At 46.5% G+C, this 144179-nt stretch overlaps 1 protein-coding gene across 2 annotated transcripts; it reads right to left on the bottom strand.

Moving 5' to 3' along the window:
• Positions 1–12062: 12062 nt before the first annotated feature.
• On the bottom strand, positions 12063–112076 carry LOC139278331 (carbohydrate sulfotransferase 6-like). 2 transcript variants are annotated; one of them, XM_070896995.1, is made up of 3 exons: positions 111943–112007; positions 40556–41002; positions 12063–15060 (listed from the first exon to the last, which is right to left on the bottom strand). In XM_070896995.1, exons 2-3 carry the CDS (start codon positions 40592–40594, stop codon positions 13849–13851), a joined length of 1251 nt encoding a protein of 416 aa, XP_070753096.1. In that variant the 5' UTR covers positions 40595–41002; positions 111943–112007; the 3' UTR covers positions 12063–13848. The 2 variants fall into 2 exon arrangements, with proteins under 2 accessions (XP_070753096.1, XP_070753095.1); XM_070896994.1 differs by lacking the exon at positions 40556–41002 and having other exon boundaries at positions 111943–112076.
• Positions 112077–144179: the final 32103 nt, after the last annotated feature.

The following is a 144179-nucleotide window of genomic DNA, read 5'->3' on the forward strand; positions in this document are numbered from 1 at the left end:
TTAGCGAGCCAGATGCACTCAGGGGACTCCTGTCCTACCTGCCTGGTCCTCCTTTACTGTCTGGCGGTCACCCATTCCCTCTCTGCCTTCACACTCTTAAGCAGCGGGATGAACACCTCCTGAAACCCTCCTTTGATCCACTTGTTGCAAGAAACACTTCAAGTACAGCATTTTCCAAAGAAGCAGTGCCAATGCAGAATCTTCTTTCTTCAATCGTCTGACTTCCATCAGTTTCAAGACAGCGGTGTATAACATCACAAGCTGTTTCTGTTTCAATAGCAGCAACAACAGATGCTGCTGTGCAGAATATCCCACTTGAGCAATCAGTGAAGTTTTCAGCCCAAGTCCAATCTGAGGTCATGTGGAAATGTGCTGACCTTGCCAAATCGCACAGAGTCGGCATCTGAAGAACAAGAAGGATAGGAGGAGCAATGTCATAATTTCCAAGTTCCCCTCCAAGTCACACACCATTCTGAGTCGGATATATATCACCATTCTGTTAGAAATAGCCAAGTTAAGGCTATCTCTGGTCACTTTAATAATCAGGATTGACTGTAAACTAATCTGGTGGGTGTGTTGTGTTTAATCAGAGTTTAAGACAGAATATAACACATTAGTTGTACAGCAAAAACATACGATCATGACAAATAGCTGATACTGATCCGATCGGACAAACGGCTGACATATGTGAGCAGTTCTTTGGCTTGCAGCCTCTTTCTCTTTGTCTAGAGCTTCCTTCAGTAAAGCATGGGATCGCTCAGAGTGTTCGACCAGCCCAACTCTGTTTCGCTCTCCCCTCACACTGTTTGTGAGGGCAGCCTTGATGAGGCTACTTTTATTCTCTTTAGGAGTGGGCCTGACATGGGATATTGACAAGACCTTTTGTCTATAGAGGTTTCCCTAAAAACTCCCGAGCCAATGCTGCATCAGGTTCTTTGTTTCGATTCTGAATCAAGAACCCTCCCTAAAGATGTCTCGTGATTTTGGCCACATTTCTTTTCAGTGTATATTTCTCAGGGTATCTTCCTTTGAAATTCATGCCTTATCTCTTTTGTCCCTATCCTCCCTTTGATCTCATGAGGCCCAAGCCAGAAATCTGCTCCAGATTGTTACCTCCTTTATAACGTAGCAAATTGTTTAGGTTAACATCCCTCCATTCTGAGTCTTTCTATAATACATTGTCTTAAAGATACATAAACAAAGTTGAAGTCTTAACTTGAAAACAACAGATAATGGTTGTCATAGTGTAGAACACTATAACATCTCAACCGGGAACCAAAACATTAGCAGTTCTAAGTATCTATACCAGTCTGAGGAGATACTTCTGCTCCAGTTCTAACATAACATAACAATATCTTTCAGATCAGTTTTATGCATTTTGAACCCCTTATTTCTAACAATTCTTTCATCCGTCGCTGGGTCAATCTCCTGTAATTCCCCACCTATCATCATTGTGGGAGCACCATCACCCACGGGAACTGCAGGGGTTCAAGGTTGCCTTTTCAGGGCAACTATGAGTGGGCAATAAAATACGGCCTTGCCAGCGATGACCACATCTCAAGAATAAATAATTGTTTTCAAACTCTGTAAAGCTAATGCACGTTGCAAGTTGTTCTGACCACCACAATGCTGAGACGAGAAATACACCCCTTAGATTATTTTTATTAAAATACAGAGTTTCTTTTCTGTTAGTGTTCAAAAATATACATCCAGTGATTAGAATTCCTCTTTGCCAGTTGGGTTTTGTTAAGTATAAGAATGTGAATAGAATAAAACAGTAAAAAATTATCTTTAAAATCAAACTTCTAAATTAAAAAAATAGAGGTCCTGAAGTTATGCTGTGGGATACAAGTATTCCTCTCTTGTTTTAGTTAATATCCCACAGCATAATTTTGTGACAAGAATTCAACTAAAATAGGTCTTTGACACTTGTAATGGGTGGTCCGGGACCTGGAAGGCATTATTTGATGTTTCATTATCGTAGGCTGTCCCTCGAACGAGGATGACTTGTTTCCACACCAAAAGGGATGAGTTCATAGATGTTTCAATGAAGGACCCGATATTCCAGTCCTGAACTCCAGGGGTGGAAGATGTCTGTAACATGGTGCTGTGTACCCTAAATGTGACCGTGGTTCACCTATCATTGTAATACAACAAATGTGCTGACCCAATATAGTACATGACCAACTTTAGATAAACATATTATATACCTTACTGATAGTGACAGATGCAGGCCTCACAGATATAATGGGAGTGAAACTGATCGAGGGGGGTAACACAAAATGGACAATAGCAAATTTGCAACCCATTTTACACACTGGCGAATTGTTTCTGGAAATCTAGCAGCGTGTAAAATGGGCTTCGATTCGTTATCTCCCATTTTAGACTACTACCCAGGACCAATTTTAATTCCAATATTTGTCATATATTTGTAGTACTATTTACTTGCCACTTTATAAAACTTACTTAAACATAACATAAGAACATAACATAAGAAATAGGAGCAGGAGTAGACCATTTGGCCCCTCAAACCTGCTCCACCATTCAATAAGATCATGGCTGATCTGATCATGGACTCAGCTCCACTTCCCTGCTTGCTCCCCATTACCCTTCACTCCCTTATCGTTCAAAAATCTATCTATCTCCACCTTAAATATATTCAATCGCCCAGCCTCCATAGCTTTATGGGGCAGAGAATTCCACAGATTTACAACCCTCTGAGAGAAGAAATTCCTCCTCATCTCAGTTCTAAATGGGCCACCCCTTATTCTTAAACTATGCCCCCTAGTTCTAGATTCCCTCACAAGCAGAAGCATTCTCTCTGCATCTACCTTGTCGCGCTCTCTCAGTATCTTTATATGTTTCAATAAGATCACCTCTCATTCTTCTAAACTCCAATGAGTATAGGTCCAACCTGCTCAACCTTTCTTCATAAGTCAACCTCCTCATCTCCAGAATCAACCTTGTGAACCTTCTCTGAACTGCCTCCAATGCAAGTATATTTCTCCTTAAATAAGGAGACCAAAACTGTACACAGTACTCTAGGGGGCCAAAATTGGTGGACCGCCCAATTCTTGGCGGTCTCGCGGTGGTCGGTCGATCTTCACCGCCCGGTACTGCTAGGGCAGAGTGCTGGCAACATTGGTCTGGGCGGTCCTGAGTGGTCTGTTCCGGCGGTGCAGGGTAAGTTGTCTGGGACTTGGGACTCTTTTGGTCCCGAGTTCTGCACACGTGCGCTCTTCCATCGACCTCCGTCGTCGTCGTTTCCTGCCCCCCCCACATAGAAGTGCAGTCCGGAAGTCAGAGACTGCTGACGTCAGATCGCAGGTATGTGTCTCCAGGTACATTTAGATTTTTAATTGTTTTGTGCAGTATTTTTGACTTTTTTATAATACTTATATTGTTATTTCTTTATTTATTTGTTTATTTATTTATTTTCACTTTTTATTCGGGGGGGGCGGAATAGATCTCTAGGGGGGCGGGGATTAAATCTCTGGGGGGGAGAGAAATAGATCGCTGGGGGGAGGAATAGATCTCAGGGTGGGGATTGGATCTCTGGGGAGAGGGCTAGATCTCTGGGGGATTAGATCTATCTGGGGGACTAGATCACTGGGGGAGGACTAGATCTCTGGGGGAGTAGATCTCTCTGGGGGATTAGATCTCTGGGGGGGGAGGAACATTGGAGTTTACATACTGCTGACATACCATCGGCATAAAACCACCTTTTTCAGATGATGTGCAGCTCCGGTGGTATGTCGGCAGTATGCTACCAATGTCAGATTTTTGGGAGGTCTGTAGAGTGCTCCGTGTGGGCGGGCGGTATGCACACCACCCAGCAATATGTCGCTGATGAATTTCCCGCCGGGCGGTATGTGGCTGGTATATAGATATTTTTTGATCAATTTTGCGATTTTGGGCGGTATGCCGGCGGTCCGCAGGTGGTATGCGATGGTATAGCCACCAATTTCGGCCCCTAGGTGTGGTCTCAACAATACCCTGTACAGTTGTAGCAGGGCTGCTCTGATTTTTTACTCTATCCCCCTTGCAATAAAGGCCAACATTCCATTTGCCTTCCTGATTACTTGCTGTACCTGCATACTAACTTGTTGTGTTTCATGCACAAGGATCCCCAGATCCCTCTGTACTGCAGCATTTTGTAATCTCTCTCCATTTAATTAATAATTTGCTTTTTTATTTTTCCGTTACATTTTTTATTAAGATGCGAGTCACAATGTTCTTTGCCACCGTTACATATTTACCTAATGAAAAGTGCTCTCTTCCCTTGTGGATTTGTATTATTTGCTTAACTTGCAAGCACTTTATTTATTTGTTCATTCATCTTTCCTCCCTCCTCAAAATGTTCCTTCTTTATCTAGGCTATTTACAGGATTAATTAGGATATTTTTCTTTTCCTTACTTCCCCAGGCAGATTCATAGTTTATGCTGAAGCTGTTACTGATACAGCACCACGTAAATATCTCATCTGGGCACAGCACAAACATCAATTCCCCTCAGCAACACAAAAAAAGCATTCTAAACAACACTGTTGACTCAGAACTTTTGTTTAATGGCTTTAGTTGCATAAAGAGTTGAAAAAAATTAAATCTGTTTGTCTACTGCTTCTACCTCACAGCAGTTACTGTGAACTTCTGCTTGGGTCACTGAAATTTCTGAGTATTGCAGTTCCACAGGAGCACGATAAAAACTCCCATCATACAACTTTGTCACACACACACACACACACAACAGCCGCAATTTCACCAACCATGGCGGATCCGTGGTGGCCAGGGTCGGTGGCGGGTTGCGATCCCGCTCCTGGCTCCAGCTCACACTGTGAAAAGAATCTTCCCTAGATTGGGCTTGTTAAGCCCTCCCTGCGAGGTTCCCAGCCAATTAAAAGGATGCGGGTCTCGTGACGTCATTTGATGACGCATCATCAGACGGTTTCCTTAAAGGGACCATGGTCACGTTGATTGTGACAGCTGTGCTGTCAGTGTTCTGCACCATTGAGGTGCTGCAAACACTGACAAACACGGCACAGAGGTGCACGGCTGCACCCAGGCTCTCCTATGACTCCTTCCAGGTGCTTATGCAGGGAGTCATAGCACGCAGAGAGGTTCTCTTCCCTTCCAATAGGCAGAATAGACCTCCCCAGGACACCAACGCACATTGCACAGGAGGGCACTAGCATTGATATCATCAGGAGGACCAGGCTAAAGTGGCACAAACCTTTCAATGATCTCCGTAGATCACGAAATGTTACTGCAAAGCTACACTCAACCTCATCCTACTGTGCCATTCATCACATCCACATCATTCTGCCTTCCCTACCATCCTCCTGCACATCCTTACTCACACCAACTTACCTTGTACCTCCATCTATCCCTCTCTATCTGCATTATCACATCCTCATCTCATTAGCCACACCTCACACTCACCCTCACCCTTGTCCAATCATACCAACTAACAACACACAAGGGTACATACTTGGGTCTTTTAGCCAATGTCCATGTAGAGTTTCTGCTAATGTGTTGTCAAACATTGAAATCTTTATTTCAAACACTTTGCGTTCTTGGACAGATTTGTGTGCACCTTTGGAAGTGGCGTAGTGAGTTGTAGTGAATGGTGAGACATAAGGGTACCCACCACAATGGTAATGAGTGTGAAAGGAATGACTTGGGCGTTGCAGGGATGCTTTATGGTGCTGATGTGGGGTGGTGCCAACCTGGCACATCATGTGGCATCACGTGAAGTAAATCTCGCCATGGTGAGGCCATTCCTGGCGTCCTGGGCAGCAATGTGGTCGGATGCCGATGCCCTGTGTCTTGTGCAGCATCAGGTGATTGCAGAGAAGGTTGGTGTTGTTGTTGGTGATGCTGGTGTGTTTAGTGATGTTGGTGTTGGTATTCTGAGGACCAAGGGATATTTTTACAAGGGCACCGATGTTAATGGAATAGATGGCAGCTGAAGTTGAGATGACAGAAGCGATCTGTCAATGGTGAGAGAAGTTGCTCCAAGGAGGTGACAATGGATAGAGAGTTAACTGCAAACACTTCCAACCTGCATACAGCTCAAAAATGTCTTCCAAATCCTGAAGACTTTAGCTTCTGAGATTGTAAAGTGAACAGCTGTGATATGGTAGCTTTTATAGCACCTCTGTAGCTGTCAACGAGTCAAAGAAATGGAGAATCATTGAGAACCCAATACACTTACTTGACGTGTTCCACAAGGGATGTGAATTTCGTAAAAAATGTGGAAAAATGGTAAGTACCTGGTAAAATAATGTTTTAATACCATTATAGTACCGCTTAATGGTGTTAATTGGTTGGCCTCCGCTTGGTGTCGAGTTTGTGAACCGCAGCCAAACCTGGCTATTTGGAAACTTACAAGGAGGCGGGTTCAAAGCAGGATCCCACCCTGTTGTCAATCACGGCCATTTTGATAGTGGGCCCGCCTCCAAATCCACACTCGCAGCGCTGGTAAGATTCCGTTCAATCTGTCCACAGCAGCTGAATAACTCAATTTTCATCTCAAGACCAAGCTAGAAGAACAAGTTTGACAATTTGCCAACAAGGGTGGCACTGTTGTTGCTTGACAACCTTTTTTTCATTTATGGGATACAAAGCCAGCATTTATTGCCCATCCCTAATTGCCCTAGATCAGGTGGTGGTGAGTCACCTTATACAACAGAGTGACTTGCTTGGCCATTTCAGAGGGAAGTTAACAACCAACAATGTTGCTGTGGGTTTGAAGTCACATATAGGCCAGATCAGGTAAGGACAGCAGATTTCTTTCCCTAAAGGACATTAATGAATCATATAGGCTTTTACAACAATCTGGTAATTTCATCACCATTACTGGTACGAATTTATTTTATTCCAGAACTAAATTTAAATTCCACAACTACCATGGTAGGATTTGAACTCATATCTCTGGATCATTATTCCTGGCCTCTGGATTTCGAGTTCAGCAACATAACCACTATGTTACCAAGGGTGGTGCTCTTGTTGTTTCGCAAACCTGCTGACAAGGGTGCCACTGTTATTGTTTGGCGTACCAATCTCTACCTTGCGGAGGCTGAACGCCAACTCTCTGAAACCTCCTCCTACCTCTCCCTCGACCATGACCCCACTACCAAACATCAAGCCATTGTTTCCAAGTCTGTCACTGATCTCAGCTCCTCTGAAGATCACCACTCCACGGCCTCCAACCTCATACTCCCCCAATCCCGCACAGCCCACGTCTACCTTCTTCTGAAGATCCACATACAGGTCTGCCCTGGCAGACCCATCATTTCAGCCTGTTCTTGCCCTACAGAACTGATTTCTTCCTAACTTAACTCTGTTTTTCTCCCCTTATTCCCCTCACTTCCTCCAAATAAAAGATATTGCTATGGAAATCCACATGGGTGCTAGCTATGTCTGCCTTTTCATGGGATATGTGGCACATTCTTTGTTCCAGACCTACTCAGGTCCACTCCCTCATCTCTTCTTCCAGTACATTGATGACTGTATCGGTGCTGTTTCCTGCTCTCAATCTGAACTGGAAAGTCTCATTCACTTTGCATCCAATTTCCACCATTCCCTCACCTTCACATGGTCCATATCTGACTCTTCACTTCCTTTCCTCGGCTTCTCTGTTTACATTTCTGGAGATCAGCTATCAACCAACATCCACTACAAGCCCACTGACCCCCACAGCTACCTTGATGACATTTCTTCCCACCCCGCTTCCTGTAAGGACTCTCTTCCATTCTCCCGGTTTCTCCATCTCCATCGCATCTGTTCTGACAATGCACCTTCCATACTAGTGCTTCCGATATAGCTTCCTTTTTCTTCAACCGAGGATGAGGATTTCCCTCTTCTCTGGTTGACAGGGCCCTCAACCGTGTCTGTCCCATATCTCACACTTCTGCTCTCACCCTTTCTCCTCCCTCCCAGAACCACAATAGTATTCCCCTTGTCCTCACCTTCCACCCCACCAGCCTCCACATTTAATAGTTCATCCTCCGCCATTTCCTCCAGCGTGGTCCCACCACCAAACACATCTTCTCTCCCCTCCCCTTTCAGCATTCTGAAGGGACCGTTCCACCATGACTCCATGGTCCACTCTTCAATCAACACTCCCTCCCCTTCCCACAGCACCTTCCCATGCAAGCGCAGGAGAGGAAACATTTGCTCTTTTACCTCCTTCCTTCCAGGGCCCTAAACACTCCTTCAAGGTGAAAAAGCAATTTACTTGTACTTCGTTCAATTTAGTATACTGTATTCGCTGCTCATGGTTCAGTCTCCTCCAGAGACCAATCATAGATTGGGGGGCCGCTTTACAGAACACCTCCATTCAGTCCACAAGCAGATGACCCCGAGCTTCTGGTTGCCTGTCACTTTAATTCTCCGCTCCAATCCCACTCGGACCTCTCAGTCCTCGGCAACCTACACTGTGCCAATGAAGCTCAACGTTAGCTCGAGAAACAGGACCTCATTGGATTAGGCATTAACAGCCTTCCAGACTCAACATTGAGTTCAATAATTTCAGATCATAAACTTTGCCCCCAAGGTCTAAGATAGGTTTGCAGTGCATGTATGCAAACACACAAAGCATGATGAATAAAGTTGGTGAGCTGCAGGTGCAAATAGCCACATGGGGATATGGTGTTGTGGTGATAACAGAGACCTGGCTCAAAAATGAGTAGGATTGGATATTAAATATTTCTTGATATAAGATGTTCAGGTAAGATAGGAAAGGAAAGAAAGGAGGTGAGGTGGGAGTATTGATTAAGGAGAATATTACAGTGCTGGAGAGAAAGGATGGCCTTGATGGACTATGGATAGAATCTATTTGATTAAAGTTAAGAAACAATGGATGTGCCATTATACTACTAGGAGTATTCTGTAGGCCATCTACTAGTGGGAAGGATATAGAGGAGCAAATTTGCAGTGAAATTACAGAGAGGTGCAAGAACTATAGAATAGTGATAATGGGGGATTTCAGTTATTCTAATATAGATTGGGATAGTAATAGTATAAAGAGCAGAGAGGGGAAAGAATTTCTGAAGTGTGTTCAGGAGAACTTTCTTGATCAGTACGTTTCTGCCCAACAAGGAAGGAAGCATTGTTGGATCTGGTTCGGGGAAATGAGATGGGTCAGATGGACCAAGTTTCAGTAGAGGAACATTTAGAGAACAGTGATCATAGTATCATAAGGATTAGATTAGCTATGGAAAAGGACAAGGAGCAATCTAGAGTAAAAAATACTTAATTGGAGGAGGGCCAATTTCAGTGGGTTGAGAACAGACCTGGTCCAGGTAAATTGCAATCAAAGATTTGCAGAGAAAACTGTAATAGAACAAAGGGCTATCTTTAAAGAGGAGATGGTTCGGGTACAGTTGAGGTACATTCCCATGAGGGGGAAAGGTAGGGCAACCAAAGCCAGAGCTCCTTGGTTGACGAAAGAGATAGAGAGAAAGATAAGCAGAAAAAAAAGGCATATGACAGATGTCAGGTTGAGAATAGAAGTGAGAACCAGGCTGAATAAAGAAAGTTCAGAGAGGAAGTGACAAAGGAAATAAGAGGCGCAAAGAGGGAGTATGAGAATAGACTGGCAGCTAACATAAAAGGGAATCCAAAAGTCTTCTATAAGCATATAAATAGTAAACGGGTAGTAAGAGGAGGTGTAGGGCCGCTTAGGGACCAAAACCGAGACCTACGCATGGAACCAGAGGGCATGGCTGAGGTACTAAATTGTATGTCTTTACCAAAGAAGATGCTGCCAAAATCATAGTGAAAGAGGACATAGTTGAGATATTGCATGGGATAAAAATTGATATAGAGGAGCGACGAGAAAAGCTTGCTGTATTTAAAGTAGATATGTCACCAGGACCGGATGGGATGCATCCTCGGATGCTGAGGGAAGTAAAGCTGGAAATTGCAGAGGTGCTGGCCATAATCTTCCAATCCTCCTTGGATACGGGGGTGGTGCCAGAGGACTGGAGAAGTGAAAATGTTACGCCCTTGTTCAAAAAAGAGTAAGGATTAGCACAGCAACTACAGACCAATCAACTTAACCTCTTTAGAAATGATAATCCAAGACAAAATTAACAGTCACTTGGACAAGTGTGGATTAATTAAGGGGAGCCACCACAGATTTTTATTAAAGGCAAATCGTGTTTCAATAAAGTGATTGAATTTTTTGATGAGGTAACAGAGAGGGTTGATGAGGACAATGCAGTTGATGTGGTGTACATGGACTTCCAAATGACGTTTGATAAAGTGCCACATAATAGGCTTTGTATTAATGATTCGGATTTACGTGTACAGGGCACTATTTCAAAATTTGCAGATGACACAAAACTTGGAAGTATAGTGAACAGTGAAGAGGATAGGGATAGACTTCAAGAGGACATAGACAGACTGGTGGAATGGGACGATATATGGCAGATGAAGTTTAACGCAGAAAAGTGCAAAGTGATACATTTTGATAGGAAGAGCGAAGTGGCAATATAAAGTAATGGGTACAATTCTAAAGGGGGTGCAGGAACAGAAAGATCTGGGGGTATATATGCACAAATCATTGAAGGTGGCAGGGCAAGTTGAGAAAGCGGTTAAAAAAACCATGCAGTATCCTGGGCTTCATAAATAGAGGTATAGAGTACAAAAGCAAGGAAGTTTTGATGAACATTTATAAAACATTGTTTTGGCCACAACTTGAGAATTGTGTCCACTTCTGGGCACAGTACTTTAGGAAGGATGTGAAGGCTTTAGAGAGGGTACAGAAAAGATCTACACGAATGATTCCAGCGATGAGGGATAGACTGGAGAAGCTGGGCTTGTTCTCCTTTGAGCAGAGAAGATTAAGAGGAGGTTTGATAAAGGTGTTCAAAATCATGACAGTAGAGAGAAACTGTTCCCATTGGCAGAAGGGTAGAGAACCAGAGGACGGAGATTTAAGGTGATTGGCTGAAGAATCAAAGGCGACATGAAGAGATACTTTTTACACAGCGAGTGGTTAGGATCGGGAATCCACTGCCTGGAACGGTGGTGGAGGCAGATTCAATCGTGGCCTTCCAGTACCTGAAGGAAAAAAAATTCCAGGGCTACGGGGAGTGAGGGATTGGGATTAGCTGAAGTGCTCTTGCAGAGAGCCGGCATGGGCTCGACGGTCCAAATGGCCTCCTACTGTGCTGTAATGATTCTATGGTGCTTATGTTTTGCTTCCGATGTGCGCGACCTAACCTACTACTCCCAAGTAATCCCCTTGTGGAAAGAGCAAGTGTGTCCTGGCTGCAGGATCTGAGGGCCCTTCACGTGAGTTAACCACATGACTGCATTGGCTCACTAATGTTGCCTGCTTTAAGATATTTCTTCCCATGCCTGGTGTATTTCTGTATGGTGTGTGGTTAGTGGCTACTTAAATGTGTGCCTTCGCTTCCTGAGTACTTGCAGAAGGATTTGCAGTTCTTCAACTTCCAAACTGCCTTTTCTCACTCAGTAGCTCGAACCTCTAGTGATTTAATGAGTAATTCTCAGCATCATTTACAAGTCCCTCCATGGCATTGTGTCATTGTACCTCTGCAACCACCTCCTATGTTCAGCCTGTGCTTTTTACTCTTCTGTCTCTGGTCTCTCTGTGCATCCCCCACTTTCCTCCGCTCCATCAAAAGTGGAAAACCCTTCAACCATCTTGGTTATATTCTCTGAGGCTCCATTTTTAAAATGTCCCATCATGCTACCTCTCTCCACCTTTATAAGTATTCTCAAAATCTCTTTCCAACCATGCCTTTGTCATCACTCTTAACTCTTTCCCGACTGCATGGCACCTGTTTCTCCTCTGTAAAGCTCTTTGGGATATAATTTCTGAGTTAAAAGATCTATATAAATACAAGTTGTTGTTGTTATTGTTATAAACTAACTTTATCTTCCCAATGACATTTCAGATGCTTAACTGGCTCATAATTACATTTCACAGCAGATTGAGAGGAATCGTGCTGCTCACTGTGTGGGAGAGAATGTCCACTCCTTGCCCACAGACTGAAAACCGCAATATCATGTACAAACACACAGGAGTAAATTTTCCCAGAAACTTTTAATAACCCACAATTTATGTATGAATAGCAGACCAAAAAGAATTGGTAGACTCTGAATTCTGATTGGCATGCAATGTAGAACCACATGGTACCAAATGACCACAATACAGACATAAATCAAGAATCCAACAATTTTCCCATTTTGTGTGTGAGTGTGTGTGTTTCTGTGTGTGAATGGGTGTGTAAACTTTTGTGGAAGACCCAGCCGACAGGAACAAGGTACAATTTAATGAGAATTTAATATATTCAATTGACTCATGAATCTGCTCCAATTGGGGAAAGATTGAATAGGTCGGGTTTGTTTTCTTTGGAACAGAGGAGGCTGAATTGAGGTGTATAAAATTATGAGGGGCCTAGATATAGTGGATAGGAAGACCTATTTCCCTTAGCAGAGGGGTCAACAACCAGGGTGCATAGATTAAAAGTAATTGGTAGGAGGTTTAGAGGGGATTTGAGGGTACATTTTTTCACCCAGACGGTGGTGGGGGTCTGGAATGCATTGCATGAAAGGGTGGTAGAGGCAGAAACCCTCACCACATTTTAAAAGTACTTGGATGTGCACTTGAAGTGCCATAGCCTACAAGGCAACGGACCAAGAGCTAGAAAGTGGGATTAGACTGGATAGCTCTTAGTCGGCCGGCGCGGACATGATGGGCTATAAATTTCTGTGATTCTATGATTCTATGAATTGTGTCTGAACTAGTTTGTCAAGTGTAGCAAATGCAGAGCAAGATACCAAGCTTTCTGTTGCTATCTTATTCGGATGGCCAACAAGGATGATTGGTATGGAAAATAAAAATAAAAAATATAAAGGCACTGGTGCAGCAGGAGACTTTCTCCTTAAGGTGGATTAAGGCACTTTGTTGAGAAAAGTAGTAAGAGATTTGCTCTGTATGTGGCCATGCTGTGCTGAGGGAGTGTGTTCTACTGGCACTGGGAGCCCAAGGTGAAAATATATCCTATTGTCCAGAACTTGGTGCTTTACTGAGATTAGCACAAAAAGAATCATCAAATATAAATTAAAGTATTTTTTCCGGAACTGTTTCCCTGTATTGTTTCGGACGATTTGGCAAACAATTCATTTTGAGAGTAAAACTCCTTATCATTTGTAAACTTTAAAATCAATCATGTAATTAACTGAATGAGCTTTGCCAGCTGGACATGTATAATAGGAAGCTGCTGATGCTTTTCTCGCAGTTTGCTGCCCATTCATTTTATGCACAGAATATCCTGGCGAATGCACCAGTGATTGCCAAATATGAGACTCTGTCAGAAATCCAATTATGTAAAGTCAGTCCTACGCAGTCCACACAAAATCACTGGGGCCTTTTGTTCACCTCACAATAAGTTTGAAATCAGCCAATATTGAAAGAGGTAAATTATCTTCACTAAACTAGAGAAATAATCATATTAAAACGGAATGTATCAAGGATATGTAGACCTCCCAAAAATAAAATATTCCCACTCCAAAATTAGCTGCTAAATATAGCATGAATTACATCTGTCAACATGCATATCATGCAATTGCAGTGCTCTCTGGTAATCACTGTAATTTATCACAAAAGATAAAATATCATGGAAACATGTGGCCTACTTTTGAAGCCAATGCCAACTTTGCAATTTGACTGCTCCATAATGTTCATGTAAGGATGTAATAATTCTTCTGGATTTCATACACAATTCAGAAGGTTTTTTTAAAAAATCAGAAACAGTGGATGAATGCAAAATTAAATAAGTTCTTGATTGTCCAAAATTGCATTCATGATTTAAACTGAATTCTCATCAGAACTCAACCAGGTAAACTTATATTTTCTCAACGGTAAGACAAGATCCAGGGATAATAGTTTCTGTTCATGTTCAGTCCCAACTAGTCGATATCCAAGCAGGTTCATGGCTCCCCGACAGATATCCTGTATTTTTAAAATCTTGTCAAATGGTACCTCAGTCCTCCATGCCTGCGATATGCTTCTGGCATTTCTAGACGTTATTTTGAATGCTGATCCACTTCCTTCTCCATGTGTGATGTTATATATCCAAGACTTAAGTTTTGGAGTCAAACTTAAATCAGCAAATTTATACATTGCCGATATCTCATTAATTGGATCTTTTACTACATCTTCATACCGCACCATCATATAGCGTTGTTTCAGAAAGTCTGGAGCTTCCTTGGTTGCTACCTCATGAATCTGCATGTGACTTCTGCAAACTTCTTTCATTACTTCGTAGTTTGATGCTTCAGCTTTATTTTTTTCTATGGGTTTACCATTCAAAACAATACTGTTGTCTCGCATTAGTGCATTAATTGACTTATCACGAGACTTCATGACAGCCCTAGGGTCTCTAACAAGGTGGATGATTTTGAGGTTCAGTGAGGGGTCAGTGAGGAGAGGAAACAGTGACATTAACTCAAAGAATCTCACTTCTTTGAGCACAATGTGACTGTAGGTTTTGCATGCTTCTTCCATTTTAAAAAATTTGGACATGTTGCAATATTTCTTACATATTATATCGTTACTGAGGTCTGTTCTTTCATAATAGTCACATGTAGGTGGTGAGCAGAGAGCTCTGCTGACCTCCCATTGGAACAAGTCAGATACCCGTCTGTTTTCAGACATGTAGGCATCAAATACTGACATGTCACACAAGAATGTAGACCGTATAAGGTCCCTCACAGCCATTTGAAGGACCTTTGCACTGTTTTGATACATAGATACCCACACATGCCAGGCAGGTTCCATTAAGTAAAAGACATCCGGGTGCTGACTAAATACTTGTCCCACAAAGGAAGAACCTGATCTCCAGGATGAAAGAATGAGGATGTGCACTTTGCTATTCTGTTTATCAGATGGGGATAAATCAACGTTGTATCTGGAGTAGATGAAGATTAAAGCAAATGTCTGAATCGCCACAAATGCAGCGATGCTTGTAGTAACAAAGGTTAGCCTCACCATAGCGATGGCTGCTGATGTGGTATTGGTCTGTAAAATTAAACAGACACAGACATTACCGATTGCTTCAAAATTACACCGTTACTATTCTAACCAATGATTTGCAATTGACAACACAGAAAAACAATGGAGAAGAAACTGGACTACTTTACACCTCCTATTAGCACTTCCAGCTGCGCATATGTTTTTTGCCTTGGTGCAGCAACAACTGCTCCTCCCGCTAAATTGGGCAGGGATTTTGCGACGGTGCTAACAGGTATTGCCCCACTCGACTGCGACCGGCGATGATGATGTCATCGCCATGCGTAGCGCCCCGTTACCACCCCAGAAGCTAAATTTGGTGGCGCCCCCTGTGTTTCCCGCCTGGCGCTAACAACGACAGCTTCAGCTGTCGAGTTTCAGTCGGGAGTCAGCTGGAGGAACGCTATTTAAATGCGCCATCTTTGGGAAAAATTTTAGTCGGCCATTACTGTTTGCAGATTCCTTCCACATAGGCAGACAGGTTCTTTGACAGATTCCAATGATTTCAGTTGAAGGAGTGTTCTGTCTGTTAAACATTCCTGACTTTCATTTAGGGCAGATTTGAAACAACAACATTTATTTTGTGTCAAGGGGTCTTTATTGGCAACCGACCTCCTGCTCCGATGTCACCATCGGGGGAAACTTCGGCAGAAAGTCAGAAAGACAGCAAAATTGGCCAGAGAGAGGAGGGCCAACAGTGCTGTCAACAGAAGGCCTTACCCTCCCAGTGTATTCTGGCAGCAGTGCAGGAGGAGCAGGAACAGGAGCAAAAGGAGGAGGAGGACGAGGAGGAGGAGGAGCAACAACACCAGGAGGAGGCAGCCACTCAATCGCCATTCTGCAGGGGCGGTCCACCACCGTCTCATCAGACTTCGGTTTCAGTGAATTCCAGCACACTTCCCGGTTGCTCTACATGTGCCCATCAGTATTTCAATTTCCCCTTCCATACCACAGCCCCATAACTGAAATGGGAGTCACCACCAAAGATGCAACATTCCAATTAAAATTTATCTCATGACATTTAACAGTATCATAAACAACAATTATATTTAAGAATCACCATTGTGCAATACCTTATATCCCCTCTTAACACCTGGTTTACCTATTCTAGAGCTCCTCCTGTGGAGTCACCTGTGGCTGCAGTCTGGGCTGGCTGGGTGACAGGCAACGGCAAGTGCAATGGCAGAGTGACAGGATTGCTGTCATCCTGAGAGAGGACAGCAGGTTCCTGCTCCACTGACCCACAGCCACCCCTCCGGAGCAGCACCTCATCTTCCCCAACAATCTGCTGGAACACAGATTGGTGACCTGCTGCAACACCGTGAGATGCCGGTGGACTGTGGTGGACCCAGCGGAGATGACAGCCATCAGAGCACACGTGGCATCCAGCTGAGACTGCGTGAGAGCAGTCTAAGCTTCTATTCCAGCAACCATTGTCTGGATTACAGCATTAAGACGCTGTGTTGCTTCCACCTGTGCTGCAATGGAAGCTGCCACATCACCTATGACACGCATCATGAGGTCTGGATCTGCACGGTCCCTCTGGGAGTCAACCATTGTCTGGAGACTGGAAATGATGGATTCCATGGTGTGCGGAGAGCTCTGTGCAATTTTGGAGGTGGACTCCTCCATACTCCTTACCATTGCGGAGAGGCTCTCGGGCACCCTTGCCATTGCACCTATCATGTCGGAGTGCATGGCCATCACCCTTCTTGTGAACACTTTCCCATCGAGGTCCTCATCTGAGTCTTGTGCAGCAGAACTTGCGTGCGAGAGAGATAAGAGATGCAATGACACGGAGCTTAGGTCCTAGTCCTCTTCTTCCTCATCATGTCATGGGGAGGCTCAGGTACGGGCTGGACTTCTGAACATCTGAAAGCATAAATGGCACAGACTTGCATTAAGGTGAGGGCAGGGGGCAGGAATGGAGCAAGGAAGGCAGACAGTTTCAGGAGCTGGCAAGTGATAAAGCTTTCTGGTGTGAGGGAGAAATGGGATCAGAAAAGGAGAGGGGGTAAAGATACCGTTGTTACCCCCAGTGGGGTCGACGTCTCTGACAACAATGGAACCCACCACCTGCAGGCCAATGAGCTACAGCACTCGCTCCTTCAGGTCACACAGCTCCTGCAGCTGAGGTTCACCCCCGCCAGTCCTGTTGCTCCCTCCGATTATGTGCCATCTTGGCCTGAAAAAGAAAGGAACATGTGTAAAAGTCCAGCTGTGAATGTAGGCAAGGCATGAGATGAGGATGTGAGTTTGAGTAGCTGCACATGTTTGTTGTGTGAGTGGTGGAGGAGTGATGGTTTGCGCAGTGCACACAGACAGAGGTTCAGAGCCTGGTATGTAGGAGGTGTGAAAACATGTACTCACCTTGACCACCCAACTGAGGTCATTAAACAACTTCTGGCACTGTGTGAGGGTTCAATCAATTACAGTGCTGGCCGATACCTCCTTGGACACTTCTCTCCACATGGCCCTGAAGACCTGTGGCAATGGCTTCCTTCCAGATGCGGGGAACAGAACATCCCTCCTTCTCTCCACTGCCCACACCAATGCCTCCAATGCCACGTCATTGAATTGCCTTGCCCTCTCCCTTCCAGCTGGGATTTACAGAAGCCATCCCAGAAACTTATTGCACTTGCTCACAGCGCTCCCTCAAATGCAGCACTGCTGAAAATGAACAAGTGCAGCTTGAGATAACCCCTTTAAGAGCTGTAATGAGCCAGTGTCAAGGATTAAAGGATGATTGCTGAATACAAGTCACCTGAAATTGGGTAGCGCTCTGCTCTTCGCGCCCCTGCAACACCCTTCTGAGGTCATTAGTGCTTCATTTGCCACCCCCCTAACTTCCTGGGTTGCTAAAGCCAAATTTAGAAGAAGTTAGCAACCGTTTGCACCTGGCACTAACTTTTTTAATTTTTTTAATTAGTGCATCGAATTTCTCCCCCAAAGACTCAGCATCCACAGTCCTCTGGGGCAGAGAATTCCAAAGATTCACAACCCTCTTAATGAAGAAATTCCACCTCATCTCTGTCTTAAATGGCCTACCCCTTATCCTGAGGCTACACCCCCTAATACTAGACACTCCAGCCAGGGGAAACAATCTCTCAGCATCTACCTGTCAATCCCCTTCAGAATCTTGTATGTTTCAATGAGATCACCTCTCATTATTCTAAGCTCCAGAGAGTATAGGCCCATTTTACACAATCACTCATCATAGCACAGCCCTCTCATCCCAGGAATCAATCTAGTGAACCTTCATTGCACCGCCTCCAAAGCAAGTATATCTTTCCTTAGATAAAAGGATCAAAACTGTGCATAGTATTCCAGGTGTGGTCTCACCAAGGCCCTATATAATTGTGGGATGTGCTTATTTGTACTGTAACAATAGCCACCATGCTCCACCCTTTGTCTATGATTGGTCCCCTTAGAGGATAAGCCACACCCTGAAGTTTCACAGGAATGTGTAACTAGAACCACCCACCCAAGGTCTCACTGACTTTGCAAATTGTAACTCGATCCACTTTGACTTCCTGAAGTGACAGAGGACAGAGCTCCCCAGAAGATAGCAAGGGCCAACCAAGGTGCTTTACCCCAGTCCAAGTACATCCCTCCCCCAGCCAAAGTGTCTTGCCCCAGCGCAAATGCATCCTCCTGCACCCCCCCGCCCCCCGCCACACCCCCTCCTACCTTTCCATAGATGGGGCAGGCATTGTGTACAGGTTGTTAACAGGTTTATTGGGTACGAAGTGAATAGTGACAGTGTCGTGACTTCTGGATATCATCCACTCCATCGATGTCCCTTGTAGGGGTTTGGAAGAACGTGATCCGTCTTCCTTGAGTTCCCTTTCTCCCCTCCGATCCCCCACCCACTCACGTCTCTCCCCCCCCCCATCCCCCATCTTTCCCCAAGCCTCTCTCTCCCACAGTCTCTTTCTCTCTTCCCACCACCCCAGTATCTCACTGTGCCCCAGCCTTTCTCTCTCCCCCAGCCTCTCTCTCTCTACCCCAGCCTTTCTATCTCCCCCAGTCTCTCACTGTCCCCTCAGCCTCTTTCTCTTTCCCCCTGTCTCTCTCACTCTCCACCCAGCCTCTCTCCTCTCTCTCTCTCCCCCAGCCTCTTTCTCCCTCCCTCCCTCTTGGCCCCAGGCCTGCAGCTCTCGGCCCCAGGCCCTCCCTCTCAGCCCTAGGCCTGCCGCTCTCGGCACAATGGCCACCGCTCTCGGCCCCAGGCCTGCCGCTCTCGGCACAATGGCCACCGCTCTCAGCCCCAGGCCCACCGCTCTCGGCCCTAGGCCCTCCCTCTCAGCCCCAGGCCCACCGCTCTCGGCCCCAGGCCCACCGCTCTCGGCCCCAGGCCCACCGCTCTCGGCCCTAGGCCCTCCCTCTCAGCCCCAGGCCCACCGCTCTCGGCCCCAGGCCCACCGCTCTCGGCCCCAGGCCCACCGCTCTCGGCCCCAGGCCCACCACTCTTGGCCCCAGGCCCTCCCTCTCAGCCCCAGGCCCACCGCTCTCGGCCCCAGGCCCTCGCCCTCGATCCCAGGCCCTCCCTCTCAGCCCCATGCCCACCGCTCTCAGCCCTAGGCCCACCGCTCTTGGCCCCAGGCCCTCCCTCTCAGCCCCAGGCCCACCGCTCTCGGCCCTAAGCCCTCGCTCTCGGCCCTAGGCCCTCCCTCTCAGCCCCAGGCCCACTGCTCTCGGCCCTAGGCCCTCGCTCTCGGCCCTAGGCCCTCCCTCTCAGCCCCAGGCCCACCGCTCTCGGCCCCAGGCCCTCCCTCTCGGTCCCAGACCCTCCCTCTCAGCCCCAGGCCCCACTGCTCTCGGCCCCAGGTCCTCCCTCTCAGCCCTAGGCCTGCCGCTCTCGGCCCCAGGACTGCCGCTCTCGGCACAATGACCACCGCTCTCGGCCCCAGGCCCACCGCTCTCGGTCCCATGCCCTCCCTCTCGGCCCCAGGCCCCACCGCTCTCAGCCCCAGGCCCACCGCTCTCGGCCCCAGGCCCTCCCTCTCAGTCCCAGGCCCTCCCTCTCAGCCCCAGGCCCACCGCTGTCGGCCCCAGGCCCTCCCTCTCAGTCCCAGGCCCTCCCTCTCAGCCCCAGGCCCTCCCTCTCAGTCCCAGGCCCTCTCTCTCAGCCCCAGGCCCACTACTCTCGGCCCCAGGCCCTCTCTCTCGGTCCCAGGCCCTCCCTCTCAGCCCCAGGCCCACCGCTCTCGGCCCCAGGCCCTCTCTCTCAGTCCCAGGCCCTCCCTCTCAGCCCCAGGCCCACCGCTCTCGGCCCCAGGTCCTCCCTATCAGCCCCAGGCCCACCGCTCTCGGCCCCAGGTCCTCCCTATCAGCCCCAGGCCCACCGCTCTCGGCTCCAGGCCCTCCCTCTCAGCCCCAGGCCCACCGCTCTCGGCCCCAGGCCCTCTCTCTCAGTCCCAGGCCCTCCCTCTCAGCCCCAGGCCCACCGCTCTCGGCCCCAGACCCTCCCTCCCAGCCTCAGGCCCGCCGCTCTCGGCCCCAGGTCCTCCCTCTCAGCTCTAGGCCTGCCGCTCTCGGCCCCAGGCCTGCCGCTCTCGGCACAATGACCACCGCTCTCGGCCCCAGGCCCTCCCTCTCGGTCCCAGGCCCACCGCTCTCGGCCCCAGGCCCACCGCTCTCGGCCCCAGGCCCACCGCTCTCGGCCCCAGGCCCGCCGCTCTCGGCCCCAGGCCCTCCCTCTCGGCCCCAGGCCCTCCCTCTCGGTCCCAGGCCCCACCGCTCTCAGACCCAGGCCCGCCGCTCTCGGCCCCAGGCCTGCCGCTCTCGGCACAATGACCACCGCTCTCGGCCCCAGGCCCTCCCTCTCGGTCCCAGGCCCACCGCTCTCGGCCCCAGGCCCACCGCTCTCGGCCCCAGGCCTGCCGCTCTCGGCACAATGACCACCGCTCTCGGCCCCAGGCCCTCCCTCTCGGTCCCAGGCCCTCCCTCTCGACCCCAGGCCCACCGCTCTCGGCCCCAGGCCCACCGCTCTCGGCCCCAGGCCCTCCCTCTCGGCCCCAGGCCCCACCGCTCTCAGCCCCAGGCCCGCCGCTCTCAGCCCCAGGCCCCACTGCTCTCAGCCCCAGGCCCGCCGCTCTCAGCCCCAGGCCGGCTGGGGGGGGAAGAGTCGGGGGGCAGAGGGGGGGTGGGGGGGTGGTGAGGGCCAAGGCCTGAGCAGACGAAGAGAGTCGGAGCCTCAGGTTTTGCTTCACGGCACCACGTGGAGGGAATGATTTGGGACAGAATAGGGGGGTGGGGTGGGGTGGCTTGACAGGGGGCGGGGCTTGACAGACACATGTCTATCAAAAAAAGTGCTGTACAAATAGTTACACTGATAATTGTGGCACATTTTCCTTACTCTTATACGCCAACCCCCTTGCAATCAAGGCCAATATGTTATTTGTCTTCCTTATTGCTTGCTGTACCTGCCTACTAACTTTCTGTGTTTCTTGCACAAGGACATCCAATCTCTCTGAACACCAACATTTTAAAGTTTCTCACCATTTAAAAAATATTCTGGTTTTCTATTCTTCCTACCAAAATGAATAACTCACTTTTCCTGACATTATACTCCATCTGCCAACTTACTACCCACTCACTTAGTCCATCTATATCCCTTTCCTCACAGTTTATTGTCTCACCTAGCTTTGTATTGTCAGCAAACTTGGATACATTACATTCAGTCCCTTCATCTAGGTCATTAATATAGCTTGTAAATAGCTGAGGCCCCAACACTGATCCTTGTGCACCACACAAGTTACAGCCTGCCAACCTGAAAAAGACTGGTTCATCAATACCCTCTGTTTTCAGCCCCTTAACCAATCCACTATCCAAGCTACTATATTTCCCCAACCCCATGAGCCCTTATATTGAGTAATAACCTTTTATGTGGCACCTGATCGAATGCCTTCTGGAAATCCAAATATACGACATCCACTGGTTCCCCTTTATCTACCCTGCGAGTTACATCCTCAAAAAATTCTATTAAATTTATCAAACATGATTTCTCTTTCATAAAACCATGCTGACTCTGCCTAATCATGTTATGATTATCTAAGATACCACTTCCTTAACAATAGATTCCAGCATTGTTCTGACGACTGATGTCAAGATAAATGGCTTGTAGTTCCCTGTTTTCTCTCTCCCTCCTTTCTTGAATAACACTTTTACATCTGCTACCTTCCAATCAACTGGGACTGTTCTAGAATCTAGGGAATTTTGGAAGATCAAAACTAATGAATCCACTATCTCTGCAGCCACCTCTTTTAGAACCCTAGGATGTAGGCCGTCAACTCCAGGGAATTTGTCGGTTTTAAGTCCCATTAGTTTCTCTAGTACTTTTTCTCTACTTAAATTAATTACGTTGCGTTCCTCACCCTCATTAGATCCTTGGTTCTCCAACATTATTGGTATGCATTTTGTGTCTTCTATTGTGAAGACAGATACAAAATATTTGTTTAATGTTTCTGCCATTTCGTTATTCCCCATAATAATTTCCCCATAGTCTCTCCACCACGAAGACTGCTTACTTCCACCCCTGTAACATCGCCCGCCTCCGCCCCACTTCAGTCCATCTGCTGCTCAAACCCTCACCCATGCCATTGTCACTTCCAGATTGAACTATTCCAGTGCTCTCCAGGCCATCCTCCAATCGTTTACACTTTGTACACTCTCACGATCTCTGTGGTGAGAACTTTAGCTTCCTCGACATGTAATTGATTGTTAGGGAGCAACAGTGACATCATCAAGCTGTTTAAACAGTCATTTACCTTGAAGAATTCTCACAGACAGTAAACCAAGAAATGAAAATCACAAATTATTTAAAAAATATTAGAGGGTGAAATAAAGATTTTTTTTAAAAGCTGGTATTTTTTATCATAATGGAGAAATTTGACATTCCATGAATATAAAATTAGTTTTTCGGGGCCAGCATGATTGTTTAGCAGTCAAATGCTGTTAAAATCCCAGGTACACCTAGTCCAACAAGGCTTAACATTTAATGGAGTGCTTAACAGTGATATTAACTCGGAAAAGCTTACATTTACGCTAGTTCCACTGATTTCACTATTTGCCAGCTATGGAGAATGTGTTGTGGTCCACAGTGCAGCCTGTGTCGGAGCAGTGAATGACTGACCGCAACTTCAGGATATCCGCATTTAGCTTCACATGCGCTAAATCCTGAAGTAATGGTCAGTTTCAGAGGGGTAATGACGGCGAAACCTGACAGTTTGCCTTCACTACCCGCCGCAAAATCGGGGCCGTTAAAGTGCTGATGGTATTCGGAGAACTAATTTCAAACATTTTTCTTTCTTCAATCCAGTACATATAAACAATTAAAAACTTTCTTCTCTTCTATCTCCTTGAATGCATTGCATGCTACTGGGTTATGCTCCCATGATTGCAGATATACCTGGCAGCTCATCCAAATGCTTATTATTCAGGTTTTAGCTTGACTGTATCCGTGGATTACTCGATTGTGAGGGGGAATATTGCCAAGCCTGTTTCTGTTTCACCTAACATTTACAGGTGTACTTTGCAAACACGTCAGGTTCCACATGTACGCTGACGACATCCAGATTTACCTCACCACCAGCACCTTTCTCAACCCCACCATTGTCTCTTATTCATCACACTGCTTGCTTAGTTCAAATTGTTGGATAATTAAAATTTTGTAGTACAATTTGTAGTGCAAAATTTGACCTTGAATTATCAGGAGCAGACTGTATTCTGAAAGGCCGCTGGATTCAACAAACTAGCAGATAAATCCAGTGCCTTTTCAGAATAATAAACACACTAATACAGAGCCCTGCTGTGTGAAGCTTAAGTATAACACCATTCCATACAGTCCATGTTACTTTAACCCTCTCACACTGTCAGATTCTGCTGCTCAATTCCCCAATGTCATCAGCATTTCCTTTTCAAACAAATATTAAACCATCAAAATATAAGATCGTTCAAATTAGTGTTAATTATTTCTAATAGTTTCACTTTTTTTTTAATTTCCCAAAGGAGACAAGTTTTTTTTAAGGTTGAAGAACAGTTTGTCCCGTCATAATTTCTAGAAGTTGCTGTTGACTGTCAAGTGTCTATTGGGACAGCTCCTAGCTTAGTTACTGACCTTTTATCCTTAGAAGTGACAGCATTGTTCCCATAAATATTAACTACAGTATCCGAAACAACATCTTAACTCGAGCAGGCCTTAAGATGTTTATCCAACACTGCATTAGAATAATGATTTACCAGCATGTTAACTCAAGTGTACAATACTCAATAACACCAAGTGTATTTAAAAATAGAGACTGAACTTATCCATTGAATTTAGCTTAACAATTTTGTCATTTTACTCCAACCCCGCCGTTTTTATCATTTCGGTTTCAAATGACAGGAAACGCTGAACAGTTTTGAAAACCCTCCTGGGTTCACTTACAATAATTGGAACAGAAAGATTTCCACACGGGATATTTCTTATACAAATGAATGTGCCGGCCCAGTTCCATTTTTTGAGAGAATAAAGCCGAGGTTGGAATTGGTTCAAGCAATGTATCTGTATCGTAAAACGGCCTTTGAACGAAATCTTTCCGCATTCTGATACACAGGTCGATTACTGTTTAGAAAGAAGGTGCCAGCGTGTGCTGATGGGCAGGTACTGACCGTCCTCTTCAACCTCAATCGTCCCAAACCCAACTATTGAATAGGATCGGATTCCGCTTCAGTTGAAACGCGTTGGTTTTAAACAGACATCCAGCAAATAATATTTACAAAACCAAAAGAAATAATGAATGCGATTTGTTTTTCTTAAAGGAACTGTCGATTTTTAACTGTACTCGCCTGTCTAAAACGGAAATCTCTCCTTAGTTCCGCGATTATGAACTCAACCAAGTCTGACTAAAGTTGTAATTTCTATTGAAGATAATGTTTCTTTTCCATGTCACCCTTGTTCGCTCTCCAGTCCCGCTTGCTGTTCCAGTCTGAGGGAGGAACTGGGGGCAGCGCCTTCAGCACGCATTGAACAGTCTCACTCCTCCTGCAGCGTGGTCCTTGTCGCCAGACAGGTAGGCTGGCATCGATCTTATAGAGATGAAGAGCGAGATATAGTGGGCGTCATCCTCTGTGTGTATGTGAGATTACAGAAAACAAAACGAAATACTCTTCACAGCGAGGGTTTAGTTTTGTAATTTAACTGTATCCTCAGACAAAAGTGTATGAGGAAAGAGAGAATGATGAAGTGAGAAAGAATGGTGTCACAATTAACCACGAACTCTCGGTGTGGGAAAAGTATTGGGAAAAATTCTGAGGGACAGGATATTTAGAAAGACACAGATTAATCAAGGACAGTCAGCATGGATTTGTTAACGGAAGGTTGTGTCTGACAAACTTGATTGCATTTTTTGAGGAGGTATGGGTGGGGGGGGGGGTCGATGAGGTTTGATGAGGGTAGTGTTATGTATGCAAGCCTAAGTAACCCCTGTATCATACTGCCACCAGAGGGCACACCTGTTGGAGTCCCAAGGGATCCCAGCATCCTTTGGGAGCACTGTATATGAGTAAGCACCCCATGCTGTACCAACACTCTGGAGTTTGAATAAAGGAGCTAAAGTCACACTTACTCATGCCTACAGTACTCAGTTACATTACTTTATTATGAACATAATAAAGTTAAGACGAGATAACGAACAATCACGCGAAAATGCAGCGAACTGTTAGTATCCTGGAGAGATTCTCAGAGGGGGACGATTGGGAGGCCTTCGTAGAGCGACTCGACCAATACATCGTGGCAAACGAGCTGGAAGGGGATGAGAATGCTGGCAAACGAAGGGCGATCTTCCTCACCGTCTGTGGGGCAACAACCTATGGCCATGAAGAATCTTCTAGCTCCGGTGAAACCAACAACCAAATCGTATGAAAAACTGTGTACGCTGGTCCGGGAGCACCTAAATCCGAAGGAAAGCGTTCTGATGGCAAGGCATCGATTTTACACGTGTCAACGGTCTGAAGGCCAGGAAGTGGTGAGCTACGTCGCCGAACTAAGGCGCCTTGCAGGACATTGCGAATTCAATAGATTCCTTGAGCAAATGCTAAGAGACTTCTTTGTGCTTGGCATTGGCCATGAGGTTATCCTTCGCAAACTATTGACTGTTGAGACACCGAACCTGAGCAAAGCCATAACGATAGCCCAAGCATTTATGTCCACCAGCGATAACACCAAACAAATTTTGCAGCATAAAGAGGTTTCGGCAAGTACTATACACAAAGTATCATCGTTTTCAGGCAGGAATGTACATGGCAGACCGTACACGCCTGCAGCTGCACGACCTCAGATGACCCAGAGACCGCCATCAAACATTAATGCGAAGCAGTTAACACCTTGTTGGCGTTACGGAGGTGATCGTTGAGCCCATTAATGCCGCTTCAAACATTATGTGTGCAAAGGCTGTGGAACAATGGGACACCTCCAGCGAATGTGCAGATGAGCTGCAAACCCCGCAAACCACCACATTGCAGAGGAGGATCGATCCATGGCAGATCAGGCTGAACTAGAGACTCAAACCGAGGAGGCAGAAGTGTAAGGGCTACACACCTTCGTCACGAATTGTTAAATTCGAAATGTCGAATACTAAAAGTCGAACTGGACGGAATTCCAGTATCCATGGAACTGGACATGGGTGCGAGTCAGTCTATCATGAGCAAAAAGGTCTTCGACAGGCTGTGGTGCAACAAGGCACACAGGCCCAAGCTTAGCCCCATTCATAACAAGTTAAGAACTCACACTAAAGAGCTGATCCCTGTAATTGGCAGCGCAGCAGTAAAAGTCTCCTATGATGGAGCAGTGCACGAACTCCCACTATGCATTGTACCAGGAGATGGCCCCACACTGTTCGGCAGAAGCTGGCTGGGAAAAATCCGCTGGAACTGGGACGACATCCGAGTGCTCTCATCTGTCAATGACACCTCATGTGCCCAGGTTCTGAGCAAGTTCCCATCATTGTTTGAGCCAGGCATCGGAAGTTTCTCGGGGCGAAGGTGCAGATCCACTTGGTTCCCGGTACACGACCCATCCACCACAAGGCACGGGCGGTGCCATATAAGATGCAAGAGAAAGTGGAAATTGAGCCGAACAGGCTGCAGCGAGAAGGTATCATCACACTGGTGAAGTTCAACGAGTGGGCCAGCCCGATTGTTCCGGTTCTCAAAGGCGATGTCACGGTCAGAATTTGTGGGGACTATAAAGTAACGATTAACCATTTTGCGCTACAGGACCAGTACCCGCTACCCAAAGCAGACGACCTATTTGCGACCCTGGCTGGAGAAAAGATGTTCACCAAGTTGGACCTGACCTCGGCCTACATGACGCAGGAGCTGGCGGAATCATCGAAAGGCCTCACCTGCATCAACACACACAAAGGTCAGTTCATCTACAATAGATGCCCGTTTGGGATTCAATCAGCCGTGGCAATTTTTCAAAGGAACATGGAGAGCCTGCTAAAGTCGGTTCTGCGCACTGTGGTTTTCCAGGACGACATACTGGTCACAGGTCGGGACACCATCGAACACTTGAAGAACCTGGAAGAGGTTCTAAGTCGGCTAGATCGCATGGGACTCAGGTTGAAATGCACGAAGTGTATTTTCCTGGCGCCAGAGATCGAGTTCTTAGGGAGAAGAATCGCGACAGACGGCATCAGACCCACCGACACCAAGACGGAGGCCATCAAGAACGGGCCGAGACCACAGAACGTGACTGAGCTGCGGTCGTTACTGGGACTCCTCAATTATTTTGGTAATTTCCTACCCAGGTTAAGCACCTTGCTAGAACTCCTACATGTGTTGCTACGCAAGGGAGATGACTGGGTAAGGGGGAAATCACAAGAGGCTGCTTTTGAGAAAGCCATAACTCTGTTATGTTCCAACCCATGTTGTTCTGTATAACCCATGTAAACGTTTAGTGCTAGCTTGCGATGCGTCTTCGTACGGAGTCGGGTGTGTACTACAACAAGCAAATGAATCAGGAACATTGGAACCGGTCGCCTATGCATCCAGGAGTTTGTCCAAGGCCAAAAGGGCCTACAGCATGATTTAACAAGGAGCTCTGGCATGCGTTTATGGGGTGAAAAAAATGCACCAGTATCTGTTTGGTCTCAAGTTTGAGTTAGAAACTGACCATGAGCCGTTCATATCGCTATTCTCAGACAGCAACGGTATTAATACCAATGCCTCTACTTGCATCCAAAGATGGGCGCTCACGCTGTCTGCATATAACTGTGTAATCCGCCACAGACCAGGCACAGAGAACTGCACTGATGCTCTCAGTCGGCTATCATTGCCCACCACCGGGGTGGAAATGGCACGGCCTGCAGATTTGCTCTTGATGATGGATGCATTTGAAAATGAAAAGTCACCCGCTATGGCCCACCAGATCAGGACCTGGACCAGCCAGGATCCTTTACTGTCCTTTGTAAAAAACTGTGTCCTCCATGGGAGCTGGTCCAGCGTCCCAGCGGAGATGCATGAAGAGATCAAGCCATTCCAGCGGCGCAGACAAAATGTCCATACAGGCGGACTGTCTTTTGTGGGGCAATCGCATGGTTTTGCCTAAGAAAGGCAGGGAAACGTTCATACATGACCAACACAGTACCCACTCAGGCATAGTAATGATGAAAGCTATAGCCAGATCCCATGTGTGGTGGCCCGGCATCGACTCAGATTTGGAGTCATGCGTGCGCCAATGCAACACTTGCTCTCAACTGAGCAACGCACCCAGAGAGACACCACTAAGTTTGTGGTCATGGCCCTCCAAACCGTGGTCTAGAATCCACGTTGACTTTGTGGGTCCGTTTCTAGGCAAAATGTTTTTGGTTGTTGTGGATGCTTATTCAAAATGGATTGAGTGTGTAATAATGTCTGTAAGCACGTCCACTGCCACCATCGAAAGCCTACGAGCCATGTTCGCCATGCACGGCCTGCCTGATGTCCTTGTCAGCGATAATGGGCCGTGCTTCACTCCAGCGGAATTCAAGGAATTCACGACCCGCAATGGGATCAAGCATGTCACATCTGCCCCGTTCAAGCCCGCATCCAATGGCCAGGCAGAACGGGCAGTCCAAACCATCAAGCAAAGTTTGAAATATATGTCGGAAGGCTCCCTGCCGACCTGCCTTTCCCGAGTCCTGCTCAGCTACCGCACCAGACCCCACTCGCTCACCGGGGTTCCCTCAGCAGAGCTGCTCATGAAAAGGATGCTCAAAACAAGGCTCTCTCTTGTCCACCAAGATCTCGTCGAGGACAGGTGACATCAACTAAGTATGTACCATGATCGCGCAAACTTGTCACGCGATATTGAAGTCAGTGACCCTGTATTTGTACTCAACTATGGACATGGTCCCAAATGGCTTGCTGGCACTGTCGTAGCCAAAGAAAGGAGTAGGGTGTTTCAGGTCAAACTTGCTAATGGACTAACTTGCAGAAAGCATTTGGATAAAACCAAACTTCGATTCACAGACAGCTACGAGCAACCCGAAGAGGACACCACCAAATTTGATCCCCCAACACACACACAAGTGGCAACCGACATCACGGTTGACCACGAAGCTGAACTCAACATCCCCAGCAGCCCTGGAAGGCCAGCTGCCCAGCAGCCCAGTGAAGAACCAACCAACTCGCCCACACCTGCATTTGTACCGAGACGATCAACAAGGGAGCGAAAAGCCCCAGATCGTCTCACCCTGTAAATAAGTATACTATTGACTTTGGGAGGGGGTGATGTTATGTATACAACCCTGTATCATACCGCTACCAGAGGGCCTACCTGTTGGAGTCCCAAGGGATCCCAGCATCCTTTGGGATCACTGTATGTAAGCAGGCCTTCCATGCTGTACCAACACTCTGGAGTTTAGAAACATAGAAACATAGAAAATAGGTGCAGGAGCAGGCCATTCAGCCCTTCTAGCCTGCATCGCCATTCAATGAGTTCATGGCTGAACATGAAACTTCAGTACCCCCTTCCTGCTTTCTCGCCATAACCCTTGATCCCCCGAGTAGTAAGGACTTCATCTTTGAATAAAGGAGCTAAGTTCACACTTACTCATGTCTACAGTACTCAGTTACATTACTTTATTATGAACATAACAGGTAGTGTGTTTGATGTAGTGTATATGGATTTTAACAAGGCTTTTGATAAGGTCCAAAATGGCAGACTGGTCACGAAAGTAAAATCCCATGGGATCCAAGGCAAAGTGGCAAGTTCGATCCAAAATTGGCTCAGAAGCAGGAAGCGAAGGGTAATGGTCAGTGGGTGTTTTTGTGACTGGAAGGGTGTTTCCAGTGGGGTTCTGCAGGGCTCAGTACTAGGTCCCTTGTTTTTTGTGGTATATATCAATGATTTGGAATTGAATGTAGAGGGTATGATTAAGAAGTTTGCAAATGATACAAAAATTGTCCGTGTGGTTGATAATGAAGAAGAAAACTGTAGACTGCAGGCAGATAGTAGCCCTGAAATTCCGATGTCCCAAGTCCGTAAGAAGTTCCTACATCGCATGCACTGCACTGGAAACCAACATTTCCGATCTGTCAAGTTTTTGGACTTGACAGATGGCCGCATCTCGGGAGCGAGGGCACTTTACAAATATCTTGCAAATATCTTGCCCTACAAATGTCCTTTAAAATCCTGCGCCTGAAAAAGCAGGTGTATAGCCTACTTTTACAGGCGCAAGTGATTAAAAATACACATACAAATAAAAAATAAAGTTATAAAATAACTTTTTCTGTTTAAAAACCCTCTCCACTACGGTAAGTTTATTTTAAGTGTTAATAAAAAATTTTTTTATAACAACTTTAATTTAAATGCATGTTAATTGTGTACTTTATTTTCTATTTTTTAGTGTTTTTTAAGTGTTTGGGGGGGGGTGGTTCTCATTCATAGCAATAGGAGTTCCATACTTATGAATGAGAAACTATACTGTACCTGATTGGCTGCTGTCACTAGATCCCGGCCTGCGCACGTCCCCACGTGCACGAGTTGCGCGCGCAGTCACCTCTGGCCTCAGGCTCGGAAGTTCGGACAGTCGCAGCAGCAGCAGGTAAGTGCGTATCTTTTTGCTTTTTTTTAGGTAATTTCCCTGTAGGGAGAGGTTGAACGGAATTTCAGGGCCATTAATGGACTGGTCAGGTGAGCAGAACAGTGGTAAATGGAATTCAGTCGGGAGAAGTGTGAGGTAATGTATTAGGTGAGGGCTAACAAGCCAAGAGAATACACAATAAATGGTAGGACACTGAGAAGTGTAGAGGAACAGAGGGACCTTGGAGTGCATATCCACAGATCCCTGAAGGTAGCAGGCCAGGTAGATAAGGTAGTTAAAAAGGCATATGGGGTACTTGCCTTTATTAGCTGAGGGACATAATATAAGAACAGGAAGGTTATGCTTGAACTGTATAAAACACTAGTTAGGCCACAGCTAGAGTACTGTGTGCAGTTCTGGTCACCATATTACAGGAAAGATGTGATTGCACTAGAGAAGGTACAGAGGAGATTTACGAGGATGTTGCCTGGACTGGAGAATTTTAGCTATGAGAAAATATTGGATAGGCTGGGTTTGTTTTGTTTGGAACAGAGAAGGCTGAGGGGCCTAGATAGAATGGATCGGAAGGATCTATTTCCCTTCAACAGGGGGCATCGATTTAAAGTAATTGGTAGGAGGTTTAGAGGGCATTTGAGGGGAAATTTCTTCACCCAGAGGATGGTGGGGATCTGGAACTCACTGCCTGAAAGGGTGGTAGAGGCAGAAACCCTCACCACATTTAAAAAGTACTTAGATATGCGCCAGAAGTGCCATAACCTACAGGGCTATGGACCAAGAGCTGGAATGTGGGATAAGGCTGGATAGCTCTTTGATGGCCAATTGGCCTCCTTCTGTGTTGTGAATTTCTATGATTCAATGATTAACTAGTGGGTTGGAATGTTGTTGATTTTTCATTATACAGAACCCGTGGCATCATGCGTGTAAAAGTAGAACGCACTGATCGGCCTAAACTAACCAGATGGGAATGGCCTGTTATTAAATGAATAGGATCAGTGATCTGGCACGCTCGTTCTCCCAGGGTTTATTTCCACTTACTTGTTCCTGATCATTGCTGTCCAGGCTCATCATGGCCCCACCAATTTCCTGTTTTTCATCACTCTCCCCTGCTGCCCCCGTTGCTGCCCACAACTTCACTGCACAGCTCTTACACTAGCTCACCCGTGCTGGGCAATTTGGCGAGATCTTTATACTCACTTTAGCACTTGTGCCCGTCCGGATTGTTTACAGGGAAACTGAGAAATTAGCCAAGCAAGTTTTGTCACATTTCAGGGTTTTCTATGTTTTTTTTCACAGAAAAGATGTCGGAATTGAGTTATGTTTAAGTGTTGTGTGTTAAAATAGCTCCATCACTGGGGTTCTGCTGCAGATGGAGTGGAGCTACCACATGCTGCATAGCAGACTGCAGTTCCTTTCAGTGAACTTGCACCACTACACATAGAATCATAGGATGATATAGCACAGAAGGAGGCCATTCGGCCCATCATGCCTGCGGCGGATCTTTGGTAGAGATATCCAATTAATCACACTGCCCTACTCCTTCCGCATAGCCCTGTAATTATTTTCCTACAAGTATTTCTCCAATTTTCTTAATGTTACCATTGAATCTGCTTCCACCCCACTTTCAGGCAATGCATTCCAGATCACAACAACTTGCTGTGTAAAAAATGTTTTCTCATATTGCCAATTCTTTTGCCAATCACCTTAAATCTGTGTCCTCTGGTTGCCAAACCTTCTGCCACAGAAACAGTTTATCCTTATTTACTTTATCAAAGCCATTACAGATTTTAAACACCTCTATCAAATCTCACCTTAACCTTCTCTGCTCCAAGGAGAACAACCCCAGCTTCTCCAATTAAATTTTGGGAAGACCAAAGCCATTGTTTTCGGATCGCGCCACGAACTTCGTTCCCTAGCCACTGACTCCATTCATCTCCCTAACATCTTTCTGAGGCTGAAATACACTGTTTGCAACCTTGGTATCATATTTGACCCGGAAATGAGCTTCCAACCACATATCCATGGCATAACTAAGACCGCCTATTTCCCCCTCCGTAATATCGCCTGTCTCCGCCCTTGCCTCAGCTCATCCGCTGCTGAAACCCTCTTCCATGCCTTTGTTACCTCTAGATTTGACTATTCCAACGCACTCCTGGCTGGCCTCCCACGTTCTACCCATCGTAAATTTAAGGTCATCCAAAACTCGACTAATCGTGTCCTAACTTGCAGCAAGTCCCGTTCACCCATCACCCCTGTGCTTGCTGACCTAAATTGGCTCTCGGTTAAGCAACGCCTTGATTTCAAAATTCTCATCCTTGTTTTCAAATCTCTCCATGGCCTCGACCTTCTCTATCTCTGTAATTTCCCCCAGCGCGCCCCCCCCTCACCCATTGAGATATCTGCACTCCTCTAATTCTGCTCTCCTGAGCATCCCTGATTATAATCGCTCAACCCTTGGTGGCCGTGCCTTCTGTTGCCTAGGCCCCAAACTCTGGAATTCCCTGCCTAAACCTTTCTGCCTCACAACCTCTCTTTCCTCCTTTAAGCCGCACGTTAAAACCTACCTCTTTGAACAAGCTTTTGATCATCTGCCCTAATTTCTCCTTATGTGGCTCGGTGTCAATTTTTTTGTCTTAGGACAACGCCTTGGGACATCTTACTATGTTATAGGTGCTATATAAATATAAGTTGTTGTTTTTGGTGTTGGCTGCAAATTTGTTCCTCTATCTCTTTCCCACTATTTAGTGGCCTATAATATAAACCCAGTTGTGTAATATCTGTTCTATTGTTCCTTAATTCCAACCAAGTAGACTCTATCTTTGATCCCTCAACTGCATCATCCCTCTCCAGTGCTATAATATTTGCTTTGATCAATACTTCCAGCACTCCTCCTTTTTTCCTTCCGTATCATTTCTGAATACTTTGTAGCCAGGAATATTAAGCTCCCAATCCTCCCCTTCTTTGAGCTAGGTCTCTGTTATTGTCACTATGCCATAGTGCCATGTGGTGACTTGTGCCTGCAGCACGCCAACATATGAAGGGAATGAACTCCACAATCACTACCAGACCTTTAGGGATCTTCTCAGATTCTCAAATAACTGCATAATCATTTGGTACTCTGACAGCAACTTTCCTCCAAATACAGGCCCCAAGAGATATCAATCCCTGCATTTGGCAGCTGAGTGTTTGAACTGGCCCTCCAGTCAGCAGGCTCCTGTCCCTCTACTTTCACGGGCCACTGACCAGCTAAATCCTCTGGAATGGATGGCCAGCATCTTTGCCTGTGCATCGGAGCTGCGTAGCAGGTCGCCATCCCGAATCTTTTAACAGCACATTCTGCACTGCGCCTTCAACTCAATTACATCAGTTGAAAGATTCATGTAGGTTTCCCGGCCCAATTAAATGGAGCGGGTTTGGTGACGTCACAGATTACTGTTTTCAGCTCGGATATTTAAAGCAGCCTTGCACACATCCCATTGAAGGTTGTTGGAGGAGAGAAGAAGGTTGTTGGGAGAGGTGGAAATTGCTGGCTATCATTGAGATTTGTGTGGTTCATGGAGTCACACTAAAAGAAGGCTGCGCCCACATTGGCTGATGCCTCCCTGAAAGTCCTGGTCCAGGGAGTCACAGCACGCAGGGAGGTGCCGTTCCCTGGGGATGGGCGAAAAAGAGCAGCAAGAGACACCAAGAAGGCATGGCTTGAGATTGCAGAGGAGGTTAGCAGCGTGGACGTAGTAACATGATCCTGGATCCAGTGCCGGAAAAGATTTAATGATCTCATGAGGTCAGGAAAGGTGAGTGCAATACCACATTCAACTACATCTTGATATATGTGTCACCCCAAACCCATCACTCTGCCTTCCTTAGTCTACTCCAACACGTCAATCCTCACACCGACCTACCTTGCATCCATCCCTCACTGTCTATGCTCCTACTCACATTCCCATCTGACTAACCACCATTGACACTCATTCTAAATGAATGTTAATTTATTTCTTTGCACTACTTTCCCAGCTTGTCTATTTTTGCCTGGTACCTGGGAAGTGGCTTTGTCACTTGGAGTGAATGGTGAGACATTACTTAACCTCGAGCAATGCGGGTTTGGGTGACAGGGATGGCTTGGTCATTGTGTGACTTCTTTGTGGTGGGGGAAGTTTGTGGGGGGGGGGGGGTGTTGGTACAGCATCTGGGAGCCATATGGGTGCACTGGTGCAAGTTAAGCAAATTGGGCCATTATGAGGCCATTCTGGGCAGCAATGTGCGCCACTGCAGGTGCCATCTCCACCTCAGTTTCCTCCTCCTCCTCTGAAGAGGCTGTGCGCTCTGCGCCTTGCTCCTCCTGCAGCTCCAATCCTCGCTGCTGCAATATGTTGTGCAGCACGCAGCATACGACAGTGGTTCTAGAGATCCTGGCTGGTGTGTACTGAAGGGCTCCTCCAGATCTGTCAAGGCATCTGAAGCACATATTTAGCATGCTGATTGCTTGCTCTATGATACATCTGGTGGACATGTGACATATTATAGAGCTGCTCAGCCTCATTGCTTGGCCTCCTCAACAGCGTCATCAACCACGTCTTCAATGGATAGCCCTTGTCTCCAAGCAGCCAGCTGGTATGTCTGTTTGGAGGTGTGAAGAGTTGAGCGAGGCTGGACTGGTGCAGCACAAAAAAGTCATGACAGCTGACAAGGAATTTGGCACACACCACAAGCATGATTGTTTTATCAGAGAAAATACTCGAGGCTTGGATACTAAAATTGACAATCCAGCGCCACTGTGTTGCTTGTAACTTAACTTGGACAGAAATGGCAGAAATCCATGCGTTAGGGAATGAAGCACGACTGACCAAAGTTTCCGTGGGACTATGCAGATAAATGGATCAACGCCAGAGGCTAGTCACTCCTGAAGAACATACTATTTGACTGGTGTAATCTGTACAGTTTAATCCTTATCCTGCAATTTACTGATCTGATAATTTGGTGGGCAGGTATTGCAAGAGCGGCGAGGTCGGGGCGAAGGAAACATAGAAACATAGAAAATAGGTGCAGGTGTAGGCCATTCGGCCCTTCGAGCCTGCACTACCATTCAATAAGATCGTGGCTGATCATCGCCTCAGTACCCCTTCCCTGCTTTCTTTCCATACCCCTTGATCCCTTTAGCCATAAGGGCCATATCTAACTCCCTCTTGAATATATCCAAAGAACTGGCATCAACAACTCTCTGCGGCAAAGAATTCCACAGGTTAACAACTCTCTGAGTGAAGACGTTTCTCCTCATCTCAGTCCTAAATAGCTTACCCCTTATCCTTAGACTGTGTCCCCTGGTTCTGGACTTCCCCAACATCGGGAACATCCTTCTTGCATCTAACCTGTCCAGTCCTGACAGTATTTTATATGTTTCTATGAGATCCCCTCTCATTCTTCTAAACTCCAGTGAATACAAGTCCAGTCAATCCAGTCTCTTCTCATATGTCAGTCCTGCCATCCCGGGAATCAGTCTGGTGAACCTTCGCTGCACTCCCTCAATAGGAAGAATGTCCTTCCTCAGATTAGGAGACCAAAACTGAACACAATATTCCAGGTGAGGCTTCACCAAGGCCCTGTACAATTGCAGTAAGACCTCCCTGCTCCTATACTCAAATCCCCTAGCTATGAAGGCCAACATGCCATTTGCCTTCTTCATTGCCTGCTGTACCTGCATGCCAACTTTCAACGACTGATGTACTATGACACCCAGGTCTCGTTTGCACCTCCCCTTTTCCTAATCTGCCGCCATTCAGATAATATTCTGCCTTCCTATTTATGCCACCAAAGTGGATAACCTCACATCTATCCACATTATACTGCATCTGCCATGCATTTGCCCACTCACCTAACCTGTCCAAGTCACCCTGCAGCCTCTTAGCATCCCCCTCGCAGCTCACACCGCCACCTAGCTTAGTGTCATCTGCAAACTTGGAGATATTACATTCAATTCCTTCAGCTAAATCATTGATGTATATTGTAAATAGCTGGGGTCCCAGCACTGAGCCCTGCGGCACCCCACTAGTCACTGCCTGCCATTCTGAAAAGGACCCGTTTATCCCAACTCTCTGCTTCCTGTCTGCCAACAAGTTCTCTATCCACATCAATACATTACCCCCAATACCATGTGCTTTAATTTTGCACACCAATCTCTTGTGTGGGACCTTGTCAAAAGCTTTTTGAAAGCCCAATTACACCACATCCACTGGTTCTCCCCTGTCCACTCTACTAGTTACATCCTCAAAAAATTCTAGAAAATTTGACAAGCATGATTTCCCTTTCATAAATCCATGCTGACTTGGACCGATCCTGTCACTGCTTTCCAAATGCGCTGTTATTTCATCTTTAATAATTGATTCCAATATTTTCCCCACCACTGATGTCAGAGTAACTGATCTATAATTCCCCGTTTTCTCTCTCCCTCCTTTCTTAAAAAGTGCTGTTACATTAGCTACCCTCCAGTCAATAGGAACTGATCCAGAATTGATAGACTGCTGGAAAATGATCACCAATGCATCCACTATTTCTAGGGTCACTTCCTTAAGTACTCTGGGATGCAGACTATCAGGTCCTGGGGATTTAATCGGCCTTCAATCTCATCAATTTCCCTAACACAATGTCCTGACTAATAAGAATTTCCTTCAGTTCCTCCTTCTCTCTAGACCCTCTGTCCCCTAGTATTTCCGGAAGGTTATTTGTGTCTTCCTTCGTGAAGACAGAATCAAAGTATTTGTTCAATGGTCTGCCATTTCTTTGTTCCCCATTATAAATTCACCTGATTCTGAGCGGTGAGAGATTATAGAGGGATGTGATTGGGGCCCAGGAGAGGCATGAGTTCGGGGCCAGAAGAGGCGAGGGCCCAGGGGCAGCACGGGCCAGCCCACACTGCGATATGTGTGTGCACTAGGTCCGTGCAGCAGAGCTGGGCTCCAGTCGTCTTGGGTAATCATTGCCACTGGACCAAGACCTAGCTCTGTCAAGCCCGTGTGGTGGCTGATGTGCAACGGCCACCACACGTTAAAAAACGTTAAAAAATCCACGCACAGGCATCTACCACCCTTCAAGATGTAGTTCGGAATCTGGAATATTAGGTCCTTCATTGAAACACCTGTGAACTCATCCCTTTTTGGCGTGGAAGCAAGTCATCTTCATTTCGAGGGACTGCCTATGATGAGGATGATAATCGGTTTACGGTTGCAGACGAGATACACATTGAGGGAGTGGAAGTTCTTGCAGCTCACAAACACTCCTGGGTGATGTGGGGGTGCCTCGATGGCTACATGTGTGCAGTCAATGATGTCCTGCACCTGTGAGAATGCAGCCAGGCCCACAAAGCCGAATGCCCGCACAGTAACACTGGCTTCATCAGTGGCAAACTTTGCATAATTGGCTGACTTGTGAAACATGGCATCGGTCTCCTGGGTGATGTATCTGTGGGCGGCTGACTGTGAGATCCTGTAAATGTCTGCTGCCGATCCCTGGAAGGAGCCCGAGGTGAAGAAGTTGAGGGCAGTGGCGAGTTTGACAGTCACTGATAGGCATGTGCACCAGGTCCTCTGGGCAGCAAGCTGCAAATGTCTGCAATGACCTGGCATGATAACTTGAGCCTCCTGAAGCACTGCTGCTCAGTCATGTCAAGGAAGTTCATCCTCTGCCTAAATACCTTGTGTTGGGGGTATTGCCTCTGTCGCGGTGCACCCCTGTGCTGATCCCCTCTCTCCAGTGGAGGATCAGGTCGGTGAGGAGAAGGCAGCTGATGCAGATCCTGCTGCTTCTGTGTGTTTGTGTTGTTGGTGCTGTTATGTATGTAATAACTCGATAGACTGAATACTGTAAACTCACTCAGGTGCAAACCTGGCTCAACTTTATTCAAGCCCAAAGTGCCCACATTACATGGTGGCTTCCTTTATATACCTGGTCCGCACACCCGTGCGTACAGCCCAATGACCTCCGACAGTGGTGCCCCCTGGTGGCTAGTAACCCCAAGCATACATACATGACAGGTGCTGCGGCTCATTTTGTCCGATTCTGAGGTCCAAGGTGAGACAGCATAAGTGGCACCCATGCTGACCTAATAGATGCCAAGTAAAATGGGATCCAATGCACTGAGAGTGACTTGCAATGTGGTGAGAGTGACTTCAGAGGTTGCAGAAATGACCTGCAAACACCTGAAAGCTAAATCTCTGTACAAATGATGTCAGCCAGAGACTTTCCCTTAGGCAAGGAAGCAGGTGTGATGTGTGAGTATTTATGTTCTTTTTCCAGCTGTCACTTAATGAACTCGCACAATGGCCACTGAGCGCCCACCTCCCTTTCACAAGCGAGATTCCCGAGGTGCGTGAATCCCGTGTGCAACCAGTTAAAGCCCAAGCCTGATGTTAAAAAGGCAGTTAAGGGTATGTTAACGAGCAGCTAAGTGCCTCAATGAGTTCGCCCACCTCTCCCGAGCATGTCTGTGATGTGCCTCGAAACGCACCTGAGTTAAAGGCAGATGATGGTGGGAATTCAGGGGAAATTTCTTTATTCAGAGAGTGGTTAGAATGTGAAACTTGCTACCACATTGAGTAGTTGAGGTGAACAGCATTTAAGGGGAAGATAGATAAGTACATGAGAGAAAGGAATAGAAGGATATGTTGATAGGGTGACATCAATTAAAGTGGGAGGAAGCTCGTGTGGAGCATAAACAGCAGCACAGACCCGTTGGTTCCAATGGTCTGTTTCTGTGCTGTAAATATTATGTAATACTATATAAAAGCTGAGGAGGAATATTGTTAGAACGATAGTAGAGAGAAACCCTTTCAAATTGATCTGACCTATCAATATACTTACTACGTGTCATGCTGCTGTGGTGCAATATAGGCCTATATGCAACTGAGTGAGTAGTGGGAGGAAGAATAGTAAGCAAAGAATGGAACCAACTCTGAGCTTGGGTGACGCCTCCATACGCTCTGACTTCTAGATCCAGGATTTAGCTCCTCAATTCTATTTAGTTGCCTGCAATTGCTGGGCCTCCTCTAATAGACTTGTGTTCTTTCTTGCTATGCACAGCCTTCTTCTGCAAGAAGATACAAAGTGTAGAGACATTGGAACTTTGAGGAATACAGACATTGACACCCAATTCCCCCGCCTGCATACCAACTGGTGTATGAGTCCATCAACATGCATGTACATTTTGCTGTGCTTTGTGGCTACAACTTTCTAGATTTATGTGCAATGATATTTCCATATTTCTGTGGCAATAGGAAATGTTCTCCACAGAAATCTGGCATCTATGTGTATGAGTGAAAGAGGTGCAAAGTTGTCTGGGTGCTTTCCATGTAGCCTCAATTAAACTGCCTGACGTACACAGGAAACTCTATTCCAAGATTACCATGCCCACAATGTTTGGATACACAAATTCTGGGTTAATTTACCTTGTCAATCTTGCAGAGGCTTACAAACTTCTTCCTCATTTGTTCCCAGGTACACCTGGCATGGGCACCTCATTGGCCCTGTCAGTCATCTCCTTCCATGCAGTATAGATTGCTATGTAGTGAGGAGCATGTCCCTCTGCCCAAAAGAAGGCAACCCTCCTTTGATCCACTTGTTGCAAGAAGCACTTCAAGTACAGCATTTTCTAAAGGAGCAGTGTCAATGAAGAATCTTCTTTCTTCAATCATCAGACTTCCATCAGTTTCAAGACAGCAGTGTACAACATCACAAGCTGTTTTCATTTCAGTAGCAGCAACAACAAATGCTGCTGAGCAGAATATCCCACTTGAGCAATCAGTGAAGTTTTCATTTCAAGTCCAATCTGAGTAGAGAGCTTTGTTGGTCGTGTGGAAATGTGTTGACCTTGCAAAATCGCACAGAGTCAGCATCTGAAGAACAAGAAGGACAGGAGGAACAATGTCACGGGAATACCATCATTCCCAGGTTCCCCTCCAAGTCACACACCATTCTGAGTTGGATATATTTAGGCTACTGTCCAGGACCAATTTTACCCCAATATTTGTAATATATTTGTAGTACTATTTACTTGCCACTTTACAAAACTTGCTTAAGTGCTCTCTTTGCTTTACCTTCCCTTGTAGGTTTGTAATATTTGCTTAACTTGCAAGCACTTTATTTATTTGTTCATGCTTCTTTCCTCCCTCCTCACAATTTCCTTCTTTAGCGAAACTATTTACAGGATTATAGAATATATTTTTCTTTTCCTTAATTCATAGTTCTTGCTGAAGCTGCCATTGGTACAGCACCCCATAAATATCTCATCTGGCCACAACACAAACATCAATTCCTCTTAGCAACACAAAAGAAGCATTCTAAACAACACGAATACAGAAACAAAATATTGCGGATGCTGGAAATATGAAATAAAAACAGAAAATGCTGGAAATACTCAGCAGGTCAGGCAGCATCTATGAAGCTAGAAACAGAGTTAACGTTTCAGGTTGATGACCCTTCGTCAGAACTGAAAAAAGTTAGAGATACAACAGATTTTTAAGCAAGTAGAGAGGCAGGGAAAGGCGAGAGGGAAGGAAATAACAAAGGAGAAGGTCTTTGATAGGATGGAAGGTGGAAGAGATTAAGAGAAAAAAGCGGGTATGTGCAAGGCAAAAGGAGATAGTAAAGGGACAAGTTAAGAAACAAAAGATGAGTCTAGATAGGGTGAAAATGGAAATAGCAGAATCATCAACAGCTACCATGGGAAGAGAGAAAAATAGAGAAACAAAATTAGAAAAAAAATAGGGGCAGGGTTACGGTCTGAAAACCGTAACCTCGCTCTTATTTTTTTTTCTCTTTGGCACTGTTGTTGTTTGACAATGTTTTTTTTCATTCATGTGATGCAAAGTCGACATTTATTGTCCATCCGCAATTGCCTTCGAGAAGATGGTGGTGAGTCACCTAATACATAAGAACATAAGAAATAGGAGCAGCAGTAGGCTATTTAGCCCTTCGAGCCTGCTCCGCCATTCAATAAGATCATGGCTGATCTGATCTTGGCCTCAATTCCACTTCGCTGCCCACTCCCCATAACCCTTGACTCCCTTGATTCAAAAATTTGTCTATCTCCACCTTAAATATATTCAGTGACCCAGCCTCCACAGCTCTCTGGGGCAGAGAATTCCAAAGATTCACGACTCTCTGAGAAGAAATTTCTCATTTCCATTTTAAATGGGCAACCCCTTATTCTGAAATTATGCCCCCAAGTTCTAGATTCCCCCACGAGGGCAAACATCCTCTCTGCATCTACCCTGTCAAGCCCATTCAGAATCTTATGTGTTTCACTAAGATCCCCTATCATTCTTCTAAACTCCAATGAGTATAGGCTCAACCTGTTCAACCTTTCATCATAAGACAACTCCTTCATCTCAGGAATCAACCTCATGAATCTTCTCTGAATTGCCTCCAATGCAAGTATATCCCGCCTTAAATAAGGAGACCAAAACTGTACGCAGTACTCCAGGTGTGGTCTCCCCACGCCCTGTAGTGTTGGAGCAGGACTTCCCTACTTTTATACTCCATCTCCCTTGCAATAAAGGCCAACATTCCATTTGCCTTCCTAATTACTTGCTGTACCTTCATGCTAACTTTTTGTGTTTCCTGTACAAGGATCCCCAGATCCCGCTGTACCTCAGCATTTTGTAATCTCTCCCCATTTAAATAATAATTTCCTTTTTTATTTTTCCGACCAAAGTGCATAACCTCACATTTTTCCACAATATACTTCATTTGCCAGATTTTTTTCCCCACTCATTTAGCCTATCTATATCCCTTTGCAGATTCTTTGCGTCCTCCACACAACTTGCTTTCCCTCCTATCTGTGTATCATCAGCAAATTTGGCTACATTACACTTGGTCCCTTCATCCAAATCATTAATATAGATTGTAAATAGTTGAAGCCCCAGCACTGATCCATGTGTCACCCCACTAGTTACAGTTTGCCAATTTGAAAATGAACCATTTACCTCGACTCTCTATTTTCTGTTAGTTAGCCAATCCTCTACCCATGCTAATATATTACCCCCAACCCCGTGATCTCTTATCATGTGCAGTAACCTTTTATGTGGCACTTTATCGATTGCCTTCTGGAAATACAAATACATCACATATACTGGTTCCCCTTTATCAACCCTGCTCATTACATCCTCAAAGAACTCCAGCAAATTTGTCAAACATGATACAACTGAGTGGCTTGCTAGGCCATTTCACAGGATGGCCTGAGAGAGTGCTCTGCTTCTTCGTTTAACAGAGGCCCAACCCATCCCCATCCACCACCACCCTCCTGTGCCTGGTTGAACTTGTTCTCACATCAAACAACATTTCCTTTAACTCCACTCACTTCATCCAAATAAAAGGTGTTGCTATGGGAACCCACATGGGTCCTAGCTATGCCTGCCTTTTTGTGGGATATGTTGAACATTCTTTGTTCCAGACCTACTCAGGTCCCCTCATCTTTTCTTCCAGTACATTGATGAATATATCAGTGCTATTTCCTTCTCTCACCCTGAACTGGAAAATTTCATTCACTTTGTTTCCAATTTCCACCCTTCCCTCACCATTACATGGTACATCTCTGACTCTTCCCTTCCCTTCCTCGACTTCTCTGTTTCCATTTCTGGGGTTAGGCTATCAATCAACATCCGCTATAAGCCCACTGACTCCCACACTACCTTAATGCGACTTCTTCCCACCCCACTTCCTGTAAGGATTTTATTCTATTCTCCCAGTTTCTCTTTCTCTGTTGCATCTGTTCATAATGCTGAAAGGGGAGGGGAGAGAAGATGCGTTTGGTGGTGGGATCACACTGGAGGTGGCAGAAATGACAGAGGATGATCCGTTGAATGCGGAGGCTGATGAGGTGGAAGGTGAGGACAAGGGGAACTCTATCGTGGTTCTGCCACCTTCCATACTAGTGCTTCTGAAACATCTTTTTTCCTCAAACGAGAATGAGGATTCCCCTCTACCCTGATTGACAGGGCCCACAACCGTGTCTGTCCCAATTCTGCTCTCACCCCTTCCCCTCCCTCCCAGAACTATGATAGGTTTCCCTTTGTCCTCACTTCTACCCCATCAGCTTCCGCATTCAACAGATCATCATCTGCCATTTCTGCCACCTTCAGTGTCATCCCACCACCAAATGCATCTTCTCTCCCCTGCCCTTTCAGCATTATGAAGGGACAGTTCCCTGCTCGACACCCTGGTCTACTCCTCAATCATCCCCAACACTCCCTCCCCTTCCCACAGCACCTTCCCATGCAAGCGCAGGAGAGGCAACACCTGCCCTTTTATCTCCTTCCTTCCAGGGCCGAAACACTGCTTCCAGGTGAAAAAGCATTTTACCTGTACTTCTTTTAATTTAGTATACTGTATTCGCTGCTCATGATGCAGTCTCCTCCAGAGACCAATCACAGATTGTGAGGCCACTTTGTGGAACACATCCATTCAGTCCTTAAGCATGACCCCGAGCTTCCGGCCGCCTGTCGCTTTAATTCTCTGCTCCACTCCCACTCTGACCTCTCCGTCCTCGGCCTTCTACTCGGTTCCAATGAAGCTCAACGTAAGCTCGACGAACAGCATCTTATCTTTCAATTCTGCACTTTACATCCTTCCGGACTCAACATTGACTTCAATAATTTCAGATCATAACCTCTCCCCCCATTTTTTCAGATGGCAGCTGTTGCTGATGAACCTGCTATTCCCATTTACATCTTTTGTTTCTTGTTACCATTTCCTTTTGCCTTCTACAATCATACTTTTTGCTATTTAATCTATCCTCCCTTTCGCCCTATCACAGACCTACCCTTTTGTTCTTTCCTCCCTTTCCTTGCCTCTGCACTTGCTTAAATCCTATTATATCTCTAACTTTTTCCAGTTCTGACAAAAGGCCATCTCTCTCCACAAATGCTCCCTGACTTGCTGAGCGTTTCTAGCATAATCTGTTTTTATTCCAGCATCCGCAGTATTTTGCTTTAGCAGAAGAGCAAGCCTATCTGATGGAAATTTCCTGGAGGCATTTGTAACAAGGGGCACAATCTTAAAATTAAAGCTAGACCACTCTGGAGTGAAATCAGGAAGCACTTATTTACACAAAGGGTAGTGGAAATCTGCAGTGCCCTCCCCCAAAATATGTGGAGGTTGGGTCAATTGAAAATTTCAAGACTGTGATTGGCAGAATTTTATTAGTAAGCATATCAAAGGATATGGATCAAAGGCTTGTAAATGGAGCTGATATACAGTTCAGTCATTATCTAATTGAATGACGGGTCAGGCTCGAGTGGCTGAATGGCCAACTCCTATTCTTATTTTCCTATTAATTAACAACTTTTAATTGTAACTTTAATGCTTTTTTCAGAATTGTAACATTTTATATATTTGTTATGTTATAAATGTTGGCCCCAAATCTCCATGGGCCTTCCAGTACACTCCTACCAGGAGTCAGGCTTAAATAGCTGGAATATGGTAAGTTAACCCAGGATAAACTAGGGACCAAAACTGAGAACTTCATATTCAGTTTGGATGAGCTATTATGGAGCAACTTGCTGAGACACATCTGAAATACCAAAGCTGATTCTAGTCCTAATAATGAGGCTAATCCAAAAACTTAAAGCTATTTCTAACCCTGAGGCCAAGACAACATGCCAAGGCTGACCCTAACCACGATGCCAAGGCTGACCCTAACATGCCAAGGCTGACCCTAACCACGATGCCAAGGCTGACCCTAACATGCCAAGGCTGACCCTAACCACGATGACGAGGCTGACCCTAACAACATGCCAAGGCTGACCTTAACCACGATGACAAGCTGCCATTCAAACACTTGTTTTTCTTGTCCTAAAACAGCTTACAGGAGCAATATTGCTCTCTGCAGCCTTTGACATGGTGACCACACCATCCTTAAAATGTCCATCTCATTTAGACTGCCCTTGCTTGGTTCTACTCTTACTTATCCAATCGTAGCCAGACACTGATCTCCAATAATGACTTCTCTTCTATTGCATGCAGGGAATGTGTTATGTATGTAATAACTCGCTAGACTGAATACTGTAAACTAACACAGGTACAAACCTGGCCCGGCTTTATTAGGGCCCAAAGTGATTACATTACATGATGGCTCGCCTTTTATACCTGAGCCGCACACGCGTGCGTACAGCCCAATGACCTCCGACAGTGGTGCCACCTGGTGGCTAGTAACCCCAAGCATACATACATGACAATATCCCCCTTTAAGATATTAGTAACAGTCCTTTTACAAATTGAGACAGTGCGGGGCTTTCCGCTCCCGAGTTAATCGTCTCAGTTCAACTCCAGCCTTGGGTGAGCGTTCTGAGTCTGTTGTGACTGGAGACTGGGTAGCCGATCTGATGGGAGTGGCAATGACCATGTCAGGGATTGAAAGTCCAGATTCACTGATGACAGTGGAGTCCTCTGATGACCGAGGGTAGGTTGGTTGGTCACTGATTGTGTCTTCCTCAGCCTGTTCCGGTTCATCCATGTGCCGCAGCTTTATCTGATCAATATGTTTCCTGCATGTTTGCCCATTTTTGAGCTTGACGATAAACACTCTGTTACCCTCTTTGGCTGTAACAGTACCAGCGATCCACTTGGGACCTTGACCATAATTTAGTACATACACAGGATCGTTAACAGAAATGTCACGTGACACAGCAGTGCAATCATGATACCACTGCTGACTCTGACGTCTGTATTCAACATGATCGTTCAAGTCAGGGTGGACAAGAGAGAGCTTGGTCTTGAGACCTCTCTTCATCAATAGTTCAGCAGGGGTGACCCCGGTAAGCGAGTCGGGTCTTGTCCTGTAACTAAACATAACAAGCGAGTCTGCAGTGAACCTTGAGTTACACGTTTCATACTCTGCTTGATGGTTTGGACAGCATGCTCTGCTTGACCATCAGATGCGGGTTTGAATGGTGCTCACCTCGCGGGTTTGAATGGTGCTCACCTCACATGTTTGATACCATTGAGTTTCATGAACTCTTGAAACTCCAGAAAAATGAAGCAAGGTCCATTGTCATTTACAATGATGTCGGGCAGACCATGAGTGGCAAACATGACACGAAGGCTCTCAATGATAGCTGTGGATGTATGGATGATATGATTATACACGCTATTCACTTGGAATATGCATCCACCACAGCTAAAAACATCTTTCCCAGGAAGAGACCTGCAAAATCTGGATCTTGGACCATGGTTTAGATGGCCATGACCACAGACTCAGCGGCAATTCCGCTGGTGCTTTACTTAGCTGCATGCAAGTGTTGCAGTGATGCACACATGATTCCAGATCAGAGTCAATTCCAGGCCACCACACATGAGACCTGGCAATGGCTTTCATCATGACAATACCGGGATGATGCTATGTAGATCATGTACAAATTTCTCTCTGCCTTTCTTAGGCATAACAGCACGATTACCTCACAGTAAACAATCTGACTGAATGGATAGTTTGTCTTTGCGACGGTTGTAAGGTTTGGTCTCATCGCCCATTTGCTTGGGTATGGCAGACCAATCACCACTAAGGACGCAATGTTTCACAACCGATAATATCGGGTCCTGGCTGGTCCAAATCTTAACTTGTTGAGCTGTGACCGGTGTTCCTTCACTTTCAAAAGCATCCATAACTAACAGTAGGTCTGCAGGTTGTGGCATCTCCACCTCCGGTGTGGGCAACGGCAGACGGCTCAGTGCATCGGCACAATTCTCGGTGCCAGGTCTATGGCGAATGACATAATCATAGGGAGATAATGTCAACGCCCATCTCTGGATGCAGGACGATGCATTGGTGTTGATACCTTTGTTTTCCAAAAACAATGAAATGAGTGGCTTGTGATCTGTTTCCTGTTCAAACTGAAGACCAAACAGGATTATTTTAGTACGGTCCATTGGGCCACCAGGGAGAATTTCGGCTGGGCCAGTGACCTGGCACCCAAGAGGGGGTGCCAGGATGCCTGTTGGTGGCCCGACTGAACCCAGGGGCATAATTGTCTGTCCGAACTGGCAGTCGGCCGACAAGAAAAATAAAATGCCGGCTGTAGCAGTGTGGCCTCCCCTTCAATAACCACCACACAGCCATGTCACACACACAGCGAATACAGTGCACCGACAGAAAAAGCTGTCAGGGGCACCGCTTGGCAGCCAAAGATTTTTGTAGCTAAATTTCTCTGGAGGCGCGAGAGATCAGTGGTGCGCTCTTTGATGATGCACTTAGGAGGGGTCGGCAGCAGCGGGTCGGATGTGGGGATCGCCGGAAAAATCAACTCGGTGAATTTCGCTGGCGGCAGCCATTCAACTGCAAATCAGCGGGCATTCGACTTCACCACTTGGCTGACGTTTTCTGACAGGAAGAGGCTTTTTCGGGAGGCTGAATTCCAGCCCCAAGATATTCAGAAAGAAAAGGAATTGCTTGGCCTTGCATCTATGAAATCTGGGTTAAAAGGCATTGGGCTAGAGCCTCGATTTTTGAGGTTAGCGCCCAAAAATGGGCATTATTTCCAGCGTGGGCGGTAAAAAAGGGTTTTCAGATCGCTGGCTTCTAGTCCATTCTCAAAACACTTAGTTTACATTTTTGAAAATGGGCGTTACCGTGAGCGATATAAAATGGGCGGTAGCGTTAAATTTTTTTGACCTTCTGCCGTAAAGTGTGGCCGTCCACAGCAACGGCAAGGCAACGCTCGATTCCCGCGATTCTGGAGGTCAAGGGTCACCATGACATGCACAGAAGAGGAGACAGAGAGAGAGGGAGCTCAGAGGGACTGAAGACTTGGCTGGGTGTGGTGTGGCTACTTTGGGAGGAAGGAGCGAGACTTTAGAACTTCACAGCAAGTAGGCAAACAAAAAGTAGCTGTTACCAGCCACATATTTGACTGATTTGGCCTATAATGGAGGGAGAGGAGGAGGCACATCACAGCACGCTGTGGAGACTGACGCTGGAGAGAGCAGTGAGGTGGGAGAGGAGCACATTGGAGGCCACAAAAGAGCCAGGAGGTTCTCGGACAAGGCAAATGCCTCCCTCCTGCAGGAGGTCGAGTCACGCTGGGGTGATTTGACACAGGGAGGGCATGGGAAGCCCACCCCAAAGGCCTACCGGAGGATATGGACCGAGATAGCAGAGGTGGTCTCGTCGGCGACCAACGAGGTGCATGAGGGCAACCAATGCCGCAAACGATGGAACGACCTTGTGGGATCCGCAAGAGTAAGTATTACATTGATTTACATGTACTTATGTATTTATATAATTTGATTTGTAACAGTCATGAGTGACTATCATCAGATGTGAGGTCTTTCACTTTTACCGGGAATGTTTTACTCAAAGTCTGCGGTCACGGTGTACGTCTTCAGGTAACGAATGATAATAATCATATTAATCATGATTACATCTGTCGGTTATGTATTGTATCAGTCTCTATGACAGTACCTAGCAATGATATCACGCAATGATCTCTTACCATGTCGTCCTGTCACTTTTTACAGAAGAAGCTATCGACGATGAGGTCCATGCAGAGGCAAACGGGTGGGGAGCCACCAATCCCCAGCGACATCACAAAGATGGAGGAGTGAGTGCCAACACTCGTGGGGAAGCACCCCCGGACAGCCACGGACGCATCTGCAGACCCTGAAATGATGCCATATCGTTCCACGAGCGCTGTCATGTCGCGCTCGTGGAATAGACCTGACGTGACCACGAGACCTCCGTGGGGTCGGCGCCGTCCTGGGGACAAATGGGGTGCCCTGTGTAGAGGTGCTTGGGGCTGGCACCTCCAGAGTAGAGACGGGAATGACCGGAGGACCAATAGATGGCCTTGGTAGTGCTGGACTCACCTTGTCACCCTAGCACCCCCTTCTCCTGTAACAACCTCATTTGTGTTTTGATTCTCAGCCAGCAGCACGGCCCCAGTCAAGGCCACAGAGACCAGAAGGTGGTGTCGCAGGGCAGGAGTCGGCGGACGATCCTACTACATCTGCTGCTGAGGAGTTCCGATTGTCGCCTGTCAATCCGCTGGATCTGTTCTCGACAGATGAGAGCACATCCTTTGAAGAACCTGCATCGCCATGCTCCAGAACCCATTCCACCCCAAGGCCATTTATCGGTGACAGCAGAGAGATGGTACAATTGTCCAGAAGAACTGTAGACATTGGTGACCAGCTCATCGAAGCTTTGGGGGGCATATCCCGACATTGACCACCATGACTGAGTACATTCCACACATGGTGGTGTCCCTTGATGCGATAGCCAGTAACACTGCAGCCACAGCCCTCCCAGTGGTCCCAGAGCGCGGCGCTCCTCCCCTAGGTCCCGCACCACCATTGCGAACGACAGATGAGAGCAAGGACCAAGATCCTGCTTCTGCATCAGAGAATGTTGCCCTCTCGGCACCCCCCTGCTCCCGTACCCGTCCAACCACCGCATCTGCCTTCATCCCCCCAGTGAGGCACCGCCTGAGGAGCTCCTCGGCCAGGCACCGTGGAGCGAGGAGGGGAAGGGGTGGAGGTGGGGAGAAGGAGAGGGGGGAAGGAAAGTGAGGTGCATGTGCATAGGTGATGGCTGTGTTATATCTCCATCTGGGTGTATGCAATTTGTTGCAATGTATGGGGGCTAGGAACCACGCTCCTGCTTTGCCTTTGTATTCTGTGTTGCTGGACGTGTTGAACATGTGATTGATGTCAATGGTGGAAAAAGTGGGATGTGGGCGGGGGTTGGGTGTTAATGGCTGTGATACCTATGATTTCAGACCAATGTTGGTATTAAACTTTTGTTATTGAACATAACTTCGTTGCGCATTGTCTCAGATAGCTGGACCATTACGCACTGGTGATTCCTTACCATGAAAGAGTTAAATACAACTTAACATCAATCAACGTAAACTTTAACTGGCACCAAGGTGATGGGCAACATTGATGTCTGAGCTACACACACACAGCAGTATGTCAGCGTTGTCACTCACATCAGCACTCTTTCAGTCAAATCTTTCCGATATCAGCTCCTCACGTAAGAGTGGGATTTAACAAATGCCAGCCACACCGCTGGCGTTTGTTCCAGTTAGTTCCACTTTTTGTGGGCGGTTTTTTGAGCGAGCGATATTGTAGGTGATATGTGTGCGAGGTGCTGAAATTAACGCTGGGCGATCTCCATGGCCGCTAGTTTGGGCAAATATGCTCTTTACGACAAAAAACAGTCGCCGGGTGTTAATATTAAATCTCGGCGTTCAAAATGTAATGCTGGCCGATATTATGGGCGTTGAATTCGCCCATTCTGCTGATTCCACCCAAAAAAAGTGGGCGGGCGGTGATATTTTTTTCTCGGCATTAAGCCCATTGGGAAAATAACGCTTGGCGATAAGTCTCCAAAAAAAGCCCGTCAGTTTCCAATTTGTGTCAGAATGGGCGATATATGGGCATTATACGTCATTTCAGCGGTAAAATAAGCATTAAGTGGGCGTTAAGCATGCAAAAAAAGTGGTTCTAGCCCATTGCATTTTACAAAATGTTAAATTGCAAATGCCAGCAAAATTTCTGTCAAATCAGACTCAAATATGTACGTTTTTTTTTTAGTCAAGAGCAATAAGAGTCAGTTTGAAAAAGATTTTGCAGAAAAATGATTTATACAATAATTGTGCCTTTAGGAGTGGTGTGATAACAAATGTGATATTACTTTACACTGGGCTTCTTTCAGCCGATGTTAGCTGTAGCAATCACATGATCGCTATCTCAAATTTTGCGACTCAAATGCCACTCAGCTGTTTCTGCTGCACCCCTTCCCACAGGAGATGCCTGTGAAATTATAAGCCAGAAAAAAGTTAATGAGGGCGCAAAACTGTTTTCGCCTGGGGGGGTGGGGGGTTGGAGGTGTGGCACTACCTGCTCCCGCAAAATTGCTGACTTGGTAGCACCACACCCCGCGGAATGCCTGGGCTGCCGCACAACCGCTGATGGCATCATCGCCATGCGTGACGACCCCTTTCCGTCCCGCGGCAGAAATTGGCCAGCACCCCACGAGGCTGCCGTGAGCGGTGTAAACACTAATCTCGCGGGTCACAAACAGGGCCAACATCCGCTCGCCGGGTGGAAGTTAAAGCTGGGCGCAGGAAGTCCCACCCCGAATAGGTTACTGCTCCCAAACAGGGCACTGGGGAATTTTGACCCCACTCTTTGAAAAGCCCAGAAAGTGAAAGGAGGATCGTCCTACAGGTCACATTCAAACCCATCACTCTCAGCATCATTATTCACCATAATCATTGCAGACAGCTACTATATTCCTCTGCCTTAATAAATCAGTAGCTAGAAGCCTAAAAATAAAAGAAGGGTGATTCTTAATTGGAACTGTTCCTTTTGAAGGTGAAACAGATGCACTAATGGAGGATTGCCCTGTTAGGAGTGGAAGGGTCCAATTCTGACCGCACAGTGGAAATTGTTGGTGAACATGGCTATTGGATGACCATCATCTCCCATATCTGCAGCTTGTGGGGACAAATGAGAAAGAAGTTTGCCAGCCTTTGGAGGATTGTCAGGGCGAACAAACCCAGCAATTTCATCCTGAAACAATTATGAGCATAATAATCATAGAAATCAAAGCTTTCTATCAACCATCTGCAGCTTGATTGAAGTCACATGTTAACAACTTTTCAATTCTTCCTCTCAAGCACATACATACCCAGATTTCTGCAGGACAAGTTTTAGAATTGGCACTGAAAAATGTAAATATTGTTCCATGTAAATCTTGAGATTTTGGGCAGCGGCTATAGATGAAGTGGGGGACAGAGGGAAGGGAGACCACCTATAAGATCCGACTATCACTTGCTGCCATTATTTGCTTATGGTTCTTCCTCTCCTTACTCACTCGGTTAAGTTGAGAAAGTAGCAATAGGTGAAGCACTGGCTGATGCAAGTGAGGAGAAACAAGCAGAAATGGTGGTAGAAGAATAGCAACTGGCTGAATGGAAGGCCAGCTCAAGTTCTTCCTTAACAACAGAACGCTCATAGGAATCTAAAGGAAGGCTGCTATCTGAGCACCAACATTTTGCGCAATCATTTAAAAATGTGCAAAGCACCCTGCAAGGTCTGGTGGCATCTATGGTGGAGTCCACTTCCTGCATGTATGTAATAGTGCTTGTCCACTTAACTGATATTTACACCATGGGCTACACAAAACCATCTGATGTGGAGTAGCCACAGACAATGATCCTAAGGCCTTACTGCTCTGAGTGGGGATATTTGAAGCCTCCGGCTCCAATGTATGGGAATCTCAATTGTTCAGATTCAATATGGGGCGATTGAGATAATTTTTATACAAGGCTTCAAAAGAAACATTGATGGCCAATGGTTTGCTGCCACACAGACCATGGGGGGAGTGCCCGATATCAGGGTAGGCATAAATGAGGGAGCAGTGTCTCATAAATTTAAAGGTATGTTTTGAGTTGCCTGCTGTACATAGTCCATGTCTCTGAAGCATAACGGAGAGCGGGAATCACTACTGCTCTGTAGACCATGAGTTGGTGCCAGGTTTGAGACCCTGGTCTTCAAACACTCTCTTCCTCAGGTGACCAAAGGCTGCACTGGCACACTGAAGGCTATGTTGACAGCAGGCTCACGAGGTATGGACAGTAGGCACCTCAAAGCATTGGAGAGGTACCACCAACACGGCCATCGCAAGAACCTGCAAATCCATTGTACCAATGTCAGTGTTCTCGCTCAGGTCAACATACCCCAGCATTGAAGCATTTACCACACTCAATCAGCTCTGATGGACGGGCCACATCGTCCACATGCTCAATACTAGACTCCCAAAACAAGCGCTCTACTCAGAGCTCCGACACGGCAAGCAAGTCCTAGGTGGGCAGAGGAAACGTATTAAGGACACCCTCAAAGCCTCCTTGAAAAAGTGCAACATCCACACCGACACCTGGGAATTCCTGGCCCAAGACCTCTCAAAAGTGGAGGAGGAGCATCCAGGAAAGTGCTGAACACCTCGAGTCTCTTCGCCGGAAGCAAGCGGAAGCCAAACGCAAACAGTGGAAGCAGTGCACGGCACCCCACCCACCCGTCTTTTCAACCACAGTCTGTCCCACCTATGACAGAGACTGTAGGTCCTGCATCGGACTCAACAGTCACCTGAGAACTCATGTTAGTGTAGAAGCAAGTCATCCTCGACTCCGAGGGACTGCCTAAGAAGAAGATTTAAAGAAGAAGATTGTTCCCATGGACTAGATGTCGGTACATGTGGTTGCTGATGGCCCTGACTCTCCTTGGACTATCTACCCCAGATTCGCCGCAACTGCCCCAGATTTAAGGATCTCCGCTGCATTTCTGGCAAAATTACGATAGCACAGCAGCAGAAAGTCAGGGAAATTCATAGAAATGGTAACACAGAAAATAGGTGCAGGACTAGGCCATTCGGCCCTTTGAGCCTGCACCACCATTTAATAAGATCATGGCTGATCATTCCCTCAGTACCCCTTTCCCGCTTTCTCTCCATACCCCTTGATCCCTTTAGCCGAAGGGCCATATCTAACTCCCTCTTGAATATATCCAATGAACTGGCATCAACAACTCTCTGCGGCAGGGAATTCCACAGATTACCAACTCTCCTCATCTCAGTCCTAAATGGCCTACCCCTTATCCTAAGAAGTCCCCTGGTTCTGGACTTCCCCAACATCGGGAACATTCTTCCCGCATCTAACCTGTCCCGTCCCGTCAGAATCGTATAAGTTTCTATGAGATCCCCTCTCATCCTTCTAAACTCCAGTGTATAAAGGCCCAGTTGATCCAGTCTCTCCTCATATGTCAGTCTGGCCAGCCCTGGAATCAGTCTGGTGAACCTTCGCTGCACTCCCTCAATAGGAAGAATGTCCTTCCTCAGATTAGGAGACCAAAACTGAACACAGTATTCCAGGTGAGGTCTCACCAAGGCCCTGTACAATAGCAGTAAGATCTCCCTGCTCCTATACTCAAATCCCCTAGCTATGAAGGCCAACATACCATTTGCCTTCTTCACTGCCTGCTGTATCTGCATGCCCACTTTCAATGATTGATGAACCATGACACCCAGGTCTCGTTGCACTTTCCCTTTTCCTAATCTGCCACCATTCAGATAATATTCTGCCTTCCTGTTTTTGCCCCCAAAGTGGATAACCTCACATTTATCCACATTATACTGCATCTGCCATGCATTTGCCCACTCACCTAACCTGTCCAAGTCACCCTGCAGCCTTTTAGCATCCGCCTCACAGCTCACACCGCCACCCAGTTTAGCATCATCCGCAAACTTGGAGATATTACACTCAATTCCTTCATCTAAATCATTGATGTATATTGTAAAGAGCTGGGGTCCCAGCACTGAGCCCTGCGGCACTCCACTAGTCACTGCCTGCGATTCTGAAAATAACCCGTTTATCCCGACTCTCTGCTTCCTATCTGCCAACCAATTCTATATCCACATCAGTACATTACGCCCAATAACATGTGCTTTGATTTTTCACACCAATCTCTTGTGTGGGACCTTGTCAAAAGCCTTTTGAAAGTCCAAATACACCACATCCACTGGTTCTCCCTTGTCCACTCTGCTCATTACATCCTCAAAAAACTCCAGAAGATTCGTCAAGCATGATTTCCCTTTCACAAATCCATGCTGACTTGGACCGATCCTGTCACTGCTTTCCAAATGCGCTGCTATTTCATCCTTAATGATTGATTCCAACATTTTCCCCACTACTGATGTCAGGCTAACCGGTCTATAATTCCCTGTTTTCTCTCTCCCTCCTTTTTTAAAAAGTGGTGTCACATTAGCTACCCTCCAGTCCATAGGAACTGATCCAGAGTTGATAGATTGTTGGAAAATGATCACCAATGCATCCACAATTTCTAGGGCCACTTCCTTAAGTACTCTGGGATGCAGACTATCAGGCCCTGGGGATTTATCGGCCTTCAATCCCATCAATTTCCCTAACACAATTTCCTGCCTAATAAGGATATCCTTCAGTTCCTCCTTCTCACTAGATCCTCGGTCATCCGGAAGGTTATTTGTGTCTTCCTTCGTGAAGACAGAACCAAAGTATTTGTTCAATTGGTCTGCCATTTCTTTGTTCCCCATTATAAATTCCCCTGAATCCAATTGCAAGGGACGTACATTTGTCTTCACTAATCTTTTTCTCTTCACATATCTATAGAAGCTTTTGCAGTCAGTTTTTATGTTCCCGGCAAGCTTCCTCTCATACTCTATTTCCCCCCTCTTAATTAAACCCTTAGTCCTCCTCTGCTGAATTCTAAATTTCTCCCAGTCCTCAGGATTTGCTGCTTTTTCTGGCCAATTTATATGCCTCTTCCTTCGATTTAACATTATCCTTAAATTTCCTTGTTAGCCATGGTTGAGCCACCTTCCCCGTTTTATTTTTACTCCAGACAGGAATGTACAATTGTTGAAGTTCATCCATGTGATCTTTAAATGTTTGCCATTGCCTATCCACCTGCCTATCCACCGTCAACCCTTTAAGTATCATTTGCCAGTCTATTCCAGCCAATTCACGTCTCATACCATCGAAGTTACCTTTCCTTAAGTTCAGGACCCTAGTTTCTGAATTAATTGTGTTACTCTCCATCTTAATAAAGAATTCTACCATATTATGGTCACTCTTCCCCAAGGGGTCTCGCACAAAGAGATTGCTAATTAGTCCCTTCTCATTACACATCATCCAGTCTAGGATGGCCAGTTCTCTAGTTGGTTCCTCAACATATTGGTCTAGAAAACCATCCCTAATACAATCCAATAAATCCTCCTCCACCACATTGCTACTGGTTTGGTTAGCCCAATCAATATGTAGATTAAAGTCTCCCATGATAACTGCTGTACCTTTATTGTACACATCCCTTAGTTCTTGTTTGATGCTGTCTCCAAACTCACTACTACTGTTTGGTGGTCTGTACACAACTCCCACTAGTGTTTTCTGCCCTTTGGTATTCCGCAGCTCCACCCATACCGATTCCACATCATCCAAGCGAATGTCCCTCCTTACGATTGCATTAATTTCCTCTTTAACCAGCAATGCACTGTAATGTCCTTACTCTATAACACAAAACCACACGAGGCACATTCTGTGGACAAGGTCACTCTGTGACCTGAACCTTTATTCACGGGACCAAGAAGTGCTGACCCTGCATGAGACCTCCCCTTATATACTTGGATGACCAGGTAAGGAGTGTCTCTCACAAGTTCACCCCTTGTGGTCAAAGTGTGCATCTCTTGAGTATATACAGTATTACAGTGGTGTTACATAGAGGTTACATACATGACAGCCACCCCGCCTCCTTTTCCTTTCTGTCTATCCTTCCTAAATGTTGAATTCCCCTGGATGTTGAGTTCCCAGCCTTGGTCACCCTGGAGCCATGTCTCCGTGATGCCAATTACATCATATCTGTTAACTGCTATCTGCGCAGTTAATTCGTCCACCTTATTCCGAATACTCCTCGCATTGAGGCACAGAGCCTTCAGGCTTGTCTTTTTAACACACTTTGCCCCTTTAGAATTTTGCTGTAGTGTGGCCCTTTTTGTTTTTTGCCTTCGGTTTCTCTGCCCTCCACTTTTACTATTCTCCTTTCGATCTTTTGCTTCTGCCTCCATTTTATTTCACTCTGTCTCCCTGCATAGGTTCCCATCCCCCTGCCATATTAGTTTACCTCCCCCCCAACAACACTAGCAAACACTCCTCCTTGGACATTGGTTCCGGTCCTGCCCAGGTGTAGACCGTCCAGTTCGTACTGGTCCCACTTCCCCCAGAACCGGTTCCAATGTCCCAGGAATTTGAATCCCTCCCTTGTGCACCACTCCTCAAGCCACGTATTCATCTGAGCTATCCTGCGATTCCTACTCTGACTAGCACGTGGCACTGGTAGCAATCCTGAGATTACTACTTTTGAGGTCCTACTTTTTAATTTAGCTCCTAGTTCTCTAAATTCGTCTCATAGAACCTTATCCCATTTTTTACCTATATCATTGGTACCTATATGTACCACGGCAACTGGCTGTTCAACCTCCCTTTTCAGAATGTCCTGCACCCGCTCCGAGACATCCTTGACCCTTGCACCAGGGAGGCAACATACTATAGTGTATGCAGTCACCTTTAGTAATGACTCCACGAGGCAGGGTATGGTGCTTAAACTCTGCAGACTTGCAGTCCTTTATTAGCAGCTCCTAAGTGCCAACAACAAGCTATGTGTTCCTTTTTATACTGGGTTACCTGCCATGTGCAGGCAACCCCTGGGTCTCCAGCAACAGCAACCTCTAGTTTACCGGTAAGGTGTGTACAGTACAAGGGTACATTCAGTGTTGCATACAGTGTTACAGACATCACACAGTAAACAGGCATGCATACACAACAATACGCCCCCCTGAGCATTTTTCATATCCTAGTTGTCATAACCAGGGGAGGTGATCAGTGGTGGGCTATGGGAGGTTGTGGTGAGGGTTGTGTGGTTGCCAGGTGTGACCCCTGTGCTTGAGGCTGGCCTCGTACGTTTCCCCTCCCTCACACACAAACCAAGTGGGTGTCACTGTTGTGGGATCCCTTGGGGAGGTAGCCACGGCAGCAGTGTATACACTGTGATGTGGGTAGTTGTGGGGTGGTGGGCAGGGCCACAAGACTGGGTGGGCTCCTTGTCCACCAATGGGGATGAGGGTCAGATCATCCCAGGGTTTGCCAGGGAAGCTGGAGGGTATTGGCCTCATGCTTCTGGTGTTGGCCCTGGTGGCCGGGGATTGTAGGGCTGGTCTGGTGCCGGTTGCCATTGGTGGTGGATGGGCTGCCCATTGACCACTGTCCCTGTAGTGGGTCTGCTCCCACTGGCTGTGTGTCTGTCCTTCAAGGGGCATCACATTCATTCCAAAGGTCCAGGCTACATGGTCAGGTAGCCTGCTGGACCTGGAGGTCTCCCACAGGGGGATTCCATTGGCATTAGCATGGTCCCTATAGGACCCAATGTTCTTTGGCAGTGTCCTACCGCTATACATGACACCTTGGCTCTGATCACACATAGTCGAGCCTGCATTATACATTCTCGCACTTGCATCACTTTTGGGTGTCCTGGTTTCAACAGACATGGTTACTTTAGGCATTTCACAATCTCTATCATTATTGTTAAGCATAATAAACTTGTTCTTAACCTTACTGACACCTGTATTCATCTCATTGGTTATATTAATTAATTAAACCAGCATCACAATTCATGGTTACATTGCATACATTTTCATACTTGCACCCTTTAATTGCAACTTTAGCTTTAAAGTCCATGTACTCAAATAGTTGGAACTTCCCCTTTAAATTTTTCTGGTTACCGGTCTCCTTTAAGGGAGCTTTCAAATCCGATTGGCTGCTCGATGTCACATGATGTTCCTCCATGTTGACTCGCATTTTGAATGCAGGTCTGCAGCAGCCATTTTGTGGTCTTGTTGCAGGCAGGCTGTGGTGGTCTTTTCTTCCACAGCACCACTTCGCCTGATGTGGACCTGGTTCATCCAATTCCTGCCCAGCAGTGTGAGACCGTCGCCGGCTACAATCCACAGGGGGAGTTTGTGCAACATGCCGCCCTGGGAGACCTGGACGTCTACACTGCCAATAATTTGGATTTTACCTTTGGTATAGGTGAGCAGTTTTGCCTGGACAGAAGACAGTTTTGGTCGAGTGGCAGGATTCCTCCAAATCTTTTCAAAGGTCTTTTGGCTCATCACAGACTGGCTCGCCCCTGTGTCGATCTCCATGGAGACTGGGACCCCGTCGATGTCCACTTCCATCATCCACGGAGAACTTCCAGTGGAGCAGGTAAAGATTCCATACTCTTCTCCCAGGGTTAGAGCAGCTACGTCTTCATCTGCGTCGGAGCCCCGGTGATTAGCCAACTCGTCAGAGACACAGTGAGTACAGCCTTTTCTGCACATTCTCTGAAGGTGCCCTTTTTCTTTGCAGCCTTTGCATGCATAGTCTTTGTAGCGGCACTGGTGGGCCCTGTGGTTTCCTCCACAACACCAGCACAGGGCCATCCGGTTTGCCTCATGTGGCGGATTCAGGGTTGCAGGACTCGGGGCAGCATTTCTGCCTTTAGAAGTGTCCATGCAGTGCACTGCGCTCGCCGGTTTAGAGTCCTGGGTCAGTATTCGCCTAGAGTCGCTGGCCGAAACCATGTAGGCCTGGCTCACTTAAATTTCTTTCTGCAGGATGACCGTAATGTCAGCTGAGAGCAATTTGTGTAGGAGGCCTTCGTGGCCGATTCCGATGACAAATATGTCCCTTAGTGCTTCATTAAGGTGGTCGCCAAACTCACACGGTGCAGCTAGTCTTTTTAAGTGTGCAGCATACTTGGCAATTTCTTGGCCCTCAGGTCGCCGGTAAGTGTAGAACCGGTGCCTGGCTGTGAGGATGCTTTCTTTCAGTTTTAATTGTTCCTGTATGATTGTTGCAAGTTCCTCATAGCTCTTGGTGGTTGTCTTCTCCGGGGCTAGTAAGTCCCTGACGAGACCGTAGATGGTGGGCCCACAACTGCTAAGCAGGATGGCCCTGCGTTTGTTCGGTAATGTAGCCGGGGTGTCCCGTCCAGGTCATTGGCTATGAAGAAGTGTTCCAATCTTTCCACAAAAGCGTCCCAATCCTCCTCCTCCATAAATTGCTGAAAGTTGCTGACATTAGACATGTTGAGCGTGTAGTTCGTGATCCCGTATTCCCGTCGCATGTTATAGTGCATGCAGGCACCTTTAGTAATGACTCCACGAGGCAGGATATGGTGCTTAAACTCTGCAGACTTGCAGTCCTCTATGTCATGTATCTCACACTACTGTATATAACTGTATCTTACCATGCTATACATGACTGTAACTAGATCTGACCTATAACCACAAGCATACTTTACCACCAGGGGTGCACTTGCAGGAGACACTGCATACCTGTTCCACACAGGTATATAAAGTCAGGTCTCAGGCAAGTGTGGCACTCCGAGAGCTGTGAAATAAAGGTGCAGGTCCAGAGTGACCTTGACTTCAGCATGTGCCTTGTGTAAGTCTGTACTGCAGGGTCAGGACGTTACAGTGGCAACGAGTTACGGGATCACAGAATCCACAGAATGGCTACCAACGGCTCAGATGAGAAATACAATGCCGGAGATAATTGGGAGGACTTTATAGAATGGTTACAAAGCTTTGCTGGAGCCTAAGATTGGTTGGGCGACGATAAGGCAGACAAGAGAAGAGCCCATCTCTTGACCAGCTGTGGCTCGAAAACATACGCCTTAATGAAGGACCTGCTGGCACCCGAAAAACCAGCAAGCAAGTCGTTTGAGGAGTTGAGCACACTGGTGGGAGACCACCTGAAGCCAGCGAGCAGCCTACACATGGCCAGTCACAGGTTCGACAACTACAGACGCTGTGTGGGCCACAGCATACCCGACTTTGTGGCGGAACTTCAGAGGCTGGCTAGTTTATGTGAGTTCTCCGATGAATTCAGAAGAGAAGCACTGAGAGACTTTTTTATTGAAGGAATAGGCCACGCAGGCATATTCCGAAAGCTTATAGAGACCAAGAACTTGACTCTAGAGGCAACAGCACTGGTCGCACAGACATTCTTGGCAGGAGAAGAAGAAACGAGGTTGATCTATACTGCGGGTACGACAACTAACGAAACATCGGAACAAGGGGTTCACAGCGTGAAACAAGCCGCTACCCCCACACACAGACAAAGGCAGGAGAGCAGGCCTTCAACAGCAGGCAGTGGCGCCAGAAGCCATCAAGGGCCACATGAACGGCCGTTCAGACCTCATCAACCCACAATGCGAGCAATCTACTACAAACTGAGAGAAGCTCAAGAGGGATCAGCCAGACGCAGCTCATCCTTCGGAAACAATAGAAGCGGTCTGTGCTGGAGATGTGGGGGAAGGCACTCAACAAGGAGGTGTCGATTTCAGCATGCTGTTTGCAAAAATTGCAACTATACAGGGCATCTGGCTCGCATGTGCAGAAAAACAGCAGCTTGGCTGGGATACGAATCGGAAGGGTTGGAAAGCGGACCAGAAGATGGTGGGGACAGTGCCCGGGACGCCGGGGTACAGCGGGTCAACACGCTCAATGTCCACTGTTCTTACAACAAGACACCTCCAATAATGATGAGGGTCCTACTCAACGGGATACCCGTCAACATGGAACTGGACACGGGAGCTAGTCAATCTCTCATGAGCGTCCAACAATTTGAACAGCTGTGGCCGCACAAAAGCAACAGACCAAAACTCACAAGGATCGACACCAAACTAAGGACCTATACCAAAGAAATCGTCCCAGTCCTTGGCAGCGCCTTGCTCTCAGTCACACATAAAGGGACGGTGAACCGACTTCCCCTGTGGATTGTCCCCGGAGATCTCCCAGCACTGTTGGAGAGAAGCTGGCTGGCAAAACTAAATTGGAAATGGGATGATGTTCACGCCATGTCGTCAGAGGAACGGACCTCCTGCTCAACAGTTCTAAGTCATTTTGAACATCTCTTTCAGCCAGGTGTGGGCACCTTCAAAGGGGCGAAAGTTAAAATCTACATCACACAGGATGCCAGACTGGTCCATCACAAGGCTAGAGCTGTGCCTTATGCGATGGAAAAGATTGAACACGAACTGGACCGGCTTCTGCGGGAAGGCTTTATCTCACCCGTGGAATTTAGCGACTGGGCAAGTCCCATCGTCCCCGTCATGAAGCCTGATGGATCCGTACGAATCTGTGGGGATTACAAGTCTACCATAAACAGAGTCTCCCTACAGGACCAATACCCGTTGCCCAGAGCGGAGGGCCTATTTGCCACATTGGCTGGAGGAAAACTTTTCTCGAAACTAGATCTCACATCTGCGTATATGATGCAAGAACTGACAGAGTCTAAGCTACTCACCACCATCAACACACATCGAGGCCTCTTTATGTACAATCGATGCCCATTCGGCATCAGGTCGGCAGCTGCTATATTCCAGCGCAACATGGAGAGTCTGCTCAAGTCCATCCCAGGGACGGTTGTGTTTCCCATCTCCCATCTCCGATCTCCGTAATTTGGAGGAAGTACTAAGTCGATTGGATCGGGTAGGCCTAAGAGTTAAGAAATCCAAGTCTCTGTTTCTCGCGCCCGAGGTTGAATTTTTGGGCAGAAGGATTGCCGCTGATGGAATCCGCCCAACAGAATCCAAAACCGAAGCAATTCGTCTGGCACACAGACCCCGGAATGTCTCGGAACTGCGCGCCTTTCTCGGGCTACTCAATTACTTTGGAAGCTTTATGCAGAACTTGAGCATGCTGCTGGAGCCTCTCCACGTGCTACTCAGAAAAGGGTGCGATTGGTTTTGGGGGGACGCCCAAGAACGCGCCTTCAATAAGGCACGCAACCTTCTATGTTCCAACAGTGTTTTAGCCTTTTTTGACCCAGGTAAAAAGCTAGTTCTTACATGTGATGCGTCAGCGTACGGGGTCGGATGCGTTTTACAGCATGTCAATGATGCGGATAAATTACAACCCATTGCTTATGCCTCCAAGTCACTTTCGCGGGCGGAGCGCGGGTACGGTATGGTTGAGAAGGAGGCGCTCGCGTGCGTGTACGGTGTCAAAAAGATGCACCAATACCTTTTTTGGGGCCAAGTTCGCGTTAGAAACTGACCACAAACCCCTCACGTCCCTGCTATCCGAGTACAAGGCAATAAACGCCAACGCCTCGTCGCGCATTCAGAGATGGGCACTCATGCTGGCATCTTACGACTACACAATAAGGCACAGACCAGGCACAGACAACTGTGCCGACGCGCTTAGCAGGCCAACCCTGGCGACTACGGAAGGGTCCAACTAACAGGACTGTGAGATGGTCATGGCAATCAATGCCTTTGAATCCACAGGTTCGCCCATGACGGCTCGCTAATCAGAGCCTGGACGACCAGCGACCCCACGTTATCCTTAGTCAAAAGATGTGTTTTAACTGGTGACTGAGCAGAGGCTCGCGATGCCTGCCCCGAAGAGATCAAACCTTTCCATAGGCGCATGCATGAACTATCACTACAGGCAGACTGCCTGATGTGGGGCAGCCGAGTAGTTATGCCCTGGCGAGGCAGAGAGGCATTTGTCCGGGAGCTCCACCGCGATCACCCGGGGGATCATCCTTATAAAGGCCATAGCCAGATCCCACGTCTGGTGGCCTGGCATTGACGCGGATTTGGAGCTCTGCGTCCGGCGGTACACCATTTGTTTTCAACTCCGTAATGCCCCCAGGGAGACCCCCCCCTAAACCCCTGGCCCACCAAACCGTGGTCGCGGGTGCATGTAGACTATGCGGGACCATTCATGGGCAAAATGTTCCTCGTAGTCGTCGATGCATTTTCAAAGTGGATCGAATGCACCATTTTAAACTCGAGCATCACCTCCACCACTGTGGAGAGCCTTAGAACCATTTTTGCAACGCACGGAATTCCTGACATATTGGTCAGTGATAATAGTCCGTGCTTCACCAGCGCAGAATTTCAAGATTTTATAGTTGACCACGGCATAAATCACATTAAGACGGCACCGTTCAAGCCGGCCTCCAATGGCCAGGTGGAGCGAGCAGTGCAAATCGTTAAACAAGGCATGCTAAAAATCCAAAGTCCCACACTGCAGAGCCGCCTGTTGCGACTGCTGCTGGCATACAGATCTCGTCCGCATTCATTGACTGGGGTTCCCCCCGTGCAACTGTTGATGAAACGGACCTTAAAGACTAGGCTCTCGTTAATCCTCCCAGACATGCATGAAATTGTTGAGGCAAAGCGCCGGAAGCTAACTGAGTACCATGACCGAAATTCGAGGGGGAGGTGGAATGAGATAGGGGACAAAGTGTTTGTGCTAAACTATGGCAGGGGTCCCAAATGGCTTGCAGGGACAGTAACAGGCAAGGAAGGAAACAGGCTACTGGTTGTACAAATGGACAATGGCCAAACCTGCCGGAGGCAAGTAGACCAAGTAAAAAGTAGATTTACCAACAACACTGCAGAACCAGAGGCAGACTACAATGTGGAACTCGCACCACAACTGGTGTACAGACAGAGGGAACAACCTGAGGAAAGGGCAGTTTCAACAGACAGCCCAGGCGAGACACCAGCAATCACACTGAACGAAACAGACAGCCGAGGCGAGATACCAGCAATCACACCGAAAGAAAAACAGGCACCAAGGCAAACAACTGAACCACAACTAAGACGCTCCATGGGAGAGCATAGACCACCTGAGAGACTGAATCTATAAAGACAATAAGACCTTGGGGGAGGGTGATGTCATGTATCTCTCACTACTGTATATAACTGTATCTTACCATGCTATACATGACTGTAACTAGATATGACCTGTAACCACAAGCATACTTTACCAACAGTGAGAATGTGAGAAAGTATAGAGGAATGTTGAAAGAATGTGAAATATGTATAAGGGATTGAACATAATAAAATGCCATGTGTCCACAGACTTTGGTCACCAGTTGTGGTGCTAAGTCAGCGTGAATCAGCTAAAATGTGGTGCTGATAACAAGATAGGAAAAAGGGAAGGACGGTGTAGCAGAATCAGATGGTGCAGTACCGATATATTGTGAACATAGTCTCGAATGCCGAGGGGGAGGAAACTAAAGTGAGGCGGGGGCTGTGTCTGCCGACCGTGTGCAGCAGAAAAACTCTATTGACCCAGAATGAAGTACGGAGGAAAATGATTGGATGAATCCTTTATGCATGAGCCGCTTGGAAAATGTATAACTACCGTGTGTATGCACTAAAACCTTGCTTGTCTTTGTAAAGTCAACGAACTCCCAGAGAGTCGGTGTTCCTTTGCTAAGACAAGCCAGCATCGATGTCGCATTAATAAAGTATAACTCAGAGTAACTTGGTGTTCATGTCAGTGTTTTCGCTGAGACAGATTGAGGGAAAAGAATCCGTATCAACATCAGGGGTGCACTTGCAGGAGACACTGCATACCTCTTCCACACAGGTATATAAAGTCAGGTCTCAGGCAAGTGTGGCACTCGAGAGCTGTGAAATAAAGGTCCCGAGTGACCTTGACTTCAGCATGTGTCTCGTGTAAGTCTGTACTGCAGGGTCAGGACTTTACACTTTATTAGCAGCTCCTGAGTGCCAACAACAAGCTGTGTGTTCCTTTTTTATACTGGGTTACCTGCCGTGTGCAGGCAACCCCTAGGTCTCCAGCAACAGCACCCTCTAGTTTACCGGTAAGGTGTGTACAGTACAAGAATACATTCAATGTTGCATACAGTGTTACAGACATCACACAGTAACCAGGCATGCATACACAACACGTACCATTCTGGAGTCTCGGTTGCGCCCACAGAAATGCCTATCTATTCCCCTTACAATCGAATCCCCTATCACTATAGCTCTCCCACTCTTTTTCCTGCCCTTGTGTGCAGCAGAGCCACCCACGGTGCCGTGAACTTGGCTGCTGCTGCTCTCCTCTGATGAGTCATCCCCCTCAACAGTACCCAAAGCGGTGTATCTGTTTTGCAGGGGGACTACCTTCCTTGCACTGATCTTCCTGTTAGTCACCCATTCCCTATCTGGCTATGTACCCTTTAACTGCGGTAAGACCAACTCGCTAAATGTGCTATTCACGTCATCCTCAGCATCGTGGATGCTCTAGAGTAAATCCACCCGCAGCTCCAGTGCCGCAATGCGGTCTGTCAGGTGCTGCAGGCGGATGCACTTCCCGCACATGTTGTCGTCAGGGACACTGGAAGCGTCCCTAACTTCCCACATATTACAGGAGGAGCATAACACGTATCCGAACTCTCCTGCCATGACTTAACCCTTAGATTAACTTAATTTGGCAACAACAATGCTAAAGGTTACTTACTAATGTTTTAAAAAGGGAAATAAGTCAGAACCAGGGAACTGCAGGCCCATTAGCTTGACTTCAGTTACAGACAAAATGCTAGAATGGATCATTTGAGAGAAGGGATAACTAGAGACTCTGAACATGAGAGGGTCTCATGAAAAGAAGGTCGTGTCTCACTAGCCTGGTTGAATTTTTTGAGGCATAGAAACATAGAAACATAGAAAATAGGTGCAGGAGCAGGCCATTCAGCCCTTCTAGCCTGCACCGCCATTCAACGAGTTCATGGCTGAACATGAAACTTCAGTACCCACTTCCTGCTTTCACGCCATACCCCTTGATCCCCCGAGTAGTAAGGACTTCATCTAACTCCCTTTTGAATATATTTAGTGAATTGGCCTCAACTACTTCCTGTGGTAGAGAATTCCACAGGTTCACCACTCTCTGGGTGAAGAAGTTTCTCCTTATCTCGGTCCTAAATGGCTTACCCCTTATCCTTAGACTGTGACCCCTGGTTCTGGACTTCCCCAACATTGGGAACATTCTTCCTGCATCCAACCTGTCCAAACCCGTCAGAATTTTAAACGTTTCTATGAGGTCCCCTCTCACTCTTCTGAACTCCAGTGAATACAAGCCCAGTTGATTCAGTCTTTCTTGATAGGTCAGTCCCACCATCCCGGGAATCAGTCTGGTGAATCTTCGCTGCACTCCCTCAACAGCAAGTATGTCCTTCCTCAAGTTAGGAGACCAAAACTGTACACAATACTCCAGGTGTGGCCTCACCAAGGCCCTGTACAACTGTAGCAACACCTCCCTGCCCCTGTACTCAAATCCCCTCGCTATGAAGGCCAACATGCCATTTGCTTTCTTAACCGCCTGCTGTACCTGCATGCCAACCTTCAATGACTGATGTACCATGACACCCAGGTCTCGTTGCACCTTCCCTTTTCCTAATCTGTCACCATTCAGATAATAGTCTGTCTCTCTGTTTTTACCACCAAAGTGGATAACCTCACATTTATCCACATTATACTTCATCTGCCACGCATTTGCCCACTCACCTAACCTATCCAAGTCACTCTGTAGCCTCATAGCATCCTCCTCGCAGCTCACACTGCCACCCAACTTAGTGTCATCCGCAAATTTGGAGATACTACATTTAATCCCCTCGTCTAAATCATTAATGTACAATGTAAACAGCTGGGGCCCCAGCACAGAACCCTGCGGTACCCCACTAGTCACTGCCTGCCATTCCGAAAAGTACCCATTTACTCCTACTCTTTGCTTCCTGTCTGACAACCAGTTCTCAATCCACGTCAGCACACTACCCCCAATCCCATGTGCTTTAACTTTGCACATTAATCTCCTGTGTGGGACCTTGTCGAAAGCCTTCTGAAAGTCCAAATATACCACATCAACTGGTACTCCTTTGTCCACTTTATTGGAAACATCCTCAAAAAATTCCAGAAGATTTGTCAAGCATGATCTCCCTTTTACAAATCCATGCTGACTTGGACCTATCATGTCACCATTTTCCAAATGCGCTGCTATGACATCCTTAATAATTGATTCCATCATTTTACCCACTACTGAGGTCAGGCTGACCGGTCTATAATTCCCTGCTTTCTCTCTCCCTCCTTTTTTAAAAAGTGGGGTTACATTGGCTACCCTCCACTCGATAGGAACTGATCCAGAGTCAATGGAATGTTGGAAAATGACTGTCAATGCATCCGCTATTTCCAAGGCCACCTCCTTAAGTACTCTGGGATGCAGTCCATCAGGCCCTGGGGATTTATCGGCCTTCAATCCCATCAATTTCCCCAACACAATTTCCCGACTAATAAAGATTTCCCTCAGTTCCTCCTCCTTAATAGACCCTCTGACCACTTTTATATCCGGAAGGTTGTTTGTGTCCTCCTTAGTGAATACTGAACCAAAGTACTTGTTCAATTGGTCTGCCATTTCTTTGTTCCCCGTTATGACTTCCCCTGATTCTGACTGCAGGGGACCTACGTTTGTCTTTACTAACCTCTTTCTCTTTACATACCTATAGAAACTTTTGCAATCCGCCTTAATGTTCCCTGCAAGCTTCTTCTCGTACTCCATTTTCCCTACCCTAATCAAACCCTTTGTCCTCCTCTGCTGAGTTCTAAATTTCTCCCAGTCCCCAGGTTCGCTGCTATTTCTGGCCAATTTGTATGCCACTTCCTTGGCTTTAATACTATCCCTGATTTCCCTAGATAGCCACGGTTGAGCCACCTTCCCTTTTTTATTTTTACGCCAGACAGGAATGTACAATTGTTGTAATTCATCCATGCGTTCTCTAAATGTCTGCCATTGCCCATCCACAGTCAACCCCTTAAGTATCATTAGCCAATCTATCTTAGCCAATTCATGCCTCATACCTTCAAAGTTACCCTTCTTTAAGTTCTGGACCATGGTCTCTGAATTAACTGTTTCATTCTCCATCCTAATGCAGAATTCCACCATATTATGGTCACTCTTCCCCAAGGGGCCTCGCACAATGAGATTGCTAATTAATCCTCTCTCATTACACAACACCCAGTCTAAGATGGCCTCCCCCCTAGTTGGTTCCTCGACATATTGGTCTAGAAAACCATCCCTTATGCATTCCAGGAAATCCTCCTCCACCGTATTGCTTCCAGTTTGGCTAGCCCAATCTATGTGCATATTAAAGTCACCCATTATAACTGCTGCACCTTTATTGCATGCACTCCTAATTTCCTGTTTGATGCCCTCCCCAACATCACTACTACTGTTTGGAGGTCTGTACACAACTCCCACTAACGATTTTTGCCCTTTAGTGTTCTGCAGCTCTACCCATATAGATTCCACATCATCCAAGCTAATGTCTTTCCTAACTATTGCATTAATCTCCTCTTTAACCAGCAATGCTACCCCACCTCCTTTTCCTTTTATTCTATCCTTCCTGAATGTTGAATACCCCTGGATGTTGAGTTCCCAGCCCTGATCATCCTGGAGCCACGTCTCCGTAATCCCAATCACATCATATTTGTTAACATCTATTTGCACAATTAATTTATCCACCTTATTGCGGATACTCCTTGCATTAAGACACAAAGCCTTCAGGCTTGCTTTTTTAACACCCTTTGTCCTTTTAGAATTTTGCTGTATAGTGGCCCTTTTTGTTCTTTGCCTTGGGTTTCTCTGCCCTCCACTTTTCCTCATCTCCTTTCTGTCTTTTGCTTTTGCCTCCTTTTTGTCTCCCTCTGTCTCCCTGTATAGGTTCCCATCCCCCTGCAATATTAGTTTAACTCCTCCCCAACAGCACTAGCAAACACTCCCCCTAGGACATTGGTTCCGGACCTGCCCAGGTGCAGACCGTCCGGTTTGTACTGGTCCCACCTCCCCCAGAAGCGGTTCCAATGCCCCAAGAATTTGAATCCCTCCCTGCTGCACCACTGCTCAAGCCATGTATTCATCTGCGCTATCCTGCGATTCCTACTCTGACTAGCACGTGGCACTGGTAGCAATCCCGAGATTACTACTTTTGAGGCCCTACTTTTTAATTTAGCTCCTAGCTCCTTAAATTCTTTTCGTAGGACCTCATCCCTTTTTTTACCTATGTCGTTGGTACCAATGTGCACCACGACAACTGGCTGTTCTCCCTCCCATTTCAGAATGTCCTGCACCCGCTCCGAGACATCCTTGACCCTTGCACCAGGGAGGCAACATACCATCCTGGAGTCTCGGTTGCGTCCGCAGAAACGCCTATCTATTCCCCTCACCATCGAATCCCCTATCACTATCGCGCTCCCACTCTTTTTCCTGCCCTCCTTTGCAGCAGAGCCACCTACGGTGCCATGAACTTGGCTGCTGCTGCCCTCCCCTGATGAGTCATCCTCCCCAACAGTACTCAAAGCAGTGTATCTGTTTTGCAGGGGGATGACCACAGGGGACTCCTGCACTATCTTTCTTGCACTGCTCTTCCTGTTGGTCTTCCATTCCCTATCTGGCTGTGGACCCTTCTCCTGCGGTAAGACCAACTCACTACACGTGATACTCACGTCATTCTCAGCATCGTGGATGCTCCAGAGTGAATCCACCTTCAGCTCCAATTCCGCAACGCGGACCGTCAAGAGCTCGAGGCGGATACACTTCCCACACACGTAGTCGTCAGGGACACCGGAAGTGTCCCCGAGTTCCCACATGGTACAGGAGGAGCATATCACATGACCGAGCTCTCCTGCCATGTCTTAACCTTAGATACCCTTAAATTGGTAATAACAATGTTATAGTTCACTTACTGATATAAAAAATAAAAGAAAAGCTACTCACCAATCACCAGCCAATCACTTACCCCATTGGCTGTGACGTCACTTTTTGATTACTTTCTACTTCTATTTTGCTTTCTCTCCCGCTGTAGCTGCACCAGTACGCTGGCTCTCGATCTCCCGCTGGGCTTTTGACAGGTCGCTCCCCTCTCACCAACTGCCGCTGGCTCTCGATCTCCCGCTGGGCTTTTGACAGGTCGCTCCCCTCTCACCAACTGCCGCTGGCTCTCGATCTCCCGCTGGGCTTTTGACAGGTCGCTCCCCTCTCACCAACTGCCGCTGGCTCTCGATCTCCCGCTGGGCTTTTGACAGGTTGCTCCCCTCTCACCAACTGCTGCTGGCTCTCGATCTCCCGCTGGGCTTTTGACAGGTCGCTCCCCTCTCACCAACTGCCGCTGGCTCTCGATCTCCCGCTGGGCTTTTGACAGGTCGCTCCCCTCTCACCAACTGCCGCTGGCTCTCGATCTCCCGCTGGGCTTTTGACAGGTCGCTCCCCTCTCACCAACTAGGTTGATGGATGTATGTAGCCTGGTTAACATTGTACACTTTGATTTTCAAAAAGCTTTTGACAAGGTGCCACCCAATAGCTACTTGAATAAGAGAAGTGTCCTGTGGGATTGGCAGGCAAAGTTTGGATTTGATAAGGAATTGCTTGCATTCTTGTAGGCAGAGTTTGTTATTAATGGCAGTGGATCTGGATGGGGACCCATTACTAGTGGAATCCCACATGGATCAGTATTAAGCCTGTTGCTCTTCCCCATCTTTATCAATGATCTGGATGTAGGCGTTGGGAAAATGTCCATAAGTTTGCAGATGATACAAAGATTTGTGTGAATGTTAGGACCTTAGATGAGAAAAATAGATTCATCATCATAGGCAGTCCCTCGGAATCGAGGAAGACTTGCTTCCACTCCTAAAGTGAGTTCTTTGGTGACTGAACAGTCCAATACGAGAGCCACAGACCCTGTTACAGGTGGGACAGACATTCGTCGAGGGAAGGGGTGGGACTGGTTTGCCGCGCGCTCCTTCCGCAGCCTGCGCTTGGCCTCTTTATGCTCTCGGCAGTAAGACTCAAAGAGCTCTCCGCTCTCCCAGATGCACTTCCTCCACCTAGGGCGGTCTTCGGCCAGGGACTCCCAGGTGTCAGTGGTGATGTCGCACTTCACCAGGGAGACTTTAAGGGTGTCCTTTGAGAGTGAACCTTTGGCTCGTTTGTCATGAAGGAGCTCCGCATAGAGTATTTGTTTAGGGAGTCTCGTGTCTGGCATGCGAACTATGTGGCTTGTCCAGCAAAGCTGATCGAGTGTGGTCAGTGCTTCAGTACTGGGGATGTTAGCCTGGATGAGGCCACTGACGTTTGTGCGCCTGTCCTCCCAGGAGATTTGCAGGATCTTGCGGAGACATCGTTGGTGACATTTCTCCAGCGACTTGAGGTGCCTTCTATACATCGTCCATGCCTCTGATCCATACAGGAGGGTGGGTATTACTACAGCCCTGTAGACCATGAGCTTGGTGGTAGATTTGAGGGCCTGGTCTTCAAAAACACTTTTCCTCAGGAGGCCGAAGGCTGCACTGGCGCACTGGAGGCGATGTTGAATCTACGCATCAATGTCTGTCTTTGTTGATTAGATTAGAGACAGATCTAGATGCAATGGGGGGGAGGGGGGCTCACATCTGGCAGATGTAATTTAATACAGATATCTGAAATGTTATTCACGTGGATAGGGCTAATTCCAAGCATGTGCACACCACTCAGGGTTTCAAATGTAAGGCTGTTGAGTAGGAGCAAGACCTAAGTGTTATAGTAAATGAATCTCTGAAGTTTCACAACCTGTGTCACCAGGATATTGCAAAAGCAAATAGAACAATAGGATGATTGAACACAAAACGAAACATAGAATACTCACTTAGTAAATGGCCTTGGTTAGGCCTCATTTAGAATACTGTGTTCTATTGTGGTCCTCTCACATGGTTGGTGATTAAGAGGTCCTGGGAAAGGTTCAGACGAGGGGGATCCCTACATTGATATCCAATTTAAAGGCCCTTAATTACCACAATAGGCTTTGAGAACTGGGGATTTTCATTCTTAAAAGCATAGACTTCAAGGAAATTTGATTTGCGTCTTTAAAATAATGAAAGGATTAGAGTTCATCCATGTGGATAAACTGTTTGAATTGAATAGATTAAGGTGGACCAGTGGACATGAGTGTAGTTTACATAAGTTTTCCTTTCCTTTGTTTTCATATGTGGACACGTGGCAGGTGAAATTTAACACACAAAAATGTGAAGTGATACATTTTGGTAGAAAGAATGAGGAGAGGCAATATAAACTAAAGAGTACAATCCTAAAGCGGGTGCATGAACAGAGAGACCTGGGCACAATCGTTGAAGGTGGCAGGGCACGTTGGGAAAGCTGTTTTTAAAAAAAAGCTTACTGATTCCTGGGCTTCATGAATAGAGGCATAGAGTACAAAAGCAAGGAAGTTATGATGAACCTTTATAAAACACTGGTTTGGCCTCAGTTGGAGTATTGTGTCCAGTTCTGGGTACCGCACAATAGGAAGGATAGAAAATAGGTGCAGGAGTAGGCCATTCGGCCCTTCTAGCCTGCACCGCCATTCAATGAGTTCATGGCTGAATATGCAACTTCAGTACCCCATTCCTGCTTACTCGCCATACCCCTTGATCCCCCTAGTAGTAAGGACTTCATCTAACTCCTTTTTGAATATATTTAGTGAATTGGCCTCAACAACTTTCTGGGGTAGAGAATTCCACAGGTTCACCACTCTCTGGATGAAGAAGTTTCTCCTCATCTCGGTCCTAAATGGCTTACCCCTTATCCTTAGACTGTGACCCCTGGTTCTGGACTTCCCCAACATTGGGAACATTCTTCCTGCATCTAACCTGTCTAAACCCGTCAGAATTTTAAACGTTTCTATGAGGTCCCCTCTCATTCTTCTGAACTCCAGTGAATACAAGCCCAGTTGATCCAGTCTTTCTTGATAGGTCAGTCCCGCCATCCCGGGAATCAGTCTGGTGAACCTTCGCTGCACTCCCTCAATAGCAAGAATGTCCTTCCTCAGGTTAGGAGACCAAAACAGTACACAATACTCCAGGTGTGGCCTCACCAAGGCCCTGTACAACTGTAACAACACCTCCCTGCCCCTGTACTCAAATCCCCTCGCTATGAAGGCCAACATGCCATTTGCTTTCTTAACCGCCTGCTGTACCTGCATGCCAACCTTCAATGACTGATGTACCATGACACCCAGGTCTCATTGCACCTCCCCTTTTCCTAATCTGTCACCATTCAGATAATAGTCTGTCTCTCTGTTTTTACCACCAAAGTGGATAACCTCACATTTATCCACATTATACTTCATCTGCCATGCATTTGCCCACTCACCTAACCTATCCAAGTCGCTCTGCAGCCTCATAGCATCCTCCTCGCAGCTCACACTGCCACCCAACTTAGTGTCATCCGCAAATTTGGAGATACTACATTTAATCCCCTCGTCTAAATCATTAATGTACAGTGTAAACAGCTGGGGCCCCAGCACAGAACCTTGCGGTACCCCACTAGTCACTGCCTGCCATTCTGAAAAGTCCCCATTTACTCCTACTCTTTGCTTCCTGTCTGACAACCAGTTCTCAATCCATGTCAGCACACTATCCCCAATCCCATGTGCTTTAACTTTGCACATTAATCTCTTGTGTGGGACCTTATCGAAAGCCTTCTGAAAGTCCAAATATACCACATCAACTGGTTCTCCCTTGTCCACTCTACTGGAAACATCCTCAAAAAATTCCAGAAGATTTGTCAAGCATGATTTCCCTTTCACAAATCCATGCTGACTTGGACCTAGCATGTCACCTCTTTCCAAATGCACTGCTATGACATCCTTAATAATTGATTCCATCATTTTACCCACTACCGATGTCAGGCTGACCGGTCTATAATTCCGTTTTCTCTCTCCCTCCTTTTTTTAAAAAGTGGGGTTACATTGGCTACCCTCCACTCCATAGGAACTGATCCAGAGTCAATGGAATGTTGGACCGCCATTTCTTTGTTCCCCATTATGACTTCCCCTGATTCTGACTGCAGGGGACCTACGTTTGTCTTTACTAACCTTTTTCTCTTTACATATCTATAGAAACTTTTGCAATCCGTCTTAATGTTCCCTGCAAGCTTCTTCTCGTACTCCATTTTCCCTGCCCTAATCAAACCCTTTGTCCTCCTCTGCTGAGTTCTAAATTTCTCCCAGTCCCCAGGTTCGCTGCTATTTCTGGCCAATTTGTATGCCACTTCCTTGGCTTTAATACTATCCCTGATTTCCCTTAATAGCCACGGTTGAGCCACCTTCCCTTTTTTTTATTTTTACGCCAGACAGGAATGTACAATTGTTGTAGTTCATCCATGCGGTCTCTAAATGTCTGCCATTGCCCATCCACAGTCAACCCCTTAAGTATCATTCGCCAATCTATCCTAGCCAATTCACGCCTCATACCTTCAAAGTTAGCCTTCTTTAAGTTCTGGACCATGGTCTCTGAATTAACTGTTTCATTCTACATCCTAATGCAGAATTCCACCATATTATGGTCACTCTTCCCTAAGTGGCCTCGCACAACGAGATTGCTAATTAATCCTCTCTCATTACACAACACCCAGTCTAAGATGGCCTCCCCCCTAGTTGGTTCCTCGACATATTGGTCCAGAAAACCATCCCTTATGCACTCCAGGAAATCCTCCTCCACCGTATTGCTTCCAGTTTGGTTAGCCCAATCTATGTGCATATTAAAGTCACCCATGATAACTGCTGCACCTTTATTGTATGCATCCCTTATTTCCTGTTTGATGCCCTCCCCAACATCACTACTACTGTTTGGAGGTCTGTACACAACTCCCACTAACGCTTTTTGCCCTTTGGTGTTCTGCAGCTCTACCCATATAGATTCCACATCATCCAAGCTAATGTCCTTCCTAACTATTGCATTAATCTCCAATGCATTAATGCAGCAATGCTACCCCACCTCCTTTTCCTTTTATTCTATCCTTCCTGAATGTTGAATACCCCTGGATGTTGAGTTCCCAGCCCTGATCATCCTGGAGCCACGTCTCTGTAATCCCAATCACATCATATTTGTTAACATCTATTTGCACAGTTAATTCATCCACCTTATTACAGATACTCCTTGCATTAAGACACAAAGCCTTCAGGCTTGTTTTTTTAACACCCTTTGTCCTTTTAGAATTTTGTTGTACAGTGGCCCTTTTTGTTCTTTGCCTTGGGTTTCTCTGCCCTCCACTTTTCCTCATCTCCTTTCTGTCTTTTGCTTTTGTCTCCTTTTTGTTTCCCTCTGTCTCCCTGCATTGGTTCCCATCCCCCTGCCATATTAGTTTAACTCCTCCCCAACAGCACTAGCAAACACTCCCCCTAGGACATTGGTTCCGGTCCTGCCCAGGTGCAGACCGTCTGGTTTGTACTGGTCCCACCTCTCCCAACCGGTTCCAATGCTTCTGAAATTTGAATCCCTCCCTGCTGCACCACTGCTCAAGCCACGTATTCATCTGCGCTATCCTGCGATTCCTACTCTGACTAGCACGTGGCACTGGTAGCAATCCAGAGATTACTACTTTTGAGGTCCTACTTTTTAATTTAGCTTCTAGCTCCTTAAATTTGTTTCGTAGGACCTCATCCCTTTTTTTACCTATGTCGTTGGTACCAATGTGCACCACGACAACTGGCTGTTCTCCCTCCCTTTTTAGAATGTCCTGCACCCGCTCCGAGACATCCTTGACCCTTGCACCAGGGAGGCAACATACCATCCTGGAGTCTCGGTTGCGGCCGCAGAAACGCCTATCTATTCCCCTTACAATTGAATCCTCTATCACTATCGCTCTCCCACTCTTTTTCCTGCCCTCCTGTGCAACAGAGCCAGCCACGGTGCCATGAACTTGGCTGCTGCTGCCCTCCCCTGATGAGTCATTCCCCCAACAGTACCCAAAGCAGTGAAGGTCTTAGAGAGGGTGCCAAAAATATTTACAAGAATGATTCCAAGGATGAGGCCTTCAGTTACGTGGATAAACTGGAGAAGCTGGGGTTATTCTCCTTGGAGCAGAAAAGATTGAGGAGAGATTTGATAGGTGTTAAAAATCATGAGGGGTCTGGGCAGTGTAGACAGAGAGAAACTGTTCCCATTGGTGGAAGGGTCGAGAACCAGAGGGGACAGATTTAAGGTGATTGGCAAAAGAACCAAAGGCAACATAAGAAAAAACTTTTTTACGCAGGAAGTGGTTAGGATCTGGAATGCACGGCCTGAAAGGGTGGTGGAGGCAGACTCAATCATGGCTTTCAAAAGGGAGTTGGATAAGTACCTGAAGGAAAAAAATTGCAAGGCTACGAGGAATGGGCGGGGGAATGAGACTAGCTGAGGTGCTCGTGCAGAGAGTCGGCATGGGCTCGACAGGCCAAATGGCCGCCTTCTGTGCTGTAACCATTCTACAATAACAACTTTTCTTTATATAGTGCCTTTTAAGGTAGTAAAACATCCCAAGGCACTTCACAGGAGTGTTATAAGACAAAACAGATAAATTTGACATAAATTAATCATAAATTCTATAATCAGTACAATCAGTGGAACTGATGAAAGCTTAGGGGTCGAATAATGGCAGTCCTCGAATGGCACCTACCTTTTTGCCACTCGCTGCCGCCGGGTCCCATCGGGAGCCACTTTCAGCTCCGTTGTGTGTGCGGCAGCAGCAGGCAGCGGGAGTCAGCGATCTTCGGAGGCCCTCCAATGCGCATGCACGAGACTTGGCAATTTTTTTTGTGCAGTTTTTTCATTCCACGTCACATTATTTCAGCCGTGTTTGAGGCTCCTGGGTATTCCGCGCATGTGCACACACTTTCTTCCAGCTGTGAATGTGAGAGGGGAGAGTTTGAGGTGGAGATTGGAGAGGAGAGAGTTGGAGCTTCAAGGGGAGAGGGTTTGCATTTGAGAGGACAAAGTTGGAGGTTGGAGAGGAAAGAGTTTGCATGTGAGAGGACAGGGTTGGAGAGGATAGAGTTAGAGGTTGGAGAGGAGAGAGTTAAAGGTTGCAGAGGGGGCAGTCTGAGAAATTGACTCCCACAAACTGTTGAGCAGCCATTCGTTTCATCATTGACGTTGAGTGGCCAGAAATCTGCCACAAAGACTGCCAAAACCAGGCCCAGAGCTCCTTGGTTTAATGAAGAAGAATTGGAGGAGCTAGTAACGGAGGTGGAGAGCAGGTACAAAGACCTCACCCAGGATGGACATGGCAAGCCTCCACCACCCCAATACCGTCGCATTTGGAGAGAGATCGCTGAGATTGTGTCCGCAATGAGCAACGTTGAGTGGGATGGGGACCAATGCCGGAACGATTTGGTGGCAGCAGCAAGAGTGAGTACAAATATATTCGCCCCCTCCTGTCCAACACCAAAAGGGTTGTGCATCAGATCTGTGGGAGTGTGGGGGGGCATCAGCAAAGGGACTAAAGGCTGCAACGTTTCTTTTTGCAGAAGAAAAAAGCATCCAAGGCAGCAAGCCTGCGAGCAACGGGAGGGGCCGAGCAGAGGTGGTAGAGGTGACCAGGCTGGAGGAGCGTGCGTTGGCATTGGTGGGTAACAGCCACAACGGTTGATGCAGATCCGGTGCTACTGCATGGTAAGGTTATGCTAATCTGCGGTGTGAGCCACGCTCATGGCATGAAAGGTCATGCAATGTTAAAGCACTTGCGGTTTACCGCACACTTTGTTGCCCATTATTGGTGTACCCATGTAGAGATGGAACTCCTTGCTAGCAGAACGTGAGATGGCACGGCTCACACCTCAGCTTGACCAGCACCACCCCTCCTTCCCCCCCCACCCCCCCCATCCCCCCACATACTGAAATGTTGTCCTCCTATTTGCAGATGATGAGTCAGACAGCACCGATTAAGGCACACCATTGATCTCTGGCCTTCAGAGAATCCGTCAGACCCCAACGTCTCCCACCCCGATGTTACCCCCCAGCCCAAGACAACGGATACTTCCTCCACCCACTCCCCCCCCCCAGATCACCCATTTCCACCGCTCCAACCTCCGCCACGAAGAATAGGAGAGAGAGGATTGAAGACAGGCCCGACTTTGTGGCCCTCGAGCTCGAGGAGCTGGAACAGGATGGCAGCAGCCTCCTGCCATGTGAGCCAGCTGTCTGCAGAACCTTGGTGTCTGGCTCTGAGTTCCAGAGGTTTGGAACAGACTCCACACTGGCAAGTTCTACCAAGAGCAGAGGCCATGGTGCAAAGGCAAGCAAGGCGCCAGAACCCACCAGGAGCAAGCAACCACCTGAGGATACAGCATCGCTCTCTGCAATTCAGGAGATGGTCCAACTATCACGGACAAGCATGTCGATGGGTCGCGATATGCTCCAGACCATGGCTGGCATCGTTGGTAGCATTGCCACCTTCGCCCAGCAGCATGATGACAGGATGGACCAGTTCATTACTGTGTTGGAACGCACAACCGAGATCGTTGAGGCGATGAGGCAAGAGATGGCTTCTGGACGCGCAAGAACATAAGAACATAAGAAATAGGAGCAGGAGTAGGCCATTTGGCCCCTCAAGCCTGCTCCACCATTCAATAAGATCATGGCTGATTATGGACTCAGCTCCACTTCCCTGCCCGCTCCCCATAACCCTTTTCTCACTTATCGCTCAAAAATCTGTATCACCGCCTTAAATATATTCAATGACCCAGCCTCCACAACTCTCTGGGGCAGAGAACTCCACAGATTTACAACCCTCTGAGAGAAGAAATGTCTTCTCATCACAGTTTTAAATGAGCTGCCCCTTATTCTAAGACTATGTCCCCTAGTTTTAGTTTCCCCTAAATATCCTCTCTCCATCCACCTTGTCGAGCCCTCTCATTATCTTAGAAGTTTCAATAAGATCACCTCTCATTCTTCTGAACTCCAATGAATATAGGCCCAAACTACTCAACCTATCTTAATAAGTCAACCCCCTCATCTCCAGAATCAACCTAGTGAACCTTCTCTGGACAGCCTCCAATGCAAGTATATCCTTCCTTAAATACAGAAACCAAAACTGAATGCAGTACTCCAAGTGTGGCCTCACCAATACCCTGTACAGTTTTAGCAGGACTTCTCTGCGTTTATACTCTATCCCCCTTGCAATAAAGGGCTTCATTCCATTTGCCTTCCTGATTACTTGCTGTACCTGCATACTAACCTTTTGTATTTCATGCTCAAGGACCCCCCGGTTTCTCTGTACTGCAGCACTTTGCAATTTTTCTCCATTTAAATTATAATTTGCTTTTCTATTATTTCTGCCAAAGTGGATAACCTCACATTTTCCCACATTATACTCCATCTGCCAAATTTTTGCCCACTCACTTAGCCTGTCTATAACCCTTTGCAGATTTTTTGTGTTCTCCTCACAATTTTCTTTCCCACCCATCTTTGTATCATCAGCAAACTTGGCTACATTACACTCGGTCCCTTCATCCACGTCATTAGTATAGATTGTAAATAGTTGAGGACCCAGCACCGATCCCTGCGGCACCCCACTAGTCACTGTTTGCCAACCAGAAAATGACCCATTTATCCCGACTCTTTATTTTCTGTTAGTTAGCCAATCCTCTATCCATGCTAATATATTACCCCCAACCCCATGAGCTTTTATCTTGTGCAGTAATCTCTTATGTGGCACTTTATTGAATGCCTTCTGTAAATTCAAATATACTATATCCACTGGTTCTCCTTATCCACTCTGCTCGTTACATCCTTAAAGAACTCCAGCAAATTTGTCAAACATGATTTCCATTTAATAAAACCATGCTGACTCTGCTTGATTGAATTATGCTTTTCCAAATGTCCCGCTACTGCTTCCTTAATAATGCACTCCAGCATTTTCCCAACGACAAATGTTAGGCTAACTGGTCTATAGTTTCCTGCTTTTTATCTGCCTCATTTTTTAAATAGGGGCATTACATTTGCGGTTTTCCAATCTGTTGGGACTGCCCCAGAATCCAGGAAATTTTAGTAGATTACAACCAATGCATCCATTATCTCTACAGCCACTTCTCTTAAGGCCCTAAGATGTAAGACATCAGGTCCAGGGGACTTGTTCGCCTTTAGTCCCATTATTTTATCTAGTACTACTTCATTAGTGATAGTGATTGTATTAAGTTCCTCCCTCCCTATAGTCCATTGATTATCCACTATTGGGATGTTTTTAGTGTCTTCTACCGTGAAGACCGATACAAAATATTTGTTCAACGTCTCTGCCATTTCCCTGTTCTCCATTATTAATTCCCCAGGGGACCAACATTTACTTTAGCCACTCTTTTCCTTTTTATGTACCTGTAGAAACTCTTACTATCCAATTTTATATTTTGTGCTAGTTTACTTTCATAATCTATCTTCCCTCTCAATTTTTTTTGCGTAGTGTAAGCCCCCGACCCCACACCCTCAAGGTAGACAGATCCAGAGGAGCAGGAGGTCCCAGCGCCTTCAGTCACGTCCCCTGCCTTCTCACCAAGTCGCACACGTCTGCAGACATCCTGCTGCCCCCCTACACAACCTCATCAACCAGAGGCAGTGAGGGGCAGGGGAGCGGCACGCCGTGGTGTAGGCGGGGTGAGGAAGACGAGCTTGCGCATCGCTTCAAGGGCGGGGGGGGGAAAGAGAGGTGGTGGTGCCAGGTAGAGGGGTGGGTGTTGGTGGTGTAAATGTAATAATGTTATATAACCTTTGTTATTGTTCACTTGTAAATACACTCACATTGTTGACCCTCTTTTGGTGAGTGTCTGATTTTAACATGTGTGCTGCCTTGTGAGCAGCACACATCTGTCCCTCAGGTCATCTGCTTTATCAGGAATATTTTCCCATCCACATATGACTGCATTGTATAATGAGTCCTGTCATCAGGCCATCGCAACACGAACAGGAAGGGTCACCAATGCAGGAAGCCTGCCATTCAATTACTCTCACTTTACCTACTTGCAGGGCCGACCTTAAGGTTTGCACTTCAACCTTTTTTCAAGATGACATGGTCATCCGTTACATTGCAGTACATTAAATGTATTTTCCCGTGTTCTATACTTCATGTAATGCCCTTCTGACTATCAGTTGCAACAATGCACCATTTCTTAACAACTTCCACCTCTCACTTATTCAGCCTGACATAATCCCATACCCTCTGTGCAGTCACAATATGTGCATAAATATGTAGTGCATTAAATGCTCTCATAACTCTTGGAGGGCATCTCCACTGAGCCTTTACCATCTTTCGTTACTCATTGCCGCTTCGTTCATCACACCTTCCCTTCTACTGAGTCACATAGAGAAATATACCTGAACTCTTTCTGTGCAGGTTAAGGTCCATCACATTACTCTTTATGTGCTGTGAAGGTTATTCAATCTGTCAGATTTATTACATCTCTCACAATAAACTTATGTCTATCACCACAACAAGGCACGCTGGGTACAGGTCTTTTGTGATGAATCAGAACAGATTTTATGACGTAGTTTCTTTGCAGTACAAAGAAAAATACATTAACAAGAGGATAGTGACAGTCTAGTCATTGAAACCTCAACAGTAGGCCACTGAGTCGCCGCAGTGCTTGTCTCTTACTCTGTTCTATTGACCATAGTCCTTCCTCAGTTTGCTCTGTAATCGCGCTGCCCCTAAAGTCAAATAGCTGTAACTTTATACCCTTTTCCTCCCATACAAATGTTGTCAGAATCTGCAGCTGTCTCAGGCTTACAGTAGATCATTCTAACCCAAACCCTCTCACCCTGTTATATGTAGTGCTTCCCTGAGAACTTCTTGAAGGACTATGTCACTGAATTATTTAATCAGCTTGGCTGCACAAAATGTGATATGCTGAAGACTTTTCACTTATTCATAATTATTTTGCCTTCGGCATTGGGCTTCTCAATGAAGGTCTTTCAGCAAGGTCAAAGAAAAAAGTTTCCATCAGCCTAGACATATTTCAGTCGCTTCTATCACATCCAAAATAAACATGACCATCGGCAATAAAGTAAAGCAACATCCAACTAACTTTTTTCCAGCAGTCCCACTCCTGATGGTCCAGTATCTGCACCATAGCCACAATGTGCAGCGCTGCAGCACTCGGAGCCCTTTGCCCTGCCGCCCGACTCAGTCAGCTCGGACTTGCTTTTTGCAAGCGGTCCTTCTGGCGGGCTGCAGATCGATCGGAGGCCAGCATCCCTCACCAAAATGGCCGATTTTCAGCATCCGACACCGGCGGGAGGCATGATGCCAGGCCGGCGGAACCCTCCGCAACCAATTTCCCGCCGGGCGGAACTTGGACGGCAGATGGACGGTTCTGGAGGAATCACCCAGAAAAACAACATTTCGAGCGGAACCTTGGCGGTTGCAGACGCAACCTCCGCCAATTTCGGCTCCTTAAGCTTTTCCGTGCTAATATCGCTGTTAACCACCCAATTAAATGTTAAGCCTTGTTGGAATAGGTGTAACTGGAGTTTTAACAGTGTATTAACTGCTAAACAACCGCCCTGACCCAAAAACTAATTTTATATTTGTGGAATGTCAAATATTTCCATTATGATAAAAATTACTAGATTTTTAAAAAATAGATGTATTTTTTAAAGTTTGTTCATGATATTTCAGCTTCTACCTTAACCCTGTGTGTATATTCCAAGCTTTATTTCGCTCTCTAACATTTTTTTTAAATGCAGACAATCTGTGCTTTTCATTTCCTGATTTTCTGTCTGTGAGAATTCTTCAATGTGTTAGGCTGCTTAGACAGCATGATGACATCACTGCTGCTCTTCACTGGAGTTCCCCTTTCGACAGCGCTACAATCAATTTCATGTTGAGGAAGCGAAAATTCTTGTCGCAGAGATTGCGAGATCTCTGTGGGCAGCTTGCTTTGAGGTCAGCGGAGGTCTCTGTCACTTCACCGCTGACCACAAATTACGGGCCAATATGCATTGGAAAGTAAATGGCAGCAAGGTAAACAAAAATAGTAACACCACTTATACTGCTTCCTTGTAGGAAATAATCTGGTTATAGTTTATTTCAAGTCAGGCAAGGTAAGACCAGGAAGCTGCACCTTCGAAAAATACACCGTACTAAGCTTGTTTGCTACTTGCAACCATCTATTCCCTGTCCACCCCACTTCCCCCACCACCACCTGTCCCCTGACACCTCTGCCACTGAGCTTGAGCACAGAGCTTGGAGACTTGGCTGGGTAAATCGCAATTGGAGTGGATCACAAGGGAGGAGAAAGGTGGTCTTTCATGTCCAAGTCAAAAGGAGGTCTCTAAGTTAAATGTCTACGTATCTAATATATAGTTTCCTTGTGTTTAATATCTGTGTGGTTCTTGTTAAACGTGTACATTTTTGTCTTTTTTTCTCTCTAAGTTAGGTCCATAGGTTAAACTAAAGTTTAGTTTGTAGTCTATTAAATAGAGGCATGGTAGGGCACCTCAGTCCCATCAAATGCACATCCTGTACCATGTGGAAAGTCCAGGATACTTCTCGTGTCCTGAACAACCATATGAGCAGTAAGTGTCGTCAGCTGGAGGAGCATGAGCTCCAGGTTTTGGAGCTTGAGCAGCGGTTGGCTTCACTGCAGTGCATCCACGAGGCTGAGAACTTCATGGATAGCACGTTTCAGGAGATGGTCAACGTAAGAGTTTGCAGGCAGAGAGGGCATACGCGACTGCCAGACAGACAAGGAGGACCGGGCAGGTAGTGCAGGAGTTTCCTGAGTCCACCTCGCTCTCCAACTACTATTCTGTTCTGAATACTGTTGAAGGTGATGGTACCTCTGGAGAGCACATGCAGAGCCAAGTCCATGGCAGCATGGGTAGCTCAACTGTACAGGGGAGGAGGAGGAGATCAGGAAAGCAATAGTGATAGGAGATTCAATAGTTAGGGGAATAAACAGCAAAGGGGTTTGACCGTGCTTAATGGTATGTACTTCAATGCAAGGAGTCCAGTAAATAAGGCAGATGAGCTGAAGGCACAGATAGACATGTGGAAGTATGATATTGCTATTACTGAAACATGGCTGAAAGAAGGGGAGGAATGGGAGCGCAACATTCCAGGTTACAGGGTTTTCAGACAAGATAGAGAGAGGGATAAAGAAGAGAGGGTGGTAAGATTGGTTAAAGAAACAATTACAGTTGTAAGAAGGGATGACGTGTTAGAAGGATCATCAAATGAGGCCATATGAGTTGAACTGAAGAACAAACTGGGGGCAATTACACTGCTGGGAGTGTACTATAGACACCCAAACAGTCAGAGGGAGATAGAAGAGCAAATATGTTGGCACATTTCTGAGAAGTGCAAAAACAATAGGGCAGTAATAGGGGATTTCAACAACCCTAATATTAACCAGGATAGAATCAGTATAAAAGGTATAGAGGATGTAGAATTCCTAAAATGCATTCAGGAGAATCTTTTTAGCCAGTACATAGCACGCCCAACAAGAGAGGGGGCAGTTTTGGACTTTGTTTGAGAGAATTAAGCTTGACTGGTGAAAGGGGTATCAGTGGGAGAACATTTTGGTAGTAGTCATAATTCAGTTAGATTTAGCGTAGTTGTGGAAAAGGACAAAGTTAGATAGGAGTAAAAGTTCGCAATTGGGGAAAGACCAATTTTACTCAGCTGAGATGTGATTTAGCAAAAGTGGCCTGGAAACAGCTATTTGATGGTAAATCAGTATCAGAGAAGTGGAATGCATTTATGGAGGAGATAGTGAGGGTTCAAAGCAAATGTGCTCCCACAAAGAAAAAGGGTGGGACTCCAAAATCTAGAGCCTCCTGGATGTCAAGGGACATACAGGGTAGGAGAAGGCAAAAAAGGAAAGCTTATGTCAGATACCGAGAGCTCAATACTGCAGAAAGCCTAGATGACTATAGAAAGTGCAGGGCTGAAATTATAAAGGAAATTAGGAAAGCAAATAGAGGGCATGATAAAATATTGGCAATTAAAATCAATGAAAACCCTAAGATGTTTTATAAATATATAAAGAGCAAGAGGATAACTAAAGAAAGAGTAGGGGCTATTAGAGACCTGTATTGTATGGGGTTAATCACATACTGTTAATTATGATATTTAGTCATTTACAGTGTGTCTCAGCCCATGCCCCGTAGAATGTTGTTGCTATAGAGAGAGGGAAGCGACCTTGGGACACACACCAGCTTGTTATGAGATGGTCGGCGCCTCAAGATCTCATGCTTTGTGGACAAACAACTGGGGCCTTACAGATTAGGAGTTGGCCATAAGCCACATGCACCCATGTTTTGTTTAATAGTATAAAGGTACAGCACTGTCCCATAGCTCTTCGAACTTCACCTTGGACCGTGATTCGCGAGCGGTGCCGGGACCCCCAAAGCTCCAGACCAGCCATCGCTGCGGAGTTCTTGACGGGCTGAAGGCCGTGAGCGTTGTTGCATCTTATCATACTTCTCTTTTCTTCGTAAACTGTATTATTAATGTTTCTTTTCTTTTCAGTAAACGGTATCTTATTCTTTACTTCATTTGTCTTGTCTCTTATTTAACATTCATCCAGATCCCGAACCTGGGTCTATTGTTATCGATCCAAAACATTTTGGCGTCACGAACAGGATCTGGTAAAAATGTTTAAGAGAAAAGACAAGAAGCAGTCATCTCCTGCGGGAGAGAAGTATAGAATACCAGGGTGGGACACGAGGGATGAGGGTTTTGGCTCTCTTGCCAAGGTGCTAGCCCGGTTTGGACCCCGCAACATTGGGATACGCAGTTATTGGAACAGAGCAAAGATAGAACCGTACCCCACGCTGTACTGTCTCTCCTGGAGGAAACGGGCTTCCCACAGGAGAAAAGTAGTCCCCCACAAATGGGATGGATTTTGTTGACCGCCTTAAGGGCGATGTGTAAACAACTTGAGGAAAGTGAGGCAGAAAACCTACAGTTAAAAACAGCTGTTAAGGTTTTGGAAAGTCAAAACTCGACCCTGACTGAAGCGGTCCGCACTGCACAAGAACGGGCGGACAAGGTCGATGAACAATCAGAAACTTTAATATGCCATCTGGTGACAGTACAAAATAAAAAGAAAGCCAGATGGTGGAAATTACAGATGGATTTGAAATATATCCTTTGTACTGCACTGATTTGCTGCTGCATGTGGTATGGACTTGCTCAATCAGACCCCAGTGAGTGTTTAAAAGCCAATGCAGAATCATGTGGGGAATGTATACAAGCTGGAAACAATTGTGGGTGGTGCACCAAAAATATCTGGTACTCCTCTGACTCAGGATATGAGTGGACAGATGGAGAGGATGGGGGGAACGGGAGGAAACTAAAGACCCTCCCCCATACGCTCCAAGCACGAAAGCCCTTATGACAAATAAGACGAAACAGCAAGATGGGGAACAGCTGGTAACCACTAGAGGGTTACAAGAAATAGGGTCTCAATTTCGTCAAAAACCTGGGGAATCATTGTCAGAATGGCTAACCCGGATTTGGGACCAGGGAGCATCAGGCGAAATACTTAACCCCGAAGAGTTAACAAAAATGGGGAATATGACTCCGGACCACCATATCACAGCAGTGCTACGGAATGTCCAGGGCACAAGTTCACTATGGGACATGGTTACTATAGGGGTCCGGCAAAAATATCCCTCTGCCATTGATTGGGAAGGGGAGGTAAAACCTTGGAATACTATGGCGGAGGGTGCGATACAGTTGCGTAACATGGCAACACGGGGAGGAATATATCACCAACCATATAGGGGGCCAGATCAGGAGCTCTTTACGGCAGGAATGCGGAGCAGGCTGATGAAGAGTGGCTCTCCTATGATGAGGGGTGCGCTACTCACATTATTGGGACCAGCCCAAGGGCAGCGAGTGGGCCACGCTTGCCTATTGTTAGGACGGTTAGAGGATGCAGAAGATAGTGTGCGAGAGTCGAGAATGGCTAATGTAGAGGGGGATCGGGACCAGCGACAAGGTTCGACCTCTGGGAAAGGTACAGGGTCAGGAAAGACAAAAAAAAGAATTACGCAGAGGGACATGTTCGCGGCTTTACTGAAGGCAGGGGTCCCCAAGGGAAAAATTGATGGAATCCCAACAGAAGCGATGTATTCTATGTGGAAGCAACACTGCATCCCGGGGACAGAGAAGGGTGAAAGGAGGGAGGCAAGGGAGACTAAGTCGGATAGCGATAAGTCTGCGGATGTGGAGAAACCACCTTCCGCTAGCCTATATCCCAACGTAGAAGAGCTGGGAAAGGATAGTAATCCCCTCGACTAGGGGTGTGGCCGGGACCCGGGAGTACCCCCCGTTAGAACCACATCAACCCAAGCTCCCAGGGATCTGAGGCCACACATTCTGATTATGATACATTGGCGGAGGGGGCTGGGGGGCGAACATACAAAGAGATGTGGCTTTACTAGACACGGGGCAGAAGTTACTATTATCCATGGAAATCCTAGGAAACACACAGGAACTCGTATGATGATTAAAGGGTTCGGAGGGGCAGAAACGCCCGCTGTCCAAACAACTATAAGAATGGTGCTGGGAAATGGGCCTCCGTGCTGGGTAACGGTCTTAATATCGTCAGTAAAGGAACATCATATTGGGATGGACCTTTTAAAGGGAACCACACACAACAACTCGTTCGGACGATTCTCATTCAGGATACGGGCGATCATTGTGATTGCAGGGGAAGCAAAGTGGGAACCAATGGTAATACCACGGCCATTGCGTATAGTGACTATGAAACACTACCGAATACCTGGGGGACACAAAGAAATAGGGGAAACCATACAAGGGCTCTTGGAAGCGGGTATCATTAGACATGCAGTGTCCCCATACAATAGCCCTGTTTGGCCTGTGCAGAAACCCGACAAAAGTTGGAGGATGACTGTGGACTACCGACAACTGAACAAATTTGCCCCTCCCCTGGCAACCGCTGTCTCAGATGTAGTAACTATAACAGAGCGGCTGTCTGAAGAAGGTGCGGAGTGGTATGCGGTAATCGACCTGGCCAATGCCTTTTTCTCCATTCCAATAGCGGAAGAATCCCAGGACCAGTTTGCATTCACTTGGGAAGGGAGGCAATACACGTTTAAATGCCTACCTCAAGGTTACCTACATAGCCTTACCCTATGCCATGGATTCGTGGCCCGGGACCTAGATATGTGCACGTTGGCTCCTAATGTCTCACTGGCACACTACGTTGATGATGTAACAGTTATTAGCATGTTATTGGGCCCTAACAGAAACAGAAGGCCAGACAGGGGACGACAAAGTCAGCTTAAGACCAGACCTACCCATATTATCCTGGGTTCTCTCAGAAAATGAGACACACAAGGTCGGGCGAGCGCAGCAAAGCTCCATAGTGCGCTGGAAACAGTATAACGCAGACAGAGCAAGTAAAGGAAAAGAAGGAATCACCCGACTACATGAGCATGTGGCTGAATACCCACAAACAGCTGAGAGTGAACTTACGCAGTCGTCTGTCAGTTTAACCAAAGAGTCACCGATCTCCTGGGGCGTGTCTTTTGAACAGTTAACACCTGAAGAACGTAGCCATGCCTGGTTCACAGATGGCTCAGCGGTCTGGTGAAACATCCTTCGGTGATGGCGAGCCGCTGCCTTCAATCCAAAAACCCAGACAGTTGTGCATGATGAGGGCGTGGGAGGCTCCAGCCAGCTCGCAGAACTAGCAGCTGTAGTCCTTGCATTAGAAAAGGAACAGCAACAAGTACACATATATACTGACTCATGGGCAGTAGCCAATGGCATGGCGAGCTGGATGCGAAACTGGCATGAACATAACTGGCAAATAACTGGGAAAGACTTGTGGGGAAAGCACCTATGGGAACAAATATGGTCCAAAGCCCAGAAGATGAAAATAACTACATCATGTGGACGCTCACATGAAAAACACTTCAAAGACCTCTGAATATAATAACACCGTTGATAATATAGCCTGGGTATGGGCTGTCAAAGAGCCAGAAGAGGAAGAATATGGCAGAGGCAAGTGGGCCCACCACATTTGGGCATTCAGGGTACGATACAATGGACATGAAATAGGGGGTTACACAGATCATAAACACCTGTGAAATTTGTCAAAAGGTGAAGCATTTTCCCCTACAACAATAACCCGGTGCCCATATTAAGAGAGGGACTCGACCAGCACAAATATGGCAAGTTGATTATGTGGGACCTTTACCGTTGCAACAACGATTCCAATATTTGCTCACTGCTGATGATACCTATTCTGGACTTTTGATAGCTTATCCAGTGACTAAAGCAAATCAACAAAGTACGATTAAAGGACTGGAGAATTTAATCACATACTATGGTGAGCCAGCAGAAGTACAGTCCGATAATGGGTCACACTTCACCGGTCAAACAGTGCAACAGTGGGCGGTAGACAACGGGATCTATTGGATGTTTCACATACCTTACTATCCGCAAGCTGCAGGGTTAATAGAATGCATGAATGGACTACTTAAACAACAGATTAAAATATTAACTCCCATTAACACATTGCAAGGGTGGTTAAAGGTCTTACCACAAGCAGTGCGCAATCTGAATCACCAACCATTACGGGGGGGAACTCCCATAAGCCACATGTTAGGCAAAGTTAGTGTCCCTACTATTGAAAAAGAAAATCAGACTCAGGACACAGTTTGTGAAGGCAGAAAAATGTAGGTGCAGTACCCCCAGAAACCCTTACAAGCAGGGGAAATCTTAGCGAAAGGAGAAGGAAACACTTATTGGGTGCTCCTGACAGGACAAGATATTCCTCTCTGTGTTGACAATGGTAAATTGACTAAATGGGGCTGAATTAATATACTTATGTTTCCTTCCACAGGAATTCTGCCCAAAATGGAGACTTACCAACTCGTGCAGGCAAGTCTCTGTGTCTCGTTATCTGTGACTGTGCTACTTCCATCCCCAAACACAGCATGGGATGGCTGTATAGGGTGGCAGTTAGCTAACACTGATCGTACACAAGGCAATCAAGGGTGGATTGTATTGGTGGGACATCTTTTACGGATGGTCCCAAAACATCCGCTGCTTTGAAGCTGTTAATACATCCTATCGTTGTTTTACTCGTCGCATTATTACTGCTTGTATGTATTCTTCGGTGTAGATTGCGGGCGTTGCTTGCGGTATACTCAACGTGTAACTGACGCAGTACGCCTTCAACTTGATTATATTACTTAGAATGTCTAAATATCAAGGGTGGATTGTATTGTATGGGGTTAATCACATACTGTTAATTATGATATTTAGTCATTTACAATGTGTCTCTGTCCCATGCCCCGTAGATAGTTGTTGCTATAGAGAGGGAAGCGACCTTGGGATGCACACCAGATTGTTATGAGATGGTCGGCGCCTCAAGATCTCCTGCTTTGTGGACAAACAGCTGCGGCCTTACGGATTAAGAGTTGGCCATGTTTTGTTTAATAGTATAAAGGAACGGAACTATCCCATAGCTCTTCGAACTTCACCTTGGACCGTGATCCGCGAGCGGTGCCGGGACCCCCAAGGCTCCAGACCAGCCGTCGCTGCGGAGTTCCCGACAGACTGAAGGCCATGAGCGTTGTTGCATCTTATCATACTACTTTTTTCTTTTCTTTTCTTTCAATAAACGGTATCTTATTCCTTACTTCATTTGTCTTGTCTCTTATTTAACATTCATCCAGATCCCGAACCTGGGTCTATTATTATCGATTCAAAACAAGACCAAAAAGGAAGTTTGTGTGAGGAGACGGAAGATGTGGGTATGGCTCTTAATGAATCTTTGTGTCTGTCTTCAAAAAAAAGAGGGACAATACAAATATTGTAGTTAAGGAGGAGTGTGAAATATTAGATGCGATAAACATAGCTGAGGCATAGACTATAAGAGCAGGGAGGTTATGCTTGAACTGTACAAAACACTAGTTATGCCACAGCTAGAGTATGCTTACATTTCTGGTCACCACGTTACAGGAAAGATGTGATTGCAATAGAGGGTACAGAAAAGATTTACGAGAATGTTGCCAGGACTGGAGAATTTTAGCCAAGAGGAAAGATTGGATAGGTTGGGATTGTTTTCTTTGGAACAGAGAAGGTGGAGGGGAGACTTGATTGAGGTGTATAACATTATGAGGGGCCTAGATAGAATGGATTGGAAGCCCCTATTTCTCTTAGCAGAGGGGTCAACAACCAGAGGACATAGATTTAAAATAATTGGCAGAAGGATTAGAGGGGAGTTGAGGAGAACTTTTTTCACCTGGAGGGTGGTGGGGGTCTGGAACTCACTGCCTGAAAGAGTGGTAGAGTCAGAAACGCTCATCACATTCAAAAGATACTTGGATATGCACTTGAAATGCCATAACCTATAAGGCTATGGATCAAAAGCTGGAAAGTGGGATTAGGCAGGATAGCTCTTTTTCAGCCGGCACAGACACAATGGCTGGAAGTTTGTTTACCCGGGCGGTCGATGTGGTGGGTCACGCCCCCATTCATTTCATGCGGCTCCTCAGATTGACTTTCTCTAATGGTGCCAATTAAGGCAAGCCTGTATGATTCCTATTAAAGAGTGCGGGTCTGATTACATCATCGATAACTCATTTCCAGCCGCGTTATTTAAAGGAGCATTGGCCACATTGCATTTGAAGTTTCATCTACAAATGTGAAGTGCTTCCGCAGCACTGCGCCTCCAACAGTGCAGCATTCCCTCAGTACTGTCACTCCAACAGTGCAGAGCTCCCTTTGGGAGGTCGGAGCGGAGCAGGTCAGGAGCAGCGAAGCCCATAAAAGGGGCCCAGAAGGCGGGAGAAGCAGCGGAGGTCGGTGCGGAGCAGGACGGAAGCAGCGAGGCCCATCAAAGGGGGCCCAGCAGTCCAAGCAATCAGCTGGTGCAAGGGCAGAAGGTAAACAAAGAAGCAAAAAGAAATCGAAGTGTGATGTCACAGCCAAGCGGGTAAGTGATTGGCTGGTGGATTGGTGAGTATTTAATCTTTTTCTTTTTCTGTTTCTTATCAGTAAGAAACATAGAAACATAGAAAATAGGTGCAGGAGTAGACCATTCGGCCCTTCCCTGCACTCTCTCAATAGCAAGAACGTCCTTCCTCAGATTAGGAGACCAAAACTGAACACAATATTCCAGGTGAGGTCTCAGTAAGGCCACATACAACTGCAGCAAGGCCCCCCCCTGTTCCTCCACTCAAATCCCCTAGCTATGAAGGCCAACATGCCATTTGCCTTCTTCACCACCTGCTGTACCTGCATGCCAACTCCCAATGACTGATGTACCATGAAACCCAGGTCTCGCTGCACCTCCCCTTCTCCTAATCCTTCGCCATTCAGACAATATTCTGCCTCTCTGTTTCTGCCACCAAAATGGACAACCTCACATTTAGTCACATTATACTGCATCTGCCATTCATTTTCCCACTCACCCAACCTGTCCAAGTCACCCTGCGGCCTCTTAGCATCCTCCTCACAGCTCACACCGCCACCCAGCTTAGTGTCATCTGCAAAACTTTTGGCGTTGTTACCAATTAGGTTAATTTAAGGGTTAAGTCATGGCAGGAGAGCCCAGACCCATGTCATGCTCCTCCTGTGCTATGTGGGAAGTCAGGGACACCAGTGTCCCTGACAACTACATGTGCAGGATGTGTATCCAGCTGCGGCTCCTGACAGACCGCATTGTGGCACTGGAGCTGCGGATAGATTCACTGTGGAGCATCCGTGATGCTGAGGATGTTGTGAATAGCACGTTTAGTGAGTTGGTCACACCACTGGTAAAGGTTACACAGCCAGATAGTGAATGGGTGACCATCAGGCAGAGCAGTGAAGGAAGGTAGTACAGGGGACCCCTGCAGTCATCTCCCTCCAAAACAGAAATACCAGCTGGGTACTTTTGGGGGAGATGGCTCATCAGGGGAAGGCAGCAGCAGGCAAGTCCATGGCACCAGGGTTGGCTCTGCTGCACAGGAGGGCAGGAAAAAGAGTGGGAGAACTATAGTGATAGGGGATTCTATTGTAAGGGGAACAGATAGGCATTTCTGCGGCCGCAAATGAGACTCCAGGATGCTATGTTGCCTCCCTGGTGCAAGGGTCAAGGATGTTTCGGAGCGGCTGCAGCGCATTCTGGAGGGGGAGGGGGAACAGCCAGCTGTCATGGTACATATAGGTACCAACGATCTAGGTAAAAAATGGGATGAGGTCCTACAAACTGAATTTACGGAGCTAAAAGTTAAATTAAAAAGTAGGACCTCAAAGGTAGTAATCGCAGGATTGCTACCAGTGCCACGTGCTAGTCAGAGTAGGAATTGCAGGATAACTCAGATGAATACGTGGCTTGAGGAATGGTGCAAGGGGGAGGGATTCACATTCCCGGGACATTGGAACCGGTTCTGGGGGAGGTGGGACCAGTACAAACTGGACGGTCTGCACCTGGACAGGATCGGAACCGATGTCCTAGGCGGAGTGTTTGCTTGTGCTTTGGGGAGGGTTCAAACTAAAATGGCAGGGGGAGGGAAGTAAAAAGGAGGCAGAAGCAAAAGGTGGGAAGGAGAAAAGCAAGAGTGGAGGGCAGAGAAATCCAAGGCAAAAATCAAAAAGGGCCACATTACAACATAATTCTAAAAGGACAAAGAGTGTTAAAAAAACAAGCCTGAAGGCTGAGTCTCAATGCGAGGAGCATTCGATGAATTGACTGTGCAGCTAGCTGTTAACGGATATGATGTAATTGGGATTACGGAGACATGGCTCCAAGGTAACCAAAGCTGGGAACTCAACATCCAGGGGTATTCAATATTCAGGAAGGACAGACAGGAAGGAAAAGGAGGTGAGATAGCGTTACTGGTTAAAGAGGAGATTAACGCAATAGTAAGGAAGGACAGTAGTGTGGATGATGTGGAATCTATATGGGTAGAGCTGTGAAACACCAAAGGGCAGAAAACGTTAGTGGGAGTTGTGTACAGACCACCAAACAGTAGTAGGGTGGTTGGGGATGGCATCAAACAGGAAATTAGGGACACGTGCAATAAGGGTACAGCAGTTATCATGGGTGACTTTAATCTACATATTGATTGGGCTAACCAATCTGGTAGCACTACTGTGGAGGAGGATTTCCTGGGGTGTATAAGGGATGGTTTTCTCGACCAATATGTCGAGGAACCAACTAGAGAGCAGGCCATCCTAGACAGGGTCTTGTGTAACGAGAGAGGATTGATTTGCAATCTGGTCAGGCGGGGCCCCTTGGGGAAGAGTGACCATAATATGGTAGAATTCTTCATTTAAGATGGAGAGTGACAGTTAATTCAGAGATTAGGGTTCTGAACTTAAAGATAAGAAACTTTGACGGTATGGGACGTGAATTGGCTAGGATAGACTGGAGAATGATACTTAAAGGGTTGACGGTGGATAGGCAATGGTAGACATTTAAATATCACACGGATGAACTACAACAATTGTACATTCCTGTGTGGCGTAAGAATAAAAAAGGGAAGGTGGCTCAACTGTGGCTAACAAGGGAAATTAGGGAAAGTGTTAAATCCAAGCAAGAGGCATATAAATTGGCCAGAAAAAGCAGCAAACCTGAGGACTGGGAGAAATTTAGAATTCAGCAGCGGAGGACTAAGGGTTTAATTAGGAGGGGGAAAATAGAGTATGAGAGTAAACTTGCAGGGAACATAAAAACTGACTGCAAAAGCTTCTATCGATATGTGAAGATAAAAAGATTAGTGAAGACTAATGCAGGTCCCTTGCAGTCAGAATCAGGTGACTTCATAATGGGGAACAAGGAAATGGCAGACCAAATGAACAAATACTTTGGTTCTGTCTTCACTAAGGAAGACACGAATAACCTCTCGAAAATACTAGGGGACCGAGGGTCTAGCGAGAAGGAGGAACTGAGGGAAATCCTTCTCAGTCAGGAAATGGTGTTAGGGAAATTGAAGTGACTGAAGGCCGATAAAATCCCCAGGGCCTGATAGTCTGCATCCCAGAGTACTTAAGGAAGTGGCCCTAGAAATATTAGATGCATTGGTGGTCATTTTCCAACATTCTATGGATTCTGGTTCAGTTCCTATGGATTGGAGGATAGTTAATGTAACCCCACTTTTTAAAAAAGGAGGGAGAGAGAAAACAGGGAATTATAGACCCGTTAGCCTGACATCGGTGGTGGGGAAAATGCTGGAATCAATTATTAAAGATGTAATAGCAGTGCATTTGGAAAGCAGTGACAGGATCGATCCAAGTCAGCATGGATTTATGAAAGGGAAATCATGCTTGACAAATCTTCTAGAATTTTTGAGGATGTAACTAGTAGAGTGGATAAGGGAGAACCAGTGGATGTGGTGTATTTGGACTTTCAAAAGGCTTTTGACAAGGTCCCACACAAGAGATTAGTGTGCAAAATTAAGGCACATGGTATTGGGGATAATGTATTGACGTGGATAGAGAACTGGTTGGCAGACAGGAAGCAAAGAGTGGGAGTAAACAGGTCCTTTTCAGAATGGCAGGCAGTGACTAGTGGGGTGCCACAGGGTTCAGTGCTGGGACCCCAGCTATTTACAATATACATCAATGATTTAGATGAAGGAATTGAGAGTACTATCTCCAAGTTTGCAGATGACACTAAGCTGGGTAGCAGTGCGAACTGCGAGGAGGATGCTAGGAGGCTGCAGGGGACTTGGACAGGTTAAGTGAATGGGCAAATGCATGGCAGATGCAGTATAATGTAGATAAGTGTGAGGTTATCCACTTTGGTGGAAAAACCAGGAAGGCAGATTATTAACTGGTGACAGATTAGTAAAAGGGGAGGTGCAACGAGACCTGGGTGTCATGGTGCATCAGTCATTGAAGGTAGGCATGCAGGTACAGCAGGCAGTAAAGAAAGTAAATGGCATGCTGGCCTTCATGGCTAGGGAATTTGAGTATAGGAGCAGGGAGGTCTTACTGCAGTTGTACAGGGCCTTGGTGAGGCCTCACCTGGAATATTGTGTTCAGTTTTGGTCTCCTAATCAGAGGAAGGACATTCTTGCTATTGAGGGAGTGCAGCGAAGGTTCACCAGACTGATTCCCGGGATGGCAGGACTGACATATGAAGAAAGACTGGATCGACTAGGCTTATATTCAATGGAATTTAGAAGAATGAGAGGGGATCTCATAGAAACATAGAAAATTCTGATGGGATTGGACAGGTTAGATGCAGGAAAAATTTTCCCGATGTTGGGGAAGTCCAGAACCAGGGGTCACAGACTAAGGATAAGGGGTAAACCATTTTGGACCAAGATGAGGAGAAACCTCTTCACTCAGAGAATTGTGAACCTGTGGAATTCTCTACCACAGAAAGTTGTTGATGCCAGTTGGTTGGATATTTTCAAAAGGGAGTGGCCCTTATGGCTAAAGGGTTCAGGGTGTATGGAGAGAAGGCAGGAATGTGGTACTAAAGTTGCATGATCAGCTATGATCATATTGAATGGTGGTGCAGGCTCGAAGGGCCGAATGGCCTACTCCTGCATCTATTTTCTATGTTTCTATGAAGGCACTGTATTAGAGTATGTGGGTGTTGCTAAGCCTTCAAAACATGACTGCACAGAGGCAGAGGGCTACACCCAGGTTCTCAGATGACTCCCTCCATATGCTTATGAGAGCACGCAGGGAGATCCTCTTCCCTTCTGATGGGTGCAAGAGACCTCCCCAGGAGACCAAATGAGATGGAGAGGAGGTGAACAGCAGGGATGTTGTGAGGAGAACCTGGGTGCAGTGCCAGAAGCACTTCAAGATCTCATTAGATTAGGAATGGTGAGTACGAAGCCACACTCAATTTCATCCTGTTGTGCCTCTCATCACATCCCCATCACTCTGCCTTCCCAACCCTACCCCTGCACATCATTACCCACACCAACATACCTTGCATGTCCACCCATCCCCCTTCCTATCTATATGTAATCACATTCCCATCTGTCTTACCACCCCTCACACTCAACCTCATCCTAATGCACTCATATCAAGTAACACCACAGAATGAGTCCATTTGGCATTGGCACCCCACTCACTCATAGTCACACTCTACAGATATAACTCATCCATTCCTTAAACTCATTCCATCACTCTCACTCAAATTTCTCTCCTTGCAGGAGAAGAAACCCACAATAAGAGAGAGGGAGAGAGAACCGGAGTTGGCCTCCCATCATTCTCCACGTTAACTGCAGTAGAGGACATTGTCCTAGGCATATCAGGAGTTGCAGAGCAGCTGGCAGTGGGAGACGGAGAGAGGGGGACATCGCAACAACCTGGTGACAGAATTACATCTCATACAGCAACATGGCATACACCAGTCACTCATATGGGGACTGATGTCAGCCGCCAGCGAATGTTCATCACATGCATATTGTTACCCAATCTTGATATGACATTTTTAAATCATCTCGTTACTCTCCCACAGGTCCATCAAGAACCCTCCCCCCATTGTGAAGGAAGATGACCCAACAGAGGAGCCTCCAACTTCTGAGGGTGCACCGTAGGCAGACATAAGTGCACCCAGCACCAGCGCAGATATGCAGACCTTGGTAGGTCCCACGTGAGATAGAGTGATAACTTGGTGTGTCACAAGTGAGCAAGAGGAGATGGTGGAGACTGGGACAGTGGTGGTGAGTCCTTGCCAGAGCGTACAGGACGTTCCCAGCTCTGCTCAGCTGCATGCAGACGCTGAGCTTCGGGGGCCATCAAGAAAGAGAGCGCTCCTGGGAGGTGCAGGAAGAAGTGCAGGAGGCTGTGACATGTTTTGCGACCGCGATGTCTGCAAATATTCAGATAATGGAGGAGTCCATCTCCAACATGAGCACCAGCGTGTCGTAGGTGATGGCAACTGTATGCTCTCCCATGGAAAGGATGGCCACATGCGTGGAGCAGCTAATGCACCACTCACATGAGCACATGCTAACTATGGAGAATAGATGGCAATCGATGGAGAATAGATTGCAAAAGCTCATAGACCTCCTCTCGAGGAGGGATGGCAGCGTAGACTTGGATCTTCATGGCCCCACTGCTGTGTAGCAAGGTGCTCCCAGCTCCTTACTAGCAGGGAAGTGTAGGTGGCCGAGCCTGGCCCCTGCACAGTCGCAAGAGGAGCTGACTTTGATGGGGCCATCCAAAACCCAGAGGATGTCCGTCAAACGTGTCTATGCTGTCGCAGCAGAGAAGTTAGCAGGCTGCCTCCACCTCTGCTGAAGCCTCGTAGAAGCAAGCATAAGAAAAATATGACACACAAGTAGATGCACAAGGATAAGCACTTGCACGTTTTAATAACTATTTGTGTTAAGCTTCCGTTACTCTATTTATTTTCACCATCAATGGCTTGGTCATTGTAGGTATGCTTTATGGTGTTGTTGGGAACTTGGGCAGCATATGGCAGTCATATGAGTGTAATATCTGAAGTTAATTAAATCTGGCCTTGATGAGCCCATCCCTGGCCTCCCAGGCAGCAATGTGCTCAGGTGCTGATGGGATCTGGATTGCAGATTTCTCCTGCTCCTGCTCCTCCTCCTCATCTTCCAGCGGATGCTCCTCTGAAAAATCTGTGCGCTTAGTGCCTTGCTCCTCATGTAGCGCTAAACATCGCTGCTGCACTATGTTTTTCAGTATGCAGTAGACCACATGATTCTGGAGACCCTGGTTGGTGCATACTGAAGGGCACCTCCAGATCTGTCCAGGCATCTGAAGCGCATTTTCAGCATGTCTATTGTCTGCTCTATGACACATCTGGTGGAAATGTGGCTTTCATTATATCTCTCCTCGGTTTCAGTACTTCGTCTCCTCAAGGATGTCATGAGCCACGTCTTCAGTGGATAGCCCTTGTCTCCAAGCAGCCAGCTGGAAAGTGAAGAGCTGAGGGAGGGTGGACTAGCAAAGGACGAAAGAGTCATGACAGCTACCAGGGAATTTGGTGCACACATGCATGATGATCTTCCTATGGTTGCAGACGAGCTGCACATTGAGGGAGTGGAAACACTTGCGGTTGACAAAGACTGCTGGGTGATGATGAGGTGCTCTGATAGCCACATGTGTGCAGTTGATGATTGCCTGCACCCGTGGGAAGCCAGCCAGAGTGGCAAAGCCAAGCGCCCGCTCATTGACACTGGCGTCATCAGTGGCTAAGTTGATGAGCTGGAGTCTGAGCTGCAGACACTGCGACACATCAGGGAGGGGAAGAGTTACCTGGACACTATTCCGGGGGTAGTCACACCCCTTAGGTTAACTAACTCAGATTTGGCTAGCGGTCAAAGACAGGAGGGTGTGACTATGAGTTAGAAAGGTATGGGGACCCAGGAGGTAGTGATGGAGGAGCCTCAGTCCTTGCTCTTGTCCAACAGGTTCGAGGCTCTTACTCCTTGTGTGGATGAGAGCAGGGACTACAGGAAGGATGAGCAAACTGACCACTGCACCGTGATACAGGGGGCATTCAAACAGGGGGAGGAAAAAGAAACATTGTAATAGTAGGGGACAGTATCATTAGGGGGATAGATACAGTTCTCTACAGCCGTGAGCGTGAGTCCTGAAGGCTGTGTTGCCTGCCCGGTGCCAGGGTTAAAGACATCTCCTCAGGGCTGGAGAGGAACCTGGAGTGGGAGGGGGTAGATCCTGTTGCCGTGGTCCTTGTGGGTACCAACGACGTAGATAGGACAGTCAAGAAGGTTCTGCTTAAGGGATTATGAGCAACTAGGGGCCAAACTAAAAAGCAGAACCACAAAGGTAATAATCATTGGATTACTACCCGAGCCACAAGCAAATTTATATAGGATAAATAAGATCACAGAGCTAAACTCGTGGCTCAAAGACTGGCGTGGGAGAACTGGGTTTTGGTTGCTGGGGCATTGGCACCAGTACTTGGCTAAGAGGGAACTGTTCCGTCGGGACGGACTTCACTTGGAACATGCTGGGGCTAGGGTCCTTGCCAACTGAATAACTAGAGCTGCAGAGAGAGCTTTAAACTAATTAGTGGGGGTGGGGGGAAGGGTTCAGGTGAGCAGAAACCTAAAAGCTCAAAGAACAAGGTGAAGGCAATAGAGCAGGGTGGCATTGGGGGAAACAAAAACCAGAGCATGACAGAAAGGGACAGAATCTATAAACATAAGAGTGTATCAGAAACTGGGGCCATAGTAGGAGAAAATGGTAAGAAAACACATTTAAAACCTCTATCTGAATGCGCGCAGCATTCATAACAAATTAGATGAGCTGTCGGCACAAATAGTTACAAATGAGTATGATCTGGTAGCCATAACAGAGACGTGGTTTTAAGGTGACCAAGACTGGGAACTAAACATTCAGGGTACTTGACAATTCAGAAGGACAGACAGAAAGGAAAATGAGGCGGGATAGCTCTGTTGATAAAGGATGGAACCACTGCAATAGTGAGAAATGATTTTGGCTCAAATAATCAGGATGTTGAAACAGTTGGGGTAGAGATAAGGAATAATAAGGGGAAAAAGTCACTGGTGGGTGTAGTCTATAGGCCCCCTAATACTAACAACTCTGTTGGTCGGAGTATAAATCAAGAAATAGTTGGGGCTTGTGAAAAGGGAACAGCAATAATCATGGGTGATTTTAACCTTCATATTGATTCGACAAATCAAATTGGTCAGGGTAGCCTTGAGGAAGAGTTCAGAGTTCTTAGACAGGCTAAGTGAGTGGGCAAAAATTTGGCGGATGGAGTATAATGTTGGAAAGTGTGAGGTCGTGCACTTTGGCAGAAAAATCAAGAGCAAGTTATTATTTAAATGGAGAAAGATTGCAAAGTGCTGCAGTACAGCAGGACCTCGGGGTATGTGTGCATGAAACACAAAAGGTTAGTATGTAGGTACAGCAAATGATCAGGAAGGCCAATGGAATCTTGGCCTTTATTAAAAAGGGGATGGAGTATAAAAGCAGGGAAGTCTTGCTACAGTTATACAGGGTATTGGTGAGGCCACACCTGGAATACCGCATGCAGTTTTGGTTTCCATATTTAAGGAAGGATATACTTGCTTTGGAGGCAGTTCAGAGAAGGTTCACTAGGTTGATTCTGGAGATGAGGGGGTTTACTTATTAGGAAAGGTTGAGTAGGTTGGGCCTCTACTCATTGGAATTCAGAAGAATGAGAGGTGATCTTATCGAAATGTATAAGATTATGAGGGGGCTTGACAAGGTGGATGCAGAGATGTTGTTTCCACTGATAGGGGAGACTAGAACTAGGGGGCATGATCTTAGAATAAGGGGCCGCCCATTTAAAACTGAGATGAGGAGGAATTTCTTTTCTCAGAGGTTTGTAAATCTGGAATTCACTGCCTCAGAGAGCTGTGGAAGCTGGGTCCTTTGAATAAATTTAAGACATTGATAGACAGTTTCTTAACCAATAAGGGGTGATGGGGAGCGTGCAGGGAAGTGGACTTGAGTCCATGATCGGATCAGTAATGATCATATTAAATGGCGGAGCAGGCTCGAGGGGCCGTATGGCCAACTCCTGCCCCTATTTCTTATATAATTGGCTGACTTGTGAAACATAGCACGGTGACCTGTGTGATGCATCTATGGGTGCCCGACTATACGATGCTACTGGTAAGGCATGTCCACCTGATCCTGTGGGCTGCATGTCTTGTTCCAGCAAGCTGCAAATGTCTGCGACAACCTGGCATGATAGCCGCGGCCTCCTTTGACACTGCTGCTTCGTTGTGTTGAGGAAGCTCATCCTCTGCCTGTATACCCTGTGTTGGGGGTATTGCCTCCGGCGCGGTGCAGCCCTGGTTGATGCCCTCTGTCCTGTGGAGCATCTGGTTGTTGAGGAGAAGGTTGGTGGTGTTGTTGTTTCTGCTGCTGGTGTGCCTGCTGCTGCTGGTTTGGGGGCTCATCGTGGTCAGATTCTGAGGACCAAGGTGAGACAATATAAACGGCACCCATGCCGATGTAATAGATGGCAGGTCAATTAGAGATGTCAGAAGCAATCTTTCAATAGTGTGATATGTTGTAGCAAAGAGGTGACAGTGGTTCCCGAATTTGCTGAAAAGACTTCCAACCTCTAGAAAGCTAAATCTGTGCTGACAATGCACTCGGCAACAGCATCGACCTTGGGAAAGTAACCAGTTGTCGGGTGGGAGTATTTATTGTGCTTTACATGCTATGCACAAATGAGTTACATCAATGACCACTGAGCTTCTGCCTCAGGATCACAGATGTGGTTCCCGAACTGTGTGATTCCCATGGTCATGCAGTGAAATTTCAAGGATAGGATTAAAAGGAGACTTAAGAACATAAGAAATAGGAGCAGGGGTAGGCCATTTGGACCATCGAGCCTGCTCTACCATTCAATAAGATCATGGCTGATCTGATTTTGGCCTCAGCTGCACCTCACTGCCCGCTCCCCATAACCCTTTACTCCCTTATCGCTTAAAAATCTGTCTATCTCTGCCTTAAATATATTCAATGACCCAGCCTCCACAGCGCTCTGGGGCAGAGAATTCCATAGATTTACAACCCTCTGAGAGAAGAAATTTCTCCTCATTTCAGTTTTAAATGGGCTGCCCGTTATTCTATGTCCCCTAGTTTTAGTTTCTCCTATGAGTGGAAATATCCTTTCTGTATCCACCTTGTCGAGCCCCCTCATTATCTTATAAGTTTCAATAAAATCACCTCTCGTTCTTCTGCACGCCAATGTGTATCGATTCAACCTACTCAATCTATCCTCATAAGTCAACCCCCTCATCTCCGGAATCAACCTAGTGAACCTTCTCTGAACAGCCTCCAGTGCAAGTATATCCTTCCTTAAATATGAAGACCAAAACTGTACGCAGTACGCCAGGTGTGGCCTCACCAATCCCCTGTACAGTTGTTGCAGGACTTCTCAGCTTTTATACTCTATCCCCCTTGTAATAAAGGCCAACATTCCATTTGCCTTCCTGATTACTTGCTGTACGTGCATACTAACTTTTTGTGTTTCATGCACAAGGACTCCCAGGTCTCTCTGTACTGCAGCACTTTGCAATTTTTCTCCATTTAAATTATAATTTGCTTTTCTATTATTTCTGCCAAAGTGGATAACCTCACATTTTCCCAAATTACACTCCATCTGCCAAATATTTGCCCACTCACTTAGCCTGTCTATATCCCTTTGCAGATTTTTTGTGTCCTCCTCACAATTTTCTTTCCCACCCATCTTTGTATCATCAGCAAACTTGGCTACATTACACTCGGTCCCTTCATTAATATAGATTGTAAATAGTTGAGGACCCAGCACCGATCCCTGCGGCCAACCAGAAAATGACCCATTTATTCCGACTCTCGTTTTCTGTTAGTTAGCCAATCCTCTATCCATGCTAATATATTACCCCCAACCCTGTGAGATTTTATCTTGTGGAGGCACCTTATGTGGCACCTTATCGAATGCCTTCTAGAAATCCATTGGTTCCCCCTTATCCATCCATTAACGGTCTGACAACAACTTAATAATTATCTAAACTAGGTTGGCCACCTCTGCCGTTTGGGTCGCAGTCGTGCTGGCAAACGTGCCCGAGTAAAAGGCGGAATGAGGGCGGGTTCCCGACCCGCTCCCATCTATTTAAACTTTTAGGGAGCAATGGGGAACAAAGAAATGGCAGACCAGTTGAACAAATACTTTGGTTCTGTCTTCACGAAGGAAGACACAAATAACCTTCCGGATGTACTGGGGGACCGAGGGTCTAGTGAGAAGGATGAACTGAAGGATATCCTTATTAGGTGGGAAATTGATGGGATTGAAGGCCGATAAATCCCCGGGGTCTGATAGTCTGCATCCCAGAGTACTTAAGGAAGTGGCCCTAGAAATAGTGGATACATTGGTGGTCATTTTCCAACAGTCTATCGACTCTGGATCTGTTCCTATGGACTGGAGGGTAGCTAATGTAACACCACTTTTTAAAAAAGGAGGGAGAGAAAACGGGTAATTATAGATTGGTTAGCCTGACATCAGTAGTGGGGAAAATGTTGGAATCAATTATTAAAGATGAAATAACAGCGCATTTGGAAAGCAGTGACAGTATTGATCCAAGTCAACATGGATTTATGAAAGGGAAATCATGCTTGACAAATCTTCTGGAATTTTTTGAGGATGGAACTAGTAGAGTGGACAAGGGAGAACCAGTGGATGTGGTGTATTTGGACTTTCAAAAGGCTTTTGATAAGGTCCCATAAAGAGATTGGTGTGCAAAATTAAAGCACATGGTATTGGGGGTAATGTACTGGCGTGGATAGAGAACTGGTTGGCAGACAGGAAGCAGAGAGTCGGGATAAACGGGTCATAGAAACATAGAAAATAGGTGCAGGAGTAGGCCATTCGGCCCTTCGAGCCTGCACTGCCATTCAATAAGATCATGGCTGATCATTCCTTCAGTACCCCTTTCCTGCTTTCTCTCCATACCCCTTGCTCCCCTTAACCGTAAGGGCCATATCTAACTCCCTCTTGAATATATCCAATGAACTGGCATCAACAACTCTCTGCGGCAGGGAATTCCACAGGTCAACAACTCTGAGTGAAGAAGTTTCTCCTCATCTCAGTCCTAAATGGCCTACCCCTTATCCTAAGACCATGTCCCCTGGTTCTGGACTTCCCAACATCGAGAACATTCTTCCCGCATCTAACCTGTCAGAATGGCAGGCAGTGACAAGTGGGGTGCCGCAGGGCTCAGTGCTGGAACCCCAGCTATTTACAATATACATTAATGATTTGGATGAAGGAATTGAGTGTAATATCTCCAAGTTTGCAGATGACACTAAACTGGGTGGCAGTGTGAGCTGTGAGGAGGATGCTAAGAGGCTGCAGGGTGACTTGGACAGATTAGGTGAGTGGGCAAATGCATGACAGATGCAGTATAATGTGGATAAATGTGAGGTTATCCACTTTGGGGGCAAAAACACGAAGGCAGAATATTATCTGAATGGCGGCAGATTAGGAAAAGGGGAGGTGCAACGAGACCTGGGTGTCAAGGTACGTCAGTCATTGAAAGTTGGCATGAAGGTACAGCAGGCGGTGAAGAAAGCAAATGGTATGTTGGCCTTCATAGCTAGGGGTTTTGAGTATAGGAGCAGGGAGGTCTTACTGCAGTTGTACAGGGCCTTGGTGAGACCTCACCTGGAATATTGTGTTCAGTTTTGGTCTCCTAATCTGAGGAAGAACATTCTTGCTATTGAGGAAGTGCAGCGAAGGTTCACCAGACTGATTCCCGGGATAGCTGGACTGACATATGAGGAGAGACTGGATCGACCTGTATTCACTGGAGTTTAGAAGGATAAGAGGGGATCTCATAGAAACGTATAAAATTCTCACGGGACTGGACAGGTTAGATGCAGGAAGAATGTTCCCGATGTTAGGGAAGCCAAGAATCAGGGGACACAGTCTAAGGATAAGGGGTAAGCCATTTAGGACTGAGATGAGGAGAAACTTCTTCACTCAGTGAGTTGTTAACCTATAGAATTCCCTGCCGCAGAGAGTTGTTGATGCCAGTTCATTGGATATATTCAAGAGGGAGTTAGATATGGCCCTTACGGCTAAAGGGATCAAGGGGTATGGAGAGAAAGCAGGAAAGGGGTACTGAGGTGAATGATCAGCCATGATCTTATTGAATGGTGGTGCAGGCTCGAAGGGCCGAATGGCCTACTCCTGCACCTACTTTTAATGTTTCTAGTCCCGACCCGCCTCTAATCCCACACGCATGGCAGCAGGAAAATTCCAGCCGATGGGTCGAATGGCCTCCTGTATAATAAATTTCTATGATTCTATATAGTGAAGTGCTCCAAGAGCGAATCTTCATGTTTAGGAAGTACTGGGGTGCTCTTTACACCTCCAATCAAACAACACAAGTGTTTTTTCCCTGGACAGCTTTTCATGCATCGACTCCACTAAAAGCTTCACATGCCATGTGATCGATTACTTGCTTCATGCACCTGTCATCACTCCCATTATAGTTTTCCTCCTGACACCTGGGTGGTATTGTATTCCCTGGCAACCACAGACCATTCTCAGTTTGTACATTTTTTTGAAAGAGAAGACAGCATGACACGTTTCAAGATATTTGGTCTTTTTTTCTTCACTAAAAAAAAGTTTTGGGATTGAGTTACATTTAAGGATTGTGTTTTAAAACAAAAATAAAATTGCACTTTGGGAAAGAAAGGCCGCAGGCTACAGGCATTGAAAATGTATATTAAAGCCAGATGAATCAGTTTGTGGAATGTTACAACTCACAGAGGAATTTTAACTCTCTCCAATTGCTGGGAAATGAGTGGGGGAACAATTAAAATGGAACATCTCCATTCCCGCCATTCCCCATTTTAACGCCACTGGTTTTGGCGGTGAGTGAGACTCTTGCCAGACTCTAGCAGGAGCCTCATTAATAAATACAAATTGCGGTCCCGTGGCATACATGGGGACCTGATGCCATTTTAACCTGCTCCTGAGTGGGGCATCTGCTGCGCTGACACATCGGGTAAAGTTGTCGGGATGCCTACAAGGTCACTGAAGGTAAGTGAAAAAATGTTCCTTTGTCAGGTCAGAAGGAGCAAGAGTACTCCATCAGGCCCCACAAGGAAAGTCCTGGCCTTTGCAGTCCCAAGCTCCCCCTTCCCCAGCCCTGCCATGACACTCTTGGAACATCTGAGCTGTGTGCACAGAGCTGGGAGTATCTGCTCAACACAATGGCTTGTAAACACAATGGCAATGGGAATTTGATAATCTGTTTTTATCAAGCTAAAACTTAATATACTGTTCTTGCTTTAAAACAGCAAGTCAGTGGCAGTTAACAGTTAAGTCAATCAGCTGTAAGTGGGTACCTAACTAGGTGTTAATTGTTGTGGCTGGCTATTGACTGGCTAGTTGTAACTAGGGTGTTGGAGGCCAAGGTCGCCGCTCGCCTGGGGCGCTGGACGGGACTGCTCCGAGTGCTGTCCTACAGGGGTCGAGCGCTAGTCATAAACCAGCTGGTGGCCGCTATGCTGTGGTACCTGCTGGTCACTTTGACCCCTCCCCCTGCATTTGTCGCCAAGATACAGAAGAAGCTGGTGGACTTCTTCTGGAACAACAGGAAGCACTGGGTCTCTGCCGCGGTTTTGAGTCTCCCGCTTAGGGAGGGCGGTCAGTCGTTGGTGTGCGTTAGCACCCAGCTAGCGACTTTCCGTCTTCAGACCCTGCAGAGATACCTTTACATTGAGCCCCCTCCTAGGTGGCGTGCGCTGGCGACGTATTTCTTCCGCCAGCAGCACAGCCTCAACTACGACACGCAGCTCCTGTTTGTGAGCTCGGGGGGCGTCAGGACCGCCGTCCAGCAGCTGTCTGTCTTTTACCAGGAACTCATCAGGGTCTGGAACAAAGTCTCCACCAAGCACAGCTCTCCACCGGCTGGAGTGGCAGCTGTCCTGCAGGAGCCGCTGCTCAGGAATCCGTACCTCCACGACCGAGGTTTTAGGTGGCAGTCGGACGAGAGGGCTGTGGCTGATGAGGTGACCAGGGTCAGGGACCTGCTCAATGGTGGAGGAGCAGGCTGAATGGCGCCAGACATGCTGGCATGGCGCCTAAATTCGGCCGATGCCATCGAGTCACTAAAAACTGCTCTGGGCCCTGACTCTGTTAGGTGTGTCGAGGAGGCTCAAGCACGTGGGGAGATCCCGTCCGAACTGACCCCCGTCCGGACGGAATTCCTCATCGGCGCCAAACCCCGGAACCTCCCTCGGGAGCCGGTGCCTCACAACTTGAGCCGCCTCAGGGAAATCCCCTCCGTGCCTTTCAGTTCTGCACAGAGGGGTTTCCTGTACGGGCTGCTCCTGCACACTCTCAACCTTGCCATCCTCATCTGCAGTCCGGACATGCCATGGCGTACCATCTTGCCGTCCGGAGGAGGCGGGGGTTCCCGATGGAGTGCACTCTACGCGGGAGTCCTCCTACTATTTATCGGGGACTTGGCCTGGAGGGTGGTGCACGGAACAGTCCCATGCAACAATTTTTTGAGCCGGTTCACGGGCTCCCAGGCCGCCTACAATTTCTGCGGTCTGGAAGAGTCCATGTTCCACGTTTTTAGTGAATGTACAAGGTTGCAACCCCTGTTCCATTATTTAAAGGGGCTGCTCCTCAATTTCTGGCTGCACTTCAGTCCCACAGTCCTGATCGTTGGGCACCCTGTGCGGAGGGGAGCGGGTAGGTCCGAAGGCCTCCTCGTAGGACTGCTCCTGGGCACGGCCAAGGGTGCCATCAGCCGGTCCAGGCAGCGGGCGGTCGAGGGGGTCGTTCAGCCCGACTGCCTGCCTCTCTTCCATGTGTACATCCGCGCCAGGGTGTCCTTGGAGATGGAGCGCGCGGTGTCCACTGGTACGCTTGCGGCCTTCCGTGAGAGGTGGGCGCCGGAGGGACTGGAGTGCATTATTACCCCCGGCAACCAAATTTTAATTTGATTTTATATGTTTTAAAGTTTAATTTGTTTTAGCTGCCGGTTTTAGTGTTCCTCTCCCCTTTTATAGGGGGCACTTGTAAATTATGGTTTTACGGCCCAAAAAAACAACAAAAAAAACCCACAAAAATCACCAAAAAAAAAACACATGAAAAGGGCACGCAGATCGGGGGGCACTTGATTTAATGTTTAATTTTGTTTACCCCAAAAGGAGTTGTAACTAGGGTGTTTGACAAAGTTATATATTAGAGGAATATCTGCTGCACAGAGCTGGGAGTATCTACCAAACAGAGTGGCAACAGGAACTTAGTGAGACTGGGAATTCAGTGCCGAGGGGGGAAGGAGGTGCAATGTAATTTAAACCAAGCAGCGACAGAAAACGTATAAATAACCAGAGTAATTAATTTGATTTAAAGGGATTTTGTGAAGCAAAATGATGGGACAGCTAAGCCCTGTTGCTTGCAATTCCTATGCTATGTGAAAACTCTACAGGCAGGGTAGGAAAAGACAGGCAGTGTAGGAATCCTTCAGGAGTGTGGCACACTCAAACCAGTTTTCAGCACTGAATACCAGTGAGGATGATGACACCTTGGGGGAGTGCACTCTGGAGCACATCCATGGCACTGTAGGCACATGACTACACAGGAGGGCACAGCAAAGTGTAAAAATGCAGTGGTCATAGGGGATTGGACAGTCCAGAAGATAAACAGGCATTTCTCCAACTGTTTTGAAGGTGTACTACTGGACTTTAATCAGCAAAAACTGTACAGCTTACCAGCACTGGAAGCTTCCTGTTTCTCTCTCATTGTCCATCTCCAGTTGCCCTTGAGAAGATGGTGGTATCCTTTTTAAGCTAAGATGATCCTATCTGGAGTTAAATGGGAAGAATGCCATCCCCAGTGATGTGTCTATTCATCCTGGTCTTTCCAAATCATACAAATAACAAAGCTGGCTATTCAATTATTGCCTGGAATTCTGTGGATCTGCCTGATGGTATTAGATTACTAGCTCAGTTCCAATGTCCTCATGCTGGGTGGGTCTTCCTGGAGCCAATTTAACATCAAGAGACCCCATTTGTCGCGACTACCACCGCCCTACCCACCCCCCCCACAACCACTACCCCCCACTGACCAAGGAAAATAGGCACTAGTTAATTTTTAGACCACTAAGAAGCACAGGATTGAACGCTCACTAGTTCGGTAGCAAGTTCCAAAAACTCCTAAATGGCACTATGGGCAGCACAGCTCACCACAGAATGTGTGAGTTCTTCATCACTTTTCTTTTGATCATGGTATAGGCATACACCATAGTCCACTGAACTAGTTAAGATGTGGAAATTCTTGCCCCTCTTCAATCCAAAAAAATTGGGCACCAAACATTGGACATTCGATGTGCTCGTTCAGGTACTCTGCCTCCAAATCCCATTGTCCAGCAGTTATTGTCTCAAGCCTTAAAGTTTCTACATCTGATATTTGGCCTTCAGCCTGGTGGTAGACCTATACAGGATATGTTGTGACTGGCCAGCCAGCTTGCTGTTCCATGTTTAAAGTGCCAGGATTACTTTTTACCAAAAGTATAATCCAGATCTCTCTCACGAGGCAAATAAATCCTTTTTCATTACATATCTAGAAGCTCCAACCCATGAAAGAAAACTATGTTTTGAATTATGTTTTACATTCATACATTTCTTAACCCTGCTTTGGGAATTTTGACCTTGCCCTCAAAAAATCATACAGATCCACTAGATTATACATGGGTGGAATGTATCCTCTTCAGAATAGAAGATAGATTTTAATAATTGGCCCCAATATCTCTCCCAATCTGTTGTACCAAGATATTAGAATCAAAAGTCAACAAGCGATGAAGGCAAATCACGTTTATCATGCGTCTGTGACAGTCAATAGGAACATATTTAAATAAATGATGGTGATTCTGTCTGGATACTGGCATGGATAGATATTTGAACAGTTCTTACAGTTGCTGTGTAAATTGAAATATTACATCGTTAATCTGTTAAATATTGTTCAGTTCTGTGACGCAGAAGCAGAATGCAGTGGAATGGTTGCTTTGCAACTCTGTTTCAACACAGACTACAGCAAGCAAATAGGATTTCTGGAGAGGTTGAATTATAAAAGGCAGAGCATTTTAAATCCATATCTAAAAAATGTTAGAAAAAAAATCTTACCTGTAAAATCTTTCTGATCTCAACTGTAAAAGTTTGCAGGCTGAGTAAATGTGTTTCCTTTTGGAGACCAGCAGAGTTTAATTGAAACAATGAGCAGCTTTCAGACGTGGCTATGCTACTCATGAGTCAGGGAAGTTGGGGGACGGACATCGAGTCTGAAAGGTTTTCAATTACCAAATGAGAGGAAAACACTGTGAAACATTGTTTTGGTGTTTGGGGAAGGCACAGACTGTACTAGCCTTGGATAACAGTTATTTATGTTATGTAACTTTCATGCAATCCAGATATTAAAACAGATATTAATATTGTCTAACTTTTCTCTCTATCTGCACCTTTTTAAAATCCTTTCACTCAGTCAAGAAAAGGAGGATTTGCAAATAGGTGTGGGAATGTTTTAATGTTGTGCTAATCACTTAAAGAATGTCCGTGCTGGGGAAAGGAGAAGAATTTTGTTTTCTCTTTTGAAATCCAGTGCCAGCAATAAAGCACTTCCAGGTGAGGTGTGCCATGAATTCGATGCAAACGAAGGCTCTCTCTAATCTGCCACCTTTTACATCAAAATCAAAACCGCCTCCTCCCATAGTGTGTCAGTGTGCTTTTTGTTTCCATCTCCTGCACCAGGCATCCTTATCATCTATAAAGTTCTGACGAAGGATCGTCGACCCGAAACGTTAACTTTGTTTTTCTCTCCAGATGCTGCCTGACCCGATGAGATTCTCTGTTTTTACTATTAATCCTTATCATCTACCTAAGTGAGATTGGCAACCGTGTGCTCCCAACAGAGAGCAGTGCTCGAAGGGAACCTAATTCAGATATAGGGCTTCAACAATGCGCTGACCTGCACTTGAACCTAGCACAGGAATTCTGAATTTACCCTTTATTGGCAAAGTTATGGATAATATTGTTCTGTGGACTCGAGGAACTAATTCCACACACAATCCTTACAGCCACCAATCCAAGGACCTCTGAATCTTCACCGGATTCAACTCCAAGGCCATGAGGAAGAAAAGATTTTATGCTGACTCATTGGCTTGACAAATGAAAAATCCACACTTCTTCTCAAACGCTATAATGTCTACTCCTGTTAATTAAAAGCCATTTTTTTTGCACAAAGATGGGAGGAAAAGCAATGTGTGAGAAGGACACAAAAAAAATCTGTAAAAGGACATAGACAGGCTAAGTGAGAAGGCAAAAATTTGGGCAGATGGAAAATAATGTTGGAAAGTGTGAGGTCATGTACTTTGGCAGAAAAAAATCAAAGAGCTAGTTATTATTTAAATGGAGAAAGATTGCAAAGTGCTGCAGTACAGCGGGAACTGGGGGTGCTTCTACATGAAACACAAGAGGTTAGTATGCAGGTACACCAAGTGATCAGGAAGACCAATGTAATCTTGGCCTTTATTGCAAAGAGGATGGAGTATAAAAGCAGGGAAGTCTTGCTACACTTATACAGGGTATTGGTGAGGCTACACCTTGAATACTGCATGCAGTTTTGGTTTCCATATTTACGAAAGGATATATTTGCTTTGGAGGCAGTTCAGAGAAGGTTCACTAGGTTGATTCCGGGGATGAAGGGCTTGACTTATGAGGAAAGGTTGAGTAGGTTGGGCCTCTACTCATTGGAATTCAGAAGAATGAGAGGTGATCTTATCTAAACATATAAGATTATGAGGGGGCTTGACATGGTGGATGCAGAGAGGATGTTTCCACTGATGAGGGAGACTAGAACTAGAGGGCATGATCTTAGAATAAGGGGACGCCCATTTAAAACTGATGAGGAGAAATTTCTTCTCTCAGAGGGTTGTAAATCTCTGGAATTCACTGCCTCAGAGCTGTGGAAGCTGGGACATTGAATAAATTTAAGTCAGAAATAGACAGTTTCTTAAACGATAAGGGGTTATGGGGAGCGGGCAGGGAAGTGAAGCTTAGCCTATGATCAGATCAGCAATGATCTTATTAAATGGCGGAGCAGGCTCGAAGGGCCGTATGGCCTACTCCTCCTATTTCTTATGTTCTTATGACTAGGCTGTGTCATCATCATAGGCAGTCCCTCGGAGTCGAGGATGACTTGCTTGCACACTAAAAGAGTTCTCGGGTGACTGAAGAGTGCGATGTGGGACCTACAGTCTCTTGTCACAGGTGGTGCAGACAGTGGTTGGAGGAACGGGTAGGTGGGGTACCTCGGTTGCCACGCGCTCCTTCCACTGTCGATGCTTGGCTTCAACTTGCTCTCGGCGAAGATACTCAAGCTGTTCCCGGATGCTTTTCCTTCACTTTGGGTGGTCTTGGGCCAGGGATTCCCAGGTGTCGGTGGGGATGTTACATTTTTTCAAGGAGACTTTAAGGGTATCTTTGAAGTGCACCTATGGCTCGCTTGCCGTGTCGGAGTTCCGAGTAAAGTGCTTGTTTTGGGAGTCTCATGTCAGGCATGCAGACGATGTGGCCTGTCCAGCGGAGCTGATTGGGCATGGTCAGTGCTTTGATGCTGGGGATGTTGGCCTAAGCAAGGACACCGACGTTGATGCGCCTATCTTGCCAGTGGATTTGCAGGATCTTGCGGAAGCAGCATTGGTGGTACTTCTCCAGTGTTTTGAGGTGCCTGCTGTACATAGTTCATGTATTTGAGCCACATAGGAGGGTGGGTATCACCACTGCTCTTTAGACCATTAGCTTGGTGCCAGGTTTGAGGTCCTGGTCTTCAAACGTGCTCTTGCTCAGGCGACCGAAGGCTGCGCTGGCACACTGAAGGCGGTGTTCGACTTTGTCGTCGATGTCTGCCCTTGTTGACCGTAGGCTCCCGAGGCTTTGTTGTGGACTTTGATAACTCGGGGGCAGGTTGGTAGAGGACCTTTGTCTTCTGGATGTTTAGTGTAAGGCCCATGCTCTCGTACGCCTCGGTGAAGGTGTTGACGATGGTTTGGAGTTCGGCATCCGAGTGTGCGCAGACGCAAGCGTCATCTGCATACTGTAATTCGATGATGGAGGATGGGACAACCTTGGATCTGGCCTTGAGGGGACGGAGGTTGAACAGATTCCCGTTTGTCCTGTAATTTAGCTCCACTCCAGCGGGGAGCTTGCTGAAGGTGAGATGGAGCATTGCAGCAAGGATGATCAAGAAGAGTGTTGGTGCGATGACACAGCCTTGCTTGACCCCGGTCCGTACATGGAGTGAGTCTCTGGTGGATCCGCTGGTCAGGACCATGGCTTGCATATCATTATGGCGCAGGTGGAGGATGGGGACAAACCTTTGAGGGCAGCCAAATCTGAGGAGGCTCCATAATCCCTCATGGTTGACAGTGTCGAAGGCTTTTGTGAGGTCAAGGAAGGTCATGTACAAGGGTTGGTGCTTTCCCTGCATTTCTCTTGTATCTGCCGTGCGGTGAAGATCATGTCCATTGTGCCTCTCAGTGGGCGGAATCCGCATTGTGACTCTGGGAGGAGCTCTTCAGCCACGGGAAGAAGGCGATTCAAGAGGATTCTTGCGATTTATTTTCCCGGTGGTTGACAGCAGGGAGATTCCTCTGTAGTTACCGCAGTCGGACTTGTCACCACCTTTCTTGAAGATGGTCATGATTACAGCGTCTCTGAGATCTCCTGACATGATCTCCTTCCAGATAAGAGAGATGAGGTCATGAATCTGCACGAGTAATGCTTCTCCGCCATGTTTTAATGCTTCGGCAGCGATTCCATTCTGATGACTTGTTCTCCGGTTGTCGGATGACCTTTTCAACCTTGTGTCAGGCTGAGGTTGTGTTGAGATGGTGTCATGCTGTATGATGGAATCAAGGACACTCGCGTTGAAGTCAGAGTCTCAATAGACGAGATCCTTTAAGTGCTCCTTCCAGCGGGCACTGACTGCCTCTCTGTCCTTGATGAGCAGCTCTCCGTTCTTGGCCAGTAGTGGAGTAGGGCCGTGGGTGCTTGAGCCGTAGTCTTGACTGCGCTGAAGAATCCTCGCGCGTCATGGTTGTCGGCTAGCTGCTGGATTCTTTGAGCTTTCTCCACCCACCATCTTTTCTTTAAGTCATGGGTTTTCTGTTGGACCTCGGCCTTCAGACATCTGTAGAGCTGCTTTCTTCTCTTCGAGTTGTGTTGCTGTTTCCAGTCCAAGAATGCCTTGTGCTTACATAAAAACATAAGAACATAAGAATTAGGAACAGGAGTAGGCCATCTAGCCCCTCGAGCCTGCTCCGCCATTCAACAAGATCATGGCTGATCTGGCCTTGGACTCAGCTCCACTTACCCGCCCTCTCCCCGTAACCCTTAATTCCCTTATTGGTTAAAAATCTATCTATCTGTGATTTGAATACATCCAATGAGCTAGCCTCAACTGCTTGCTTGGGCAGAGAATTCCACAGATTCACAACCCTCTGGGAGAAGAAATTCATTCTCAACTCGGTTTTAAATTGGCTCCCCCATATTTTGAGGCTGTGCCCCCTAGTTCTAGTCTCCCCGACCAGTGGAAACAACCTCTCTGCCTCTATCTTGTCTATCCCTTTCATTATTTTAAATGTTTCTATAAGATCACCCCTCATCCTTCTGAACTCCAACAAGTAAAGACCCAGTCTACTCAATCTATCATCATAAGCCTAGTGAATCGTCTCTGTACCCCCTCCAAAGCTAGTATATCCTTCCTTAAGTAAGGTGACCAAAACTGCACGCAGTACTCCAGGTGCGGCCTCACCAATACAGTTGCAGCAGGATCTCCCTGCTTTTGTACTCCATCCCTCTCGCAATGAAGGCCAACATTCCATTCGCCTTCCTGATTACCTGCTGCACCTGCAAACTAACTTTTTGGGATCCGGTCCAGGGTGTCCTTGGAGATGGAGCACGCGGTGTCCACCGGTACGCTCGCGGCCTTCCGCGATAGGTGGGCACCTGAGGGACTGGAGTGCATCATCACGCCCGGCAACCAAATTTTAATTTGATTTTACGTTTTAAAGTTTAATTTGTTTTAATTGCCGGTGCTTTTAGTGTCCCCTTCCCTTTTATAGGGGGCACTGGGGAAAAATTGTGATTTTAGTGCCCAAAAAAAAAAAAAAAGAAAAACACAAAAAAAAAAGGAAAAAAAAGGGCCTTGTAAATGTCTGGTGTGTCACCCAGGTCGGGTGGCACGGTTTAATGTTTTATGTTTTGCAGGTAGACTCTAAAAGAGTTTCATGCAAAAGGAAACCCCCTCCGTGCCTTTCAGTTCCGCGCGGAGGGGTTTCCTGTACGGGCTGCTCCTGCACACTCTCAACTTTGCCATCCTCGCCGGCCATCCGGACACGCCATGGCGTACCATCTTGCCGTCCGGAGGAGGCGGGGGTCCCCGATGGAGGGCACTCTATGCGGGAGTCCTCCCACTATTCATCGGGGACTTGGCCTGGAGGGTGGTGCACGGAGCAGTGCCGTGCAACAAATTTTTAAGCCGGTTCACGGACTCCCAGGCCGCCTGCAATTTCTGCGGTCTGGAAGAGTCCGTGTTCCATGTTTTTATGGAATGCACGAGGTTGCAGCCCCTGTTTTATTATTTAAAGGGGCTGCTCCTGAAATTCTGGCTGAACTTCAGTCCCACTCTCCTGATCTTTGGGCACCCTGTGCGGAGGGGAGCGGGTAGGTCCGAGGGCCTCCTCGTAGGACTGCTCCTGGGCACGGCCAAGGGTGCCATCAGCCGGTCCAGGCAGCGGGCGGTCGAGGGGGTCGTTCAACCTGACTGCCTGCCTCTCTTCCGCGTGTACATCCGGTCCAGGGTGTCCTTGGAGATGGAGCACGCGGTGTCCACTGGTACGCTCGCGGCCTTCCGCGAGAGGTGGGCACCGGAGGGACTGGAGTGCATCATCACGCCCGGCAACCAAATTTTAATTTGATTTTACGTTTTAAAGTTTAATTTGTTTTAATTGCCGGTGCTTTTAGTGTCCCCCTCCCCTTTTATAGGGGGCACTGGAAAAAGGAAAAAATTTGATTTTAGTGCCCAAAAAAAAACCAAAAAAAGAAAAACAAAAAAAAAGGGCCTTGTAAATGTCTGGTATATCATCCAGGTCGGGTGGCACGGATAAATGTTTTATGTTTTGCAGGTAGACTCTAAAAGAGTTTCATGCACAAGGAAACCCCCTCCGTGCCTTTCAGTTCCGCGCGGAGCGGTTTCCTGTACGGGCTGCTCCTGCACATTCTCAACTTTTCCATCCTCGCCGGCCATCCGGACATGCCATGGCGTACCATCTTGCCGTCCGGAGGAGGCGGGGGTTCCCGATGGAGGGCACTCTATGCGGGAGTCCTCCCACTATTCATCGGGGACTTGGCCTGGAGGGTGGTGCACGGAGCAGTGCCGTGCAACAAATTTTTAAGCCGGTTCACGGACTCCCAGGCCGCCTACAATTTCTGCGGTCTGGAAGAGTCCGTGTTCCATGTTTTTATGGAATGCACGAGGTTGCAGCCCCTGTTTTATTATTTAAAGGGGCTGCTCCTGAAATTCTGGCTGCACTTCAGTCCCACTCTCCTGATCTTTGGGCACCCTGTGCGGAGGGGAGCGGGTAGGTCCGAGGGCCTCCTCGTAGGACTGCTCCTGGGCACGGCCAAGGGTGCCATCAGCCGGTCCAGGCAGCGGGCGGTCGAGGGGGTCGTTCAACCTGACTGCCTGCCTCTCTTCCGCGTGTACATCCGGTCCAGGGTGTCCTTGGAGATGGAGCACGCGGTGTCCACCGGTACGCTCGCGGCCTTCCGCGAGAGGTGGGCACCGGAGGGACTGGAGTGCATCGTCACGCCCGGCAACCAAATTTTAATTTGATTTTATGTTTTAAAGTTTAATTTGTTTTAATTGCCGGTGCTTTTAGTGTCCCCCTCCCCTTTTATAGGGGGCACTGGAGGAAAAATGTGATTTTAGTGCCCAAAAAAAAAAAAAAAAAAAAAGAAAAACACAAAAAGAAAACCACAAAAAAGGAAAAAAAGGGCCTTGTAAATGTCTGGTGTCTCATCCAGGGCGGATGGCACGGTTTAATGTTTTTGTTTTTTCAGGTAAACTCCAAAAGAGTTTCATGCACAAGGACCCCCAGGTCCCTCTGCACCACAGCATGTTGTAATTTCTCCCCATTCAAATAATATTCCCTTTTACTGTTTTATTTTTTCCAAGGTGGATGACCTCACATTTTCCGACATTGTATTCCATCTGCCAAACCTTAGCCCACTCACTTAACCTATCTAAGTCCCTCTGCAGCCTCTCTGTGTCCTCTACACAACCCGCTTTCCCACTAATCTTTGAGTCATCTGCAAATTTTGATACACTACACTCTGTCCCCTCTTCCAGGTCATCTATGTATATTGTAAACAGTTGTGGTCCCAGCACCGATCCCTGTGGCACACCACTAACCACCAATTTCCAACCCGAAAAGGACCCATTTACCCCGACTCTCTGCTTTCTGTTAGCCAGCCAATTCTCTATCCATGCTAATACATTTCCTCTGACTCCGCGTACCTTTATCTTCTGCAGTAACCTTTTGTGTGGCACCTTATCGAATGCCTTTTGGAAATCTAAATATATCACATCCATCGGTACACCTCTATCCACCATGCTCGTTATATCTTCAAAGCATTCCAGTAAATTAGTTAAACATGATTTCCCCTTCATGAATCCATGTTGCGTCTGCTTGATTGCACTATTCCTATCTAGATGTCCCGCTCTTTCTTCCTTAATGATAGCTTCAAGCATTTTCCCCACTACAGATGTTAAACTAACTGGCCTATAGTTACCTGCCTTTTGTCTGCTCCCTTTTTTAAACAAAGGCGTGACATTAGCTGCTTTCCAATCCGCTGGTACCTCCCCAGATTCCAGAGAATTTTGGTAGATTATAACGAATGCATCTGCTATAACTTCCGCCATCTCTTTTAATACCCTGGGATGCATTTCATCAGGACCAGGGGACTTGTCTACCTTCAGTCCCATTAGCCTGTCCAGCACAACCTCACCAGTGATAGTGATTGTCTCAAGGTCCTCCCTTCCCACATTCCTGTGACCAGCAATTTTTGGCATGGTTTTTGTGTCTTCCACTGTGAAGACCGAAGCAAAATAATTGTTTAAGGTCTCAGCCATTTCCACATTTCCCATTATTAAATCCCCCTTCTCATCTTCTAAGGGACCAACATTTACTTTAGTCACTCTTTTCCGTTTTATATATCGGTAAAAGCTTTTGCTATCTGTTTTTATATTTTGCGCATGTTTACTTTCGTAATCTATCTTTCCTTTCTTTATTGCTTTCTTAGTCATTCTTTGCTGTCGTTTAAAATTTTCCCAATCTTCTAGTTTCCCACTAACCTTGGCCACCTTATACGCATTGGTTTTTAATTTGATACTCTTCTTTATTTCCTTGGTTATCCACGGCTGGTTATCCCTTCTCTTACTGCCCTTCTTTTTCACTGGAATATATTTTTGTTGCGCACTATGAAAGAGCTCCTTAAAAGTCCTCCACTGTTCCTCAATTGTGCCACCGTTTAGTCTGTGTTTCCAGTCTACTTTAGCCAACTCTGCCCTCATCCCACTGTAGTCCCCTTTGTTTAAGCATAGTACGCTCCTCACCCTCAATCTGTATTACAAATTCAACCATACTGTGATCACTCATTCCGAGAGGATCTTTTGCTAGGAGATTGTTTATTATTCCTGTCTCATTACACAGGACCAGATCTAAGATAGCTTGCTCCCTTGTAGGTTCTGTAACATACTGTTCCAAGAAACAATCCCGTATGCATTCTATGAATTCCTCCTCAAGGCTACCCCGTGCGATTTGATTTGACCAATCGATATGTAGGTTAAAATCCCCCATGATTACTGCCATTCCTTTTTCACATGCCTCCATTATTCCCTTGATTATTGCCCGCCCCACCGTGAAGTTATTATTTGGGGGCCTATAAACTACGCCCACCAGTGACTTTTTACCCTTACTATCTCTAATCTCCACCCACAATGATTCAACATTTTGTTCATTAGAGCCAATATCGTCTCTCACAACTGCCCTGATATCTTCCTTTTATTAACAGAGCTACCCCACCTCCTTTCCCTTCTTGTCTATCTTTCCGAATTGTCAGATACCCCTGTATGTTTAATTCCCAGTCTTGGCCATCCTGCAACCACGTTTCTGTAATGGCCACCAAATCATACCCATTTGTAATGATTTGTGCCGTCAACTCATTTACTTTATTTCGAATGCTGCGTGCGTTTAGGTAGAGTGTTTTAATACTAGTTTTTAAACCATGATTTTTAGTTTTGACCCCTCCTGCAGCCCCTTTATATTCATACATATTGTCCCTTCCTATCACCTTGTGGTTTACACTTACCCCAGTGCTACTCTACTCTGTTGCCTCCTGCCTTTTGCATTCTTTCTTGGGGTCCTGTTCATCTGAGCTCTCACCCATTCTAACTAGCTCAGAGCCCTCTCCTGTGTTCCGAATACTCCTTGCATTGAGGCACCGAGCTTTCATGCTTGCCTTTTTATTACACTTTGACCCTTTAGAATTTTGCTGTACCGTGGCCCTTCTTGTTTTTTGCCTTGGGTTTCTCTGCCCTCCACTTTTACTCATCTCCTTTCTGTCTTTTGCTTTTGTCTCCTTTTTGTTTCCTTCTGTCTCCCTGCATTGGTTTCCATCCCCCTGCCATATTAGTTTAACTCCTCCCAACAGCACTAGCAAACACTCCCCCTAGGACATTGGTTCCGGTCCTGCCCAGGTGCAGACCGTCCGGTTTGTACTGGTCCCACCTCCCCCAGAACCGGTTCCAATGCCCCAGGAATTTGAATCCCTTCCTGCTGCACCACTGCTCAAGCCACGTATTCATCTGAGCTATCCTGCGATTTCTACTCTGACTAGCACGTGGCACTGGTAGCAAACCCGAGATTACTACTTTTAAGGTCCTACGTTTTAATTTAGCTCCTAGCTCCTTAAATTTGTCTCGTAGGACCTCATCCCTTTTTTTTACCTATATCGTTGGTACCAATGTGCATCACGACAACTGGCTGATCTCCCTCCCTTTTCAGAATGTCCTGCACCCACTCCGAGACATCCTTGACCCTTGCACCAGGGAGGCAACATACCATCCTGGAGTCTCGGTTGCGGCCGCAGAATCGCCTATCTATTCCCCTTACAATTGAATCCCCTATCACTATCGCTCTCCCACTCTTTTTCCTGCCCTTCTGTGCAGCAGAGCCAGCCACAGTGCCATGAACTTGGCTGCTGCTGCCCTCCCCTGATGAGTCATCCCCCTCAATAGTACTCAAAGCGGTGTATCTGTTTTGCAGGGGGATGACCGCAGGGGTCCCCTGCACACTACCTTCCTTGCACTGCTCTTCCTGCTGGTCTTCCATTCCCTATCTGGCTGTGGACCCTTCACCTGCGGTAAGACCAACTCGCTACATGTGCTACTCACGTCATTCTCAGCATCGTGGATGCTCCAGAGTAAATCCACCCTCAGCTCCAATTCCGCAATGCATATTAGCTCCTGGATCTCCTGGTCGTTTTTGTCGAACCAGGCTTGGTGTTTCCTGGTCGAGTGACTGAGTGTCTCTTCGCAGGGGGTGGTTATGGAATCCTTGAGGGCAGACCAGGCGCTGTGGACACTCTCTGGGTCACTGGGAGTCGTCAGGTTGGTAGCGAGGCGCTGGCTGAACAGGGCTTTCTTAGCAGGGTCCTTGAGTGTTCTGGCGTTGATTTTCCTGCAGCATTGTTTCTGTTGCCATCATTGTTTTGGGGCAATGTTGATGGTGATGACAGACCGAATTAGGCGGTGGTCCGTCCAGCAGTAGTCGGCTCCTGTCATGACCTGGGTGATAAGCACGTCTTTGTAGTCCCTCACTCGGATGATGACGTAGTCTAGCAGATGCCAGTGCTTGAAGCGAGGGTGTTGCCATGAAGCTTTCTGTTTGTCCTTCTAACGGAACGGTATTGGTTATGATGAGGCCGCGTGCTAAGCATTTCGTCAGGAGGAGGGTGCCATTGGAGTTGTCTTTCCCTACCCCTTCTCTACCAATCGCACCTCCCCAGAAGTCGGTGTCTTTTCCAACTCTGGCGTTGAAGTCGCCTGGGAGAATAAGCTTGTCGCTCTATGGGACTTGGGACAGGGATTATTTGAGGCTGGAGTAGAATTCCTCTCGTCTGTAGCTTCCAGTGTTGGGACATACTCTCAGAATCCTGCAGCACACTGGTTCCAGGCTAGTGTGGGCCGAAGAGTCATGAGGCATTTGTTTATCCCGCAGGCGGAGTCTCTGAGACAGCCCACTAGCTTGTTTTTTACAGCGAAGCCAACCCCATGGAGGCGGCATTCTGCTTCTGGTTTGCCTTTCCAGAAGAAGGTGTAGCCACCATCTTGTTCTTTGAGCTGGCATTCCCCTGCCCGCCGGGTCTCGATTAGGGCGATGATGTCGAAGTGCCCAAGTTCCCGGGCAATGATAGCAGTGCGGCGTTAGGGTTGTCCATGAGGGTGGAAGATGCCTGTGCATGAATTCTTTTAACGTGGGGTGGCCGTTGCACACCAGCTACTGCACGGGCTTGACAGAGCAAGGTCTTGGTCCAGTGGCAAGGGGATCCAAGACGACTGGAGACCAGACTCTGCTGTATGGGCCTAGTTCATAGACATACAGACTCCTATTGTCCTCCTTTCTCCTTCCCGCAGGTCCTCAATCCCTGGGTTGCGTAGGAAGCAGTGGCGATCTTGTGCTATTGGCCTGTGCTGAGTTGCTGGACCACAACCCCGCTGTTGGTCTATGCTGCGCCATTCCTGGGCGATCTCCTGCCATCCTCCAACCTCTTCTGAGCCCTGATCACACCGCTGGGCTCAGCATTGCACCAAGAGAGGCCAACCAATCCACTGCCTGGGATGCCGTGACATCCAGTTTGCCGCCCGCTTTGCCTTCATTTCACTTTCAAGCTGGCTCGCGCTGCTCCCTGCAGTGGCTGGCTCCTGCCAACGCCACGCTGGGTCGGGGGCTCTCCTCCTTTATACCTCCTGCTCCACTGCGGCAGCACGGTGTCGGCAGAAGCCGACCTGAGGGGAAACAGCAGCGCAGCAGGAGGTATAAAGGAGGAGAGCCCCAGGACCCAGCGTGGTGTCAGCAAGAGCTGACCTGAGGGGAAACAGCAGCAGGACTAGACTGTGTACTTTGTTAATGGTGTGGTCGCAAGAAGGCTACCTTACCCTACTGCAGTAAAATGAGACGCTTAAGGAGCGTTAGTGGTAGTCTGCCTTAGCTCATCTTTATTCCATACGCCCAAACTGCAAGGCTTCTACAGTGCATTTTAGAGTGGAAGATGCAAGGGGCGGAAACCCACAGATTCAGGTCCTACCCCAAATTGCATCTCCATCACCAGGACCAAAGCTTTTATTTTTCTGGAGACTTGTGTACCAGGTTGCAGATCACACCATTTCCTTTTGGGCATATTAGTGTTCCTTAAATTAATCCTGCTAATTTGAGTAAGCACAGCCTCTGGTCAATTTGACTTTTAATCTTAGAGACACAGCTCCATCTTAGCCACACAATACTGCACTGCACGATATAACAGTCTGGTCTTGATGAAACGACACATCATCTGACTTGCTGTGAGGAAACGCCATGAAAGGTGTGTGAAAGGGGAGCCTGGGAATAGCTTGTGTGGCAGGAAAACCAAGGATATCTTGGACAACCGCTTGAGTGGTAAAACAATAGACAAGGCTAAACAAGACAAAGCGAAATGTGATTAATTAAGGAATACCCAATCAAAAAAAAGTTTGCATCCACCCTACTACTTACCCTTAAATATACTGTTACACTCTGATGTACCCCACACCCCTCATTGTAACACTCTCTAATATAATCCAAACCCTTCACTTAAACATAAAAATAAAATTTAAAATTTACAACACAACACACAAAAAAATCAACAATTATGGGGGAAAAAAAAATCACAATTTACCAATCCTTTCTTCATTACTTCCAATCACTCCCCCCCCGCCCCCCCCTCCCCCCCCACACACAGATTTCCCTCCCTCAGAAACCTAAAGCTCTATTACCAGGACTTCCTTGAGCTGAATCTTAGGTTGTGACATTTTTCGTGCCTCTACGGATGACTACTCAGTGCCCTTCACAGCGGTCTTTAACATGCACTTTCATGATTTTGATGTTTTCCCAGTCTCCACGCGGGCACAGTTATGAAGCTGTCCTGGCATCTATGCATGTGGAATTACAATGTTTTCCAGAATTCTTTACATGAGACCTTTGGCAGCAAAAGCTTCATTACTGTTTATTAATGAGTCGCGTTGTTCACCATAGCACTGAAATGCAAAATCTTTTCAAGTGCCTCTCCTTCTGAGCTTGAGCTGTGAAAGAACATGGGTAGGGATCAGAATACTAAAGAGGAAAAAGTTGGTGAACAACAGCACAAAATGAATCAGGTCATGGATACAACAAATCTATTAGTCACATATTTAAACACTTAAGATAACAATACTATTGGGAAAATGAAAGTTGTTTTTACTATAGTAAGAGAATAACTTGGTACTGTAGGATTAGTGCAGTGTTTCTGATGAAGGAAAGAAAAGTATCAAATGATGATGCTAAAATACTGGCAAGTCACAAAAATGTAAATGCATCAGTGGATTCTGCTTAGCCACCAATTGCCCTGCTTCCTGACCTGTGTTCCAGGTTACCCATGAGCCATAAAAGTTCTCCTGGTGCTTTATAAAAGTAAATGCCACATTATTAACAAAATACAAGGTCTGGATTTTCTGATCAGGTCCGAATTTACATCCGTAAAACAAGTGAAGCCAATTGGAAAAGTGGTCGGAGTTCCATTACATCAGATATCCACCCACTCCATGCACCATATGCATGTCCGCAGGCATTGAAATCATGTGCAGGAAGAGCATGTCTAAAATGGGCAGTAGTTGTATTTTAACATTAAATTGGAAGCAGAGATGTCCCGCACACTTTCCTGGTATCCCAGACATCGATTCTTGATTATGTACATCTGGACTGCTCATTCAGTAAACATAGAAACTTAGAAAATAGATGCAGGAGTAGGCCATTCGACCCTTTGAGCCTGCACCGCCATTCAATGCAACTTCACTACCCCATTCCTGCTTTAACGCCATATCCCTTGATCCCCCGAGTAGTAAGGACTACATCTAACTCCATTTTGAATATATTTAATGAATTGGCCTCAACAACTTTCTGTGGTAGAGAATTCCATAGATTCACCACTCTCTGGGTGAAGAAATTTCTTCTCATCTCGGTCCTAAATGGCTTACCCCTTATCCTTAGACTGTGATCCCTGGTTCTGGATTTCCCCAACATTGAGAACATTCTTCCTGCATCTAACCTGTCTAAACCCGTCAGAATTTTAAACGTTTCGATGAGATCCCCTCTCATTCTTCTGAACTCCAGTGAATACGAGCCCAGTTGATCCAGTCGTTCTTGATATGTCAGTCCCGCAATCCCGGGAATCAGTCTGGTGAACCTTTGCTGCACTCCCTCAATAGCAAGAATGTCCTTCCTCATGTTAGGAGACCAAAACTGTACACAATACTCCAGGTGTGGCCTCACCAAGGCCCTGTACAACTGTAGTAACACCTCCCTGCCCCTGGACACAAATCCCCTCGCTATGAAGGCCAACATGCCACTTGCTTTCTTAACCGCCTGCTGTACCTGCATGCCAACCTTCAATGACTGATGTACCATGACACCCAGGTCTCATTGCACCTCCCCTTTTCCTAATCTGTCACCATTCAGATAATAGTCTGTCTCTCTGTTTTTACCACCAAAGTGGATAACCTCACATTTATCCACATTATACTTTATCTGCCATGCATTTGCCCACTCACCTAACCTATCCAAGTCACTCTGCATCCTCCTCGCAGCTCACACTGCCACCCAACTTAGTGTCATCCGCAAATTTGGAGATACTACATTTAATCCCCTCGTCTAAATCATTAACGTACAATCTAAACAGCTGGGACCCCAGCACAGAACCTTGCGGCACCCCACTACTCACTGCCTGCCATTCTGAAAAGTATCCATTTACTCCTACTCTTTGCTTCCTGTCTGCCAACCAGTTCTCAATCCACGCCAGCACACTACCCCCAACCCCATGTGCTTTAACTTTGCACATTAATCTCTTGTGTGGGACCTTGTTGAAAGCCTTCTGAAAGTCCAAATACACCACATCAATTGGTTCTCCCTTGTCCACTCTACTGGAAACATCCTCAAAAAATTCCAGAAGATTTGTCAAGCATGATTTCCCTTTCACAAATCCATGCTGACTTGGACCTATCATGTCACCTCTTTCCAAATGCGCTGCTATGACATCCTTAATAATTGATTCCATCATTTTACCCACTACCGATGTCAGTCTGACCGGTCTATAATTCCCTGATTTCTCTCTCCCTCCTTTTTTAAAAAGTGGGGTTACATTGGCTACTCTCCACGCCATAGGAACTAATCCAGAGTCTATGGAATGTTGGAAAATGACTGTCAATGCATCCGCTATTTCCAAGGCCACCTCCTTAAGTACTCTGGGATGCAGTCCACCAGGCCCTGGGGAGTTATCGGCCTTCAATCCCAGCAATTTCCCCAACACAATTTCCCGACTAATAAGGATTTCCCTCAGTTCCTCCTTTTTACTAGACCCTCTGATCCCTTTTATATCCGGAAGGTTGTTTGTGTCCTCCTTAGTAAATACCGAACCAAAGTACTTGTTCAATTGGTCTGCCATTTCTTTGTTCCCCGTTATGACTTCCCCTGATTCTGACTGCAGGGGACCTACGTTTGTCTTTACTAACCTTTTTCTCTTTACATATCTATAGAAGCTTTTGCAATCCGTCTTAATGTTCCCTGCAAGCTTCCTCTCGTACTCTATTTTCCCTGCCCTAATCAAACCCTTTGTCCTCCTCTGCTGAGTTCTAAATTTCTCCCAGTCCCCGGGTTCGCTGCTATTTCTGGTCAAATTGTATGCCACTTCCTTGGCTTTTATATTATCCCTGATTTCCCTTGATAGCCACAGTTGAGCCACCTTCCCTTTTTTATTTTTACACCAGACAGGGATGTACAATTGTTGTAGTTCAATCCATGCTGTCTCTAAATGTCTGCCATTGCCCATCCACTGTCAGCCCCTTAAGTATCATTCGCCAATCTATCCTAGCCAATTCATGCCTCATACCTTCAAAGTTACCCTTCTTTAAGTTCTGGACCATGGTCTCTGAATTAACTGTTTCATTCTCCATCCTAATTCCACCATATTATGGTCACTCTTCCCCAAGGGGCCTCGCACAATGAGATTGCTAATTAATCCTCCTCAGCACCGTGGCTGGCTCTGCTGCACAGGAGGGCAGGAAAAAGAGTGGGAGAGCGATAGTGATAGGGGATTCAATTGTAAAGGAAATAGATAGGCGTTTCTGCGGCCACAACCGAGACTCCAGGATGGTATGTTGCCTCCCTGGTGCAAGGGTCAAGGATGTCTCGGAGCGGTTGCAGGACATTCTGAAAAGGGAGGGTGAACAGCCAGTTGTCGTGATGCATATAGGTACCAACGATATAGGTAAAAAACAGGGTGAGGTCTTACGAGACGAATTTAGGGAGCTAGGAGTTAAATTAAAAAGTAGAACCTCAAAAGTAGTAATCTCAGGATTGCTACCAGTGCCACGTGCTAGTCAGAGTAGGAATCGCAGGATAGCTCAGATGAATACGTGGCTTGAGCAGTGGTGCAGATGGGAGGGATTCAAATTCCTGGGGCATTGGAACCGGTTCTGGGGGGAGGTGGGACCAGTACAAACTGGACGGTCTGCACCTGGGCAGGATCGAAACCAATGTCCGAGGGGGAGTGTTTGCTAGTGCTATGTGCTACTGGGGAGGAGTTAAACTAATATGGCAGGGGGATGGGAACCTATGCAGGGAGACAGAGGGAAATAGAAGGGGGGCAGAAGCAAAAGATAGAAAGGAGAATAGTAAAAGTGGAGGGCAGAGAAACCCAAGGCAAAAAGCAAAAAGGGCCACATTACAGCAAGATTATAAAGGGGCAAAGTGTGTTTAAAAAGACAAACCTGAAGGCTCTGTGCCTCAATGCGAGGAGTATTCGGAATAAGGTGGATGAATTAATTGCGCAGATAACAATTAACGGATACGATGTGATTGGCATCACGGAGACATGGCTCCAGGGTGACCAAGGCTGGGGACTCAACATCCAAGGGTATTCAGCATTTAGGAAGGATAGACAGAAAGGAAAAGAAGGCGGGGTGACATTGCTGGTTAAAGAGGAAATCAATGCAATAGTAAGGAGGGACATTAGCTTGGATGATGTAGAACCTGTATGGGTGGAGCTGCGGAATTCCAAAGGGCAGAAAACGCTAGTGGGAGTTGCGTACAGACCACCACATAGTAGTAGTGAGGTTGAGGACAGCATCAAACAAGAAATAAGGGATGTGTGCAATAAAGGTACAGCAGTAATCATGGGCGACTTTAATCTACATATAGATTGGGCTAACCTAACTGGTAGCAATGCGGTGGAGGAGGATTTCCTGGAGTGTATTAGGGATGGTTTTCCAGACCAATATGTCGAGGAACCAACCAGGGAGCTGGCCATCCTAGACTGGGTGATGTGTAATGAGAAGGGACTAATTAGCAATCTTGTTGTGCGAGGCCCTTTGGGGAAAAGTGACCATAATATGGTAGAATTCTTTATTAAGATGGAGAGTGACAAAGTTAATTCGGAAACTAGGGTCCTGAACTTAAGGAAAGGTAACTTCGATGGTATGAGGTGTGAATTGGCTAGAATAGGCTGGCAGAGGATACTTAAAGGGTTGACGGTGGATAAGCAATGGCAAACATTTAAAGATCACATGGATGAACTTCAACAATTGTACATCCCTGTCTGGAGTAAAAATAAAACTGGAAAGGTGGCTCAACCATGGCTAACAAGGGAAATTAAGGATTGTGTTAAAACCAAGGAAGAGGCATATAAATTGGCTAGAAAAAGCAACAAACCTGAGGACTGGGAGAAATTTAGAATTCAACAGAGGAGGACTCAAGGTTTAATTAAGAAGGGGAAAATAAGAGTACGAGAGGAAGCTTGCAGCGAACAAAAAAACTGACTGCAAAAGCTTCTAGAAATATGTGAAGAGAAAAAGATTAGTAAAGACAAACGTAGGTCCCTTGTAGTCGGATTCAGGTGAATTTATAATGGGGAAGAAAGAAATGGCAGACCAATTGAACCAATACTTCGGTTCTGTCTTCACAAAGGAAGATACAAATAATCTTCCGAATGTACTAGGGGACAGTGGGTCTAGTGAGAATGAGGAACTGAAAGATATCCTTATTAGGCGGGAAATTGTGTTAGGGAAATTGATGGGATTAAAGGCCGATAAATCACCGGGTCCTGATAGTCTGCATCCCAGAGTACTTAAGGAAGTGGCCCTAGAAATAGTCCAACAATCTATCGACTCTGGATCAGTTCCTCTGGACTGGAGGGTAGCTAATGTAACGCCACTTTTTAAAAAAGGAGGGAGAGAGAAAGCGGGTAATTATAGACCGGTTAGCCTGACATCAGTAGTGGGGAAAATGTTGGAATCAATCATTAAGGATGAAATAGCAGCCCATTTGGAAAGCAGTGACAGGATCGGACCGAGTCAGCATGGATTGTGAAAGTGAAATCATGCTTGACGAATCTTCTGGAATTTTTTGAGGATGTAACTAGTAGAGTGGACAAGGGAGAACCAGTGGATTTGGTGTATTTGTACTTTCAAAAGGCTTTTGACAAGGTCCCGCACAAGAGATTGGTGTACAAAATCAAAGCGCGTGGTATTGGGTGTAATTTACTCACATGAATAGAGAACTGGTTGGCCGACAGGAAGCAGAGAGTCGGGATAAACGGGTCCTTTTAACGGCAGGCAGTTACTAGTGGGGTGCCGCAGGGCTACGTGCTGGAACCCCAGCTCTTTACAATATACATTAATGATTTGGATGAAGGAATAGAGTGTAATATCTCCAAGTTTGCGGATGACACTAAACTGGGTGGCGGTGTGAACTGTGAAGAGGACACTAAGAGGCTGCAGGGTGACTTGGACAGATTAGGTGAGTGGGGCAAATACATGGCAGATGCAGTATAATGTGGATAAATGTGAGGTTATCCATTTTGGGGGCAAAAACACGAAGGCAGAATATTATCAGAATGGCGGCAGACTAGAAAAAGAGGAGGTGCAACGAGACCTGGGTGTCATCGTTCATCAGTCACTGAAAGTGGGCACGCAGGTACAGCAGGCGGTAAAGAAGGCAAATGGTATGTTGGCCTTCATAGCTAGGGGATTTGAATATAGGAGCAGGGAGGTCTTACTACAATTGTCCAGGGCGTTAGTGAGGCCTCACCTGGCATATTGTGTTCAGTTTTGGTCTCCTAGTCTGAGGAAGGATGTTCTTGCTATTGAGGGAGTGCAACAAAGGTTTACCAGACTGATTCCAGGGATGACTGGACTGTCATATGAGGAGAGACTGGATCAACTGGGCCTTTATTCACTGACGTTTACATAGAAACATAGAAAATAGGTGCAGGAGTAGGCCATTCGGCCCTTCTAGCCTGCACCGCCATTCAATGAGTTCATGGCTGAACATTCAACTTCAGTACCCCATTCCTGCTTTCTCGCCATACCCCTTGATCCCCCTAGTAGTAAGGACCTCATCTAACTCCTTTTTGAATATATTTAGTGAATTGGCCTCAACAACTTTCTGTGGTAGAGAATTCCACAGGTTTAGAAGGATGAGAGGGGATCTCATAGAAACATATAAGATTCTGACGGGACTGGACAGGTTCGATTCGGGAAGAATGTTCTCGATGTTGGGGAAGTCCAGAGCCAGGGGACATAGTCTTAGAATAAGGGGTAGGCCATTTAAGACTGAGATAAGGAGAAACTTCTTCACTCAGAGTTGTTGACCTATGGAATTCCCTGCCGCAGAGAGTTGTTGATGCCAGTTCATTGGATATACTCAAGAGGGAGTTAGATATGGCCCCTACGGTTAAGGGGATCAAGGGGTATGGAGAGAAAGCAGGAATGGGTACTGAAGGAATGATCAGCCAAGACCTTATTGAATGGCAGTGCAGGCTTGAAGGGCCGAATGGCCTACTCCTGCACCTATTTTCTATATTTTCTATGTTTCTATTACACAACACCCAGTCTAAGATGGCCTCCACCCTAGTTGGTTCCTCGACATATTGGTCGAGAAAACCATCCCTTATGCACATCAGGAAATCCTCCTCCACCGTATTGCTTCCAATTTGGTTAGCCCAATCTATATGCATATTAAAGTCACCCATGATAACTGCTGCACCTTTATTGCATGCACCCCTAATTTCCTGTTTGATACCCTCCCCAACATCACTACTACTATTTGGAGGTCTGTACACAACTCCCACTAATGTTTTTTGCCCTTTTGATGTTCTGCAGCTCTACCCATATAGATTCCACATCATCCAAGCTAATGTCCTTCCTAACTATTGCATTAATCTCCTCTTTAACCAGCAATGCTACCCCACCTCCTTTTCCTTTTATTCTATCCTTCCTGAATGTTGAATACCCTTGGATGTTGTGTTCCCAGCCCTGATCATCCCAGAGCCATGTCTCTGTAATCCCAATCACATCATATCTGTTAACATCTATTTGCACAGTTAATTCGTCTACCTTATTATGGATACTCCTTGCATTAAGACACAAAGCCTTCAAGCTTGTTTTTTTAACACCCTTTGTCCTTTTAGAATTATGATGTAGTGTGGCCCTTTTTGTTACTTGCCTTTGTTTACTCGGCCTTCCATTATTGCTTTTTACCTTTCTACCATCTGTTTCTGACTCCATATTACTTCGTCCTGTCTCGCTGCATAGGTTCCCATCCCCCTGTCATATTAGATAAACACTCCAGAACTGCATTAGTTCCAGTCCTGCCCAAGTGCAAACCATCCCTTTTGTACAGGTCCCACTTCCCCCAGAACTGGTTCCAATGTCCCAGGAATTTGAATCCCTCCCTCTTGCAGCACGTGGCTCAAGCCATGTATTTATTCTAACGATCCTGCTCCCTCTACTCTGATTAGCACGTGGCACTGGTAGCAATCCAGAGATTACTACCTTTGAGGTCCTACTTTTTAATTTAACTCCTAGCTCCCTAAATTCAGCTTGTAGGATCTCTTCCCGCTTCTTACCTATATCGTTGGTACCTACATGTACCACGACAACCGGCTGTTCACCCTCCCTCTCCAGAATGCTCTGCAGCCGCTCCGAGACATCCTTGACCCTTGTACCAGGGAGGCAACATACCATCCTGGAGTCTCAGTTGCGACCGCAGAAACTCCTATTCCCCTTCCAATAGAGTCCCCTATCACTGTAGCTCTCCCACTCTTTTTCCCGCCCTTCTGTGCAGCAGAGCCGCACATGGTGCCATGAACCTGGCTGCTGGTGCCTTCCCCTGGTAAGTCATTTCCCCCAACAGTATCCAAAACGGGACTCCTGCACTACCTTCCTTCCCTTGCCTTGTCTCTTGGTCACCCATTCACTATCTGTCCTAACCCTTACCTGCGGTGTGACCAACTCACTAAATGTGCTATCCACAACATTCTCAGCATCGCGCATGCTCCAGAGTGAGTCCATCCGCAGCTCCAGTGCCATCATGCGGTCTGTCAGGAGCTGCAGCTGGACACACTTCCCGCACACATGGTAGTCAGGGACACTTTCCCAAATAGCACAGGAGGAGCATGACCTGGGTCCGAACTCTCCTGCCATGACTTAACCCTTAAATTAATTTACTTACTAAAATTTACTTAAACACCAAACAGCTACTCAGTAGTTCGTTGCCAATTAAACCAATCTAAAAGTCAGTCTAAAAGAGAGTTATACTTACCAGTCGAACAGCCAACCACTTACTAGCTTGGCTGTGACATCACCTCTCGATTTCGCTCCCCTCTATCTTTGTCTGCAGCTGGCTGGGCTGGTCTCTGGGCCTCCGTCTCCTACTCTCGCACTCCTTATCAGCTGCTCTAGTGTCAGCACTGGTAGGAAAAACAAAACAAAACAGCACCTGCCACCCCCACTTATCCTTAAAACTCACCCACTTACCAAACTCACGAATGCCACTCTATGCTGCTGCACTCCGTGCTCTGCACGAGCTGCCTCTTTTTAAACTGTATCTAGGTCAGATGACTCACTACTGGTCAGTCGTTTACAGAACTGGTTTTAACTAGCTGCTAATTGCCTCCTACTGGAGAGTTACCTTGTTTTTCTCTGCCTAAACCTGAAAGATTCCCAACTATTTAACTTTTCCCCTTTAAATTAAACTGCAACTTACTTAGAAGCTACTGGCAATTGCCACTAACAATTTACTCCAGTAAGTATATATAAGTTTATTTAAAGAACATAGTAATATAAAGGTAATTGTATTTTGGCCATTTCTAGATCTTTTTGTATTTTTTTCTGCTGTCACTTATGTTCTCATGAGCCTTAGTAACAATTGTGCCTTTTGACTCAATACCATTACCCAAACCAGTGAAAATCACCCTAACTGATATGGTTGGAATAAGAGGGGGAAATAACAAAGGGATGTCACATGGCATGAGATGTTCTGTGCTTACCTACCAGTGCCCACATGCCTGTAGATAGGAGTGAGCATTCCTCATTTTTGATGGATGATTAGTGCAGGCAGAGGCTACTATTCTCAAAGGAAGCTGGGGCAACTTCCCTGATGACTGTGAGATATTGGGATGCTTAACCAATTGGAACGTTGGAAACTTCTTCAGAAGCACAACAACCACAGTATGCCAGGCTTTCAGTAGTATTATGTGAAATAATGCATTTCAGGGTGATCAACAGCCAACATAGTCTCATTGGCCACACATCAAAATGCCTACAACAATATCTGCAGGCACTGTTACACTTACTGGTTAACAACCATAGGGAATTGCTTTGACAGACTCTGGGTCAGCAGAGAGCCAGACACAAAACTGTACCATCTGTTGCTAAGACATTGCATAAGTCAATATCAGTCAACTGCAACTTGCCTCCACCTCTTTACAGGCATTTATATTATACTTGAACGTTCTTTTTTCTCATAAAAGTGCTTTACAGCCAATGGGGTGTGCTAGCATAGTGATTATGTTACTGGACTAGTAATCCAGGGACCCGGACTAATGATCCAGACCATGGCAGCTGGAGGAATTTAAATTCAGTTAATTAAATAAATCTGGATTTTTAAAAAAGCTATTGTCAGCAATGGTGACCAGAGACTAGGGTCCTGAACTAAAGGAAAGGTAACTTTGATGGTATGAGGTGTGAATTGTCTATAATAGACTGCCGATTGATACTTAAAGGGTTGATGGTGGATAGGCAATGGCAAACATTTAAAGATCACATGGATGAACTTCAACAATTGTACATCCCTGTCTGGAGTAAAAATAAAACGGGGAAGGTGGCTCAACCGTGGCTAACAAGAGAAATTAAGGATAGTGCTAAATCCAAGGAACAGGCATATACATTGGCCAGAAAAAGCAGCAAACCTGAGGACTGAGAGAAATTTAGAATTCAGCAGAGGAGGACAAAGGGTTTATTTAGGAAGGGGAAAATAGAGTATGAGAGGAAGCTTGCAGGGAACATAAAAACTGACTGTAAAAGCTTTTGATAGAGAATTCAAGCAGGCTGCAAAGTTGAGAAAACACAGATCCCAGTCAGAGTGCCTATGTGAGAGCTAGCACATTGCATTAAGCCATAACTCACACTTGACATTTCAGGACTTTAGGCTGGGAGCCAATTATGGGTTAACAACACATTCTGTTGGATCAGTTGAGCCAATAAGGTCAAAGGGGGCGAGCTCACTATTGTAAATTGATCCAGGTATAAGTACAGCCATTTTTTGCCATGTGTTTCAGAAGGATAAAGGACTGGCATTCAGCCAGCAACTTGTTGCAGCTGCCAGAATAAAGTTACTTTAAACCTACAACTGGATTTCGCATCTCATTGAAAATTAAGAGGTCTAACAATTTTGGCATCATGAACAGGATCGCTGAGGGAAGAAACTGAATTTTGTACACCAGACCTACATACTGAGATAAGGACTCCTCTTTATAAAAGTCCTCGGTTAATTGTCTAAATTCACCTCCCCCTCTACACGATTCCTAAAGCCTCCGGTTTGCAAACCATCCGGTTGGTAGTCGGCTCGAGGTCCCATATAGATGACTAAACTTCGGCGGTGTGTTAGTTAATTTATCACCGACCCACTGATCCAGCTGGAAAGCCTACGACTCGAGACCCCAATAAAGAAATTAGTACTATGGCAGCAGGAGATAAGAGCAAAGAATTGCCTACACTGTTAAAGGCAGGCGGGCCCCACCTGAGGTTTCGATAGATTAAATTCTCCAACAGTTGAAAGAATACATAGAGCAACAATTCGACTTATCTAAAACCTGTATCAAGATTGAACAAAAGTACGGAACCTCCAAAGGACAATGGTCCTTGGACGAGATCAAAAGGGTCTGAGGAAAAACGACCCGTATGAAAAATAAAGAACGAACCAGATGGTCCCTAGCCGTTATGGGACAGATCCAACAGCGGAATGAAATTATGACGCGGTCCCAACATGATAGGGACCTGACCAGTACAAAGGATCAATTGTAAGCGATTTGTGAACAATTGAGACAGAAAAAACTTGAACTTGAAAAGTTGGAAGTGGAAGTTAAAGATCTTAAAGGTGAAATTAAAGAATGGAAAAAATCATTAGGACAAGAGACAGTAATAGGAAAAGGAAAATGTATCGGTAATTCCCAGGGTACCCATGTTTGGATAAATTAAAAGCGCAAACTCGAAGACACGACCAAGGAACAGATACGGATTCTGAGTCCTCAGACGATACAGGATCGGAGGATGAGGAATTAGGGGTGCGCTTTGCCCCATTTTAAAAAAGACGAGTTGTAGTCAAATCAGAAGAGACTGCGGATGAGGACGGAACCAAAAAAACGAGGAAAAGGGTGTATGCAAAATACTTGGTTCATGATCCGGCAGACCCAGAGAAAATTGTTAAATGGTCCAAGGAGTTACCCAATCCAAAGAAAGGGGGAGTGAAAACGTGGGACCAATTGGACCGCCTAAGAAATATATATCAACTTCATCCCTGGGACGGAGTGCAAATTTTGACCATAATGGTGCTAAAAACAAGAAAGAAAATTGTATGACAAGCTAGAAGAAGCTTTGGGGCGGGATGAGCAAGAATTAGACGCAGGGTGGGAGGCGATTAAACACTGGCTGCAAGCCTTCAGTCCAGCTAAGACAGACTGGGGAAAAATTGCAGCCTGCCAACAGAAAGGAACAGAGGAGGTCCTGGAGCATGATAAGCGGTTTAGATGCACGTGGCTAGAACATTCGGGTATGAATAATACGGATGAGGAAATGGATGGACAAGTGTTTGGACCCCTGAAAGCAACTTTCGTGGCAGGTCTAAAGCCAGAACTGTCCAAAATGCTTAAGGTAGTGTTACCGGACTGAGAAGGTAGAGGAACTACCTTTGCAGCATTGGTGGATCGATGTAACCAATTAGATCGGGATATGGGAGCTAAAGTCCGAGCTGTACAGGCTATGGGATTGAAAATCCCAGGATTCCGATAAACAGTCATTAGGAAAATTACCCGGAAAATGTCATTATTGTGGGAAAGAAGATCACTGGGCCAAGACGTGCAGGGCGAAACAGCAAGGTCATGGCTGGGGAAGAGGACGCGGCCAGGGATACAATTCAGCCAATAGCCCCGTGTGGCCGGTACAGAAATCTAATGAGACTTGGCGTTTAACCGTCGATTATAGGAAAGCTAACCAGTGTATTGATCAAAAAGCTCCTTTGGTCGCAGATCCCTCCACCATTTTTAATGCCCTCAAACCAGAACATAAATATTTCGCGGTTATAGATATGGCCAACAGATTTTGGACAGTGCCTCTGGCACCGGAGGTTTGACAGTGGTTTGCTTTCACTGTCCAAGGACAACAGTATACTTGGACCCGGTTACCGCAGGGTTTCCACAACAGCCCTACGGTATTCCACATGGCTTTACAAAGCCATTTGCGAGAATTACCTCTCCTATCATCCACAGTCATCCAATATGTAGACGATATCTTGCTAGCTTCAAACATGGAAGAACAGCATGAACAAGATTTACGAGCTCTGCTGGACCACCTTTGGCTAAAAGGACATAAAGCCAGCATTGACAAAGCACAAATATCCCAAGAAGAGGTTGTATACCTGGGACAAAAGATTTCACAAGGAAAGAGAGAACTTACCCAGGATAGAACCGCAGCCATTCGGGCTGCTAAAAAACCCACCACTATTCAGGAACTAAGGTCCTTTTTGGGATTGTGTAACTTTAACAGAAATTGGATTGACTCCTTCACACAGCTTGCTCAGCCATTGAATGATATCTTCAAGGGGAAACGTGCTTCTAAAGAAGCCATCACCCTCACTAAGGAACAGCAAGAGGCCTTCCTGAGTTTGAAAAAGGCTTTGTGTTCAGCATCGGCTCTGGGAATCCCCGACAGTGGTAAGCCATTTACCCTGTTTGTCCATGAGAAAGAAGCATATATGACAGCTATACTGACACAAGAACATGGGGATCGGCAAAGATCTATTGGCTATTATTTGGCAAAACTGGATGCGGTAGCCCTCGGATGGGGAAGTTGCCTAAGGGCCATGGAAGCTACATGTCGAGCGGTAATGATCACTGCGGGTCTAGTCCGCGATCAAAAGCTGATTGTCAAGTGTCCCCACACCGTACACGCTTTGTTGTCTATGAATAGAATGTCTCAGGTGACGGCAGCTAGATGGACCCGCTGGACAGCAGTTTTGGAAGCTCCTAATCTCCATATCGTTCGGGCCAACCCGGTTAATCCTGCAACTATGCTCCCGATGTCAGAATCAAGGGAGCAAGAGGGGGGAGAATGTGAAGAGAATGACTGTGTGGAGATTTTAGAAGAAGCAGCCTTAGCAGCAGAGGAGCCTCTACACAACCCAGACCTCATCCTGTTTACAGATGGTTCCTCCTTTGTGGACAATGGTACCAGAAAAGCAGGATGGGCAGTTACAACTTTATATGAGGGAGTGGCAAAAGGATGTTTACCCTCAGGAACGTCAGCACAACAGGCCGAGTTACGGGCCCTGTCAGAAGCATGTCGAATAGCAGAAGGACAGACAGCTAATGTCTACACAGATTTGCGTTATGCTTTTGGAGTCACTCACAACTTTGGTCTGTTATGGCGGAAAAGAGGATTCCTCACTGCTGCTGGTACACCTATCCAAAATGGAAAAGAAGTCCGAGACTTACTAGAGGCCATAGAATTACCTCAGGAAGTGTCCATCCTGAAGTGTAAGGCCCATACCAAGGAAAATACCATGGCAGCACAGGGAAATGCCCTAGCCGACCAGGCAGCTAAAGATGCCGCCTCACAGGGCGTTCCCCCAGAAGAACCAACACAGATGTGCAGATTGAAATCACTCAGGACTCTGAAACGAGACCTTCAAACAATGCAAGGCGAGTGTTCCCGAGAGGAAAAATGGACATGGATTGAGGCAGGAATTAAGCTATGCGAAGATGGTGTCTGGAGACAAAGAGTTACCGACAAGCCAGTCGCGCCACAAGCGCTTATGCCTTTTTTAGCCCAACAGATCCACTCATGGGGACACTTGGCTTCACAACAGATGACGGCACGATTCCAGGAAAACTGGTGGGGTCAGGGATTTAAAAAACATATGCAGCTGGTAACAGACCGCTGTGTGGTCTGCCAGAAAAATAATTCTGGACCCATCACGGTAATGCCCCAACTGAGGCCCCCTGCCCCTGTCGGACCATTCCAGCATCTGCAGGTCGATGATATATCTCTCCCTCCATGCCAAGGATACACTAACATTCTTGTCATGGTTGACAGATTCTCTAGATGGGTAGAAGCTGTCCCAACTAAAAGAGCCACAGCCAATCACACTGCAAAGGTCTTGTGTAAGGATTACATTCCCTGGTGGGGAGTCCCGAGTAGCATTGACTCAGATCAGGGAACCCACTTCACAGGTGCTGTCTGCCAAGAAGTCTGTAGGTTACTGAACATTACGTGGGATTTACACTGTCCTTATTATCCGCAATCATCAGGACAAGTAGAGCGAACGAATCGAACTCTGAAACAACGCCTTGCCAAATATCACCAAGAAGGAACACCAGGGCCCCAGGCACTACCAATAGAAACATAGAAAATAGGTGCAGGAGTAGGCCATTCGGCCCTTCTAGCCTGCACCGCCATTCAATGAGTTCATGGCTGAACATTCAACTTCAGTACCCCATTCCTGCTTTCTCACCATACCCCTTGATCCCCCTAATAGTAAGGACCTCATCTAACTCCTTTTTGAATATATTTAGTGAATTGGCCTCAACAACTTTCTGTGGTAGAGAATTCCACAGGTTCACCACTCTCTGGGTGAAGAAGTTCCTCCGCATCTCGGTCCTAAATGGCTTACCCCTTATCCTTAGACTGTGACCTCTGGTTCTGGACTTCCCCAACATTGGGAACATTCTTCCTGCATCTAACCTGTCTAACCCCGTCAGAATTTTAAATGTTTCTATGAGGTCCCCTCTCATTCTTCTGAACTCCAGTGAATACAAGCCCAGTTGATCCAGTCTTTCTTGATATGTCAGTCCCGCCATCCCGGGAATCAGTCTGGTGAACCTTCGCTGCACTCCCTCAATAGCAAGAATGTCCTTCCTCAGGTTAGGAGACCAAAACAGTACACAATACTCCAGGTGTGGCCTAACCAATGCCCTGTACAACTGTAGCAACACCTCCCTGCCCTTGTACTCAAATCCCCTTGCTATGAAGGCCAACATGCCATTTGCTTTCTTAACCGCCTGCTGCACCTGCATGCCAACCTTCAATGACTGATGTACCATGACACCCAGGTCTCTTTGCACCTCCCCTTTTCTTAATCTGTCACCATTCAGATAATAGTCTGTCTCTCTGTTTTTACCACCAAAGTGGATAACCTCACATTTATCCACATTATACTTCATCTGCCATGCATTTGCCCATTCACCTAACCTATCCAAGTCGCTCTGCAGCCTCACAGCATCCTCCTCGCAGCTCACACTGCCACCCAACTTAGTGTCATCCGCAAATTTGGAGATACTACATTTAATCCCCTATGTAGCATTAAGGCAACCCCGAACAGAACTACAGGTCTAAGCCCATTTGAAATTATAACAGGAAGACCCGTGTCGCTGCCAGGAACTATTGCTTTACGGAAAGCTGATGCTTACTTAATGAGTGACACTCTGTTATCATACTGTCAGAACCTAACCAATGCTATTAGTTCTGTTTCCCGATAGGTATCGGCAGCTTGGGATAATCCACCTCAAGGAGGACACGACATCATCCCGGGAGTCTGGGTTTATGTGAAAAAGTTGCATAAAGAACCTTTGGGTGCCAAGTGGGAGGGACCTTATCAAGTGTTATTGACCACCCAGGCAGCTGTTAAAGTCCAAGGAAAGGAAGCCTGGATCCACGCCTCACACGTTAAACGAGCACCCGTAACTGAAGCTGAAATCTGATAAGGACAATTACTTTTTGCCAAAATGTATAAATTTACTGTACTACTGACTGTAGGTATTCTAGGCATTTGCCTACTTCTTACTAGCTGACCCTCTGAACCAAAGGAGAATAGTAGAGTATCCAGGGAATTAGATGTAAATACTTTTTTTATATATGTCATACATTTATGCCAAACAAGGTAACATTTCTAGTTGTTGGGTGTGTGCACATACTCCTATTCACTCAAAGGGAGGGATTCTCTTGAGGCCAATTCCCTTGAATATCTCGGAAAAGACTGAGTGGATAATTAATCAAAACAAAATAGGCAATGCATTTCAGGATATGGAAAATTGGGCACCTAAATGGAAGTCAGCAGGTTACAATCTGACTACCTTTGAAGGGGGGTACCAACCGTGCTACAATAATTCCAAATGACCCCCAATTTTTGTTATCACTAATACAACGGGGGTAGGAAGACCGGGGGAATCGGTCTGTCTGATTAGAAGCATCAAAGGAGGCCAAATTTTGGGGTATAGTAACTGCTCCCGGAATTATAATGTAATCAAGCCACAGAACCATCCAAACTGGGCCGATGTGGGAATTCCTAACGTAACGGGGATTCTGAATAAAACAGATGGAAAGACCTGGACAGGCCCCGGAGTGTTGCTGACAAAGAAACAGCTAACATTCATTGCCTATAATGGCACCTATTGGGTGTGTGGCCACAAGGCCTACCCTTGGTTGCCCAGAATTGGACGGGATCCTGCTACTTAGCCGACATTGTGCCTTATATGTATCATATAAAGTCACTGTCGGAACATTTACACCGTCCTAAGAGAGCTATCACAGAAACAGAGAGGTTCTTTGCCATTCTGATCCCCGGGTATGGGACCGCCAAACTGGCAAGGAAATCCATTAACATGGCATCCATTGTGGAACGGGTAGCCAATGATACCTCAGAGGCCCTAGTTAAAATCAATGCAGAAATGGTAGCAATCCGCATAGTAGCCCTATAGAATGGACTGGCCCTTGACTACATCCTGGCTGAAAAGGGAGGTACTTGCGCCCTACTCGGAACTGAATGTTGCACATATATCCCAGATAGCTCCGAAGAAATTACCCACTTAGCGGAGCATATCCAAAAGGAGGTAGAAAAACTTAAGCAACCCCCATCATTCACTTTGTGGAGCGGGGCCACTGGATGGCTAGGTTCAATAGGAACTTCATTGGTGGAAGGTTTAATTCTATTTGTTGTAATTGTTTTACTTTTATATTATTTGTTTATGTTGATTAAATGTTGTTGCAACCAGGCGGCTGTAGCTGCTGTCCCGCAGGTGAGACACCTTGCAGGACTCAGCAGACCGTCGGTACGTGGCACAGGGGTATGTTATGTTTAAGGGAAGGTTGTTTACTGGTTGAATTAAGATATTGATTTGGATTAAATTGGAATGAGGCTAATTAACCTACTAAAACCAGACTTCCATTGTGGCCACGATAGAATTCAGGGTTGGTGTAAATTTGTGTGGAAGCTACTAGTCCGGACGTGTGGCGATACACATCAACAAATTTTAGAAGGAAACTATATTAACATGTATGAAATTATTTTGTAGAATGTTGAACCAATGATATCTGATGTTTTATGATTCAGTTTGTGAAAGAATAAAAGGGGGGATTGATAGAGAATTCAAGCAGGCTGCAAAGTTGAGAAAACACAGACCCCAGTCAGAGTGCCTATGTGAGAGCTAGCACATTGCATTAAGCCATAACTCACACTTGACATTTCAGGACTTTAGGCTGGGAGCCAATTATGGGTTAACAACACATTCTGTTGGATCAGTTGAGCCAATAAGATCAAAGGGGACGAGCTCATTATTGTAAATTGATCCAAGTATAAGTACAGCCATTTTTTGCTATGTGTTTCAGAAGGACAAAGGACTGGCATTCAGCTAGCAACTTGTTGCGGCTGCCAGAATAAAGTTACTTTAAACCTACAACCGGATTTCGCATCTCATTGAAAATTAAGAGATCTAACAGCTTCTATAGATATGTGAAGAGAAAAAGATTAGTGAAGACAAATGTAGGTCCCTTGCAGTCAGAATCAGGTGAATTTATAATGGGGAACAAAGAAATGTCAGACCAGTAGAACAAATACTTTGTATTGTGTTCCTAACACAGGGAGGTTAAAGTAACAGTGACCTCAGTCCTTAATAAGATACTCCAGAGTGAGGAACAGGCCTTTGGGGCCGGCTTATATACAGTGCTCCCAAGCGATGCTGGGATCCCTTGGGACTTCAGGGAATGAGCTCCCTGGTGGCGGAACATGGGAGTGCATGTTTTACAGATACACAACATTCCTCCTGCCCCCCCAAAGTCAAAGTGAAAACTATTTACAAGATGAGGCGGTCGGGAGCCTTTCTTTCCCTGGTGGACCATCTCAGTACAAATGTCTGTTCTGGTGTGTTGGCTGTGCCCTCGCTGGGCTGGCGTGTTGTTGGCCCTGCAGGGCTGCTAGGTGAGTCTGGCCTTGCTGGGCTGTTGGGCGTGATGGGTTCGATTTCCTGGTCTGGCGTGGTGTCGTTGATCCTTTGGGTGTGTGTTGTGGGCTCGAAACAGGTGGTGTCTGCTGTGGGTTGTTCAGGGCAGTCTGTGAACCACAGCCTCGTTTGGTCCAGGTGCTTTCTGAAAATTT

This window comes from Pristiophorus japonicus, chromosome 13, assembly GCF_044704955.1.
Source record: "Pristiophorus japonicus isolate sPriJap1 chromosome 13, sPriJap1.hap1, whole genome shotgun sequence".
Classification (NCBI taxonomy): domain Eukaryota; kingdom Metazoa; phylum Chordata; class Chondrichthyes; family Pristiophoridae; genus Pristiophorus; species Pristiophorus japonicus.

Excerpts from the sequence above, each read along its gene's own strand:
- LOC139278331 (XM_070896994.1), bottom strand. The coding sequence starts at position 112,065 with ATGAGTAGCATAGCCACGTCTGAAAGCTGCTCATTGTTTCAATTAAAC. Across the intron at positions 15,061-111,942 it reads AGATCAGAAAGATTTTACAG|ACCAATACCACATCAGCAGC; the intron begins GTAAGATTTTTT and ends TTAATTTTACAG.